This window comes from Larus michahellis, chromosome 12 (assembly GCF_964199755.1).
Source record: "Larus michahellis chromosome 12, bLarMic1.1, whole genome shotgun sequence".
Lineage (NCBI taxonomy): Eukaryota > Metazoa > Chordata > Aves > Charadriiformes > Laridae > Larus > Larus michahellis.
This window is the reverse complement of record NC_133907.1, coordinates 131,393-241,060: the sequence shown is the minus strand read 5'-3', so window position 1 is coordinate 241,060 and position 109,668 is coordinate 131,393. Positions and strand designations below refer to the sequence as shown.

At 44.4% G+C, this 109,668-nt stretch overlaps 1 protein-coding gene and 3 long non-coding RNA genes across 5 annotated transcripts; 3 read left to right on the top strand and 1 right to left on the bottom strand.

The window, feature by feature from the left end:
* The first annotated feature begins 18,030 nt into the window (after positions 1-18,030).
* On the top strand, positions 18,031-68,535 carry LOC141750175 (uncharacterized). Of its 2 annotated transcripts, none has more exons than XR_012589595.1 (5): positions 18,031-18,087; positions 44,841-44,930; positions 46,831-46,933; positions 47,759-47,839; positions 68,384-68,535. It is a non-coding gene; the product is annotated as an uncharacterized LOC141750175 (long non-coding RNA). The 2 variants fall into 2 exon arrangements; XR_012589594.1 differs by lacking the exon at positions 68,384-68,535 and adding an exon at positions 49,938-51,981.
* Positions 33,194-40,989, bottom strand: PCK1 (phosphoenolpyruvate carboxykinase 1). Its single transcript, XM_074604856.1, has 10 exons — positions 40,907-40,989; positions 40,437-40,711; positions 38,887-39,068; positions 38,101-38,304; positions 37,411-37,598; positions 36,285-36,447; positions 35,930-36,154; positions 35,706-35,837; positions 34,862-34,957; positions 33,194-34,269 (listed from the first exon to the last, which is right to left on the bottom strand). The coding sequence occupies exons 2-10, from the start codon at positions 40,658-40,660 to the stop codon at positions 33,815-33,817; spliced, it is 1,869 nt and encodes a 622-aa protein (XP_074460957.1). The 5' UTR covers positions 40,661-40,711; positions 40,907-40,989; the 3' UTR covers positions 33,194-33,814.
* An 8,036-nt stretch (positions 68,536-76,571) lies between the features above and the next one.
* Positions 76,572-80,424, top strand: LOC141750314 (uncharacterized). Its single transcript, XR_012589637.1, has 3 exons — positions 76,572-76,730; positions 77,552-77,736; positions 79,148-80,424. It is a non-coding gene; the product is annotated as an uncharacterized LOC141750314 (long non-coding RNA).
* A 2,554-nt stretch (positions 80,425-82,978) lies between these two features.
* On the top strand, positions 82,979-88,210 carry LOC141750315 (uncharacterized). Its single transcript, XR_012589638.1, has 3 exons — positions 82,979-83,607; positions 84,272-84,325; positions 84,434-88,210. It is a non-coding gene; the product is annotated as an uncharacterized LOC141750315 (long non-coding RNA).
* The last annotated feature ends 21,458 nt before the right edge of the window (positions 88,211-109,668 follow it).

The following is a 109,668-nucleotide window of genomic DNA, read 5'->3' as shown; positions in this document are numbered from 1 at the left end:
TACCAAATGTGGGTTTGGAAAACAGACTTTGTCTTTCCTCTGAAAGCTTTGCTTTATGGGAAAAAGTATTGGTTTTGCTTTCTTGCTCTGGCTTTCAGCGCCATGTGTCACTGCTTCTACATGTGCTGCCCGTGCATGGGGGTTTCCGACACCCCCCATGAGGAGACTATGCCCATCATTCACTTTCTGCCTTAGTCTTCAGCTTCTGGACTGACTTTAGGACTCGGGTGAACAGCACAAGTGTTGTTTTTAAAGAAATTATGCATTATCAGCCCTACATGGAGGGGCAGGGGGGTGAATCCCAAACCCTCAGGGACCGCATCATGTTGTCCTCCATCCCCATGTGCTATTTGTGTGTGCTTTCTTCTTGTCTGCTTCTGTGTTCCCATTAACCCAGGACTTGCTCATGGCTTGAGGAACAAGGTTCTGCTGCAGAAACAGCCTGGTTCCCCAGCCTTGTCCTTCAAAGCATCTCAACGTCTTCATGACAAACTGATGGTCAGCACTTCCCACTGCTGTGACCCCTCATCTGCCTTTCCTGGAGACTCTGGTTTCTTCTCCAGGTCTGGCTGAGATACAGGGTGGCACTGTAGGAGTTGAGTGGAATCAAAATTGCATTTTAATTGTAAACACTTGTCCAGAAACCAATGTTTCCCTCCAACCAATGCATTCAGAAAAAAATGACTCCTGCTAACTGATTTTCTGTCCCGTGTCCCCCCCTGCCCCATGTAACAGGAGATGTACATGTAGAAAATCAACCACGTATAACTGAAAATCCCCCTCTTTCAGCAGGTATCCACATAATAAATAATGCATTTATTTGCTTTCTGGCAGTTATCACCTAGGAGTCATGTGGCTCTCTTGAGGGAGTTAATTTTAAGTGTTGTTTCTTGAGCTGAATTAAGTGTTGAAAATCACTATAACAGGCTTCCATGTCTAATAAGTCCTCTCATAGTCCCAAATAAGTGTATCTATAGGGGTAATGTTATTGATGGCTTCCTCATTTGTTTGGAAATGTATATTTGATGTCTTCACGCCTCTGAGATCCGTAATTCCACTTGTCCCAATATGTAAAACAGTTTTGAGCAACATCCAAGGGCCTTTTAGCAACTGATTGATGGCTCCTCCACGGTGTAGGTACTCTGCTGCAAAGCCAGTGTCTCTGCTGTGCCAAACCAACTGCCTCAAAACCCCAGAAACCTGGCATTGAGAACTGACAGTCTGAGTGAGTGGGAGCAGAGTATAGAAGTAAGTATTGAAATGGGTTGTAAAACGGAAAAGCTATGTTTTATTGACCCTCATATAAGGCAGGCGAGACTTGCCCTGCTGCAAACCAGGTCTCGAAGGTGACAACAGATTTCAGTTGCTTTAGGAGGGTAAAAGCAAGTCTTGCACGTAGCTCGTGCGTAAATCAGCGTGTTAAAGGAGAGCTGCTGGGTCAGTGTCCCACCCAGGAGCATCCCTTGCCTCCCTTTGCTGTTTTGGGTGCCTTAGCCCAGCAGTGCGTGATTTCCTCTAGGAAATGGTCAAAATGCAGCACTTATGCTTCATTTGGCCATCTGTAGATGCTGGGGGGAAGGGAGAAAAGCTTGCCGGGGAGGCAGCAGAGTCAAAAGGAACAAATTAGCTTTGACATGTCCCTGCAGGAGGGGGGGCAGCAGCTCCCAGGGAGCTGAGCAGATGGGCTGTCCCTTCCAAAGAGGCTTGTGGCAAAAAAGCCCCCACCAGAATGGCACCTGACCAGTGCAATTTGGAAAGCAGGGTTTGTGGGTGGGGAAGTCAGCTGTTTACGTGAGCTGATTTTAACTTTTTGTGTAGTGGACAAGATTACAAGATGTCTGGGGGGCTTTGTGAAAGGTGTTGTGAAATCCAGGAATTAAGAGACTGCTGAAAGCATGCTTAGATGGGATGGGGCATTGGATGACATGGTTATATTTAGTGACTGCTTGAGGTCCAAATTCTACCCATATGAGACTTGTAAGTGGCCATGAGATTACAGGATTCTCCTTGCACCAGGAGTGACTACACCAATGCAGTATTGGTCCGTTTGAAAACTGAGGATTACAGGGAGCAACTTCCCAGCCATAGACTGACTGCTGGGATCTGAGCCTTGGAAATGCTGCAATCTAGGAGTGCAGAGGAAAGTGAGACCAACAGCTTGAGGCAGCTGGGGGTGAGGTCCCAGCTATCTGGTGGCTGCAGGGAGGGCTTGCAAATTGGGCTGTGTGTTGTGCTGACAGCTATCCGGTATCCCAGGCTACATGCGGGATGGATCTACCTCCTGTAGGTGTACGGCAACAGCTTACCGTGTACCATGATGGTACTAGTCAGCCTTGCTACATACAGGTTTCTCACTGTACACCTTCAGTAACAGTCCATGATGGGTCCTAGCACTTGTTTGGTATTTTACAGCAGCTTCCCTGTGTTGCTTTGACCTCTCTTACTATCAGCCTGAACAGACAAAAGTAATCAAGGCTTGTTCAAAAGTAGTTTTGCATTAGTGCTTCTCTCGAAGAGCAGATAATCTGGTGGTTTTTTCTTGTTAATAAAGCTGCATAACAAAGGATTTCACCATTCCAACAATACTGAATGTAATGTGCTTGCAATAATTAATGCCACTACTAATAGTGGATTGGAATTTTGCCTTAATTATATCATTAAGATACATTTAATGCATGTAATTGTTTTTGTAAAACGACAGCTAAGCTCTCTTGCCTCACATTTCCTGATTCAATTAATTCACATGCAAGGGCAACCTGCTAGTAATGGCCTTTCACAGCTCTTGCTTTCCAGAGGAAATCAAGTGGGTTTTGGTTAGATATGCCAATACATTTCAGGTTAGTGAAGCTCTTCTGTGCTGTTTGTCAATGTTAGCGGTGAACAGATGCACTGAACTCTCTCTTCCTGCCTGCTGGCCCAGAGTTCATGAAAAATACGGGTGGGGGTGGGGTGGGGGGGCGGTTTTCAAGACAGGCCTAGGAAGAACCAAGAAGGTTAAAAAATCAATCTGCAGGCCTTATCGCATGCCCTGCTGCAACAGTGGGACACTAAGTTTGGGTAAAACACGCTATGTCTGGCCCAAAGGCAGGAGTCTTGGGATCAGGGACTCCAGCCTGAGAGGGGATGATGTGTTGATCCAGGGATTCACTAGCAGAAGTTCCTGAGTGTTCATCACACGAAATCCAGCTGCTGGAGAAGAGATGGCCATTCCAAATGGGTCCATCCCCTGCCACAGCAAACAGACAGAGCTCAGCTATGAGGAATAGGACAGGATAGGATATTCTTCTTTGTGTCCCCAGCTTCAAAGCTGGTATAGCTTGCACAAGATAGTGTGACCACACAGCATCTCAGAAGAGACATTTTTGCAGGAGGACCTAGGACATCTGTTTTCCTGGTGTGGTGGTGTTTTTGTGTGGTTTGTTGGCCATGTTGGTGCTGGTGAGTGGGAGCAGGTGACTGATGAGAGATGGAGCTGCAACTCTGGGCCTTCTCTTGGGGCAGCACCAGCCAGGAGGCTCGGGCTTCCCTCCTGGACATGCGCAAAGTTTCCTGCTTGCTCTTTGAAATTAAGTCAGCTTGTGTCTTTGTAAGGCCAGAGCCAGTCACACACAGCAAGCCCAGTCTTCTGGCAAGGCATCTAGAACGGATATCAATCAGTGTGGTCCATTGTGGTCCAAAATAGGACCTAGAGCCCTTGGCAATGGTGACGTATGTGGATTTGTTTTGGATGAGTAAATACAGTTTTCACTGGACAGGCATGTGTAGTTATGTTTGCAATTCCCAGCTGCTCAGAGGGATGGGAGTGGTGTGTACTCCCTACTTTGTGCCTTTTCTGACTGCAGCTCCCTCCCAATCCATAATCATTGTTACATGACTACACAAATGCAAAAGTCAGGATGAGGGTGGTTAGGAAACAGGGGAATCTTCAGCTACAATAATCACTTCAGAAAATATTGTTCAGTTTCCTTGAGGGGTAGATAGCTTTTTGCTTGTCTTTCGCAGCACTGCTGGATTTTGGACCATATGAGAATAGTTAAAACTGCCCCAAACACCATCATATTGCTACTGCTGTTTGAATCGCGAAGCAAGAAGCCCGCAGTGTTATACATGCTATGTAATGAAAAGCAGGTAAAATAAGTGGAGAAATGCAAGTGGATTTGTGCACATGACAGAGTGGGAACTTCCATGCAAGGTGACAGACATAGCAACTGTTGAATACTTTGAAAACCTTTCCAAGTTGTTACTGCAACATTGACTGTGGGATGCATTTGGGAGCAGGCTCTTCTTCAGATTATAACCATGGTGCTAACTCAATGAGTCCTTGACCTCAATTAGTGGCATTCATTACTTGGAGTCTAGTGGGGAGGAAGTCAATTGCCTCTTTCATTCTCTTTCTTCCCATCCTTTCCTGCTTCGTGTGTGACAGAGCTGAAACTTGACTATGGCACAAATCCCATTCAGCACTTGGCGGGTTTTGCCCTAACAGTGTCCTGGGAGACCTGCAGAAGAACCCTTTGGGCTCTGTAGAGCCACAGCCAAAAGAGGAGAGTCCTACATTAGAAACGTCCTGCTGGATAGGCTGCACATCTGCTTTGCTACTGGCCTGCTAGAAGCCTTGGTCAAGAAGCTTCACAGGTCTTTCTCATATATTTTGGAAGTGATGGAAGAAACTTCTGCATTATGTCCTAGTCACATGAAGCTCATTAGGTATAATAACTCAGCTACCACGTATAAAAACTGTTGCCAACCGTGAATAGTTTCAAACCACTAGGTCACTAGTACACCATGGCCTGTGTCTGCTGGAACACGGTCTGTGCTGCACTGTTAAGCTCTGGAAGTCAATAACAGTCATGTCATTTCTCAGGTAAAATAATTGCCTGTGTTTCTACATCAAAATAGACCTCAGAGAGCTTTGGGGGATGCTTGTTGGAGGGACAATGTAGAAGGATGTCAATCCATATTATACAAACTACAGAGAAAGAGTCTTGAATTCAGGTCAAACACAAAGTAGTCAGTTAATGATTGTGTAGCAGGTATTGTTGTGAGATTTACTTTTTTTTACATCAGGTGTTGGGTAACACTTTTAAAGGAACTCTGTCTCTTTGATTCTTGACACTTTCAATTAGCCAACAAAACCTTCCCTTCCAGTTCTCTTTGGGTTAGAGGCCACTAAATACTCTTCAGTTTTCTGATGGTTTTCTGGAGTTACTGATGCTAATGGTTATTGCTGTATTTATCTTTAACCTTTATGGTTAGGAGTGGGGATGCTGTGTCTGAGCTGTGATGGGGAAAGAGGGAAGTGGGTGAAAGGAGATGGCAAAACCACTGAGCTCCTCCTCCTTTCTACCCTTCGTAAAACAGGGATAAGTCTGAGACACCACGCATCTTTGGCTCTATATAGGGATGAGACACTATGAAAACAGATTTATGTCAGAAAAGAATTCAAAATTAACTAGAACTTCCTTCTGTCATCAGATAAGTTGCACTTGCTTTCAGCGCATTCCTACTGATGCTTGGGCAAATGACAGTTGGAGACATTAGATACCAAAATGAGCTAAATAAGAGGTTTGAGGAGCACTGATTTCCACTATGTAAAGTAATGCAATACCATCCATCTCACAGCTTTCCACTAGAAGGCTGAATTTCCAGTTCAATTTTGCTTACAGATTCTGTGTTTAGAGTGTATTGTTGATAAATACCTTCCCTCCACCCCACTTCTTGTTGTGATTCTTAGTAACAAATTTATATTGTATTTCATTTCAGGTTTTCCAACAAACTTTGGAACAAAACTGAGCACCATTAATTGTTGTTCCATGAGTAAACCAACAACACAACTTATCAATTTGGCACTAACAGTAATACTTGTATTTCCCAGTCTTGAAATACTTGGATTGAAAATTATAACATTATTATTGAAAATAATGGTAATAATCTCTCTGCAAAGGTGTTTTGTTCCTACACTCAATATCTTCTTTGAAACCAGCCATGAACAGAAGTCGTCATAAGCAACAATAAACTAAAAATTAATTTTCCTAGAGACTGTTGCACTGCACCTGTTCTCTGGGAAATAAAAACTCTGATATTTTTTTTTGTTTTGTTTGTGACTTTAAAGTGGTTTGTGGATGGGAAATTTCAAACCAATACCATCAGGAAAAACGAACTACTTCTTTTTAGCTATATTTGAAATGTTATATGATGATATGAGTGTTTTTCAATGCAGTATGTGTATATATATGTATTTACATCTTGAGAGCAATATTAATACAGAAACAAGACACTATATCAAAATGAGAAGGAAACATCAACGTAATTCTTCACACTTTCCAACTGAAAAATGCCAAATGTATGCTGTCAAACAGTGAGCAACGTATTGACTGTGGTACGACTGAGTTGAGCCCTGCCTGAACCCAGGGAACAGTGTTTCCTCCTGGAGCCAGGACCCTCAGAACTGCTCATACCTGCCTTCTGCTCAAGGACCATCAGCAGAGGCTTGGTGAGGTCTCTCACCTGGCCCCAGCAAACTTTGGCTGGTTGGTCCAGAGCAGGTTTAAACTTGAACTACTCAAATGTATTCACAGCCCTTCCCTGGAAAATAACATACCATTGCAGGGCAGGGAAAGGATATTTTAGATTGTATTTTGTACTTATTCCTCCCTTTTCTATTGCTCATTTCAAATAACACCATCCTTTTGTATTGCTGCAGTGCCAGCGGGTGAGATACCTGCCCCAGCTCCTTTCCAGCAGGGAAGGGATCTCCCTGCAGTAGCTCTGGAGAACATCACCAGTGGAAGTGAGAACCAAATGAGCATTTTGGGTATTTCCAACCTGGATTTTAGGGCTGGAGGGGGCATGCAAGAGCTTTGAAGACAAGGTGGTACCCCACAGCTCAACTCAGGGAGGGACACCTGGTCTCAGGGTGGGGTCCAGCACCAGCTCCATGCAGACACTTAACACCCCCTTAGATCACCTAATTTATTGAAATTATTGTCTTCTGAACTAGTTTCTGATGTCCTTATTAACCAAGGATTAAGTAATTATTAATTACGCAGCTCAGGCTACTTATTAATTCAATTTGTTAATTAAGTATAGGATGGTAATGAGGCAGCTTGTTAATTGAGTTGTTGCAGGGGGGAGGAGGAGGAGGAACATTTTCATGATCATCTCCATCTTGTTCCTGTGGCTTCTCATGGGGCAACCGGTTGTAGGATCTTCCTGAACTGGGTTGTGCAGTCGCAGCTTGAGAGAAGTTTTATTTGTGTTTATTCCTGTTGTCAGCACAAAGCAACCTGTCAAGAAGAGACTCCAGGACTTGCAGGCCAATATTTTGGTGTTTCATGCAGGGCTAAGCTTGTGTAAGCACTGGGACAGGACCAGCGTGACCATGGGATGAAGGTAAGGAGGATAACCTGGAGGTGTGGGAGGTGACAGGCAGCAGTGGCCTCCTGCTTTTGTCAGCCTTACTGAGATTCACAAATGGGAATTGTGGTCCTTGAAATGACTTTTGCCCAAGACTAGAAAGATCTGCAATTTACAGACAGTAACTAGAGCAAGAGACTAGCAGGAGTCCTCTGCTTTGCTGGAGCCTTTGCAGTGAGCGAGAGCCATATATTTCTTACTGCTGACTTAGCGCTACCTGTGGTCTGCCCCAGCTCTGCTCCTTCTGTTTGTGGGATCTGAACAGGACCCATGAGAGGATGGACCCACAGAGCTGTGCTCCTGTGTCTCCCTGGAGCTCTGAGGACAAGATCCTTCAGTGTTAAAGCTTTGTGAGATAACCCCATGCGAGCATCTTTACTGGATGTTAGCATCAGCTAGTCAGGACTGATACGGTAATTTCAGGATGTTTTCTCTGAAGAGTTTGCTGATGGGACACCACTTCTTGCCAGCAAGACTCTAACGTCATTGGCTTGTTCCACTGCTAATGCCGTTCCCCAGGCAAGCTGAAAATAAAACCATTTCTAATCACTTCTGAAAGGAACTGGGGAAGGGAGAGAGCTAATGAGGAAAACACACAGCTTTAGAAACAGACGGGCATTCCCTGAAGCCAGCAGCCTAAAAAAAAATATTTTTTGAATATTCATTTCAACTGAGATTTTCTAGTGCTATAATTAATTTGTCACAAATACACTGACAAAGCATTTCTGGTGGAGTGATGAAGGCTACAGGCAGAGGTTTCCTTCAGTCTCTTTTGAAGAAAAATAACCAGCTATCAAATAACTTCAAACCTTAAAGCTCTACTGGCCTGATCCCGCTTTCATTAAAGAATGCTACTTGGCTTTGAAGACAGCTAAAGCTATTGAAAATTTGTTACATGGATTTATTTTTGGTTAATTTAGTACCCTTCTGGTGTATTGGTATATTATCCACGAATGCTTTGACAGGCACTGGATTTTTGTTTTCTCTATGGAGCGGGAAGAAAACAAAACCTTTAAAGCACCCACAGAGTCATTCAGGGCTTAGTTCTGCTGGTTTTCCCCTTCCTTTTTGCAGTAACATTGGGGTCCTTGGGACACTTACCTAAGTAAAAGATTTCTGACAGCAACCAAATAGCAAATTGATGCCAAATGTCTCAAATGACTGACACATAATGACATCTGCCTTGTTAGATCAGATCACTGCTTCCCTGGGCAGGCTTGCACCAGCAGCAGTGGTCAGTTTGGGGAATTAGTCTTCAAGGTTTCCTCCTTTGTCTTTCTACCTCCGAAGTAATTGCTGCATGAGTCATGGACAGGACATCCTTGCAGGACCAGCAACTGACTCAAATCAGTGGGAATATCTTTTTGATGGGAGAAGGATCAGACCTGATTCTGTAACCATTACTCACCCCAAGCAGCACTCGTTCAATAAGTCTATTCATGTAAGTAAGCCTTCACTGATGTGAGTAATGGTGGCAGATTCTGGCCTGGAGTTATTACACAAAACCATCTCAATCTCAGGAGAAAGCTGCATGACTCAGATCTAGCTTTAAAACTAAAAGTTTTAACTCCAAAGTTATGATGTGCCATTTGGCTCCTGCTGAAGTTGGTCTAAAAAGGCTGAGCTGAATAATAAAAAAAGATCAAGCTTTTGATGTTGAGTTGCGTGTTCAAGCATAAAATCCAGACTTGATGATGAAGCTTAGCCTGGCTTATTTCACTCAGGCAAAGACACTAAACAAGAACCTTATACTATTTCTCACTTAAAGGAAATGTGTGTGCATTAAAAAAAAAGTTTTGACAGATAAGTAATTAGGAAACATCTGGCCAAACCAAAGGCAACAGAAGTGTTTCCAATCAAAGGTGGTTCATTGAAAGCTTTTCATCTCAACTCCAAGAGAAATGGCAAATTTAGCACTTAAAAAAAAATAAATCTCAGCTTTCTGATGAAGTGTTAAAAAGTCAGACAGTGAAAAGTGCATATGCATCCACCCAGCACAAGAGGCTAAATGGAGGAGGAGAGAAAATATTGTCCTGTGCACACACAGAGATGTGTGCCAAGGGCCCAGCGGCAGGGTCAGTGTTTCAACACTGTCATAGTGTTTTTGATCAAATTCCCAGCAGCTGTGTGGCTCCAAAACTGACACGCTCCTGCAAAGGCTGGTTACTGAATGGTGCTGTGGCAGCTGTGTGAGTCCCCGGTGCCTGCTCCCAGCGGTGCCTCTGGCACCAGCAGCTCCATGTGCCCCTGCCATGGGCACCATGGGGCAGGTGGGGCTCATGCAGGCAGTTCGTGGATGGTCTGTACAAGCTGCGGGGAGGCTACCACAGTCCTGACAGCCCTTGTCTTACTCCTCCTTTTCAAAAGCTTCATTGGAGCTATGCACAGAGTAATGGAAGATCCTTATTGGGGATTTTTGGGTGGGTGATGCTCCCTTTCAGTAGGCTCTGTTTCACTTGGTGTGGTGTTTTGAAGATCTTTCCCCACATTTTGTGAATGCTGGTGGTTTGGAGGCTCCATTAAAAGAAATACTGAAGTGATGTGGATGCTTCCCTCGGCTAATTGCTTTGGAAGGACTTTGATGCGTTCTTTAAGAGGTGTTGTTTTCTCAGGGCATTCTGGCTGTTGCAGTGCCTGCTAGAAATGGTCCTCCAGGATTTTTAAATTTCAAACAAGATTCATTATGAGGTTTTGGGCAAAGTTTTAAATTTTTTTTTTCTTCAAAGTGGCAGGTTTACACATATCCAGCCCAGCCTCCATGGCCCTTCCTTCACAGCATTCACATGTGGTATCTTAGCAGGGGAGGACAGGACAGCCACCACCGTGCTTTGCAGGCACTCAGAATCAAACCCTGGCCCGTTTTTATATTCTTAACATACCAGACTAAAAGCCTAGAGCAAAACTCACCACATCTCAATGCTCAGCATCCAGCTGCAGACCTAAGGTCTGCCAAGCAGGGCCAGAAGGGCTGCAGGGCCCCAGAGAAGGGATGGGAGCGGGCGAGCGCTGGCCGTGTGTCCCCTTGCCTCCCTGCCCGAAGGAGGAGGAGGGGAAGGAGAGGATCGGTGCTCCAGCACAGCAGCCATTTTAAGCTGCTTCTTGCACAGCTGGAAATCATTGCGATACCATCAGCTGCCAAGGAGAATTATGAGATTTGGCAGAATTTGGAGGGAAAGAGGTAGCCACTAAATCATTTGTGAATAGTAAGTGCTTCAAAGACATAGCGAGAGGCCCTGGCTCCCCAGTGGGTGCCAGTGTGGGTCCTGCTGCCCCGTGTTAGCATGGCTGGGGCTGCTCAGCCCCACAGCAGAATGAGCAGGACCCACCAGCACCTGGGAGGGGTGAAGGGGACCTGCAGGTCTTGAATTGCTCCTGCTGTTTGTTGCCCCGCCAACGCATCCCCGGGCACAGATAGCTGGAATACCTTATAACTGGGATGGATTTACTAGTGAGTAAGGAAATGTATGCTCTCTAACCCCACAGCAAAAAAAGCTCTGTAAAGCAAGAACAGGAAGTTTACTCTATATTCCTTTCCAAATTAATTGCTATTATTTTGATTAAAACACATTATCATATAAATATTTTATTAAGAATACGATTAAATTTTTCTTGCTTGTGAACTGTGACAACTTTGAAGTCTAACCTTTTATAGCTTGGCGCCACATCATTATTTTGCTCATTAGCTACATTTAATAATTCGATCTCATAATATGCTTTGCCAGTTGGAACCTGCCTTTGTGTGCCAAGTTCAAATCAATGCTGTTAGTTATTTGTGCCACTGCAGATAATTAGACAAAAATTAAAAGCAATTTAACCTTGCAGTCTGGCTTCGGATAGATGAGTGTTGGAAAGAGGGGGTGGGGGTTCTTCTGCCGTTGGCTGCATTGGTGCAAAGCTGGCCAGGAGCGGTGTGAGAAAGTGGAGGTGTCTCTGGGAGCGGGGGGGGTGTTCCAGTAATTCAGAAAGTCCCTTTCCACCTTGTAAAGCTGCTGGGCATTGGAAACAGAGCGGGGAAACTTGCTGTGGACTCTTATAAATGACATGATAGGGTAAAATGGGGAGCAGTGGGGTCTTTGGTGCACAAGGAGGGAAAGCAGAGCCAGCTCCAGCTGAAGCTGCCAAGGGGTCTCCCGCTCCCCTGGGACACATCTCCCAGGAGTGGGAGTGCTGCCTTCCTGCCCTGGCTCCTTCTGCTGGCCCCAGGCTGGTACTGTTCTGTATCCCCCTGGATAGCAGGGGCAACTGCAGGCTCCTCCTGTCCCCCAGCAGCGTCAGGTCCTTGCAGCCTGACTGGAGGCAGAAGGATGCCTCTGTCTCTCCCAGCTAACTCCAAACAGCCAGAACCCACTTTCCTAATTTAAGCCGCAGACAAAAGGTTGCCTTACATGGTCACGGATGCTATTTTTAGGTTTGCCAATTAATCCAGCTCCGTTTGAGCTGGATTAGAAATCACATACCTCCTTAATTATAGGTGTATAAACTCCAGACTGGCAGCTGTTTTGACATTCTCAGCTGGGAAATTTGCCCTAAACAGCCGCCCCCCCTCCCCGAGCTGTGGCAAGGTTGCGATCCTGGGGCTGCCTGCCTTCGTGCCCATCTGCTGCAGTGGCACCGCGCCTGCTCCCGGCACACTTGGATGGCTGCCCTGGGACACAGGTGCCAGGCAGCAATGAGCTGAGATGGGCAGCCTCCCTCTTTCTCATTTCCCTGCCCGCCCCCCGGAAAATCTCCCCTGTGTCCCCCAGGCCTTTTTTTTTCTGCTGAAGACATCTGCAGAAGTTTTTCTGCTGAAGAACGAGAAGGGACCCATGCTGATGCTTCCATGGCGGGTTCTCCACTGGGGGCTGTGGGAAGTGCCTGCCCTGTGTGATGGGCAATGGGGCCAGCTCCTGGCACCGCCGGGCCCCGAGCCCCTGTGCAGGGCTGCTGGCCCAGCTCGAGCTCCCCACACCCAGCAGTGCCAGCGCACACAGGGTTGCCCGCTGCACATCTCTGTGTGCCCACAGCAAAGGCGGGAGGCCATGGTGTGGGGCCGCTCTGCACTCCCCGAGCACGCAGGCAGCGTCGGGACCACGGGTGACCCCTACAGCCGCTGTGCTGGGTGCTCAAAGGGTGGGACACTGCCCCTCTCCCGGCAAGTGTTCCTCTCTGGGAAAGGGAAACCTGAGTGAGGAGTTGCCTTATTTATTTTAATGTTGGTGGGGGAGATTTTAAAGATGAACGTCCATAGTATTGCCCATTTCTAACGCTGCCAGTGCCTCTGAAAGCCAGTTTTCTGGTGAGAGCCAGAGCAGCAAAGAGGAAAAAAGCAAATTTCAGAGAAAGTTCCATGGGGACCCTCCCTGGGATAGGGCTGTCTTCATCCCAGAGGCAGGAGCTGTGCTGTCACCAAAGTCCACCCTGTGGCACCTCTGAAAGCCCTGCGTGCCGGGCAGAGGCAGGGCCGGGCGGTCAGACCCAGCATTACTGAGTCCCCTGTCCCACCCCAAGGACACGCACCCAGCACAGCTGCTGGAGCATCGCTGCTAATTGTGGCTCCCTGCCTGTGGCAGCCAGGGGAAGGTTTGTGGCTGAGCCATACCTGAGCAGTGAGCTAATTTCCCAGCAGTGCCGGGTCAGCGTCATTCCCTGCTGGAGGGTCCCTGCCTGTCCTGCTCCCACTCTCCATGGGTTTAATGCCTGGTGGTCATCTTATTTCTTTTCTTCTTTCCTGTTAGCTGGAGGTTTGACAATAGCTGTCATGAATGCTTTTAATTTTTGTTTCAGTATAATATTAAATGCTTTTGAGTCTGGTGAACAAAGTGCCTTGCTCACTTAAGCTCCATGACGCTTCCCTCCTCTCATTTTATGCCAGTGCCAGCAGCATTAGCACATGACAGTCCTGTGCCCTTTCCCTGGCAACCTCACCAGGATCCCTTTTAATTTTGTGCCCCCTGAATCCAGGCTACCCGTGACTGGAACACCTCCCTGCTGAAAACTGCACCCCAGGGCCGTGTCCGTCAGGAGCCTAGCATCCCACCCCAGGCAGAGGTGGTGATTCCTGTGCCGCAGGCAGCGGCTGTGCTGCAGCAGTGCTGGTTCCAGCCCCCAACTCACCTCCCTGCCACCCCCATCTGTCCACGCACCTGCAGCCATGCACTCTGGCTGGCAGGCAGCTAAAATATCCCCTTGCAGGGGAAAAATCACCCCTTTTTACAACCTGCTCGAGTCACTCCACATCATCCTTGTTTACGTTAAAGTCTGGCACACTGCATCTTGCAGGACAACTCACCGACTAGGCACAGGCATCCAAAGCAGTTTTCCATTGAAGCTGCAGCTATGTATGTTTATTCATCATATTTTCCACTGTCCGTCAGAAAAAAAGAGGTCAGTGTGACAATTGCCAGCACCGCCCTGGGCAAGGGAGAGGTTTAATGCTGCATTGGTGTGTCTGGCTGTTGCTTTCAAGCAAAGGTCTTCCTGGGCATAAGCAAGGTGGAGGGTGCTGTGGGGAGCTCCTCCTGCCCCAGGGCTCCCCCAAGGGATGGTTTATGAAGCCGTGGGTCATGGTGAGCGATGAGGAAAAGAATGAGCTCATTTCTCAAGTCAGCTCTTCAGCTGCGTCAGACAGAGAGGCCAGCTCTCCCAGCTGACAGTGACATCCCAGGGGTACCAGAGGAGCCCTGGGTCACGCTGGAGCCCTGGCAGGAGGCACAGCACCAGGCACACACCACTGCCACAGCTCCTGCTTCTCAAACAAGAGCTGAAAGGGTCACACATGAAGATTTCCCAGGCTTTGCTGCTGCTGGTCAGACCCTGGCAGAGCATCAATCCCACCTGCAACTATACAGAGCTGTATGTAAAGAAACGAATGTGTCTGGCAGGGGTCAAGAAGGGGAAAGTGGAGGTACCTGCTTTTATCGCCTTTGTAAACTTGTAAAAGCTTTGGTGGAGTTCTGGTGGACAGCTTTGAGGCTGTCCTGAGCTGATCTGCTGTCTGAGTGCAGGGCCTGCCTCCTCCCCCTGCCTTGCTGCAGCTCTTTTTGGAAGGTGCGATGCTTTACTTGCCCATGATGTCCACCAGAGCAAACAGGAGGTGGTTACGAGAGCCCATGATACCAGTGCAATAAACCTCGAGCCCCTGCTCCGTGCTGTGAGTCATGCCAGCGACACAAGCCCCTGTTCCGCTGGTCGGCGGAGCAAGAAAGAAGGAAGGTTCCGTGTCTGACAGTGGTTATCGCAGAATGACTCACAGGGCAGCAATTCTGCCCTTCCTCACCCTACCCTGCAGAGCGAGGACATACCTGCAGTGGATTCCTGAGGCTTTGCATGCCACCCTCCCTGTGACTTCCCCCCCATCATGACACTGAAACCATCACCTGGTTTGTCAGATATCACTGTGAATCAGCCCAGGGCGTGAGGGGTTGTCACCGTGTCCCGTGTCCCATGTCCCCACACCCAGGGCTGGATCACCTGTAGAATAGCTCTGCCAGTCACAGCGTGCAGAGCTGAGCAATGAGGTGACAAACCAGAAGCTCAGATCTTCCTGATGTGTGCTCCCTGGGCCTCCCAGTAAGCTGCCCTCCAACCTGCCGCCAGTGTCACCTGCAGTGTGGTTATGGCACCGAGATCCCACCTGGTTTGAGCAATCACTGTGATGCCCTAAAACCACAGCCCAAGGCAAGGCAGGTCTCCTGGCTCTTGGCGAGCACCAGCAGGTGAGGCGAGTCCTGCAAACGGCTTTACGTAGGTGCAAAGGCTATTGCTCATCAAAGCAGCAAATGTTCTTGGTCCCTGTTGAAGCAAGCCCCTGTAATGTCATGAGTATTTGGGGACATATTGTTTTCATACATCCTGTAGCAATGTCTGGAAATTAGGTAGCTTTTCATGAAACTGGAGTTCACTGGACTGCAGCCGGGGGGAGAGAGACAAACATAGAGGTGATCCTTGATATTTAGGCCCAGAGGACCATAATTTGAATGTTTCCAAACTCAAAACTAAATAGCAAAATGAGGATGTTTTGTCCTACCAGTAGAACACCAGATACCCGTGCACCTTACAGCCACATTTTTGAGCAAGAGACCCACCTCCCCACCATGAGCAACCAAGCTGCTGCCACCGTGAGCCACTGCTGCAGCTGGGGAGTCCCTTCCTGCAGTGCTGCCACCCCTGGGGCAGCTGCTGCCGCAGCAGCTCTAGCTCAGGGCCTTGATATCCCTAAATGCATGACAGAGACACGGAGGATAAACTTTTAAAAGTCCTTTTTGCCTTCCCTCCAAGCTCTGAATTGATTAGTTGCTGCGGGGCCATATCCAGAGATGAACCAAGAGCTGTAAGCCTCAGCCCCGCTCCTCCATGGGGCCTCCCCACCGTGTGCTGCCTGGGAACAGGACATGGAGGAGGGGACATGGGGACCTCCTTCCTGCACACAGTCTGTGGCCGCTCTCTGCTAAGACTAATGAGAAAGCCGAGCAGGGAAGTGAATTTACAAATCTCAGCAGTGGGAACTGAACAGAGACCTGAAGGCTTCATCTCAGTGTGCTGACCAGCAATGGCAAGTCCCAATCGGGGCTGGCCACTTGGAGAGCAAGGCTTGGATACTGCTCACAGCACCCGCAGTCATCCAGACCCCTCTTGTCTGCTGCCAACACAGTGAAGAACCCCTCCACACACCCCCGCCATGAGATGAGAGAGGCCCTGCCAGCCCGCTCTGATGCCTTTGAGTTCTTGCAATAGCCAGCAGGAACTGCAATTAACGTCTGCTGCAATTTCTTCATTATCATAATGACAGTGCTCAGCAAAATATACGGGAGACATTGACGGTGACGCCCAGATGCTGGAACCATACGATGCCACATGGAAAATCATGGCGTGGTATTAAAACTAGGGTTTTAAATGGTACAGCTGCCTCTGCATAATGCCCTTGTAATTTATCAGTGTACAGCATCTGGTTGTTTGCTGTCATTCTTCGACTTCCAGACAACCATAATCTCAAGTGTCTTAATAATAACACAGACCTGCTAGACAGGGGAGGAGAGAAGATGGGAAGGGGGTGGGAAGCAAAATTGCTCCTTTTGTGATGTTCATCCCAAATTAGAGGGGAAAACCAGAAAAAGGGCAAGTCTGGTGAGGGACTGGGAGTGCTGGAGGGGCAGGAAGGGTGAGGGGTGCAGGAGGAGGGGCTGGGGCTGCACAGCAGGTCCTTGAGGACCCTGCCCGAGGGGGCACATTGCAGAAGCTGTCACTTTGGTATCCAGGCCTGGAAGAGCTTCAGGCATCTGCTCTTTCTGGGGCAAATTTCCCTTTGTAGGTTTAATGAAAACCATTTGGCCAAGCCTGCAATTGGAGTGTGTGCACAGCAGTGGTGCAGGCCTGGCCCCGCAGCCCAGTGCAGGGTGGCACCATGGCACAGCTCGCTGGGCTCCACTGCCAGCCCCAGAGCTGCACCGGCTGAAGGGACGGTACCAGCTCCTGCATTGGCTGCCCAGAAAAAAATGCTAAAATGGTTTGAGGCAGGACCTTTTCCTTTGGAGTTTTGCAACCACACTGATAGGTGGTTGCAAAGCTGTGCCAGTGCAAAGCTGCTCACCCACTGCCCTGGCAGTCCTCCATCACAGAGGGGTTCACATGGCACGTCCCTTCCCATGACAGGCACTTGCGAAGGTGCCATGACAACTGCAGCAGTTTGGGCTCCCCGAGGGTGGGCACCTCAGACCTGGTGTGCTGGGGCTGGGAAGAATCAAACTTAAAATCCATTATAAATCTGGGAGCATGAAAGCTCTGCATGGTTGACACATCATTGCCCTCATTTTGTTAATCTCCTGGTGTGACTCCTATCGAAGTCTGGGAAAATTTCTGGTGTATGACTGAGCCCTGAGTGTGAGCGACTCCACAGAGACGGTCTGCAGCCGTGGGGCCAAATCCATGCCCTGGTCACACAGGTGTAAACCCACTGACACTGCTGGGGTTGGGTCACGCTTGCTTCGGGACCAGTAAGGGGGCACCTGACCACTGTCCGGTGCAGTCGGGGGCTGCGGGTCCCCAGCACCCCATGACACAGCAGAGCCCGCGCCCCCGCCCCATCCCCAGCGCGCTCTGGGCCCTGAGGAGGGGGCGTGGGATGTGGGACGTGCCAGGCTGCCTGCTGCCACCACAAGATGGCGAGCGAAGGAGCCTCTTTGCGGGCCGTCCTAGGGAAAGACGTTCGGCTCTCCGTTGCGTGGGGTATCTCAGAGTGATTTTTCGTGGCAAGGGATGAGAGGAGCGTGGGGAACAAGTACGAGAACACCCACGGCTAGGCCGGGCAAGAATAAGGATGCTTGAAGTTATCGAGGCAGGATTTGGGAGCACATGGCAGGTTGTCCCGTGGACTTTCATACTGCCTGACTACCCCCTTGTTCTGACAAGCTGAATCTCCAAGGGAAGAGCTGCCTCCCCGCTTCCCCTCTCCATCCCTGTTGCTGCCGGGGTAACCCGTGGCTTCCCTACCACCCAGCAGCTGGGATGAGTGAGAGCAGAGCCAGGGCGGGGGGGTGCTAATGGCAGCCCTGTTAGCATTGATGAGGGGCACCTGGAGGGTGGGGAGGACCTACAAGAAGGAGCAAAGGGGCAGGAGCCCTACTCGAGGTGCTTCCTAGGGAGCAGCAGAAAGGCCCTTTCCTGGGCACAGTCAATAAGCGTGGCTGCATGGAGGTAAGTGGTAGAGGTGTTGGGGTTGGCTTTTCTGGGGTGGGGAGGTTCTGGGTGAGCCCTGCTATAGGCTGATAGTGATGACAAGCAGTGGGACTGAAGTCTTGCTCATCTGATTCTTTCCTCTGAAGTAATCAGCTCTCTGTAGCTGCCTCCTGTGCTGCCCTTGGGGTGCTCTGCTCTGGTGCATGCACGGGAGTCCCATCCTTTGCTGGGCTGTGAATCTTCTCCTGATGCTTGCCTGGGGGATTTGACCTGGCAGGAGGGTTTGGGCCACCCCCAAGCCAGCTTGTCCCCTGTGATGCAGGGTGGGAATGGTTCCTCTCTTCCCTTGTTTGCAAAAGGTGCAGCCAAGCTTCCCCTGGATATTTCCACTGGAAAAGCTTCCTGTGGAAACCAGCTCACACCTCCACTGGAAAAGATGTCTGCAGGAAGAAAAAGGGCTTTTTGTTAAATATGTGCATACATGAAATTTGTATGTGAGCTGTCTAAGTGCTTCCCCAGGTGCTGCTGATTGGCGTGGGCATTTACATGACTCGATCTGGTTGCTGTGAAAGCACCAGGAGCATGCTCAGCGCCGTAACCTCCAGAACTGAATCATGGCGGTGCAGCACTGAATGGGCATCAGAGTCCCCTTATCTTTCAATATCACAGCAATTAACTTTACTACCTTATTGAGACAAATGAGGGTGGTAATGAGAGCCATTTTGTAATGGGAACTAGTAATCTAATATACACACAGCTAGCACTCCTCCAGTAATGCTTTGACCGGCAGACCTGTTCCAGTAGTTGCAATTTGTGGCAGTACAGAGTATCCTGATTATTTTTTTTAATTGTTTTTAGTGCACAGAAACTTCTGGTTGCTTTGTCCTTTTTAGATAGGAGGCAAGTAGAGGGACAGGGGTTATTTTGCCCTGCTCTCTCTGTGTATTAAGAGATAAGCACCATACTATGTTAACAATCAGGCAGTATGTGATAAACTGGAGATACTGGTCCAAGTTAGGACAGAAGCTTTATCTCGGGAGGGTGTCTGAGTGGGGGGAGATCCCTGGCTGGAATTAGTGCAAATGCTGCCAGCTTCCCCTTGCCATCGGAGGTGAAGTTTGTTCAGGCTTGCTCTAAGCTCTTTGGCGGGCATCCAGACGTGAGGCACCTCTCCGCTGGGTCATTTTAGGTTACTGGGGTTAAACATTGATTGTTGTGAAGAGCTTCAACGCATGGGCAAAGCACTGTAGCTTAGTGGTAACGTTAGCTGAGCCACAGAAACTGGCCCACTGGTCCTCAGCATGGGTGCTGGGGTAGTTTAGCCTCCTGTGAAAGTGGTTTATGGTAATACAGTCTGTGCTAAAAGCACGTTTGTGGCCTGGGACTGCAGTTCAACTGAAGGGGGCAACCTAAGTCCTGGCAACATGCTCCTGCCTAAACCAGCACACAACTTCTGTATTCATTGGCAGACGTTTTGCACTATTAACTTCCCTTCAATGGTTACCTGAAAAACTCTGAAACAAGATGTACTTTTAAAACAAACAAAATATCTAGTTACAGAAACCCCAAATCCTGCTTTTTCATGCAGATTAAGTGACCCAAGACAGCCTGCCCTATGGTCATGCAACAGCCTGTACCAGCTAGGTGGGCGCCCAGCCTCTTGTGAAGGGACTTTGTGCTGGTTCATACAGGATGGGGTCTGTGTCGCACCACCCCATGGCTGGCATTAATGGGGGTCCTGTGTAAGAGGGAGCAGTCTGGCACTCAGGAGCTGATTTCCTTAGCGCTGGGGAGCTGGTTTGGGAGAGAAGATGCCATATGGGCAATGCAGTGTCGGGTAACTGGGAGATATGAATCAGCCAGCAGAGCAGCTGGTATGTTAACCTCACTGTCCTGATCCCAGTCTTGAACCATAGGCCTGGAGTGTGGCGTGCTTTTGGTCTCTGCTGGAGGCACACGTTGCCTTGCAGCCTTCCTGAAACCCTGTGTGCTCTTGTATACTACCAAACACACCCACAGCAGTGGTGTGCAGGTATTTGGGTCAGGTCTCCTTTGGGGCTGCCCTCCCCAAGATCTGTACCACCCCTCTGCCCACAGGCAACAGCCCTGGCAATGATGCAGTGGGGTAGGAATTATTTCCCAATGTGTTTCAAGTGTATAGACTAATACACACTTGGCGGCTCTGGTTAGATGTCTTACTTCCTGAGAACCAAACCCTTCTCACAGCCTGGGCTGCCTGCCCCTGCTAACCCCAGCTTGAGACCCCTGTCAGCCCTGCATCTTCCCTTCTCCCCTGCCCCCTCCAAACCCTGACCACCACACAAATCAACTGTTTTTTTTTCTCTGGGAGCGGGAGACCATGAGCCTGGTGGCCTGGGCCGCTGTGATGCTTTGGGCCTCCAGCTTCTCCATAACTGCTCCGCCAGCCCCTTCCTCACACAGCGAAGCTCCCCCAGCCAGCACAATTCCTGTGATTTCTGCAAAACCGGCACAGTCTGCCCTAGTAGTCTGCTGAAACGGCTGAATACAAATATAGTCACTGTGTCCACGGGTTTACTTAAAGTGGCGTGTGCATTGCCCTCTGAAAATGCAATGTTTACCCTGGTGGCTGTTGTGCTGGGTTCATAGATGCAGGTGAAATGTTCCTGGACCAAAGTACGTCCAGTACAGCCGGCTGCGAGCAGGAATCCAACACGTCGGAGAACAAACACATTACGCCAGCGGGTGAGCTGGAGCTGCATTCCTGAGTGTTTTTGCCTGGCTTGGGTGTCCCTGGGATAGAGGAGGTGATGGGACAGCTGCCAAGTGGCCCCTTCTCTTAATTAAAACAAATGTGTAGTTGGGTTTTATCAGGTTCAGTGTTAATTAACACACAGGGATAAATCTACTTATTTTAGAGTTGCCTCTCTTCTGTAGCTGCTGGTTGTATTTTTGTGGTCAATCTTGTATTCATCTCCTTTTGCACCGCTTCCCTTTGTGTTTGTGGAAGTATTGGGCCAGAGGGACCTCAGGAGGTCTCTAGTTTAGTCTCTGAGATGTTGCCAGGGCTCGTTTGGGTCAGCTGTGTCTTAGCCTGGAAACCTCCAAGGACATAGTTGCCTTGGCCTCTCAGAGTGCCTCAGCCAACCCTACAGGAGGAGCTTTTCCCATGTTCAACCTGAACCTCCCATGGCCCCTCAGCATGTCCCCAGCATCACGGGATGTGGGGCTCTGCCCTTCCAGCCTTGCCAGCACCTTCTGCCTGATTTTCCACCTTTGGAGTAGTTGTAGTGAGGGAGCCTGGTAGGTCTGGGGGTTGCCAGTGAAGATTATCATCCAAAGAAAGACATATTTTCCAATAAAAACAAACACTACATGTTCTTGCTCCTGGCCTGGGTCAGTGCTGAGGCCTGCTCAGTCCCTTCCTCATGGGTAGGAGACTGCAGATGTCCTACGGCTCAGAAATGAAACCTGCCCTGAGAGGAAATGCTTTCCTGGTGCCCAGCTGGGAAGCCTGAATTTTTCTGTCCTTTTAAAAAACACTTGTTTTTTAAGAATGTGACTTATCCACCATTTCAGCTGAAGCTGGAGCTGTGAATGCTGCTTGGAAAGGGGGTTTGGATCAGAATGCTTCCTCTGTGAGCTCCAGAGGAGTGGTGGAGTCTTATCTCTCTGCAGTCTCCCTTAGCAACATCCATTTATATGTCTGCACAAGCTGCTGAAAGAGTACTTCATCCTAGCCTTTTGTTTTGTTTCATTGGAAACCAATATATTTAGCCATGTCAAAGTTTGAATTCTTGTGGCATGTTTAATCCAGGTTCAATGGCTTGCTTGGGTCCCAGAAGTAGAAAACCGAGGAGAAATAAATACAGGGAAGGAATTGTTGGGATGTAAAAGAAACTGGGACGGGGGTGGGGGGGGGTACCCTGAAGCTTCAGCAATTTGGCAGAAAGCCTCTATCATTTTTTTGTAATATGGCTCATGAAACTTAATGAATCTCTGTTCAAAAAGGAGGGAGATGGTTTCAAAGCCTTTGGTGGCATGGCCAGATCATTAAGACAGTTCTCACTGGCTGAAGGATTTTGTGTTTCTGTGCACAGCTGATGGGGGTTAGTACATCCTGTGAGATACAGATGCTCCTGTCTTCTGTACTTTTCCTCCTGGCTGGTGGCAGCAGCACAGGACAATTTCTATGGGTGTTGCCTCCTTCGAGCTGCAGTGATGGGACTGCACTGATGCTTCTTGCCTGTGAGCTGGCTTCTGGTGCCCACATCTCTCTTGCCTCTGTATTTTGTAAGCTAACAGCATCCTCACCCTTACACAGAACCAGCTTGGGGGGAGGCTGCTTCCCCAGGGATGGTGGCCTTGGATTGTGAGTGGAGTTCCACCTCCTGCTGGGTCTTCCACCTGTCCCTATACCTCCAAGGAGGACTCTGGGTACCTCTTTTTTCCTTCCAGCTGCTCTGTCTGTCCTGTTTTGACCATAAGTTCTCTGCACAAGGAGCTTTTGGTGGAGATGGGAGGTTATTGTTCTGTTTGTGCCGGGGGGTAGGGGGTGGGTGGGTGGCTGGGGTGTGTGCTGCTATTTCAAACAGCCAAAGTAGTATTTCCGCTGTAGCCTTTGTCCAAGTACATATTTGCAGGGGAGCCTGGAGGAGAATTTCACTTACTGCTTTATCAGCCTTATCTGCTTCTCCCCTGAAGCCAGAGTGGTGAGTGTTTTCGTTTATCTGTGTACCTGCCTTAGCGACTGGCCAGAAGAGATGGAGAATACTGTAGATATCTAAACATATCACTTTCTTCCACTGTGCGTAAGTTACTCTAGGTATCAATTTTACCACATTGCTTATCAGCCTGGATAGGGCACTGCTGCTCCTGTTGCAAAGCTCAGACCCAAATCTAAGCAGAATCTCTTGGAAAGCTTTTATCTAAGTTTGATTTCTAGCAAAGATAGGCATTATCTGCATGGAATAAACGCTTTTGCCCTGTAACCCCTAGTGATGGGAGACCATGACAGGACTGACAAAACAGAGCCAGACAAAGGGTCAGTTTGCATTTGTTTCTCAGGGTTGGGCTGTGCTAGCAGCAGTGTCTGGCTCTGATAGCCAGACTGCAGCCTGGTCCCACTGGGCTGCTCAAACCTGCCCTTGAAGATGCTTCATTTGTTGTTGCTGCTCTGCTGTCTCCTTTGAGTTCCCCACGTGCTCCCAGCCCTCATCCCGCCCTGCAAGTGGTTATCTTCTTTTCCTTCCTTTCCCTCAGCCCATACACAGGTACCACATGCTACCATAGCACAGGGTGACTTCTCCTCCTCTTCCCTTCCCCCTGGTGCTAAGGGGCTTGGGGGAGTCTAACCCTCACCCCAAGGGGACCTGTATCACACCTTTGCAATCACTGTCTTGTGTTTGGCAGTGCATCGTTGGTAGTGACGCAGGATAACTTGGCCTAAATCATACATTACAAGACCTGATCTCACTGTGCAGATCACTTTGCTGGCTTTGTAAAGTTAATCAATTTACATGTTGCCATTAGGTCAGGAATGGTCCACTTCCCTTAAATAATTAATTAAGATCAATTAAACACTTCATTGCATAAATAAGTTGGTTCAACATAGTAGCAGCCCACGCAGAAGCTAGCAGAAAGGTATCTCCCAGTGACACAGCTTTAGGCAAGCCCTTTGGAGTTGGGGGCTGGAGAGATGATGCAGGATTTTCCTGGAAGGAGCCTGTTTCCTTCTCTCCCACTGAGTTACAAAACTTGTTTTCCCATTCTGAGAATCATCAGTGCAAAAGGACCGTAAAGAGTTTTAAGAGGACTTTCTTTGGCTTGCTTGTTAGGAAGCACTTTGCAGTGAACTGGCAAACACCTGCGGCTTGCTGGCTGCCCTCCTCCCAGAGCAGGGGAAGGATTAGGTAAGGTGGCTGCGTTTGCAGTCCTCTTAGCTGGTGTAAGAATTACTTTAGTTTGATAATCTCTCTGGCCCTAACTTCCAGAAAGAAGAACAGCACATCCCTGATCCATGGCAGACCAAGTAACACAGATTTCCAAGATACTGTAACATGGGCTCTTTTTAAAAAATGGGAGACTCTTATCCCAAAGAAGCGAAGGCAATAGTTTCTTGCTTCAAAGGATGTGCTCAGAGGGATGAACAGCCAAGAGATGAATTACTGCTCTGAAACAATCTCTTCTGCTACCCTTTATTCTTGCGGAGTCTTTCTGCTTGTGGTCTATTGTGATGGCTTTGCTTATTCTTTGTCCTCAGACACGGTATTTTTATATGGATGCATCTATAGATAATACATTATAAAAAGCATTCTGCGCAGTGATAACTCGCTGATCTTTTTGCTTCTGATGGGGAAATTGAAGAGGTTTTTTTCTGACTGTAAATCCTAGAGATCAACATATTAATGAAGTATGCAATGAACTTTGGGTTGGATGTTGCAATGTCCTGTGAGCTGTAGTACTTATCTGGATTATTCTTCAGAGGACCCATGTCCTGTCTGCTCCACAGGGAGGTTCACAGAACAGTCCATAAATCCTTGGTAATGCACACAATGGATTTTGTTTTAATATATAATCTGCCCGGAGTCACAGTACACTGCTAACTAGTTGTTGATCTGGCTGGGGTGCCTGCTGTACTGACATAACCCGCGTGCAATGTACACTGAATACCGTTCCAGACAAATGTGGTTCCCATTCAGTCAAAATCTCCCTACCTGGTAGCAAAGCATGATGGCCTAATATGCCCAAGGCCTGGAAATATTTATGCTACAAGAACTTCTGGGCTAATGTGTGGCTAGTATTGTGGGTTCCTGTGTTGTGTACACCATGCAACAGCAACTGTCAGGCACCTAGTTTTGGTAGTGTTAATTTTGAGAAGTATCCAGTCCTGCATCCAGTTGCAAACCTTCTGTTAACAACATAATCTCCAGCCATGAAAATCATTGACCGACTTTGTTCAGAGAGGTTGCATTCCTTCTCTTAGGTGCTTTTGAGGTTTGGCGATAAGGGAGTACTTGGCACTATAACCAGAAGTTTGGGGGAGGAAAACTGGCAGCTGTGGGTGCCTTGGGTGCCTGCAAAGAGTTAACTTGCACCACTGATTGCATGACAGGCCCCAGCTGTCTGTGTCTTCCCCTGCAGTGTGTCTCTCCATTATTTCATCAAAGCAACAGGCATGGTTTTAATTTTCTGTGACTTGCTTATGAAATATGATCCTTGCTGTAATAAAGAATGATTTGGTTTGTAATGGATACATAAGAAATCAATTTCCTATTTTTAAATTAGGTGGGATTAACAATGAAGCAAACAAAAAGCAGAGCAGTAGGGAAAGAAGGATGGGAGAAAGAACCAGCAGCCCCCAGACATGGCTGACTGCACTTGGACGTGTTACACTCATTTGTTAATGGCTTCAATGAGGCAGTCACAGCTGTAGTGTTTCTTCCAATGTGTATTCATTTGCTGCTTAAAAAAATCATGATGTTGGGAAGATTCATGACTTCCCTTCTACCTAGCAGTGACACTTAAAGTGTAACATGGTTTCTGTTCAAATTCATCATTCAGAAAACCCAGCACCCTCATAAATGTCTCAGGAACAGACGCCCTCCCTGGCCTTCCCGCAGTGTCTGCAGCAGGTACAGCATGCAGCAAACATCTCCACCTTGTCCAGGAGGCTGGGAGCTGCTCTCCAGCAACTGTAACAGAAGAAGCTTCCAGCTTCTATTTTCTAAGGGTATAGCTATATGGGAGAGAGCTGCTTTTTTGGAGATACTGCAGCAGTGTGACGCACCCTGTGGGGAGATTTCTATCTGTCGCTGCTGAAAAACCTCTGGTCCCACTCCTTTACCTTCCTCCTACAGCACTGAACAGTTGCTGCTTGGGGACCCTGAGGCCAGACAGCTGTCAGCAGTCTCACAGTCCTGCACAAGACTAGTCCGTACAGTCACCTTCCTGGCAGCTCTATGCACTGTATCCCTGCAAAAAAAAAAAAGGCATTTTCCATTCCATGCTGTAGTAAATATCCCCAGCACCTGGGGGTGTCCTGTGCTGGTGTCCCTGGCAGAGCAGTCCCTCCAGTGAGGTCTATTGGAGGGGTCCGAGAGGCACAAGGATTAGCCTATAGCCTGTTGAGATGCTCTGCGTGCTTTTCTTCCCCTAGCTCTCCTGGGACATTCACCTCCTGTGGTGTGGCATGAAGCAGGAACAGTGCTCACTGGCACATGATGAGGGTCCAGTGCAGGCTGCCTGCTGCAGAGGCACCGATTTCCCTCCAGGACACAGTTCCTTGAGGTTTCAGGCATCTCTGAAGGCAGGTTGCCCTTTAGACCTTGAACTGCAGACAGTTGATCTAGGTTCCCCTGCCAAGCCACACCAAGCATTGCCAGTGTGTTTTTGTGTGGTTAATGGATGTGCTGTTACTCCCTTTTCCTACACGTGCACATGGTGCATGCCCTGCAGTACAGGGAGCTCAGAAATCACAGTGTCCCTGGAGCTGTCTGATGTGGAGGGTGTTGGAGGTGGGGAGCTGTGGGTTTGTAGTACTGGGGGTAACAAGCCTGTCTGAGCCTGTTCCCCTCAGCAAATCACCAAATTGCAGTCTGGATATACTAGAGCTGCTCTTCTGGTGCCAGCATCTCCTCCTGGCCCAGCTCCATGCTTGTGCTAAGTGGCTTTGGAGCTGCCCCAGGGGTCTGTCATGGGTTGGAATTAGAGTTGCATTTGGCTGGCTGGTCTGTCCTTCCTTCTTGGATGCTATTGCTTTTTTTAGCTTATCTCAGTTCTGCATGGGTTTGTGAGTTCCTGCTGAAGTCTCTAACGAGACTTGTATGGTGGCTTCTTTTTCCTCCAGCAATCATAATTTGGCCAGAAATAAATGTCTGCAAAAATCTTTTTAAAGTATCTCCTTCATGTAGATTTCGGCAGCCTTCTTGAGAGACAAGCCGTAAAAACTGGTGGGACTCTTGGAAATGGTTGGTGGGACTTCCAGGACTGGGCAGAAGTCCAGAAAATGTCTTGTAATCTTCTCCACATAGATCTGTTATTGCTGGGGCAGGTACCAGATGCATTATCACTACTAATCTCCTTCAAGGGTGGAGGGGTGCCTGAGTGTAGATAACTGTGATGAAACAGAGCCAGATTTCTGTCTTTACAGAATACAGACCAAGAAAACTCCATGGAATCCAAGGCCTGCTTCTACTTACTAGTGTCAGAAGGATATTGTTTTCATAATCTTAAAACCACCAGTCAATCCACAGTTCTCAAACAGTCTCTCCCTCTCTTTCCCAACTGATGTCCTAGTTAAACTATAGCTTTTTTTTTTCCTCTGCTGCCTACCTCTGGAGTTTCAAGTAACTGTTAGTAGTATCCCAAACTGAAAGGCAAAACCAGACGAAATATACAAAAACAAACCTCAGCTAAGAACCCACACTTGTCACTGCTGAAGCCAGAGGGAGCTCTGCTGTCCAGCTCCACTCTCACTGCCATGTGGCTCTTCATGAATTTGCAATTTAGCATTAAGGCAATCCAGTGACTGAGGTGGAACAAAAGTTCATGCATACTTGCCTAAGCTTGCTCATACTTGAACGGCTAAAGGGAAAGGAACATAGGAGTCAAATTGCTCAATGAGAGTCAGTGTAGTGCACTGTCACCTCCAGAATGTTCACTTGGGTCTCACCACCCTTTAGGCTTCTGCCAGCAGGAATAACTCTTGGGAGAGTTGTACTGCTCTAGTGATCATGCAAAGTCATACCACTTCTGCAGCATCACTGGATACTGATGACGATGTTGTTTGCCCTGTGGGCTGGAATTTATCTCCATGCCACACGCAAGCAAGGCTCTGTTGGCTTTTGAGCCAGCTGAACTGGCATCATCTTGTAGCATTTAGGTTTCACTCTCTTTCCAACCTTGGTTAAACTTAAAGCTGCTATTCATAGCTGCTTTCAGGATCTGGAGCTCCAGAACACCACAGGAAGTTTCTCATCTGTTCAGGAAGACACAGACAGAGTGATGGTTTCCAGTGGATAAGATGAGGTTTTGTTGTGCTCTTCACATTCGTAGCTGAGACAGCATTTGTACGCATATGCTGTTGCTGTGCCAGCCACCAACCATGGTGACAGGGCCTTCCTGGGATTTCACTGATGAGATGAGGAGGGGGAAGAGTTCAGATGATTAGTTTAGTTTAAAGCTCCCAAAACCATACAAAGCAGGGGTAAGATCTATTAACTGTGAGCCTAGAAGCTATTTTCCATGGAGAAAGAACTTAGGTTGTTCTGGAGAACAGTTGTTTATCAGGACCAAATCTCTGGGAAGGACCATTCTTTGGCCATCTCAACCTGGGAAATGGCACTGTGATTCTTTACAAGGAAAAGAACAAAAACTAGTAGCTTGGTTTTTAAAAAAACAAATGCACACAAAACAAAAAAGCCTTACAGCAGTTTTACAAAAGGAGTTTTTTAGCTGAATAAAAGGCCTTGAGGCTGCATAAAAACAGCACAAAAACTTTGATGTATTCCTTTGGGAGGATTAAAACAGATGTTTTCTTTTTTCCAATGGCCAGTAGCTGACATTTCCGAAGAAGGCACAAAGAACATTTCTGGGGTGTGTGTTTAAAAAAAAATTCTGCTAGCAGCTTATCGGCTTGAATGAAAGATGAAGTCGAATAATCTCAGAACCTACATCTGGTCACACTTATGCTGGAGAAAAGCCACAGCAAGTCCAATGGTGTCAGAATAAGGAGGAGCAAAATGAATTCTGAGGTGACAAATGTCACTGATGGTGACAAAGGCAGCATAAAGCACTTCACACTGGGTAGGGACAGTTCAGAGGTCTGCATGGCCTCTTATGACAAAGGCATCATAATGATGTTTGTGTTTGTAAGGATCAGTTACAGCCTGAATTTTACATATTAATGTATTTGGATTTCTGCAATTTACTGACAAAACCCTTCTCTGTTAAAGTTTTGCAGCCAAAAGTTATATCTGTGATGGCTGCAGAATGCAGTAAAGGCATACAATAGCAATTTGGGTTTTGCCGTCTCTTTTTTTTTTCCACCTAGCCGTTTTGCATACAGATGCACATGTGCGGCAGGACATGATTTGGAATCTCGGTGACTGGGGTTTGTCAGCACTTATTTGACGAATGTGCCCTTTTGTATCCCTGAGGTTAAACCGCTGCCAGAAATGTGCTTCATGGTCAACAATAATGATTACTAATTTGGCATTCAGAGCGCTTTGCTTTGCCATTCATAAGCAGCATTTCAGTAGTTTTACAGCCAGGTACATCCCTAGTTACAGTAATTGTCTTTCAGTTAGGGAGCTAATTGACTATACTGCAGCAAGTATGGAATAAATCATGTTGCTATAGTAGCCAAGGTTTTTGGAAAACAGTATTTCCCAGAGCACAAATGCCATTTCTCTGAATTTTGCTTTTTTTCCCTGAAAATAGCCCTATCATCACAGAATAGTGAGGGATTTGAAGTTGGGTTTCATTTTTTTTCCAATAAAAGTTCGGCAGCAGGCTGGATGTTGCTTTTCACTTCTTCTTATTTATTCAATTTAACCTTCATCATGCTGACAGAATACAGGTGTGTGGCTACCTTATATACTCAAGCTAATTACTACTGAGACTGACATCTGAGAAAGAGATTTGAAGGAACAAGACAAAACATGGTCAAAATTTGGCCTTGAAACATTAGAAATTAGTCCAAAGAATGGCATCAGAGTTGGAGACTTCCTAACCTGTGCAAAGATTGGACCAAGGTCTGGGTCTGAGCTCTATGGATTTATCTGTGTTAATAGGAGTATTTGTCACTGAAGCCAGACTTTTTGCCTGAGTAGAGAAAGGTCATGTAGAGGGACTGCACTAACTTAAGGGAGTCAAGCACAGCCTCCCCTGGATGTGGTGCATCCATCACTGTGTTGTCTTGTTCAGTGAATCATGGCATAAACAAGGTACCAGAGATCATATCCTCAATAGCGTTAATGGTTAAACTGTGGTTTTGATTTTGTCTCTCTTATTTTCAGCCATCGGTACATCCACAAGTGTTTTAACAAAGTACTTTGTTTCTTGTTTCCCAGAATACCAAGTGCATTTCATAACACAGCTGTTGTAAATGTTATGGCTCTGGACATGTCACATGTTAGTGTCTCCTGTGCTTCCCTTCTCTAAATCATATTTAATAGGCCCAGTTTTATATTTCTCTACTAATTTGTTGAAATTTGTTGCCTGCCCCTCTTTCTTTTGAAAATCAGGGTAAATTCCAAACTTCAATTTAAAAGCATTTTGTTCTAATTCACTTTGTTTTTATGAAGCGTAGTATTTGTTGGAGGGAGAGAAGTTGAGATCATTATCTGGCACGGTTAACTAAGTTTCTAAATTTTAAACTGCTGCCTTCTTTCTTTTTAAACATTTTCTCTGCCAATGCTAAACGTTTTGATCATTCAAAATGTAAATTGTACTCCCCATAGATGCTGAGGGATTGCAGATATATTTACATACAAAGGAGCTGTTGAATGACTCATGTGAAAAGTTATTTTCTTGTTCTCAGCCTTAACACTACAGCAGTTCCCTCCCTCCCCCCCCACCCGCCCCCCCCCATTTTCTGTAGTTTCTGGAATTATTTGTATGCCTGTTAGTCTCTGAGCAGTGTTTGAAAAGGTGCATGTGGTTAAAACGTGTGGAGCAAGAGAACCACAAATGGTTTAAATATTTTTGCCAGAAGTGCTCATGAGAGCCACCTTCTGTGAGTTATGTTATATGGAAAGAATACCCAGAGGAGAACCCTGAGGGCAGTGGTGGTCAAGGGAAGGAAGGTCTGCCAACCTCTTGGGGTAAGGAGGAGAAAGCGAGGGTTTAGTCAGAACACAAAATACAGTGGTTTGGGTAGGAGTATGATGTTCTCAAGGCAGTTAGCACCTTATAATGCCAATCTTGCTAGCTGGGTGTGTGCTACACAATCACGGTTGTGTTGGGCCACAGTGATGGTACCTATCTCCTCATTAAGCAGCATTTTACGGGACAAGTGTCACATGGTTCTCCCATGTCCATATGCCTGCTGGGCTTGGGCCTTTGGCACTAGGCTGACTTTGACTGGGGTAGCGTAGCTGGTATGGGGCTATGTTTTGGATTTGTGCTGCAAATAGTGTTGATGATACAGGGATGTTCTTGTTATTGCTGAGCAGTGCTTACACAGTCACTTTTCTCCTTCTCACACCACCCCATCAGCAATAGACTGGGCGTGCAGAACAAGCTGCGAGGGGACACAGCCAGGACAGCTGGCTGCAACCGACCCCAGGGATGTTCCAGACCATATCCCGTCATGCTCAGCATATGAAGCTGGGGGAGAAGGAAGGCGGGGACGTTGGGAGCCTTCCCGAGTAACCGTTAACGCGTGATGAGCCCTGCTTTCCTGGGGATGGCTGAACACCTGCCTGCCCATGGGAAGAAGGGAATGAATTCCTTGTTTTGCTTTGCTTGTGCGTGTGGCTTTTGCTTTACTTAGTAAACTGTCTTTATCTCAACCCATGAGGTTTCTCATGTTTTCTCTTCTGATTCTCTCCCCATCCTGCTGGGGAGAGTGAGCGAGCGGCTGTGTGGTGCTTAGCTGCCAGCTGGGCTTAAACCATGACAGGCATAGATTCCTCTGGCATGAAGTATGAGTCTTTTCTTTTGTAAAGTTCAGAATATTGAGCCTGGTTGTGTTTGAGGAGGCAGAATAGCACACTGGAGCTGCTCAGAGCGTTCTGGAAAGCCCTGAGCTTCTGTACGTTTCCTGGGCAGCATTTCAAAATGTGCTTGGAACATCTTTGCACTACTTGGGTCTGGGATCCTCTCATGAGGCCCATAAGAAACTCTGAGACTGTGGCTGTCCATAAGTCTCTGATAATAGCAAGACAGATTTTCTTTGATCTCCTTGTTCTTCCTCAGACTTATCAAAATACGGGTGCAATACTGTCGTATCAGTTTGGGAATGGTTCAAGCTTTTCATCAACTATTTATAGAATTACTTTATAAACAACTTTATTTTATGCACATGATAGTAGTACTTGAATCTGAGGAATGCATATACTAGTCTCTCTTGGCTCACTTCCTCTGACTTATTTGCTGTCTTCCACCTTGATTTTTCTTTTAATTTGAAGCCTACTCAAGAGTACACAGGCTAAAGATGACCCTATAGGAGACCTGCATCCATGCAGATGTGGCTTTTGACCAAAAAGCGGGTCAACCAATGATCATCTCTACAGAGGCTGCACTGTTCTCCTTCGGTTTCATCGCAGCTTTCTGTTGTCTTTTTTTTTGCATGTGATCTACCCTATGCTGTATTATTCACTTCAGAATTGATAATGTTAGGTCCCAAACGTGGAGCCAGGAGGTAGGTAGAGGCTTTTCAGGCTATGTGACCTCTCCTAGCAAACTTTGAAGGGCATCTGTTGACCAGCCGTGGTACTGTTTGTTTTGCGAGGAAATGGGGTCTATAAAAAGGCTTATTACACAATGTTAAGTGATTTTCATTTTGCTAAGCAAATATTTGCAATATATTTTGGGAGATCAAGCATTCAAAGTGAAAAAGCAGGATACCTGCCAGGGATGTGGGAAGCATGTAAAGGGCACCTTTAATTGGGAGAACAAGGGATGGCTTTAGTATCTTGGATCTAAGGCAACACAGGCCCCTACCCCTATTTTCATTGAGCTCTAAGGCTTTAGTCATCTCAAGAAATCTGGAAAACTCTTCCCAAACTGTCTTTACTTCAAGAGCTCCACTAGCTATTCTTGCAAAAACCAAGGTACTGTGGAACAGAGACAAATCCTATGACCTTAGCAAATGAGCAAGGCCCTAATATGGGGGTTTCCTTGAGGGTAGTTTATTTTATAAATGCCTGAATTATCTAACAGTGCCCAGTTATGGAGAGCACTTCACTAGCTGGATGACTGCTTGCAGCTGGTATCATCACTTCTGGATTTTTCCTTTGGCTTGAATAAAAGTTGCAAAGAAAGTACATGGCTTAAACTAGTTGGCTTAGGAGTAGCAGATCAATGCTAGTCAACATCTAACTTCCACATGTGAATCTCTCTGTGTGCTGTGGTATTGACAAGGAGGCCCAATTTATATGCATGTAGTTTATTAACAGTGAGAATACTGGAACTGAAGTCATATTTTGTATAAACATTTATTTCAACAATAAAGAACAAGCCATTCAAAACATGTGGAATCACAGGAACGTGAAGCATATATAATAGCAATATCTTAAATATGCATTAGTAATACAAAGCCATCTTTAGCTCTGATAGAAAGTTACAACTTCATTTTTCTAAAAAATATTTAAGCCATGAAATATGTTTAGGTAATACATATATACAGCATCTAAGTTTCTTCTTTCCTGTAGCATCTGCGACACTAGTGGTTTGTGTGATAGAAACAATGTGCTACCCCTTGAAGGCTGGATTGGTTTGGACTGTATATGCAGAACTAGGCAAGTAATTTACACACATCATGGCTATATGTGCATGTAAGTGAGAGATCAGGGTTTTGAAGATCACGTGCACATACGTTCCCTCGGCTGCTCACCTATTGACAACAACTGACGTAAATCATTAGGTATGGAGTTACTTCTAGAATGCTCCTACCTATATTCTAACCAAACTAAGACCTACTTTTCATTATAACTCCCTGCCCATCAGTGTGCTGTTACGCTTCCAGTGGTGATCTGGTAAAATGTGTTTGTCCTGTCTTAGTATGAGTGGATTGATAAGTAACTGTGGGTTTGATCAGTTACAACTGTTTTATTCTCATCTCTAAGGCAAGCATTTCTCTTTCTATTTCATAGGGAAGGTCAGCATTAACTTGCACTTCGAGGTATTGTTTGATTTCTTCTACCTCCTTTTCCCAGAACTCCTTGGAGATATCAAACAGTTCAGTCAAGTTGACATCTTCTAAACCCTTCAGGTTCAAAGCTGTGTCAGCAGGGATGTAACCTATGGCAGTTGGCTTGGCAGAGGCTTTCCCTTCAATTCTGTTGAACATCCACTCCAGCACACGAGAATTCTCTCCATAGCCAGGCCACAGGAGTTTCCCTTGACTGTTTTTCCGGAACCAGTTAACATGAAAGATCCTTGGTAGTTTTGCAGCTGGACGATGTGCCATGCTGAGCCAGTGGGCCAAGTATTTGCCAAAGTTGTAGCCAAAGAAAGGTCTCATGGCAAATGGATCGTGCATAATGATTTTGCCTGTTCAAAACACAAATGTAAGGTAATAAATGGTACATTTATTCTAAAACACAAAGATTCAGATCCTCCCAGGATTTAGTACTTATGGTCCCAACTACCCATCTGCATCTGAACCAAAGAGCTTTAAGAAACAACACAAGCGTTATCCTTGATGTAGAAAAAAGTACAATTTAAATTAATTTATGTAATTGGTGGAAATTAATTTCTTAACTCTCACATTCATCAGCCTAAATGAAGATCCTCAAAAGCTGGCTTTCGTTGTTCGTGTATTTATGTTGAGCTCTAACAGAAGAGAAAGTTTAAGTTTATTTATCCCAGACTATAACAAGAACTCTATATCAAGGCTTCTGGCAACGCCGTGCCTGCACCCTGTTCTGTATGCTTGCCACCTAGGGGATTATTTTGCTTAATTTGACTTTTACATAGAATTTGGCTTTTAATTCCAATACAAACATTTTCTATTACGAAAATGCAGAGATTGTAAAATTAGCTGCCAAGACTGAAATGCAAAAGAGCAGGGGAGGAGGATGGAGCAGGCAGTCCAGAGGGGATTGATTTTAAAACGGGTAGGCAGATTAAATTTTTGATTTACCTTTGTGCTCAGCAGCTGCTGTTGCTTCAGATCTCATAGCTGCTCCTATAAATACTCCATGCTGCCAGTTAAAGGCCTCATATACGAGAGGCACTCCTGTAAAGAACAAAATCACTCAGTAAGTAGAGGTCCAGAAACATTTTTATAATAGGTTTTGCTACCTGAGATACTGCCGAACACATTACTGTATAATGTATTCTAATTTTTCCTCTTTTTTTTAATCAGTTCATTTCCTGCCCTCTTATAGCAAAGTAGTTTATATGAATGTTTTCAAAACTGGTTACTGATTACTGAACATGTCAATGTTTAGTGGCTCAGAGGGAGATATCTGGGACCTCGGAATCCCCAGCAGATTTTACTGGAAATAGAATCTGGTCCTGTGGTCATGATATTACACTCAGACCGAGCATTACTTATATTTCTTTTCCAACGTTAGGGGGCCTTTAACACATCAATTTATTTCACTTCCTTTCCTGTAAACTGTCTACAACTGGTTCATTTCTCTAACCATTTCCTATCTGAACTACATAAACTGCAAGCAATTGAGACAAGCGTAGCAATTTGCCATTGTGTCTATGTATTAACCCTGGTTAGGGGGTCCTAATTTCTCCCCAGCTCTTTATTATTATTATTACCTGTTTTGTGTTAACATCTAACAATTCAGACGTTGAAATGTCAGTGGCTGTATGTGTGTGTCAAATGCTAAAGTGGAGAAGTTAGACTAACATGGTTATTTCCTTGCTTTTGCAGCTGTGAAAGCAAAATCTGTGTCTATGCCCAGTTGTGTTTCAACCCTACTGTGGTCAGCACTTCAGCCTTGATATGTGGCTGATGCATCTCTTACCAGCAGGTCTGCGGCCTCCAAATATTATCCCTTCAATGGGCACACCTTCAGCTGATTCCCATGCAGGGTCCATGATTGGGCACTGGCTGGCTGGAGTGCAGAATCTTGAGTTGGGATGAGCACAAGGCTCCCCTGTACAGAATACAATGAAAAGGTCATAATGGCAGAATTAATGTGAATTCAGCAAAGAAAGCGTAGAGAGACTGTGGAGTGGGCCAGGTTACCATTGTCTGGGGTCCACTTCTTGTTCTTCCATGAAGTCAGTGTTACTCCTGGTGTTAATGGTTCATCAATGCCTTCCCAATAGACACCTCCATCACTGGTTTCTGCTACATTGGTAAAGATGGTGTTCTTGAATATGGTTTTAATAGCATTGGGGTTTGTTTTGACTGAGGTTCCCGGGGCGACACCAAAAAAGCCATTTTCTGGATTGATTGCCCTTAAGTTGCCTGGAAGTTACATAACAAAATCTAAGTGAATCAAACTGTTTTAATTCTATCCAGAATTTTGTAGAATGTCTTGCTGGTCCTAAAAGCAACCTGTACTGGACTGTAAAACAATCCAATTTGAGTTCCATACCTTGTTCATCAAATTTCATCCAGGCGATATCATCACCCACACACTCAATTTTCCATCCTGGCAGACTTGGGTTCATCATGGCCAAGTTAGTTTTTCCACATGCACTAGGGAATGCTGCAGCAAAATACTTCTTTTCACCTTCTGGATTGGTAATGCCCAGGATCTATTGGAAAATTAATGCAACTGTTAAACACAGTCTTTTTTCTTGCACTTTTCATTTCAAAGATGGTCTCCCAGCAAGTGGTAATGATGAAATCTTTAATTATGTGAACTTGTTCCTACAGAAGAAGCACCATACAATATAGCTGACAAATAACTCAAACTGTACTTCATTAATCAAAAAGTCTACTCTTCTTGTCCTGGAAATATCTGTAAGAATTTCCTATATTTTTAAAAAACGTCAGGTATGTATATAATTCAAACATTTATTTTTATTTTGCTGATTAAAGACACGCAGACTGTATACAGCTGTGTTTCTTAGCCAAGACAGAAGAAAACTAGGCAATACTCTTTTGGCTACGTGAATGCAGTGAAGTAAAAGCACTTCACATATGGATACTTCTGCACTTCTCAGAGTCCATAGATATTTTTTCTGAAACTGTTCTCTATGGACTCTGAAATTCTTTTTTTCAGTGGCATTTTATAGTGGTAGAACGTTTAAATGACAGCAGAAAGTAAATGCCGGAAGGGTACAAAGCAGAACTCATTTAGAAAATCTAATATTTGCAGATTTTTTGAGTGCATAGACCTCTTCATAATATGAAAGACAATTTTCAAAATTTGCATGAATCTTTTCCTATCAGACTTCTAGGGGTAATGTGGATTCCCAGTGATGATGTTTAGGCTCTGCTCAAGTACATGGATCTGCCTATAAGTAGCCACCGTCAAAAGTTCCAAATATTTCTTGATTTCTCATTTTACAGCAGGTACTCTTTAAAAAGGTTTGGTACTTAACCTTGCAGGCAGTTTCCTATTTCTCATAAGCCTGCCATGTGATAAATTCATATCTAATGTTACAGGACTATCCATATGAGACTAATTTCATTGATAGCAAGATGTGATGTATTTATGTTGAGCTAATTCAGGGTTTAATGGCTGTTCAAACACACGATTTAATAGCTCTTACCAGCATGTGCTCAGCTAGCCAGCCCTCCTCTTTGGCAATTCTACTGGCAATTCTGAGAGCAAAGCATTTTTTCCCCAGTAAGGAGTTTCCTCCATAACCACTGCCAAATGAAATGATCTCTCTGCGATCCGGGAGATGGGCAATCAGTGTTAACTCCGGGTTGCATGGCCAGTTGTTGATTAATGGTTCTGCAGAACAGAATGTTGTACTCATGAATGCAGTAGTTTCTATGCTGGATCACACTGTTGTTTCATCAGCATTGAGCCTCTGACAGCAACTCATACCAGATGCTTTAAAGGAAACCCCTCCAGTAAGTACTAGGGATAATAATCTCCTTTCCACAAAACTCACATTGAGCTTTAATTTGTTTAATTGAGTTCTGAATCACAGAATGGTTTAGGTTGGAAGGGACCTTAAAGATCACCTAGTTTCAACCCCTCTGCCATGGGCAGGGACACCTCCCACCAGCCCAGGTTGCTCCAAGCCCTGTCCAACCTGGCCTTGAACACCTCCAGGGATGGGGCAGACACAGCTTCTCTGGGCAACCTGGGCCAGGGGCTCACCACTCTCTTAGTTGCACACACCACCCTGGTATTCTATGGTGAGTGTCTCCCATGTGCCAAGAACACACAGTCAGCTCTAAAACATGCCCCTGGGAATTTCTAGGGGTGACAATATTTAGTCTCTTACCTTTTAGAGGTAGAGGACATCCAACTGAGTGAAGACATTTTACAAACTCCCCATTGCTCAGGGCTTTCAAAGCAGCTGTTCCCATCCGTGTCATGATCCTCATGCTGGCCACTACGTATGGTGAATCTGTCAGCTCAATCCCGATCTTGGATAAAGGAGACCCAATAGGCCCCATGCTGAAGGGAATGACATACATTGTACGTCCTGGAAAACAGGGAGTAGCAAGATGTGGCAAAGGGCAAAACAAGGAACTTCTGAAATAATATTTATTAACATGGAGGTTTTCTCACTCATTTAAAAGCTGTTTGTCTTGTGGGTATTTCTGATAATGTTTAAAGAGTTGTAGCTTTGTCTAATTGTGTAGCAAGAAATTTTAAGTTAAATGCTGAGAGCAGCCGTTCTATCAAATTGTCTAGCCAGCAGTAAATGTGGGTGGAGGCCAAGTTCTCTGTTGGTGTAAATCACTGAACCTGAAATTGTTGGTGGGGATGGGTGTCCTCCATTCTCACCTCACTTCCCGTCTGCTGCTTAGTTGCTATTTAACTTCCTGAAAAACAATCAACCAAATTTTCCTACCATACTTTGCCCCTCTTTATGAAGAATGATGGAAAGAGACTGAAGACTATCCTTGCACAGGCACTTGGATCTATGGTAAAGATCCGGATGAAACCAACAAAGTAACTAATATCAGGGGTATAAACCTTCAGCTAAAATCTTTCTTTAAAGATTACAGTAACTACCAGTAGTAGTGTCTCTGTTAATGTCAATTGTCCTTTTCTTGCCTACCTTGCATGCAGCCGGGGAACCTGGTATTGAAGGCTTTCTCAAAATCTTCTTCCGACATCCAGCGACCCAGCTGGCTAGTTCCAGTTTTAGGGATTGGAGTGGTATCTCTCTGTTCTTGAGTGATGATGACAGTTTTGCTCTCAATTCTTGCAACATCTCTTGGATCAGTGAGTGCCAACCAGCTGCATTTCACCAAAAATCAGGAAACTAGACTTTAAATATCAATATAGTGCTTTTTACCTTTCTGTGGGATTGGTTTAGCACAAAAGGGTACAATGCTTTGTAAGGCCAAAACTACAGTGACAGAGCAAGCATAGCAGACAATCTCAAAAATCAGTCAGATACATTCTCTCATACAAATTGTTTCGAGACTTTCCAGTATGAATAACAAATTATATGGCCTAGAAAATTCTGGTTACATGTTAATTCTCCTTTGCCTCTTATCTTAGTCTTATTCTCTGTTGCTAACTTCCAGGGAAAAGTTAATCTTATTTAATTCATATTCTCATCAGTGTGAAGCTGTTTTGCATGGGGACCACAAAATGATGCCTCAAGCAAAGTGGATGCCAAGCAAGTACTCTAAGTGTTGGTATAAGTGCCTGTGGGATCAGAATCCAGCTTAGTGGATTGGCACAGTCCTTTAAGTTAGAGGCATCACAAAAGAAATACTGAGTATAGGCATGATCATAAAAGTGAAGGAATTTATTAAAAGGAGATTCTTTTTCCCCTCTAAAGAATTTTTGCCATCAATTTTCAATAGAGAGAATTGTTTTACATTTTCACCTCTGTGCATAGAAATTTTCCACGAGTATAAAAATGTTCTAGTTAGGCTGTCATAACCATCATCACTACAGCTAAGCATATAATTAACAATGAATAATTTATCTGGTGAATCTTGCCCTTTTCTCTCCCAAATAGTCTGCAAACAGATTGCCAAATTCCTGCACTTAGTTATTCAAAAGTCTTTGCAGATTTCTTCCATGAAGATCTCTTGGTTGTCACGTAATTCCTGACTATGTACTTGTTGTTAATATTCTTCTTTCATGTTGGGTTAGTTGGGAGAGATGATGAAATATTTGAAAAAAGTATTTGCTGAATACATTACAGTCAAAGCTCATCAGCACGGTATGAATAATGCCTGTACTGAATAATATTTGAACACCCACAGAGCTATTTGAATGTCACAAAAAAGTATTTGATGAATAAACTAATTGACTAAAATAGTAGAAATCTTCGAAAGATGTATTTGTTAAATAATATTTAGCCATTGCTAATGATTAGTTACATAACTCTCATGACATTATGTCAGTTCCCTGAAATAATGTCAATAGAGACAATGTACAGTTGATAGTCCAAATCAATAATATGCTTTATGTTAATTTCTAGAGGAAAGCTTGCTTTTACTGAGTATTTCACTTATGTAAGCTACAGCGCCAAAATGTTCCTGGAAAGCTAATATTGAGGGGTTATAAGCAGTTTTAAAAGTAAACAGGATAGAACATGCATATTGCAATTCTGAGTTCATGCTTGACTTCCTTCAGGCTACTCACCAGTTCTCATACTTGCTCAGCTTCTTGATCATGCCTTGTTCTACCATGATGTCCAGAATTTTTTTGTTTTCTTCTTCTGAGCCATCACAGATATGAATGCTCTCAGGCTGGCACAGCTTGGCATTACTTTCAATGAAATCCCTTGCTTCTGGAGGCAGGCTCTTCAAATCCCCCTGCACAACTTTGGGCATGACATTTACCTCGGCTTTCAACTGTGGGGGCATTATTGAACGTGTAGTGGATCTTGTTGATGGTTTTGAAATACTGCTCACAATCTAAAATCAAATATGTTAGGTGTGTTAGCATACTAATGACATTCTAACCAGTGTCAATAAGCCTTCCTAACAATGTATAGTGGAGAAGTAGAATTTGTAATAGACTTGATCATGTACTTCGGCTTTAGAATCTATATAGAGAACTTGGATCACTAGTAATTTCAAGCTGGAAAAAATAGAGGCTATTCTACTTACTGTCCTTATAAGATTGAGTCGGATGTCAGAGGGGATTCTGCTGTCCCTTTCAGTTGATCCTGTTTCACTTGCTTTGGAGTACTCTTGCGATCACTGCTTTCCAAGGAAGCATCCTCCTTCCTTAAATATTCTTTGTGGTAGTGTCCATCCCACTAGGTGAGGTGACAGAGGCTTGTCCTTTACGTCACCACTGGATGTGTCTTGGCACCGTGCCACTAACATTGTCATCATGCAGAGCTGTCAACAAAGCAGCCCTAACGAGGTAATCATTTAACAGATTTGATTAATGAATGCTGAAAGCGGTGACTCTTAGCCCCTGGGTTTGCTGTTTCGTGGCAGTTACAAAATGTAGCAGTTTAACCAAACTTGATCCAATTTGGCTTTGAAACCAAAAGCGTGGTAACTTCGCGGTGTGTGGGTAAGGTTGAGTACAAAGAGTATCTGGAACTGGGAGCGTGGGGGTCGTCCAGGCAAAGCAGAGTTGGCACATTCGGCAGGTAGATACTCGCTAGTTGGCTGTGAAGTGGAGGCTCGTCCAAGGTGTGTTTACTCTCCTTGGGAACATTGCCTGATCCGGGGATAAAGTTCAACAGTGAGCACTGGCAGGCCTGAATAACCTCAACACACGCCTGCCCGGAGGCCTTATTTTTGTCCAGGCAATTCTCAAAAAAGCAAGCAATGTAAATCTAAATGCTGTGTTTTCTTCAGTGCAGGAGAGAAAGTTTTTGCTTATGGCTTGCTTTAGGCTTTTGCAAACTAAACAATTACTTTCTATTGCTACAAGCTCAGAAGAGGCAGAAGAGCAACTGTCTTGTAATTAACCCCTTCCTTCAAACGTTCTGTCTTATTTTACTGGGAGTCCTATGGGGGTCATAAAATACTAACCCAATCTTTAAATTAGTACTCAAAGAAAAAGCACAAAACTACCCAGGAATGTGGCTGCACACTTTGTTATATGTGTGAAGTGCACTGTACGTGTATGAACATATACAGACATGTACACATCTGTATCTGTTGTGGTAGTATATGATACTCTTATAATTCTGAGGGTGAGAGTGTGACTTCAGACATTTTGAGGTCTTGCCTCTAACTGCGCCTGCCTGCTTGTGTGTCTTTCAGCTCTTTACCTTCCCCTACTCCATGTTAGACCATCGTGCCCATAAAGAAAGGTCTATTTGTCCATGTAGTCTGGGTGTGTGGAGACTGAATTATATCACACAAAAAAACTGTAGAAATAACCCTGCTGCCGTTCCATCGCCCTCTACTTACACCCAGTCCCAGCAAGGCATGTGGGGCCTGGACAAGGCGACACTTTCATGCCAGCCTGTCACTTTTTTATATTGATGGGGCTTCTAGCATGCATGTAAAATATTGTCAATGGTAGTTTGCACAACAGGAAATCTAGAAATCCCAACTAAGTTTCAGGGAGTTCTTTAAAGCAACAAAATTTGTGTGCGTATCCTATATAAAGGGTGTTCATAACCCACCACCTGCTCAGTGTGCAGTCGATGAGATGCTGGCTTTTGCTGAGGCAGCCAGCAGTGATTTGCAAGCCCTGACAGCCAGGTCTGGCAGAGCAGCACGGATCAGGATTGCAGCTCGCCTGCATAGAGCTGAATCTCACGCTGCAGGAACGCTTCCCCTGCGACGGTATCCTCTATCTCTCCTGCAAAGCTTTTTATTATGTTTTGTAAACGTGAAGGGAAGAAAATAGTGAAGTAAGAGGGGCCGTCCTTGATGCATTGCAAGGCCAAACATTCCTGAAAAAGAAAACAAAAATCTGGTAGGATAAGAGGTGCTAAAGACTGCTGCAGACAGGGCTCTGCTGCAAGAAAAGGTAAAATCAAAGACAATTTAAAAATTTCAGCAGTGGTGTTTGTCTTTGGAGTCCACGTACTGTGTTGCTGGTGGATGTGATCAGAAATACTTTGTCAACTGTTTTCCTTTTAAAACATATGATTAAGTACCTCATTAAAAATAAAATGGGGCATAATCTTCAGTAATACTAAGCGGACCCCTTTTTCAGTGAAGTACAAAACCACTGAGCTCTTCCTGCTGGCCAGAGAAGTCGTCATACACAGAAATAACAACTGAGAGTAAAACTGAAGCAATGCTTCAGTTGTCAGAAAAAAGAGAGTGGACCATAAAATTATCACATTTCGGCACAACTAAAGTCAGAATAAAAGCTTAAAATTGACAGCGTAAGACAGCAGGATTAGTCCTAGTGTGTCTTTGGTTTTGAGCGGAGGAAAAAATCCCCAAACTTGGAGCATTAGTTTCTGCCAATTAAATTATAGTCAGGCAGGTGTTGTGCAAATTTTCTCACACTGCAATCCTAACCTCCCACAATCTTGCTATACAAACTGTGGGCATCTCTTGAGAAGACACTAAATATGCCAAATTGGTGGCACTGTGTTATGAACATATGTCCATTAAAAATCACATTAAGGATTCCAAATGTTTTTCATTTGTGATGGCAGCAGGTCTTGAGTGGAGATGTCCACTGGGAATTCTAGACACTTAAGCATCAAATTACTGGTATTTAGGTAACACCTCCCATCAGAGGATCTCAAAGCATATCACAAACACACAGTAAGCCTCAAGCCCATATATAAAACAGACATAGTATTTGGTGCAATGAAATATGGAGCATATGCAAATCAGGGCCAAGATTTTTTTTTTTTCAAGAATCTTCTAATTTAGAGATTCAGCTTTTAGATATCCAGCACAAGACATTATAGGTTTAATCTGAAGATACTGAATTTTCATAACTCCCAGGGGCTCCCACAAAAAAACCCAACAAAACCAAACACACACACACACACACACACATACACACACACACACCCCCAACAACCCAGAAGTAGTACCTCCAATGGCTCAGTAACAGTGGTCTTGAGGCGTTCACCCAATACCAGTGTGTACTGCTGTTCACCATCTGTGTGTCTGCCTTCTGGATTCAGTGAGCTGGGAGATCTCACTAGGGAGAAACACAGGAGGTGGTATGGGGGCAATGTAAGGTTGGTTTTTAAAAAAAAAAAAAAAAATCTTGAATGTAAAGTTTATTTTCCATTTAAATGAGAAATCATTTTTAGTAGTAACTGTGTTACAAAACTCATCTAATAGCTGATACAATTTCTTCAGATTGAACTTTTTTTGGCACTTTTTCTCTGTGCTTCTTGACACTTGAATGCGATTCTCATCAGGTGTCTTCTTGGAAGCTGTCAAATTATTTAAATTAGTGTAAATCTGACATTTCTAGACGATAGTCTTCAACAAGGAGTGTTTTCAGGGTGTTTGCTTTGATGGACGCTATTCAGGGTGTTCAAAATAGAGGTTTTGAGCACTTCCACTTTCACTGACTTACTGTAACTCAGTTCAATAAACATAAAAATCCTTAGATGCTCATGAAAAGCGTCACAAGAAAGCTTAACTCATCACTATGAACCGAGGTGCAACAAAGCACTCTCAATGAAATCTGAAAGTTGTTAATGACATATAATACTACTCAGAAATTCTACTCCCCTCCAGTTGCTAATTATCCTATATATTGTCACCTCCACAGATTTTGTCACTTGAGTTTTTTGTTATAAAATTGTAGCTTTTTTTTAAAGATTCTCTGAGCTATTCTACTAACGGACCAACATTGCTCCTTGATTATTATTTTTGCTGTGAAGTTGTTCTCAGCCGATACTGAGCTTACTGCAATTGCTGCTGGACTGGGTGCCATACAAGCTCGGATCCAGGGGCAGCCCTTGCAAGCATACAGCTTACAAAGACCAGGGCAGGGACTGCTCCCTCAATTTCCAGAAGAAAACATGAACTGTGCAAATTGCCTGCAGTTGCAAAAGAGGCTGCAACTGAGCCAAGTGTTTATTCCGGATCCTGCACAGCCCTGTGTGATACTTCTGCCTCACAGCCCCTTTTCTTGCAGGCAGTTCTTCAGCACTGGCCCAGCTGCAGGAGGTCTGGAGGCTCTGGCTGCATGTGCTGCACGCTTCTCTCCTCGTGCGCCGCGTGAATGGTGAGACTACCTGAAAGGAGGTTGTAGAGCGGTGGTGGTCGGTCTCTTCTCCCAAGTGACAGGACAAGAGGAAACGGCCTCAAGTTGCACCAGGGGAGGTTTAGGATGAATATTAGGAAAAATATTTACACTGAAAGGGTTATTAAGCATTGGAACAGGCTGCCCAGGGAAGTGGTTGAGGCACCGTCCTGAGAGGTATTTAAAAGACGGGGAGACGTGGTGCTTAGAGATATAACTTAGTGGTGGTTTTTGTCAGAGTTAGGTTGACGGTTGGACTAGATGATCTGAAAGGTCCCTTCCAACTTAGGCAATTCTATGGGACCAGGCAGAACAGGCATCAGCAAAGAGGGAGCACGGTGTTTCCCGTCTTACCTCCCGCTCTTCAACCCTAAATGATACAGTATTTGTCCTGGGCAGACTGTAAGATATAACATTTGTGGATCACTAAGGTAGTGTAACTTTTTTGCCTGTCTTCAAGAGGCTTGTTCTGATGGCAGAGGAATGAGAAAGGGGAAAAAAATACTCAGACTTACTGTGATTAGACTGCGGTTTCGTTAGCCTGTCCAGCATTTTCATCTTGACAACAGACATGCTAAAACTTCTCAAAACGAATGGAAGTAAATCTCCAATGAGGGGAACATGGGTTAGCGTGTGTTTATGTTCTCTGATGTAAGTCACCAAAGTCTGGTGCTTAGTTTAGTATCAGCTTGAGTTATCAGTCCTGGGCTGTATTTTAGGGAAAGTCCTGGCACAGCAAAACCACAGACAGGAGAGAAGGGTACAAACTGTACTAAACAGAGTGGAAAACAGTCAGCATAAGGTTGTGTGTTTCCCATCACCTATGTAGCATCTGCTCTGCTCAGTCACACACAGCCCAGATGGCACTGAGATTCAGCTTTGCAAATAAAAATGGTCACCCTTGCTGTTTATCACAGAGGCGTATGTTTGCAGCTGTCAAGGGCTCCCTGCTTCCTACCTGTGGAAGGCGTAAATGACAAACCCTTGCACGCAGTTTCAAGCAGCAGGAGATGTTTCAACCTCTTGTTCAAGAGCAGTCTTCTGGCTTCCTGCTGATAACTCAGGTTCTGCTAACTGTGCTCTTTTACAGAGACTTCACCTTCTCAGGCCTTAAGAAATGACATAGCAGCATCTTTTAAAATTTGAACGGGTTTATTTTTTTCTAGGATGAGGTAACCCTGTCTCCTGTTGCTCCTTCCTTTTGTATGCTGTTCATCATTTCTCTGCAATCCTTCACTTGCTAGCAGCACTCTGTTGTCAGTTGTCGTTTCAGGGTTACACAGCTCTGTCTACCTGACTGGCAATGTGTTTTTTCTCATTTATTTAAAGACTTCTATTTACCTTTTGTTTCTCTTGTCACTTATCCCTTCTTACATGCAGTCTGACCCACTGGAAACTCCTTCACGAGCCAACTTCTTTAAAGAAAGATGGCTCTAACCAGTAAGTGTGGATGCAGATTTTGAAGGTTTAGGTTCCCTTCCTTCCTCTGCTATGGACTCCCCATTTGGCTTTGGACATGTAACTTTAATCCCCAAGCCTTTAGCCTCTCCATGGGAAAGGAGTTGAGAGGTGATAACACCAATTTCTCTCTTTTCTTGTGCTTTCTTGTGCTTTCTTCCTAGTTTGGTAGATACTTCCCCGGACAGAGGAGTTTAAAACCTAATTAGTCAAGATCATTATTTCTTCTCATCCTTATATCGGTGCCACAGATAGTCCCTGCTGGGTCCTCTCTAGATTATTGTAATGCAAATAGTATGTTCTTATTTGAAATGAAAAGCATTTACTATAACATGTTTTCTCCTTTGATAGCAACACAAAAGCACCAACTTGGGCTAAACCTTGTTTTCTATTTCAAGTAATGTTTGTTCTATATTTTTCCCAGGAAAATAACTTTGATGAATATTTCAAGCATTTTGTAACACTGGAAGCAACAACAGGATAGAGAAGCTGACTCTGCAGAAATAAAAGCTAGGCTACATCTAAAGGTCAGAAGGCAAACGTGCTTATGTAAAGCACTAGATACCTTTAGGTTCTTGAACCTGACTGCTGCAGGAAAATCAACGTTACAAAAAACCAATCACCTCTGTAATAGATTCTGTGTTTAGTGGAAAACGCTGATGTGTTAACAGGCCAGGTGAAATCCTACATGCTGTACACTTATGCTTAGCACATTTCTAATAGGAAGAAAGCAACATGGGTGGACCACAGTGGGATTTTTTCAATGTAAAAGCATTTTTGTTTTGTCAGTGTAAATGGTTCCTACCAGACAAGTGCTACAAGTATGATTATTGCTACAAACAACACTCGGTAAAGAGGTCAAGGCTTCAACAGGACCTTGGGGATCATACTTTTTTCTTATGCTTTTAGGAAGACAGAATTCTGACTCTGCTGTACATGCTTCTTTTGACTGACCAACTGTACCTGTCTCCAAATTTACTGAATCGGGATGATTCATATGCATATGGATACTGTTTACTTAAAGAGAAACCTCTTATATATGAGCTTAAACTAATATGTACAAATGAAGAGCAACCAACTTGCATTCTGCAAATAAAATAAATCAAGTAACCCACTTGTTAACCTTGTCTAGTTCAGGTCTTTGCACTGCAATAGCACTAAGGTAGTACCTTGCTATTTTGTGTGAAAGCATAAATGCACTCTGCCCAGGAAATCTTACTGTTTAAGACAGAACAAAGAAGGGTATGAATGACAGATCAAGAGACCGTAAGTTTGTAGAGGCAGCTCTGAACAGAGTAATAGTGATTATTCACAAAACACAAGTCACTTAGCTATTCTCATTTGCTTTCTAGGCACTTCCTCATCTTGCTGCTTAAAAAGATTCTGAAGTGGAGGACTATAAGGCTGACTGTTCTTACAGGAGCATAAAAGAGGTACAATTATGCCTGCTATACCATATTTCTGTTACCTGTCCCCCATGGAGAGGCATGGGGTTATCTGGTTTTGGTCTTCAGGTGATGATTCGTCACTGCAGCAGGAAGACTCTAAGACTTAAGGTATCTCTGCTGATAAATATCAAGGAGTAAACCACCTGCTGTCAGTGAAGTCACACTAATATATATGCCCTTAAATGTATCCCATTCTAGATTTCTTTGGATTTTTGATTCAAGAAGCTTGATTCAGGTTTCTCAGAAACTTTAGCACCCATGCTGATTTGTGATCTGAGCCAGAAGAAAAATCATACAGGAAGCCACTGCTCTCCTGAACCCACAACCAACTCCTTACTGCTGATTTTGCAAGGTTTAATGTGCACTTGCTGCATATCCACGTGGAAGCAGAATTTGAACTCCTTTGGGTTGTACATCTCCTTCGTTGATTTATTAGGACAATGATTTAATAGTCTCGTTCTCCAGTGATCCTGTTAACTTCCAAGCAATGGTGTCTGTTTAGCTGTGCACAAAAAGCTATTCTCAGAACTCTTTTCCTGATTAAAGATTAACAATGTGATAAAAGCAAGGAAACATGGGCATCCTTGGAGTTTGTTTCTTACATCAGTAGGGTTAAACCTTTACTATATTTTCTCACTGTGTATCTTCACTTTGTGTTTGGCAATCAAATTCTGCACAGCTCTAGCACGTTTCCTCCAGTTTAGTCAAAACAAGAGGAAAACTTTCTGCCTTTTAAACTTTTAACTTTTTGACCCTTGCACAAACAGCAGCAGACACCTTTACTAACTTACTAAAAAGAGTTGTCTTTAAAACTTTCTTTGCTATCTCTTGGATTAAAGAGTATTCTGTAAAAACAATGGAAGTCACTGAGGTGCAGTTAACTGTATAACTACACTAATGTAACTTGAAATGGAAGAAGTAATATGCTTCTCAAGTAAACATTCTTCTTCCAACCAGACCCAGGCACGCAGATCTGCTGTTTGCCACAAGGAGCAAATGGAGCATTACTGGATGTCAGAATTGTTTCTAAATATATCATGATGTTAGAATAAATGGTTAATAGGTAAATTGCAATTATGGTTAATATTTTTTTTAGACCAATTCCCTGACTTGAGTCTGAGCAATCAATCATCCCTGGTACTTTCAGCTCTAACAAGCTTATGTTAAATACCTCCCCTTTTATATATCCCACATCTGTACACTATTATACCCCTTTTTTTTGTCATGCTATATAATTATAATCATTAACAGCATGGAGCAGGATTTTTAAAAGCACAGGCAATACTTAACATAATAGAAGTTGCTTTGGTTCTTCTACAAGAACCACTCATATTTAAAGAGATGATTTATCCTCTCAAAGTCAAGATAGCACTGGAGAGAGAGCCAAGCAAGGCTTTCCCCATGCTTTAGGCACAGCCCACATCTAGCTGATGGCGCACGAACGGCTCAGTGCAAGCAAGCATTGTGCCCTGAGAGAGCTCTGCAGATCTCCTCACCCTTCGCTTTGCACCGAGAAAGAGAAGTGGTAATTTATAGCCGGGCTAGACACTAGTCAATCAATACCCTCCAGGATGACTTCCATCTGTGTTTGCTTTGCTATGCTCCCATCTTCCCTTTGCTTTGGGGAATAAGTAAGGAAACAAGTAGGACTGTATATTCTGAAGTTCCTGGGTCTGAGGTCTGACTACCTTTTATATGACCGTAGAGATGGGGACCAGAGAATTGTGGTTTTTTGGGTAGATAAGAAATCTAAGGCAGATCTGAATCCTAAATGATGTCTGCGAGAATAAACTGCCGTTCCCATCTCAGAACCAGATGTCTGGAGGAAAAACAAAAAAACAAACAAACAAAAAAAAAAGGCTAAAATATTTTAATAATACTCTTCTTTCCAAGTGATCAGTATCTTTTCTGAAAATCAGACTGTACCATTTCTCCTGAGAATCTCCCAGGCCAGCACTGAAGCACTAAGTTAATTCTGAATCTGCAATTTTCAGTTGCTTAGAACAGCATCCAAAAGAATATAATTTTTTTAATTTTTTAAATCTCACTCATTAGCTGACGTGCTTTCATTTTTTTGATTAAGGTTTTTGGTGGTCCCCTACGAAGTGCTTCATCTGTGTGAAAGTAGGACACTAAAAGTACAAGTTGACTACAGTACCAGAACATACAGCAAAAAGATTTCAATCATTTTGTGACTACAGCTTCATAAAGTGAACAATACTTAAAGGAGCCACATGAATTAGAAGATTATAAAAGTATACTTGCTTTTTCTGAAACAGGTGATGGTGTGAAGGAGGTTATCTACTGTTGTCATTATTAAGAGGGGCAATATCTCACTGCAAAACAGGTGATGAAGGTAGCAATTGTCCCTGGTGTAAGAGGAAAAGTAAAGGCGTGTATGTTTTCAGGCTGGTGTTAAGGCACAGATACCGCTATGACAGGTGCAGTGTGAATAAGACATACACTTGGAAACAGAAGTGAGACATTGGAGGAAAGTGAAAGTGAAAATGGAAAACTTTCCAGATGCCAGGTGGAAAATTATATTAAAGCTGTCAAAATAAGTCACAACAAAGACCGGGTTTTCTTGTAGATTAACAGGAGTCATGTTCTGGAGGAGAATGGATTTTCCAACTACAAGATGGAATATCATAAATGAAACAATTATGAGCACTGCAGGTTAACTTGGGGGTTATTTGTTTGGTTTTTTTTGCTTTGATCTCTCTCTCTTTTTTTTTTTTTTTCTTTTTCGAGTATACTGCCAACAGTCCTGATTTACTCTGAGTTTTGTGGACAGGTCAAAAATGTGTAAATAAATTACACCATTATTGCTTCATGTAGTTATCTACTCTGGGCCTAATTCCAAACCCATTTAAACTGATGGCAATTCCTCTGTTGTCATCAGAGGACTGTAGTGTAGGATCAATGATAGGAAGATGGAGGTGCAAAGCATACACAGTAAAGGCTGATTATAGAACCTCTGCAGTTATTCAAAGTGATTTTCTAAAACACAGGAAGGGAATGAACTGCTTTCAAGGTCAAATATGCTTTATGTTACACGGTAATGGAGCTTTTTAAAAAGTCAGCTCCATCTAACAAGCATTAAGCATCTTAAATATTATAAAAGACATTATTCAGATTTAAGACTGACAATCTGAACTGATAATCCAATATTTTACTTATCAAAAAAGTCAGCTGCACTGTTTATACTCAGAGGAAAATGCAGATCAGAACAAAGTTTGCTGTGTTTCCTTAGTGCAGCCAAGGGCAGAATTTAGTCTGCTGATTTAGGATTTTAGTTGTCTGTGTATTCACTTTCATGCACTGGTAGATTCTTATCAGCAATTTATCTGCAATTTTGTGGCTGAATTTTATTTCTTTATGTAACATTACTTTAGCACAAGAGAATGGGCCTACATTCAATTCCTTATATCCCTTAAAAAATACTCCTAACAAACAATAATTCGTATTGACTATGTTTGCACCGCAAAATATATTTACTACTTAAAAAAACAAAAAAAGTCCCCTATTCTTTTTGTGATAGATTTTTCATGCAGACTATTGATTTGTTACAAAGAAATAGACCCTTTAGAGGAGTGGGTAGAAGCTTGACTGCAGTTAGAGATAGATGATGCAGTAGGCAGTATTGGTAACTGGAGAGTGTATGTACAATAGACCATAACGGTCATTATGGAACTGTTAACCTCTATTGTGTCAAAATGTAATTAGAAAGCGGTTGAGTTTGTAAATTGCTTATCCAAGTTATTCTTTTAAATTCAACAAAAATGAATGAAGAGGGTATTCTGCATTTGAGTTTATGATGGAAATAGTGACAGACCTGTAAAGGTATTAACGGTATTAATAATGCAGAAGTTCAAAGCAGGAAACCTTTCGATGCCGATGACTGTTCAAGTGCAGAAAAACTCATTAAAGTGACCTAAAGGAGGATATATTATTGTAACAACTTCTTTCCTCAGTGCCCTTCAACTATCATAATTGCATAGTATACATAGCAACTTGAAAAGGTTCACAAATGTGTAAGTATAATCTCTGGCTACAGTCACCAGCAGCATAATTATAAGAATATTGTGTATTCTGCATCTTGTTCTTTGGTTCTGAGAGCCCACAGATTCTGCAGATGATGAATGAAGATGGTATCTAACTAAAATATCATCCCTAAATTGCCAGAATGCATATTCAGCCTTTAACACTTGGTTTGGATTTGTGCTGATTCCAAGTAATGTAATAGTTATGACTAATTTGAAGTTATTAAATGAAAAAAAAGTATATTACTTTTGCATTTAGGATTATGCAGATTTGTGGATAGGAGTAGTTGTTGTCAATACTTTTATGGTATTTATGGGAGCTACAGGAACTTCCTGTCTCTAAAGATAAGGCCTAGTAAGGTCAATGACCAAAAGCAGGCTTGTCATGACACTTGTTTTTCAGGATGTGAAGTTTTTAATTTTACATTCTTACAACTTGTTACAGTGGCCCCACTGATATACTTTTCATGACTACATCCTTTGCAGTATTCAGAATCACTGTATTTTCCAATTGTGCTGTATAGCACCTGCTATCTCAGGCACCCAAAACATAGAAAGAGTAATAGTGTTCCTGACAAGTTCAGTGGAAAAGGGAACGCGTGGTTCCTGGGTATCCAACAGTGTTAACTGTACTCAGAAACACACCATATAATATTGGCTTTGTGTGAAACATCACCTAGTCTGATGGAACAGTACAGCTAAACAGGCCGGCGGCATTTGCTGCTATTTTGTGCTAAGGATATTCCACAAATGCCAGTTGTAATGGGTTACTTACACAGGCAAGGAAAGCCACAAACTGGTTAATGGTTTGGTTTTGTTTAAAGTTTATGTGGCTTAGAAGGACCTGGACCACGCTGTGCTATAGTCACTTTGCAATGTACTGTACTGAAGTAATATTTAGAGATAAAGCTCCAAATCCATCCTTTGCACTAGTATACAATAGAGTTTTAGTAGTAAGTGGGCCTTATAAAATGTTTGATGGTTGGAAATTGCTAGTGTAGAAGGGTACACGAGATTAAATGTTAAGTCTCAAATCATACAAGTTTACTTCAAAGACATTTTTACAATACCTTTGAAGAACTCTTGAGTCTAAAACTTCTTGTTCTCACTGAATAACCAATCCTGGCCTAAAGTATAGTGTAATGATGCTTATGTATCATTTTACTGCCTCTGCAAATGTACTTCAGCCAATTTTGTAAAATCCTTCAGCTCCCAGGGTATGAGATGCTGCGGCACTAGCAGTCAGCCAGCTCTTCAGCAGCACTCCAGTGACATGGCACCCAGGCTGAAGTGCTTCCCTGAGAGAAACATGGGAAGTACTTAAAATATTTTGCAAGTGGGGAAACCAATTGAGCTCAGCCCCATGGTCTCCAGCCAAGTGGGAGCAGAAGGTCAAGGGCCTACAACTAAGAGAGATCTTCATCTTGGACTCGAATGTGACAAAACAGCAGCCTGCTTTTATAGGAGGCCCTGCTGCCTAGTGGCACGGATTTGCCGCACTTCTGCTGTGAGAAAAGCTCTTTGCTGAGCGTCGGGCTCCACTTGCACGGAGAGGCCTTTGGAGGTTAGCCCACATCAGGTCCTTGGCACCTCCTGGGTAATTAACAGCTGCGGAACCAGCTCTTCCAGACAGGAGATGCTGCCCACGAGCGGGCTTCCCCCCAGCCCGGCTGCCGCCGAGGGGGCGGACCGCCCCCGGGGCCGCGGAGCCGCCCATGCTGAGGGGCATAAGAGGGAAGGGGCCACTTAGCGCAGAGCCCCTTCTCCGTCCCCCTCGCCCGGAGGGGAAGCAGCCGGGTTCGGGACGCGCGCCCGGCCGACACGCTCGCGAGGTGCCGAGGCTGCCCGCCCCCCGGGGGCTGGGCCCACCGCCGCCGCGGGAGCAGATTGGTGGGCGGGAAGGTGGGAGCCTTCCTCCTGCGGGGCCGTGAGGTGGATTGGGGTGGGGGGAGCCCCTGTCCCAGGAGCAGGGGGAGCTTGAGGGGGTGAGGGCCGGCCGGGAGGCTGTGGGAGTGGGACTGCGGGCAGGGGTCGTCAGTGCGGGGGTGGCAGGCGTGCTGTAGTAGTCGGCGCACGGCAGGTCTGCGGGCAGGCCAGCAAGGTGGTTCGAGGGCTGGAATGCGAGGCAGGGCCAGGGGGTTCTCCTGGAAGTCTGTGATTTGCCCTCGTTTTTAACCTCCCCTTTTGAACAGGTTCACTCAGAGCTGTACCTGGCCTTAGAGCTGCTGGAGCCTTTCACCAAATCAGGGCTGCAGAGGAAAATAGGGACAGAAGAGGAGGGTGAGATGGGGACAGGATAACTCAAGTGAAGGAGAGGAGCCGTGCCAGTGGCCAGGGTTCGGGATTTGACATGTGGATGGGAGCAGGTGTCCCCCCAGTGTTGTCCCTGTCTCCTGAAGAGGGTGAAAAACACTTGCTGACACTGCAGCCAGCGAAGGCGGACTGGGAGGGGGTCTGTCTGATAACTGTCCCTGCGCGGGAGGTGCTGGCAGCGCCGGCTGGGGTGGTGGTGCGGCTGGGGCAGGGTGTGCAGCACGGCGTGCCATCAGGTATGGCTGTAAGTGTGTGGGAAGGGATCCGTGTTTTTTATGACTTAGGGCTGACTCTGGTTAACATTTTGCAAGAAGGAGGGCTAGCAAAGAGTTCAGAAAGCAAGCCATCAGAGAAACCACCAGGCATGCTACTGATTGAGGTGCAGTTTCTGGATGTGGCAAAGATGGCAATACATTAGCTTGTACTATCACACTGATTTGTTCTGACCTCAATATTATTTTTTCTAGGCATTCAAATTTGTTGCACTTAAGTATCTAATCCTTTGTACAGCTTTTTATAATTTCATCCCATGTTTAAAAAGGCAAACTAAAAATTTACCTTTTCAAGATGACTAACCTGTTGAAGTTCAGACAAGTTTTTATTCAGTTTGCCAGTTTGGTGCCATTTGGTTTAACAGCCTAGATCTGTTAAGTATTGTTAGACAATTTCCCTTCTTTTGCTGTGTAAGTACAATACAGCAGTTGTCATTAAAGCTGGAAGTGTAATATGATCTCATTTGAAATGCATTTTTATTAAAAGTACGTACGAACATTGGTATTTATTCCGTTCTAGCTATTGGTTTTATAATAACATGTGGCCTACCAGTATCTTAAGGGGGCCTACAAGGAAGCTGGTGAGGAACTTTTTAGGATGTCGGGTAATGGTAGGACTAGAGGAAATGGATTAAAACTAGAGATGGGTCGGTTCAGACTAGATGTTAGGAAGAAGTTCCTCACCATGAGGGTGGTGAGACACCGGAACAGGTTGCCCAGAGAGGTGGTGGAAGCCCCATTCTTGGAAGTTTTTAAGGCCAGGCTGGATGGGGCTCTGAGCAACCCCATCTAGTGGGAGGTGTCCGTGCCCATGGCAGGGGGGGTGGAACTGGATGATCTTTAAGGTCCCTTCCAACCCTACCAATTCTGTGATTCTATGATTTCTTTTTCTTCTAAAACTCTGGTGCCACCCTAGATAGTTTCTGAGGTATAGTCATGTTTAAGTTTATCTAATGCAAAAAGTATCACAACCTTGTTAATTGCCATGTGACAAAAATATATAAGCATTACAAGTAGGCTGCAAAAATCCTATATTAGTTTGGTAAAAAGTTGAGAGCGTGCTTTCTTGTCCTTTTCTTTTAAAAGGTAGATGTACTGAAGTTAAATTTAAAATGTTTTTTGAAAATGAGGATAAAATTTTCTATGTTCTCAGTGCTGTAATCCTAAAATGACGCTTTGAAATGTTATATAAAATCTTGAAGAGCTAGGGCTCAATTTTAGTAAGTGTTCACCTACCAGTTAGGCTGCTGTATGTTAAATGCAAATTTTTTGTTGCATTTAAGGCTGAAAATCAAAATTAATTAGCAGCTTGCATCTTGTTGATAGCTCAGTTGTTTTGCTACTAGTGACTGCCTTTGGTTAGGGAAATTGTAAAGCGTTTTCTTTTTTAAATAGATTGACGGAGATAATGATGTCATTGTGTTTGAAAATAAGGTCCAGCAACTGACCCCATGTGAAAAGGGGGGAGGACAGGAACTTTTTCTCACTCTTGGGGAAACAAAGAGCCAGAGCTGCAAAGCCAGTGATGATTTGTCAGACTCATGTGATGACGGTAAAGAGCAGGAATATGCAACTCTGTCAGAACAAACAGTTGTAAGAAATCCCAAGAATCTTAAAATTTCAGATTTGTGCTCTGCATCAGAAAAAATGTAAAAAGTTAATCTTTGTAGTCCATTTTTAGATAACATATGTTAAGTTAGATTTTGAAGCGAGGTTGAAATTTTGTATTAAATATTCACAGTGTTAATTGTTAAATTCAGATTAGGTTAAATCTAATATTCTGTGGAAATTTGGAAGAAGGAATAACACCCTTCAGCCTTAAGTGATAAAAGGTACTTGTTCTGGATGATGTCATCTGTGTTGTGTTCAGGAGACACATTTTGGACGGCATTTAGAAATTAATGGACTTTTGAACAGTATGTAGTATTTGAAACCTCCGGGGAGATGTCAAAGTTAATATTGTGTAAATGCCTTTGAATAAATCTAGTAATTTACTTAGTCTTTCTTAGTTCCTGCATTCAGCTTCAAAATGTGCTTCTTCAGGGATTTATGGATGAGCTTAGAGTGGTTCCAAGTTGCCGGCTGAGGCTGGTGGGCGAGTATCAATGCCTGTCAGCAAGGTATCTCCTATAAGCAAAGTAAATGTCACAGAAAATGGCTGATTTCAGATTTTAGCAACGGAAAAGTATGTTGCAGAAGCTAAGGACCGACTTAGAAGGGAACGGATAAGCAACTGTTTCCCTAGAAAATGTATGTGTGTACTGTAAAAGTTGGATGACATCAGTAATGTTGAAGAGTCTGTAAAAGCGCGTGTCATAGTATGTGGATATTAAGGTATCTTGGCTGAGGTTGTTTAAAGTATGGATATTGTACAAATTGTTAGTGTCCCTTGTTTTAGTTAACTGCGTTTATAGGAGGCACGTTTGAGCAGCTTTAACAAAGCTAACAATGTTCTTTTGTGTGGGCATGAATCCATAATGAATAAATAACAATAAAGTGTTTTTGTTTGCTGTTATTGAAGCGAAGTGTTAGCTGCATATCTCTGGGTGATGTAAAGCATTGTATAAAATCCATTTTGGTCTCAGTGTGAAAATCATTACAAAGTGCACTTGGGAGCTGAGGCAACTGTTCTGGGAAGCCTCTTCAGATATGACGTATTTGCCATTTCACAGTTTCAGATCTTCTTCAAAACAGAAAGTGTCGCACATTCACTCTTCAACTTGTTAAGCTCAATAGAAATTCATTACTACTGTGCCATGAACTTAGAAATGTTACGTAATATAGAAAGCATAAATTTATTCTGTGACTTCTTCAAGGAATTGATCTTTTTTCCCCTCAAATTCAGCTAATAATTTTAAAGAGGCTTTTACATTATGATGTTTTTTACATACACTTTATGGATTCAGGACTACCAGAAAGCTGAGAATGGCTTAACCTGTCATTTCCGAATCTTTGAACAAGCTTACTTAGTACTGATTATACAGTTGTCATCAAGAAGTGTGTTGCACAGGTTGTAAGTGCCTTGATGAACCACATCTTAATGATGCTATCGAGAGGAAGTTTCATCCTGTCTTGGAGGTGAGAGCTAGGCTAAGAGTTAGGTTTCCTGGGATTAGGTTCTAAACTGTATCACTAACAAATGGCACTATTTTTTGGGCAAATGACTAAAGTCTTAAATAGATAGTAATTTCTACCTGACGGCTTGATTTTTTTTTTTTGTGATGTATTTTGAAGCCCTCTTATTTAGAAGTATGAAGTAGTTTTACACAAAGTAGAGGAACTATATTGAAATTGGTACTATTTTTTTAAAAAAGTTGTTATTTTATAGGTCATACGATATAAATGTGTGTTTGTTCCCACGGGAGAAAAAGCAGTTTTCAGCTGTGTCTTGTGCACATTCACCTCGCTCAGAACATCAAGTCTTAATCATCATGTGAGAACCCATTCTGATGACAAACATCATTTGTGTCACCTCTGCCGGAGCTCCACGCTGAAAAGACATGGTCTCTAGTTAGAAACTGTCTATATGTATTAATTTATTTTCTTAAAATACTTTCCTAAAAATTTTTGTCAACTGAATATTGATTTCAGTTGTGTCTGATTCCTATGTGCATAATAGAATTTTTTGTGCTGTTTTCGTTTTGCTATATAACCATATGAAGCAAATTGATAAATCATGTTTATAATAAATTTATGGTGTACATTCATTGTATATAAAAATTCAGAATCTCAGCAAAGGTTCTATTAAAACTTGTGCAGTTGATTTAAGGCAGACAGATCTTACCATTGTGTCGTTAAATAAAATTCTAAGACACAGTGTATTCTTACAGGGACCAGACCCTATAAATGCAGTGACTGTGATATGGCGTTTGTGACCGGTGCTGAACTTTTATGACACAGGCGTTACAAGCATACTTTAGAAAAACCTTTCAAGTGTTCAGTGTGTAAATATTCTGGTGTAGAAGTAAGTACAGCATTACTGAATCTTTGGGGAGGGTTTGTAGGCTTTCGCATACTAAGACTTTAATGTACTATCAAGTTACAACATTTTTGCTCAGATTTTTAACCTCGAGAAGTTTCTGCTAAATTCAGACCTACCTGTGCATATATCGTACTGTCCGGGTTGTTGTTATAATCCTGGGTTATTGCCAGATTTCTATGTGAGATCAACTCAATCCATTACAGAGTTAGTTGCGGATGTCAATCTACAGTACTAGGACTTGTGATGTGGTTGTATATCTGCATTCTGAATTGGAAGGAATGGCCAAACTTGTGGTTGCTGTCATACTTCAATACTGTGAAAGAGGATTGTAGAGGCTGTAAAGGTAGGGAGATCTGCTGGACCCCAGGAACCAGTGGCCCATGTATAATAGGATAGAAGCAAAGACCACGAGGCTCTGCTAACGGCTGTGGACCACAATGATGGGTTGAATTTGTCTGCTGTATTACTTCAGTATTACTGCAAGATAGCCGTTTACTAAAACTTTGTGGTGTCGTACGTCTCATTTGTATGCACATCTTTTGATTCCCATCGCCCCTCAAAAAAGGAACAAGTAATCTGAATTCCTTGTATCCTTACTTTGTCCATGTAGTAATATTTATAAATGAGTTGCTTTAAATTAGTATTTGTACAATTATTTAGCTTTTCAAAACTAGTTACATTTTAAGGGCATTTTCTTTTTTATTATGCTAAAATTGCTGCTAGACAATGTGTTTGTGTGAATTTGATCCTACAAAAGCATACTTGATCCTCCTTTATACTTCATTCCATATGCCACAAGCCACAAGACTGGCTAATGTCTAAAATGAAGCTCATGTATTGTGTTTATACGTTAAACATGATGATGTTTGTTCTTTTTACAGGATTGAAACTTTCTTAATCTAAAAGTAAAAAAGTTAAAGACTGCCTAAGGGTTCACTTGGAAAAAAATAGGCTTTCAGTCACGCACCGATGATTGAATCACTGTCACAGTTTAGTGGATATTCAATATCTAATTTTTTTTATGTGCTGTGCCCAGATCTAGAGCTGTAAGCAAGCCTCAACTTTATTCCACACACCTTATCTTATTAAGTAGATTTTTGGATAGCTTGCATCTCTAAAAACCTTGTCGATTTATGTTAAAGTATCCTATTTTTTCCCTTGTTTTGATAAGGAAGTGTTCAGTACTCATTGCTGTTGCAGAGTTCTCACTAATATTGCTGTAAGCCTTACCTGAATGAGGAGAGCTGATGCAGCCCCCTACTAATACCGTGCATGTGATTTGACTTTTGTATAGCAAAGACTGGCAATCATGTTTAATTTTATTTAAGTGAATAGTGTTGTAGATTTCAGTGGATCTAGCAGTGAATTCATTAATGATGTTTATAAATGGGGGAATTGAACATTAGGTAACTCCTAATTTTACCTTTCATACCTACAATATTTAGGTAGAACATATCACAAGACAGTATAAAAAAAGTAGAATGAATTAAACTTTTCCAATGAAAGTGCTTCATTGGGACTTGAAGGTTAATAAAGACTTTGGTTAATGAGTTTGGTCTCAGTTATTTTCTTGAGTATTTTCAAAGAACTTTGTTTGGCATGTCCAAGTAATGTGACGGTAGTAGGTATCCCCTTCAGCTAATTTCAAAATTCTAGCTTTTATGTTCTTATTATAAAATTTCTCCTTTTGCTTATGTTGAAACTAAACGTGGAAGTAAGATCATCTGGGGAAAGAGTACAGAAATGTTACCTAAAACCGCAGCAGGCTGATTTTACAGGAAAAGGGAGGATGGGGGTGGGGAAAAGATAATTCTGGGATTGATGCAATATATAAAATTGCAATAGATGTAGTTTGTAAAATTGCGTATGTTTTAATTGATTATGTCTCTAATGTAAATGTTACCGCAGAATACTTTTTATACTAGGCGAGCAAAATGAAACGACATATTTGCTTACATACAGAAGAGCATCCTTATGCCTGTGACCTTTGCAGTTATGCTGGCAAAGATGCATATAAACTGAAAAGGCACATGATAACCCATTCAGGTAGGACTCTGATGTAATGATCAAGTCCATGTCCTTAGGCCCTTAACATTCATAGGGTTAGAGTGATCTAATTTCAGGCTCTAAATTAGCACTTTTTTCATTTGTGGTTTTGAGTAAAAACGTGCCTGAAAAACATGTTCTCTTTAAATTTTCTGGATTTGGCTATTGGAAGTCTAGCTGTACAGTGCTAGTAGTTGCAGTCTTGCCGTTCTTCCTAAACTTTTTTGATATTAGGAAAACATTTATGCTATCCTGTTTTCTGTGGATCAAGTTGTCACTTTTATTTCGCAATTAGTTAGTTATGTGGAGATGTGTCTGACGGGAGAGGTTAAAATGCCTGTTCAAAACATGGACATTGTTGCAGACCCAAATTGCTACTAACTAATTTGGTCAGCAGAGAATTAAATTGTTTTAACTTTGAAAGCAGTGTGTTCCAGTCATGGCTCTGTGGTGTGCACGCCTTCTGAGAAGGCTGTTGGTATCTATCATAGACATTAGGGTTTAACTTAGCTCAATTATAATATGTAATGTATGTTATGATTGGTGTTTTAGTTTCAATCGGAGTGTGAGAGCGTGGTTTGAATCAAATCTTCCAAATATCTCCACTTATCATGCTTTGGCCCATATCTTGAGGCAGTTTGGTGCAATTAAACTGAATTCCATTTTAATGAGAGTCAACCAGAAGAGTCCCAAGAGTGTTATCCAGTACTGGTTAGGGACTAAGTCCGCAGAACCAGTCTGGAGTTCGTTCGAAATCCGTGTGCATGTTGGGTCCTCAGCACTACTTGTTTCTCTTTTATGAGACTGCGTCAGTTGCCAGTGTTGATGTAATTTTTTTTATGGTATTCATACCTGATGTGACTTTTTGGTGAAGAAAGGCAAGGAAATAATTTACTGCTTTCTCTCCACCATTATCAATAGCTGGTGTTGAATCACTTTTATCATGATGTTGTGACAGCTGTTAACTTTCTCTCCTTGCACATTTGAAGATTTTTTTACATTAAATAGTCAAGACAGAATAGAAGATAATTAAAATAATTCCTGATTAATAGTTTAGAATTATATTAATGGCTTTATGCTTCATCAGTTTGACTCAGATTCTGGAAGCCAAGTTTTTGCATTGTAATAAGCAATGTAATCTTATGTAGACTACTTTAGCCTTTTGTGCATTGTCAACTAATAATAACGTTTTGGTTGGTCTGAAGACTGTTGCTGTTAGAACATGGATGTTGAGATGTGTGGGAATTTTGCGTTTGTATCAAATAAGTAGAGTTTCTAAGCATATGTTACTTTAATATGTTTTTTTTATAGGTGAAAAACCCTATGAATGTTATGTTTGCCAGGCCAAATTCTCTCAAAGTGGTACCATGAAAATCCATATGTTACAGAAGCATGTAGAAAATGTGCCAAAATACCAGTGTGCACATTGTGGTGCCTTTATTGCACGAAAAACTGACTTGGGTGAGTTTAAAGGAAAAAATGGAAAATGAAATGTAGAGATAGTTACCAGTGAAATCTTTAATTTTCACTGCTTACAATGATAGCAAATATGTTATATGTGACTTTATTTCATTACAGAATATTTCTGTGGAAAATGTATTCATTGTTTTACAGATAAGTCTCTCCTGCGAGGAGATGTGGTGACATCTTGTGGTTGATTTGTTTGAAATGCAAAGTAGGAAAGATTTAGCTTAACTTTTGTTTGATACCTGTGGCATTGTGACCTTTTGTTGTTCAATAAGAAGGTATCTCACAAAAATGTATGTCCAGGTGGTATTGAAAAGGTTTGTTTTCGTTAAAGCCACAGAAAATAGTCAGATCTATATAAAACCATTTCAGTTCTCGCATTCTGTTTTTCTCAGCTGCAGTTAGTATGTGTATAGGCGTCTAGCTATATGAGAAACTAAAACAGATTGAGTGTTTTAATATATATGGGGTTTTGCATATACCAAGTAAGCTTTTACTTCTTAGTCTAAAACTGTTCTGTGTGTTTAGTCCCTGAGTACGTTGTCCTTGCAATTTAAAGAAATAACTGTATTTGCATTAGTTAGTAAAATGCAAGTTAAGTTTTTACTTCATCCATCCAGTGGACAATGGTTTTACTATGCTTCAAGCATTCAAAACTCTTAACTATTGGGAGATTATTTTTGGGCTACATAACACACCTGAAACATTGAACATGACACAGTAAACTCAAATGCGTCTTAGCTAGTTCAGGTCTTCTCACAGAATGCAAAGAACAAACCATTACGTAAGTTCATTTTCATTCTATATGCAGATAATGGAATTTTTTACTTTGACATGATTATCAAACAGAACTGATATGCAGATTGATACTGAAACTGTAAATTAAAATTATAATTGTAATGGAAAATATAAATTAAAAATTTTCCTTGTACAAACCACAGTTTTTGAAACACAAGCCATCATCATTTTCTGATAATTTGATATACTAAATTTTTTACCTACTCTTATTTGGAACAGTACTTGCTTCGAGTACCAGTAAAGTTGTCCCTATCCATAAATTTCATGTGTAAACTCGTCTTCTTTTCTGGGGAGAAAATGTTTTTGTACAGACGATAGTTTTATGAATAAATCAGTGTACTAGAAATTTAGCATATTTACTATATTTGAGGCAATTTATCTGACCAATACCAACAAAACCTGTATGAAATTTTGAAATTCCCAGAATGAAGTTTCCAGAAATATATGAAAAAGCTATAATAAAAAAATATTTAGACATACAAAGATGCCTTTAGCATCTATTTATATTTTCAAATAAAGATCCCATTGATGTCTTTGAGCCCATTTCAGTATTTGAAGGTAGAAGTGGAATTGTTATTTACATATATATAACTTCTTTGTGTATTTTTGCAATTTTCATTTTAATATTGTAAATACTACTTTGGGTAGCGTTTTCAAATGAATTTTTGTGTATGGATAAAAGCAGTTACTGGAATTTTTGAAAGGATTTGATTTGTTCCATGATATCCATTAAAATCAGTAAGATTTCTCTAAAAAGTTACAACATCTTGCTGCAACTTTGTTTATCTTAAACTAGTTTGAAAAATTGTGTATTTGGCAATCTGCAGAGAACACAGAAGGTTCTTTTTTTTGTGTTTTTCTCTACAACGTATGCATTACTCGGGGCTATGCACAGTCTGACTCTTGTTCAAAATTGTGGAAATAAAAAAATTACCATTAAAATTAGTTGCTTTTAACTGTTCAGGTGTCCACTTGTGAAATCTGCATTCCTACATGGCAGTGGCAATTAAATGCAGTTACTGTGAAGCTGGTTTTCATGAGCGATATGCTCTTATTCAGCACAAGAAGACTGATAGAAATGAAAAAAGATTCAAATGTGATCAGTGCAACTACGCATGTAAGCAGGTATTTAAATTCACTGAAAAATTATTGCTTTTTCAATTGATGGTTTAGCAAGCTATGGCTGGATTTGGGATTATATTTACCTAAAGAAGATAAGAACTTTTGTCACTGCAGTCTAATTGAAATAGTGTAGTTATATTTATTTGCAAGATAAATCGTTCATAAATAAACAGTAAAATTGAAATGCTGGAAACTCTGAGGCTATCTTCTTGATAAATCTTTTGCACGTGAACTGCTTAAAGTATACAGTAAGAGCATTCACTTTCAGTGACACTGTGATAAGAACAAAATACAATATTTGTGCCTTAAATGTGATTTTCGGCAGTGTCACAGAATAAATTGTCCGAACGGAAAATTTTATTTTAAAGAATACATTCAGGATAGCATTACTTTGGCCTTGATATTTTGGAAGGTACCATTGCTGCATTCTGATTATTTTCTCTGCTAACCTTAATAAGATGAGGAAGAAAACCTCTGACCTTCTCCAAGTCAGTGGGCAGTATCCCAACATGTTCTTCAGCATCAGCTTACAGTGGAGGATAATAAGGGAGTCTGTGCGACATCCTTCAACTTTTCTGTGTGCCTATGTGTTTCTTTGAACATGTGTCACAAAGCTGGATAGTACTGATACAGGTATTTCCTTTGTGTCAGGAACCACGCTTAAGTGTGCATAAACGAACCCATACTGGTGAGAAGCCCTTCCCTTGTTTGTGTTGCAGCAGAAGTTTTCGATGAAAGCAGCTTCTCACTCTTCACGTTAGGAAGCACCATGGTTCTAACATTAAACCTACAGTTTACGAATGCCCTAAATGTGGTAAGGGCTATTCACTCTGGGCAAGATACTTCCTTTTAAGGAATCTCAGTGAAGTTACCTTTAGCTAAGTATTGCAGATGATCTTGTCACAAAGTACTGAGAGTAAAAAGCAGTGTACTGGCTGGAATGTTAACTCCTTAATGTCGAGCCAGCACAGTTTGTTTCCTTTCCCAAACCTTACATTGGGGGATTAATAAAGAACTTTATGGTATTCCCCGTTAGGTAGAAGATATCTGCCACTTCATATGTCCATGGTTGGTACTGGTTTGTACAATCCAGTATTGAATTTACTGATGTTTAATACAGTAGTCTTCTTAAAACAAATACAAAGGCAGTGCGGAGGTATGAATTTTAAGACAAATTAAAGAACTTGGAAAGATAATCAAAGTGAAAGACTACTAGGACCAGGTCAACAAGGAAAGTAAGAAATTACTATTCGCTCCTTTAAAGTCATATGCAGCGAGAACGTATCTCTGGTTTTGGGTTAACTGCACACTTCTAAAGTAAATGAAACCTTTTTTTCCACATACAGATTTTACATGTGAAACTTTATTGCTTGACCAGGAACCAGAAAATGATAAATTTGATTTTATAGCCACCAAACGGCAGTGTTCTTTTAAAGCAGAATTTTAATATGTATTCTGGAAAATCTTAAGGAGTTTTATGGAGGTTGTTAACTAAGTCAGCCTTTCACTTAGTGTTCCAAAATTTGTCTGTCAGAACCATATTTGTTTTTTCTGTGTGTTAAATTGTTTACATACATTAATATTTGATTCATATATTTATGCTTGATTATGCTAACAGAATAATATGCATAAGCATGCTGAAAATTGTGGATTGGTGAGGGCAAAAACTGCTGCACCCAGAAAAAGAAGCAAGGGCAAAAATGAAACCCATGAGAACCCAAATCGTGTTAAGGAAGAAGGTAATCAGCGAATAAGTTAGAATTTAATAATGTAAATTAGAATCAAGAATAAAAGGCTAAGGCAGTGAATCTCCTCTGCTGTTTAATTACTGTTTCACAATTAAGCTGATTTAAGTGCTAATAATGGAAGAATACATCCGAATAGTCTTTATTTTTTCTCAGAAATTCTTGTCATCTGAGTTGGGTCATTGCTCAGGTACCCATTCTGGGACTTCTGTTCCCAGGCTTCTGCAAACATCTTCCTAAACTCCCTGCTTAGCAGTGCTTACAACTGCATTTTTCTTTTCCCTTTTACAAATTCCCTTTGCCTTTATAAAGGAGGATGAAACACATCATTACTGAGTTGAGCCATAGTGAGTTTTCTTAAGAGCTCGTGTTTTATAATGTACTGCTTTAATACAGATCAGATTGAAAACTTTTCGATTTCAGAACTCGGATTGCAGGTTATTCACAAAAGACCTGGCACATCTTACTAAAGAAATTGTTCATCTTCTTTCTCTCATACTTTGACCACATAGTGGTCAAATAATAATAAAAATGCTGCTGATTTAAATAGCTAGAGTCATTCTTCTGTCATACTGCAGAGGTGATTGGGGCATTTTATAGAGCTCTTGGTTCAGCATGTCAGCAACCAGAAACTCACTTGTAATTAATTACTTAGTGTTAGCGTTGTGGTAGCTCTTGAGCACTGAGCATTTATTCTGTAAACTTCAATATAAACCAGAAGATGGCCCATAGTTTATGTCTTTCCTTCTCTTCTGCTTCCTCATCTTTTCTCATTAGGTTAAGATGCTCAGAAAGTGAGTAAGTTCAGGTTTTGGCAGACTAAAACGGTAGACTAATCAGTCAGTTGATGTCTTGTCAGCGAGAACTCCACAGCAATAAGTGAAGTGCCTTTCCTATTGGGGTTACGCTGGTACATTCCTGATACAATCATTTATGTTTTATCTTATTTGGAACTCTAAAAGCATATGAAGGTTTGTTGGTTTTTGTTGATTTTTTTTTTTTGTTCTTTCAAATAAACCTTAGCCTGCCACCACATATGTAGTAATATCCTAACAGTTTCACCTTACAGTCTGAATTTGACCCAGAGGTCATAATTTCATTTATGTGCATTTCTGTTGAATTAGACAAAGGTCAATATCCAATATTCAGTTAGGTGAGGCCGTGGGCAGGAACCCTGTATCCTCATGCATCCTGCCTTCCCTTTATCTGTTTGATTCAATGCTGAATCTCTGCAGTGTTGCAGGGTGAGAGCTGGTCGTATGTTTCTGAGGTCACCTTCAGAGCCACCAGGGCCAAAACATCAACTTTGCCTGACCAGACTATCCTGTCATTTTTTGCCCCTCTGCTTCCCAGATGCTGTTTGAAGGTCATAGTAGTGTCCTTAATAGGATTCTTCAGGTGATTTTTATGGAGTAAGAGACAAGAATAGAGATACATCTAAGGCCTAGATGTCCTAAAACCTTACATTTTGGTATATCAGATTATATCCACACTGATTTGTGGCCAGTGACACTGAGGTAAAATTTGACGTAGTGAGAAGAAGAAGAAATCTTGGAGCTTTTCTAAATCTAATGAATATATATCAGCAGCTGAGTTTACATTAGCATTGACACTTCTGTTTTCACTGGTAAGGCAGTAGTGGTATGGTTAGAGAGAAATGTTACAGCCACAGTGTTTATGTTTTTGCAATAATTTGATTTTGCTGTTTATTAATGTTTTGCTACATGCAAACAATTTCTTTTTGGTACCTTGCAGATACCTTATCTAGAAGCTTGATTTTCTAGAGCTAGGATAATGTGTTGTTAGATGTGTTCGTGCAGATCCTCAGTCCATTAATTGACTCACACAAATATTAGAAATTTCTGTGATGATTCCAGAAGGTTTTCTCCCAAAGTTGGCATTTTCAAGTATAGATCACTGTCCACTTGTGGCACAACTTGCAGAGGCCTGTGGGATCCTGTATGTGGCTTTACAAAAGATTACTCGTGTGACTGGTGCTGTCCGTGATTTGCTGTTACTAATAACTAAAAAAGAAAATGCATGCATATGAGAATTAAATTTCCAGTTAAATAATGCTTAGTTTTCCTCTGATAAGAATACCATGGGTACTACTCACTAACATAGCTTGTAATGTAATGTTCAACATAAAATACATTCATTCTCCAAATAAACTGTAAGATAAAAGATACGGTGTTGTTACATATTGGCAGTGTTTTCTCCACTAAATTAAATTGCCTGTTTGTTAGATTTATTGATTTCTGGTTAATCACCACTATATTTAATTTTTTTTGCAAAGTTGACCTGGAATCATTCCAAGATGTCTCCACTGTGAAAAATTAACGCTGTGCCAGTGAGATCGCTCCTGTTTTAGATGGAATAGAAACAGCAACTCTGAGAGAAGAGACAACAGAAATGATTTGTGAAATAATTCTCAACATGATGGACAAATAACGCATGAACAGACTCTGGTCTTCCTTGTTTTTACTGGTTGTAGCTGACTGCTTCAGCATGTAACTACGTACAGTTAGGCGGCTAGAAAATATGCTGGTTGAAAGCTTTCTTCTCTCTTTTTCTGATGTGTTACCTAAATAAACGATGCTAAAGTGTGAAAGTTATAGAAAACCTTTACCTGTTTTATTACATACGTGTAATAACAGATTGAAGAAACAATTAGCTGATTCAGAGTAATTTATGAAAAAGTAGATAGGTTTGTTTCACCTTGCATTTCGTTTTTCTTCCAGATGTACTCGCAGAATTGCATACTGATCCGAAGCAAATTTATTCCTCAATAGCTCTATAGAATTGAGAGCTGCATGAACTTCAGTCTATTTGTACTTTCCTGAGGTGAGCATATGAAAGGCAATGCCTCCTTTAATGCAAGGAACACTTACAAAATCTCCTTTCTGCAAACACATTCATTTCTAATAGAATTCACGATGCTAAAATACAATTTTGTGCTAAAAAAGCAGAAGGTTTTATGCCCCATACTCCTAGTAATTATTTAATGTTATTAGCTCTATTCTCTTTTCCCAGTGGTTTTTAATAGGTATAACGTCATTATCTTCCGAAGAGTTTCTTTAGTTTTTACGTTAGCATGGAAAATTGTTGCAGAAGCAGATCCTTTTGGCTTGTTAGAATATTAAGTTCCTGCAGGCTTTGGGGTATGATTTCACGGCTGGATCATGCTGCCTGTCCTGTCTTTTCCTCATGTCCTGGGCATAATTTTCTTTCTTCCCTCTTGTGTCAGCTCTAGCAACCGTAGGGCTGTAGAATGAGCTGGATCAGCATGTAGATCTAATTAGAAACTAGTCTTTTCTCTTGTCTTGGTTTTGGTCAGATCAATTAGCTGGACAGACATGGAGCTGCATGGTGGTTAGAGTTGACAAAAACGAAGCTGCAGCAGTGTGGGCTGGTGTCAGAGAAGTGTGCAGGACCACCCCTTTCTGGGAACGCATAACTTTCTGTCACCTTGAGCTGACCGTTTTTTGGGTGCAGGTGGAAGCTGTTTCCATCCCCCCTCCTTCCCCTTTAAATAGCCTCCTTGCAAGTGTTTGCATGTAAAATTGTGATCATACATTTAGCACTAGGTCCAAAACATACCCATGACTTTGATCTTAATTAGGCCTTCAATAAAGCACACTTGTATTATTTAGGAAACTTTGTGTTTATAGTACGTTTAAGAATCAGATAAATTTTAACTGTCAAATATAATTCTTTAACTTTTTTTTAGGTTATAAGAACTACTGGCTTTACTGCTTAATTAATAATACAGGTAGAGTAATTACAGTAAGTACTATTGATTTTTATGGTTAGTTTACAATTAGATGACAATTATCATAATTCCCATTTATGCACTATTCACTCATTTTTTTGTCACTTATAGTTAGGACTTGTAAGCCTGTTCATAAAATCTTAGATACTTTAAAATATTAACATTTAATACTTATATTCTTATGTCACATTTCATTATAAATAAGCACTAGCATTGCTAACCAATTTTAATAATATCAGGTCATGTAACAAGTAAATAATTTTAAGTAAAATGCCAAACCCTTATCCTAATTTCAAGATTAACATCTGCGTTTAACTTCATTATAAATATAATACAGAACTCAGGCTGTATAAAATTGTTTGGATTTGCACCTTGAGCAAGCTACATTTGCTAGTTATGCTGATGTAGTCAGGGGCTGTAGGTTCTGCTGTGTACTGTGCATTACAGATTAGCTGCAGTTTGAGATCCAAATACTGGAAACTTTAACTTTTGTTACTCTGAAAAGTCTTTTAGGAATGAAAACTTGAGGTTTTTCCAGTTAATATATTAAACTAACAGCTTTATCTTATACTTGATAACATGTCTACATGCCTGTTTTACTGGGAGAACTTTTTAAAGTTGGCAACTGTTTTGCTGTTAATAAGACCCATACCAATGGAGTGTTGAGGAGCTTTAACTGTCATGCAGTGTCTTAGGTATCTCCATGTACATGGCTAGGAGACAGGGGTCAGATAGATACTCGCTGTCTTACAGGAGTATATTACCCAATTTTAGACGATGTAGACCACTCTACACTAAAGGGCCTCATCAAGATCCTAATCAATCAGCTCAATTAAATAGCTGAACAGGAATTACCACTTTGATAGCAAACCTCATGCAGTTTTGTAGCATATGTCAGTGTATTTGAATTTATCAAAATTACTCATTGGCTTTGTCCTCCTTTCATTATAATGCTGTTATTTGAGTATTTAATAAAGATTCATAATTACTGGTTTGTGTCCATTTTCATAATTGAAGTATTTACCCGGTTTAAGTAAGTTAATGATTTGTTCTGGCTGCGTTGTCAATAACAGGACTTAAGGATACCTTTGTCCATGGTAATTGCTTAAATAATATTGTTGAGTTTATTCTTGTGTTTTTTCCATTTGTGTCATAAAGTCTAAGCAACAGATTTCTTTATTAAAATTCATTTTGGAAGTTGTATAAATTGCTTTATCAATTTGCTAAATATATATTGTTCATTTGAATTGCTGATAATAACAAAGCTGACTCATTTTGTGCTGACATCTGAAAAGCAGACTACGTAAAGTGGAATATGAATGTAATAATAAAAGATCTTGTTATCTCTGAGCTTGACTAGAAATGTGTCCTTTTGAAAATCAAGAAAGAATGCTTTGACCTCTTCAGGAGCCATTTCTAGTGGTCTCGTGCTTTTTAACCACAAACAGTGATTGTTCTTCATGATTAAGGATTTGCATCACTGTGGCTTTCAGATATTTATTTTATGAAGGTAATTTAATTTAATGGTATTATTCATATATTTTTGATGAGTGCACATGCATTAATATAATTTAAAAGAGTACATATTCGGAACAGATGCCAATTTTAAAATACCTTAATTTACTAATTATGGAGGAGTCGTTAAATATACAGGAATGATTCGTCATGAAACAGATAATGCTGAAGTGTTCTACAGTATTCTCAGATAATTCAGTTACTTGGAGAAGAAGATTTCTACATGAGAGGAAGAATGCATGCTGAGTTTCCTCTGCAAGCAGAAATTGTCTGTGCTTTAAATAGTTAATCTGTGAGGAAAAGTACAGTTTCTGCAGAGGCAGATGTAACACATCATACCCAGTAGATAAAAGCAGAGAAAGAGTGAAAACATTACTTTGGATAAATTTTTACTAATTAGGCCCCGTAATATAACAAAGGCCTTGAAGAACAGTAACATTTTGATGTATTGATTAGAGTGAATTACACTTTGAAGAATTTTGCCCCTCAGGATCCTAGAGTCTTCTAAGGAAATGAAGAAGAGTAGCTATTCTCAGCGTGAGTGGGGCTGTGAGTTAGAACGTGTGCTTGCATGATAGTGTTTAATTAAGCATTGTGCTGCGAGTTGATGACTGATAGAGGTAATTAGAGCCGCTTCCTGTAGATGGCAGTAAACGTTCACATCTATTTAAGCCTGCAGAAGAACAAATGATGCTCGTCAAAAGTGCTTTGACTTTTTTGTCTTAATTTTGACTTAGTAAGGTATCTTGCCGATGATCTTATGCATGTCAAAGCTATATAAAGAGAGTTCTTTGCAGCTTTTTTCCCTTAGCAGGCTAGTAAGTCCTAGTGTCACTACAAAGTGAGTCACCTCTGCCAGGAAAGAGGACGGGGTGTGCAGAACTGGCTGTTTTCTGCTGAAGCCCAGCTGTGCCGGGATGGGGCTGCCTTCTTGCTATTGAAACGGGCATTCACACTCAGAGCAGCCGGCTCAGCCTGCACTGCACAGGCAGTCCCTTCACGTTTGTTAATTGTGACGCCTCGTCAGCCCTGCCCTGCCTTTGCTGAGTTTGTCCTGTGCCCTGGTTTAGTTGTCTGAGTCGGCCCAGCAAAAGGGCAGGTGAGTGCCACCAGTGCAAGGGAGGTATGGGGAGTGTGCACGAGGAGTGTGTTAATGTATTTTCTGTTGTTGATAAATCATTTTAACATATGATGTAAAATGATTGTTTAATGATAATTTAGTCTGCTTAGCTAAGAAATGTTTAATTAAATAGGTTGTAAGGCTTTTAACAAGCAACAGATTTGTTAGACAAACTTATAAAGTCCTTTAAGGTGAGGGGAAGCGTGCTCACGGACCACGAGAGGTGATAAGACCCTTCATAATGGGATGAACTTCTCAACTCCTGTAGATTTCATTTTTCTCCAAGTTAAGCTTTGATGTAGCAGTGTGGAAACAGTGCACAGTCAGTGTCACCACAATAGGTCTTTTCTCTGCATGCTGTGATGTAAGGTTTTACCATGAGGTGATCTTTACTCATAGTCTAAGTATCATTCTGGTACAGTAGATGAGGAAAATAGTGGATTTACAGCTGATTTCCATTTTTGTGAGTGTTCCAAGAAATTTTCTTGAACTGTCAAATCTTAAGTTCCTGCCATCCCCTCCTTCATAACCAAAATAATCTTTTTCCTGTCTTTCACGTCTTTGTGCTGATAACTGAGTCTGGATTAGGGTAACATGTTTGCTGTCTGTTGGTACATCTACTGGACATATTTGCCATGATTACTTTTTTGTTAGTTAAAATAAATTTGGTTATTTAACAATCTCACAACTACACTGCAAATATAACTGACAAAAATTTAACAGATGGGAATTTAATTTTTGTTGTTTTGAGAAAGCCTCAGCTGCCTTCTCTCATCTGAGGATGATGACACACAAAACAAAATAAATCTCTGGTTTAATCCTTTTGCCCTCAGGAGCAACGAAGCCCACTGATGATACAGTATGCTGCTGCTTATTACTAGTTTAATCTCGGTGAACTAGAAATAGAAACCCAGTGTGTTGCAGCATGTAATTCTTCAAAGTGTAATTCACTCTAATCAATACATCAAAATGTTACTGTTCTTCAAGGCCTTTGTTATATTACACTAGCAAAACGTGGTAAGCAAACAGGCAAGGACCTAATGACGTTAAGCCAGTGCTGTTAATCACTTCCAGAGACATTAAACTCAGAATATTAAAACTGAAATAACATTTAGAACTTCTTAAATGTCAGCGCTTAAGATGATAAAAAGGACTGTGGCAGCATGACTAACAACCACGGGCGTGAGTGGTGGTATAGCGTCTCATGGGAAGGAAATACAGAGAGAGTTTAATCTATTGCTAATTGGGAAGGTTCACAAAGGAGATCCAGGCTGAAGGTCTTCAGACCTTTCCTAAGTAGAAAGAGTAAAATGTGTAACGTTTTCCTTCTGCACAAGTAGAGGCCTCTTTTGCTGTCTTTCCCATTGAATGTAAGCTCACTCCATGCGGTCACTAGTGGATGACTGAATTATGGACAACTGAATGTTGTATGGCTCTAATGGTAGCTTCCGCTAACACAGTTTAATATATATTTTTTGTTTAAGAAACTGAATGTGCATTTAAAAGCAATTTACATTAATACGGTATGCCTTCAGACAAACATCATTGCCTGTTGTTGTGCTTTTGAACAGCCCAGCTATTGTTTGAAGTTAGTCACTGAAACAGTTGGATTCTGTCTGGTGTTACGGGTGTGTGACATTACAAATTGGTAAAGAATTTTCTGACAGTTTTAGTTCAATCTGTTTTCACTTTGAATTGGCACTTGACAATGAAGAACTTTGTTTCTTTCTTCTTTGGTAGTTGACCGTTTGAGTTACCTCTGTAAATGAATTTGTTTATATTTAGCTTTGGTAGTTTTTTTTCCAGATTCAGTCTCTTACTGGTTTTATCCCTGCCACATCCAGAGAACATCATTTCCAGCTAATGGGAGGAATGCAAAGGAGGAAAGAGCCTTGGTTTTATTACCAACTAATTAAATGGTAGGTAGCAGCTAATGATGATTATAATTAAGCTTTTGAACTGCCATCCTTTTTCTGAAAGCACTGCACGCTGAGAGAACTAAGCTATCTTCCCTTTAAGGCAAAGGTGATTTTTCATTGTTCTATTATAGTAACTCATCGGCTGTTTTGCTGTGAAGTGACAGTTATAAAACTGTTTATAGTAGTTATTTTCCCATCCTATTTTAAGTGTCCTGCTCTTTGAATGGAGTTAATTTATCTCTTCATCATTTAACATTACTGACTGTGAATTGAAATCACTTAATTTGAAATGGGCTGTATCCTTCAGGCCGTGCCCTCTAACAAAACTTTTGCAGGAGTTTTACTTCAGTAACAATTGTATGATAATAAATGTCATAATAGTGTTAATGTAAGACTGTGCTCCATCTTTGCATGGGTGTAAGTTTATAGTAAATCCATTTAGTTCAGTGAATTAATTCCAGTTAGATGGGAGCTGAGACATTGGTCTCTTCCTTTTGGGGCTAACTTCCAAAAATTGATGCATAACCAACAAATCCTATTGAAGACCAAGATACTTGTCACCTTTTAAGAATAGGTAATGCGTCTGTACTTTGCATACAAAAATTTTTTTTTCTGCTTCTCTTGAAATTGCTAAGAGAAATGCAGCAGTGCGGGGGAGTGCCTGCTGGCTTCGTCTTGACAGTAAAACAGTACAGGAGTGAACTGCTGCTCGTTCCAGGGCTTGCTGCTCCGTCTGGCAGATGCAGGGTAGCTACAGGAGGCCATACGTATGGGCAGGCAGGCTGTCTAAATAGTGGGTTTTTCTCTTTCTCAGAAGCAGATGACTGAATAGAAACAATATGTTACTTTCCCTATTTGATGATGAAGACTGACAGTTTGTAGGGGATGAGTCAAAGGTTACCAATGAGAAGATCCGTCCACATAATTGCTGTAGTTGCACCCTGAGGATGCAGTTACTGTCACAAAGCATTAGCCAGTGATCTGCTTGTAAATATATACTTGACAGTGAACTTCATCCTATGCCTTAAATCATGAAAGTTCCTTCAAGAGATATAAATGGAGAAAGTTCTCTTTTGACTTTTTCTTAATCCAACCATGTTTTCTTCTGTCGGTAGGTGAATAGGAAATAGTCCAGTTCTGAAACAGAGTAGTTGTGATTTTAAACAGAGGAATACCATTTAGTGTTAAATCCTTTGATGAATACACTAGGCTGCTTTTATTTCACAACAAATACCATTAAGCAGCGCAAATGAGTCAATATACATAATTCATAATATTTAATTTGAAAATGCATCTTTTTCTTACAGTTATTTGTTCATTTTTCTTGAGTTTGTCCAGTGATTTCTTTACAATTAAATACGAAAAAATTTTCTGTTGGAGGGTGAACAGTTACGGCCCAGATACAAGCAGCATCCCTGCCACAAAATTAACTCTTTATTCCATCCCTTCATAAGGCACAAAAATCAGCAATGCTAAAGCATTAGGATGAGAAGCAATGAAAGCACATCAAATTTCTCAGCATATCAATAGTTGCTGTTAAATGAATGCTCAGCTATTATGAGCTAGAACTCAAAAATGAATTTCATAACAGCCAAGTAGCAGTTTTAGATGTTGTAGCCCTAGCTTCTTAAACTTGTAAATGAGAGAAAGGTGAAACCATTTGGATTTCCTAGAAAATACATGAGTAATTTTAAAGGTATTTACGTGTCTCAAAATGCATTAAAGTATAAATGTAACTTTCAGAAGCATCAATGGCTCAGTCTGTGGCAGGTGCGGGTAGTACCCGATGACGCTTCCAGGTGAACAAAATCTTGTGTGCTCCAGCCTGTTTGTGACTGCAGTTGGTGTGAAAGCAAGCCTGAATTTGAGAACAGACACTGTTTAATGGATATAGACAAAGCTGCTTGATGATGTTAAAGGTCTTTTCCAACCTAAATGATTCTATTTTTAATTTTTTTTCCTGTGTTTCCTGTACCCCACCGCTTTCTAGTTTCTCTTTCTATGTGCCCCGCTGTCTCTCTGTCTTTATTTCTTAATGTTTTCCTGTTTGTTTTGTACTCCATCAGTTTTTAAATTTTGTTTCTATGTCTCCCTCTATCCAGCTCACTGTCCCTATTTTTCAGTTCCTGCCTGAGGGAGCTGATGAAGGTGAACCATCTGAGGAGGGAATCCAAGGGGGTCCTCCCGCAGGCAGCTGCCTCCGACAAGGACTGACCAGTCCCTGCGGCGAGGAAGGATCCTTTAGAGCCATCATGGACAGAGCCCACCACCTGCACGCGGTGCTGGGAGCTTGGTGCCTGCATCGGCTGCCTCACTCCAGTGTGAGCCGCACACAAGTCTATAAACTTTTTAAGGAGAAAAAGCCGAGTTTGGGTGAATTCCCCGCTGGCGGTGCGTCTTCACCATGGCAACCGCTCCCGGGCGGGAGGGTGGGCCAATCAGAGTGGGCGCCGCGCTCCCATTGGTCTGCTCGCCTTGCTGGGGGTGGGGCGCGGTGGGGATTGACGGCGGCGACTGGCCAATGGAAGGGGGATTCTCAAAGAGTGGGGCGGGCGGCGGGGCGGTGGCTCATGGGGGCGCGCCGTGGGTGGACCGGGCCGCGTCGCTCCGGAAGCGGAGGGGGCCGAGGGAAAATGGCAGCCGACTCGAAAGCGGGGCGGCCCGGCCCGGGTGGAAAGCAGGGCTCGGTGGGTGGGTGCTCGATCGAGCCGGGCCTGCGTGGCCGCCGCGAGCACATCGTGAGGTAGCTGGACTGCGTCAAGGTGAGCGGGGGGCAGCGGGGAACATGGCGGGGAGCGCTGGGGCGCCTGAGGGTGCCTCGAGGGGTGATGGGGGGGGCTAAGGGGATCCCGAAGGGAATTGGAGGGGCTGAGGGTGGGACTTGGGGGAGGCTAGGGGGAACGGAGGGGCTCCGGGGGCCCCGAGGGGTGGTGGAGGGAGATAAGGCGGGGGGACACGGGGGCCGTGAGGTGGAACGGGGGTGGCCGAAGGGTGGCTGAGGGGGCTCTGAGGGAAGCTGGGGTGGGGACGGGAGCCCTGAGGGGGGTGGGGGGTCCTGAGGAGGCTCTTAAGGGGGATAGCGAGGGAAGGGGGGGCTGAGGTGGCCCTGGGGGTGGCTGGGGGCGGGGAACGGGCCTCCTGAGGTTAATGGAGAGGCCTTGATAGGGGCTGGGGGACCCCGAGGGGGACTGAGGGGTGTTGGGGGGGGGTTGAGGGGGACTCTCGGGGGTGTGAAACTTTGGGGGGGAACGAGGGTGCTGAGGAGGATCGGAGGGGGCTGAAGGGACCCTGAGGGGTGAGGGGGGGGCCTTGAGGGCAACTGGGGGAACACGGGGTCTGAGGGGGCCCAGACGGTGGGGAGGTGTGTCCTGAGAGTGTCCTGAGGGGTTATGGGGGCAGTGGTGGTGGTGGGGTGTGAGGGGAGCCCTGGGTTGGAGGGAGGCTGTCAGAGGGAGACTGGGATGGGCTTGAGGGGTGATGGGGGATGTGAAGAGGGGCTGGGGGTGGAAGGGAAGGGTCGAGGCATCCCCTGGCATTTGGTGTTCCCCGTGACCGCTCCCCCCCACTGTGCCCCCTCCCGCAGGATGAAGAGTCCTACAGTGACCTGTACCGGAGGGTCTGCGAGGGGCTCAGCGACTCCTCCAAGGTTATTGCCTTCGGCTTCAAGGGAGTGTCCCCCCGTCATCGCCATGTTTCCCCCTCAGTGGGGACTGCCTTCTCTACACAGCTATTTCCTGGGGGCCTTTGCCATCACTGTCCACGTCACAGGTATCGGGACACTGGGAGCCCTCTGAGACAGCGTGAGACCCCCCAGAGCCCTCTGATACCCCCTGGGATCCCCCAACCCTCCTCAGGAGCCCCTAGAATCTTCTGGGACCCCACACACCTCCTGAGAGCTCTGCAGGACACCCTGTGACCCTTCATGTTCTCTCAGGGCCCCTCTGGGACCCCCTGGGACCCCTTATGTTCCCCCCAGGGCTCCCTGGAGCCTTCTGAGACCCTCCACATTCCCCCCAGGACCCCTTTAGGACCCTTCCACACCCCTTCCAGGATCCCACAGATCACCCTGGAGCTCCCAGGAAACCCCAGAGCCCTCTGGGACCCTCTGGAGCTTCCCAGTACCAGCCACATCCCCCTGGGACTACACCCCTACCCCCTGAGAGCCCCTCAGAGGCACCCAGGACCCCCAGGACCCTCCTACACACCCTTCAGGACCTCCCTGAGCCCCTCTAGGACACTCCAGAGCTCTCTGGGAGCTCCCCCCAGTACCCCTTACATCTCTGCGGGACCCTCCTGGGACCCCCCCCACACCCTGAGAGCCCCCCAGGACTTCCTGGAGACTTCTGGGACCCCTCTGAGCCCTCCAGAACCCCCTGGAGCCCTTCCACACCCACTCCAGGATGTCCTGGAGCCTACCAGGACACTCCAGAGCTCTCTGGGAGCTACTGGGACCCCTCATGTTCCCCCAGGGCTCCCTAGAACCTTCTGGGACCCCCCACATTGCCCCTCGAGCCTCCCAGGGCCCCCTGGGACCCTCCCACACACCCCACAGGACTCCTCAGAGCCCCCTGGGACCCCCCTATGCCCCCTCTAAGATCCTCTGGAGCCCCCGAGGACACTGCAGAGTGCTCTGGGACCCCCTGGAATGTCCCCCCGGTATCCCCCACATCGCCCTGGGACCCTTCTGGGACCTCCCTCCTACCCCATGAGAGCCCCATAGGACCCCCTGGGATGCTTCATGTTCCCCCAGGGCTCCCTGGAGCTCCCCAGGACCCCCTGAAACCCTCCCACGCCCCACCTCAGGATCCTTCAGAGTCCTCTGGAGACCCCCAGGACAGCCCAGAACGAGCCCTCTGGACCCCCTGATTTCCTGCCCCACCCCCACCCCATACCCCTCACATCCCCCTGGAACTGTCCTTAGACCCCCCAGGGCCCTCCAGGATCACCTGGGACCCCTCATGTCCCCCCAGGACTCTCGGGACCCTTCTAGGCCCCCCCACGTTCCCCCAGGAACCCCCTGCAGCTCCCTGGGACCCTCCCACACCCCTCGCAGGACCTCTCTGAGCCCCCAGGATACCCCAGAGCCCTCTGGAGTCCACCCTGGTACCCCTCACATCCCCCTGGGACCGCCCAGAGCCCCTTGGGACCCCTGTAACCCTCCACTCTTCCCCCCCCACAGGTGACACCAGCTCCTGCCAAATCCTTTTGGAGCGCTGGAGCCCACCGGTGCATCTCAGCAAATAAGGGATGAGTGAGTGAGGAACTGGGCAGGAACTCCCTGGATGGCAGAGAGGATAAAGGAGCTGCGTATCAGAGACAGATGGGGGGCTCTGACGGGACAAGAGAGAGGGAAAGGGAGATGAGGTGCTACAAGGTGATACGGAGATTGAGGAAGGTATCTGTTCTAAATCTTTAAAAAGAGGCAACTGAATGTAACGGGGTTTTTCCCAATATTTAGACTGAATGCTCTGAAGTACTTTATTTCTGTCTGGCTTTCAGTGGCGTGTTTCCCCGGCAGCCCAGTAGCATCTCTGTCGGGCAGTGCAGCTGGACAGATGTCCTTCCTTCTTGTGTAGCACAAAAAACCAACCTGTAATCAAATTATAGCTATGTATTTTGGAGAGTGTGTAATGGTATCAGTTCACAGCTGTGCAAGCTAAATTACTGCCAGAGGAAAGTCAAATGCTTTTATAGTGTAAATATTTTTATTTGGTGTATGTAAACCTAACACACACCTTTTCAGCAAAGGGAAAGGGGCCAGGCATTTCCCAACACCATCCAGAGGGTTCACTTTTATGCTCAGAACATGCTCAAAATGGCATCAATTAGTCTTAATACTGACTTTAGGAATTCAGATTGCTGTCTTTTGAAGGCTGTGCTGTATTTGGAGCCGAGCTGTTTCCCCAGAATCCTCCTGTAGCTCAGCTCCTGTCCTGTCCCTCTGACGGAATTCCTCTACTCTCTTCTGGGCTATTTTTTAAAATGCTGAGCTATAATTGGGGATTTTTGTTTTCCAGGTGCCTCGTCGTAGGCGTCTCGTGCTGCTCAAGAGATGCCCCAGCCCAGGTTTGCAGCTGGTGGCGGAGCCCCCCTGAGGGGAAGGGGCCAGGTGTTTTGGGCATTTTTTGGGGGTGAATAGAAGGATGTCTGTGTGTCTCAGGGTTGCGATGATGTCATTTGGGGTACCTCGATGTCATTGGGGCAGCGATGATGCAGTGGAGGAGCAGGTGAGTGGGGGACGTGGGGTTACGTGAGGGTGTCCCAAAAGAGGTGGTTCACAGCCCCAAAACATCTGAAAATCTTGGGATGCATTAAAAAATGTGAAAACCTGTAACTATGGGCGTGAGGCGTTGAAATAGAGAATGATCTCTCATTTATATATGAGAAATATATATATCGGGAAATAATATTATGTATGTAAAATAAGTTCAAAATAAAAACATCTATGTCTAAGGATTCTATGGTTCTGTGCTTCTGTGTTATATAAAAGATCCTAGAATATAAAAATATTTTTTAAAATGTATTTATAAAAAGATATAGTGTCAAAATAGATGTGTAAACAGACAGTCCAAATAGATATTCTGTATCATAAATGTTAATGTATAAGTCTAAGCATATTTTCTATATAAGTGTAAACAGGTAATATAAATTCCCTGAATATATAATGTGTAAATAATTGAGGGGGTGCTGCCGCCCGGCGGCTGAAGGCTGGTCCTGCAGGTGTGCGCTGTGGCCCCGCCCCCGGCGGCGCTGTGCGTTGGTTCCGCAGCTCGTGCGCATGCGCGGCTTCGCAGAGGCCGGTCCCGAGAGCGCGGCGGCCGGAGGGCGAACCAGGAGCGCCGGGACTCCGTCGAGCTGCCCGCCGCCTCGAGCGCGATCGGTGCAGCCCGCCCGGCCTCGAGAGCGGCCGTCGGCGCTCCAGTATCGGCTCTTACGCGTTACCGTGCCCCAATCAGTGCCCGGCAGTTTTCCGGGTGTCCATTTCCAGGGCCCCTCAGTCCGCCGACGCGCGTCTCTATGGCACTTTGGTCCTCCAGGACGCCGCTCAGTCCGCCGACGCGCGTCTCTATGGCACTTTGGTCCTCCGGGACGCCCCTCAGTCAGCCGACGCGCCTCTCTATGGCACTTTGGTCCTCCGGGACGCCCCTCAGTCAGCCGACGCGCCTCTCTATGGCACTTTGGTCCTCCGGGACGCCGCTCAGTCAGCCGACGCGCCTCTCTATGGCACTTTGGTCCTCCGGGACGCCGCTCAGTCAGCCGACGCGCGTCTCTATGGCACTTTGGTCCTCCGGGACGCCGCTCAGTCAGCCGACGCGCGTCTCTATGGCACTTTGGTCCTCCGGGACGCCGCTCAGTCAGCCGACGCGCCTCTCTATGGCACTTTGGTCCTCCGGGACGCCGCTCAGTCAGCCGACGCGCCTCTCTATGGCACTTTGGTCCTCCGGGACGCCGCTCAGTCAGCCGACGCGCCTCTCTATGGCACTTTGGTCCTCCGGGACGCCGCTCAGTCAGCCGACGCGCCTCTCTATGGCACTTTGGTCCTCCGGGACGCCGCTCAGTCAGCCGACGCGCCTCTCTATGGCACTTTGGTCCTCCGGGACGCCGCTCAGTCAGCCGACGCGCCTCTCTATGGCACTTTGGTCCTCCGGGACGCCCCTCAGTCAGCCGACGCGCCTCTCTATGGCACTTTGGTCCTCCGGGACGCCGCTCAGTCAGCCGACGCGCCTCTCTATGGCACTTTGGTCCTCCGGGACGCCGCTCAGTCAGCCGACGCGCCTCTCTATGGCACTTTGGTCCTCCGGGACGCCGCTCAGTCAGCCGACGCGCCTCTCTATGGCACTTTGGTCCTCCGGGACGCCGCTCAGTCAGCCGACGCGCCTCTCTATGGCACTTTGGTCCTCCGGGACGCCCCTCAGTCAGCCGACGCGCCTCTCTATGGCACTTTGGTCCTCCGGGACGCCGCTCAGTCAGCCGACGCGCCTCTCTATGGCACTTTGGTCCTCCGGGACGCCGCTCAGTCAGCCGACGCGCCTCTCTATGGCACTTTGGTCCTCCAGGGCGCCCCTCAGTCAGCCGACGCGCCTCTCTATGGCACTTTGGTCCTCCAGGACGCCGCTCAGTCAGCCGACGCGCCTCTCTATGGCACTTTGGTCCTCCGGGACGCCCCTCAGTCAGCCGACGCGCCTCTCTATGGCACTTTGGTCCTCCGGGACGCCGCTCAGTCAGCCGACGCGCCTCTCTATGGCACTTTGGTCCTCCGGGACGCCCCTCAGTCAGCCGACGCGCCTCTCTATGGCACTTTGGTCCTCCGGGACGCCCCTCAGTCAGCCGACGCGCCTCTCTATGGCACTTTGGTCCTCCGGGACGCCGCTCAGTCAGCCGACGCGCCTCTCTATGGCACTTTGGTCCTCCGGGACGCCGCTCAGTCAGCCGACGCGCCTCTCTATGGCACTTTGGTCCTCCAGGGCGCCCCTCAGTCAGCCGACGCGCCTCTCTATGGCACTTTGGTCCTCCAGGACGCCGCTCAGTCAGCCGACGCGCCTCTCTATGGCACTTTGGTCCTCCGGGACGCCCCTCAGTCAGCCGACGCGCCTCTCTATGGCACTTTGGTCCTCCAGGACGCCGCTCAGTCCGCCGACGCTCGTCTCCACGGCACTTTAGCCCTCCAGGAGCCCAGAAGTGCCCGCTTAGTTCTCCGACGCGCGTCTCTATAGCACTTTAGTCCTCCAGGAACCCTCTCAGTCCTCCCACGCACGTCTCTATAGCACTTTAGTCCCCCAGGATGCCACTCAGTCCACCGACGCGCCTCTCTATGGTACTTTAGTCCTCCAGGACGCCCCGCAGTCTGCCAACGTGCCTATCCATGGCGATTTAGTCCTCCCAGGATCCAGGAAGTGCTCATAAGTCTTCTGGGAATCACCTGCTTCCAGCACTCTTCTAAAACCATAAAACACGATTAACAATTAACCACGAAAACATCTGAAGATCGCAAAAATAAAGTGATGCCTGCAGAACTCTCTTCTCTACAGCCGTAAGTAGACAGAACTCAAAAGCAGTAAGAGAATCACCAGGGGCAAGTGCCTAATGGAAATAAAAATGACTGTTGCTTTGCCTGCTGGCAACTTAAGGCATAAGAAAAGTAGCTGTTGCTCCTGTCGCCGCCTTTTTGTCTTCTGGGGGGTTGGCCCCGCCCCTTTCTCCAGGGGATTGTGGGAAGGGTGGGGGGAGGGGCCTGATGGCAGTGGGCGGGGCCCGGGGTATATGAGCCACAGGCTCGGCTCAGGAGCTTGTTCTTCTGCTGGGCTCCTGTGGGGTTGGTGCTCTGCTGGTCCTTCACTTGGCTACAGCTTTGGGGCAGGCATGTTTTGGTATTTAGGGAGGCAGAGGTAAGAAGGCTGAGCTAAGACCTTCAAGACCAGTACACATCCTGACACCTGTATAGTAGAAAGTTGACTGGTATGCAGCTTTTTTGTTTCTTTTTTTTTTCAGGTCAGTAACTTTTTGATGAGTGTTTAGGGGATGCCCAGATGGTTTAATAGTGTGCTTTTCTTTATTCTAGGAGTGCTACATTTCCCTAAAATTCCTGACTTTATTGAAGATGGGCCTGTGGTTTTTTCCACCAGTTTTGCAGTATGCTGTGTGAGTTGCTGATCTTATTTCTCTTAATTGGGTTGATGATGAGATTATGTTGTAGGGGTTAGGGTGAGCATTTTGTATGCATCTGCATAGTGTACTTTAGCACTTCTCAAGAAAGCATCAGGGATGTAAGGCATAGTGTCATTCAGGGTATGGCATGGCTCATCACCTTTCCCCATTGCCCAAGAAGTGCCGTGGTGTCCCTAGAGTTTTTGCAGCTTGCAGCAGGCCCCTCGTAGATTGTGTCAGGGCATTACTTATTTTGTGGGTCTATAGCAGAGCCCAGAGTCTGTGGGAAGACAGAAGATAGGAGCTGCCTGCTGAACACAGGGCATGGCTCAGAAGAGCAGCTCCTGAGGAGTGGCTGACACAGGGGTTTCAGGGTTGCAAATATAGAATGGGAGCTGTCAAGAAGAAGTGGGGGTCCTTCCCTGACAGTTGAGGAGAAGAGAAGGGGTTTCTAAAGTTTTGGCGCTGGGGGTTGGCTAGGAAATGGAGGCAGGTTCATCAGTCTTTGTCATATCGGTTTTGCATTTGGATTTGGGTGTCAAGAGGGTCTGGTCTGTTCTAGTCCCTTGCATTTGAGGTGAGCTGGATAGTATTGATGAGGAGCATGGGACTGGTGATTTCACAGAAATGCAATGGTAATTTTGTGTTGGTATCTTAGGTGTCATAAATAATTGTTGCTGCAGCCTCTGACTCCGGAATCGGTGTGAAACAGGTGAGTGGATTGCCATGGCACCTCTGAGGATGAGGGTGCTGTAGAAGAGGTTGGCCTCTACTGTCAGGGTGGTCACTGCTGGAGCCATGGTTTCTTTTTGTTTTACAGATGAAGGGGAACCTGGTGACTGCAGGAACACATCAGTTAGCTGTTTGTTGTGGGTTTCTTGTCAAGGATGAATTCGGACCCCTGGCTGTCTGAAAGCTAAGTAGAGGCACAGGTGCTGGAGGGGGGGGCAAGGTTGACAGTTTCAGGGAGGAGTTTTCAAGTCCGGGTAGAGCAGAGGGCTATCCAGCAGGAGTCTCCTCTGAGTAGGTAAAGGGAGTGGGTTATTCTTCAGCACAAAGCTAGTGTGTGCTGGGCAGGGCAGTTCTGGCCTGTGTCTGTTGTTGTGTAGTTTGTGTGCTCTGTCTTCTGTGTCTTGGACTTTCCTTAGGTTTTGATGTCCTCGTTTCTCTTTGCACTCAAGGGGCACAGCATGTGCCTTGGGCAGCCTCTGTAGAGTCTCGAATGCCTCTGCTAATTGGCAGAGCGCTCAATGGGCACTTCTTGCATAACAATTTTAAAGTGAAGATCGGACTTGCCTCTCGGAAGTTTCTGGATGGTCCTCTTCTGCAGCATCGTTCATGGCTGCATGAGCAGCTCTGTTCTCTGAGCTATAGCAGCTCTAGCCATCTGCTTTTATGAACTGGGATTTCTTCCCTGCATCCTTACATTCTCAGGTCTTGAAGCCAGGCTTCCTGCGCATATGTCATCTCCATTTTGACAGGAACTTCTTGGAATGGGCTGTTACATTTGACTCTTTTATGATTTTTATGACTTTGCCACAGAGCCTCCTCACGTCTGTGCTGTGGCCATCGGTCTTCTTGCCCAACAGCGTCTCTTGTCTGAAAGTCATTCTTCTTGTGGAGAGTTTTCTCTCATCTTGGAGTCATGTTGTTGTCTATAGTGCTGTGTGGTGTTGGGCTGCACATGGGTGTGTTTGGCATGGAGCTGCCCTGCCTGGGGGTGTAGAGTCAGGGGTAGGTGGAACAGCAATAAGAGTCTATGGGTAATATGTTGATCTGCCAAGACTGTTTAGCCAAAGGTTGTACAGTAATCTGGGATCAAGGAGCCATTGGCAGGGACAGTCATTTCCATAGTGTTTTATGGGGATGATTGGAGCCTCCTGGGAGGGCCTGTTTGGCAGTAGTGAAGCAGATTGAAGGTGTTAAGGCTTGTATGTGTGGGGATTAACATTGAGTCCAATTTTTTTTAATGGCAGGCTGTAGTTGGAGCCTAGATGATATTCCTAAATGGAAACAAGACCCCTGGAATTGTTCAGCTACTGATGAGCATCTGGGTGACTTGTTTACTAATTTTTTCAGATGCAGAGGGACAAGATGTGCACCAAAGAGTCATGGAGAAGGCAAGCGGGACCCTGTAAGAAGGTGGGTCAGCTCACAGTGCTGGAGGGAAGCTGTGACTGGTGGCTATGTCATTATATTGTGGCTTGGTGGTGGGGTGTGGTTTTTTTTTTTTTTCATTTTGAAGGTATGAAGTGATGAGTAAAGCAGGATATTGGCACCGGATGTGACTCTCGGGTAAGGTGGTCAATGAATAGTGGGCTGAAGCAGCAATTCTTCTCAGATGTTATATTGTGGGTGAAGTTTTTAGTGTCCTTTGTGTCTGTTTTACAGGTAGTCTGTAAGCCTCAAAGCGGCAGCCCAAAACTATGGAGGGCAGGTGGGCGAGAGGCCAGGGTAAAGGAGTAGGAGACAGGAATGGCTGTAGGCAGGCTGAGGTGTTGGGCACTATGTCAGCATATGTCTTTTGGTTGGCTTTTTTTTTTTTTCAGATGCAGGACGCAGGCTCAGAGGGACTAAGCAGCATGCTGATGAGCGTGCTGAGAAGGTGAGGCGGTTGTGGGCCACGTTGGTGTCTTAATAGTGAAGTATTATACGGCAACCTGGTTAATTATTTATCTTCTGGTTTTGCAGGTGCCCTGTGAGCCATCTTTGGAAGTGGATGAGCATTAGAGGTGAGCCGAGGCAGCAGTGAGGAGGAGCTTGTGGCTGGTGATTTCTCACACGTGCAACAGTAATTTTGTTTCTTGGTATCTCAAGCAATGATGGCCACAGCATTTGACTCTGGAAGGAGCAGGTGAGCGGAATCCCATTGTGCTTTTGAGGAAGGGGAAATTGTGGAAGAGGTTGGCGGTGGCCTCTCTGAAACTTCTTGCTGTCACTGTTTGGTTTTCTTTAGTTGCAGATGATGATGAGGAACGTGGTGACTACAGGAATGTCCCAGATAGTCGATGTGCTGGTGTGTGTTTTTTCTTTTTTTTTTTTGTCGACATCGGATTTAAGACCTCCAGCCCTCTGGAAGCTAAGTTGAGTGGCCAGGGCTGGGGAGGGGCTGGGAGGGGAGAAGTTTGTGATTTACAGGGAGGCGTCTTAAAGTTAGAGAAGGGCAGAGGACTGTCCTGGAGCCGTCCCCTTTGGGCAGGTAAAGGGAGCGGGTTAGTCTTCAGCACAATGCTAGCATGAGCCGGGCAGGGCGGTTCCAGCCTGCATCTGTTGTGTTGTTTGTGTGGTCTGTCTTCTGTGTCCTAAACCTTCCTTGGGTCTCGATGCGCTCTTTACACTTGAGGAGCACAGCCTGTACTTCAGGCACCATCCCAAGAGTCTTGAATGCCAGTACTCATCGGCACTGCCCCAGTCAGGCCCCACGTTTCTTGCATTATAAGCTTAAACAGTGGATCGGTCTTGCATCTTGGAAGTTTCTGGGTGGTCCTCAACTGCAGCATTGTTCCTGGCTGCGTGAGCAGCTCTGTTCTCTAGCCATCCATTTTCAGTGACTGGGACTTCTTCCCTGCATCCTTAAGGTCTTAGGTCTTGAAGCCAGGCTTCCTGCACATACATCTCAGTTTGAGTCACTTGTTGTCCCGGATCATTACATTGTACTCATTTCTTGGGGTTTCCCTAGAGCCTTCTCGTGTCACCACTGTGGTCTTGCAGGTCTTCTTGCCCGACAGTCGCTTATGTTGGTGTCATCCTTCTTGCTGAGAGTTTTCCCTCATCAGAGAGGTGCATTGTTTGTAGTGTTCTGTGTAATGTCGGTCTGTGCTTGTGTGTGTTTGGCTCGGAGCTGCTCTGCCCGGTCATGTAAACTCTGGGGTAGGTGGAACATCAATAGGAGTCTATGGTTAGTTTGTTGATCTACCTAGACTGTTGAGGCAAAGCTGGTACAGTCAACTCCCATCAAGTAGCCATCAGCAGGTTGCGTGGGCAGCTCTTTAATTAATGGGGTTGTTTTGGGATGAGCAGAGCTATGTGGGAGGGGCTGTTCAGCAGTAGTGGAGCAGACTGCATCACGAAGATGTTAAGGTTGCCTTGTGTGGGGTGTAATGTTTGTGTGTTGTGGTGTTGTTTTTTTTTTTCTTTTAATGTCAGGCTGTAATTGTACTCCAGATGGTATTTCTAAGGCAAAACAAGACCTTTTTGAGGGTGTGCGCGTGTCATATGCGGTTCCCCCTAAAAGAGGCAGTTCACAGCCCAAAAAATGCCTGAAAATTCATGTGGGGAATGTGTGTTTAAAAAATAATAAAACCTGTATATATGGGTATGAGGCATTGAAATAAAGAACAATTTCTCATTTTTATACATATTGAAAAATATAAGTGTATGTATATAAAAAGGAGTTCAAAATAAAAACCTGTATCTCCTATATTATATAAAGGATGTTATCGTATTAAAAGATCTGTCCCATAGCCAATTTTTGCCTTCATGGTTCTCTCTCTGTCTCACTCCCTGTTGCTTCCTCCTGTCTGATCTGTAGCCCATAGCTGTTTTCTTTCCCCTGTGGCTCCCTTTCCCTGGTTTTTCACACCTCCCCGCCCTTTCTCTGCCCTGTAGTAGATTGCTGTTGTATTGGGTTTAAGTGACAAGGTTTTGTTGGCTGAGTTGCGGGGGGCAGGGGCTGCCGGGGTTGGTTCTGTGAGAAGACACCAGAAGCTCCCCCCATGTTGGGCACAGCCAGCTCAGAGAGGGACCTGCCGCTGCTCAAAGCGGAGCCCATCAGCAACACTGGCCAGGAGTGGAGCGGAGAGTCCCTGCAACACGTGGCAGCCCTGCTGTTGGAGCGGAAGAAGAGTGTGAGGAGGAAGGAGCAGCAGAGACAATGCGAGATGAACTGACCACAATCCCGACTCCCTGACACCTGCATTGTCCGGGGGTACGATGTAGAGAAGTTGTGAGTGAAGATGATCCCAGGAAAAGAGAGGGGTGGTGGGAAGGTGTTTTTTTAAAATTAGTTCTTATTTCTTGTTATTTGATTGACAAAAAGTGAATTTCCCCAAGTTGAGTCTGTTATTCTTGTGACTATGAGCGATCTCTTTGTCCTTGTCTCAACCTACAAGCTTTTTCATTTTAACTTCTCCCCTTGCCTTGTTGAGGAAGGGCAATGATAGAGAGGCTGGGTGGGTACCCAGGGGCTAGCCAAGGTCAATCCACCACAGATTACTTCTATTAAGCTTTGTGTCCTTGTCTTTTAATGCTTGACTATGTTTCTTTTACCCAATCTCTTTTAAAACTTTATTTCTCTGTTTCCATCCCTTTCTTTTAAATTCTTGCTTAGGTTTGTTGAACCCAGTTCGTTTTAAAATTTTCTTGCTACTTTTCCCTCTCTCTGTCTCCCCAAATTAATTTTAATTTCTTTCCCATGTTCTTGTACCTTGTTGCTTTTCATAATTCTCTTCCTCCATCTCTTTCTATGCAGTTCTGCGTACCTATCTTTTAAGTCTTTGGTATGATTCTCATATCCTATGCCTTTCAAAATTCTGTGTCTATATCTCCTCCTAGCCATCTCCCTGCCTATAATTCCCAATTCTTCCCTCTCTTTTCAGCACATTGTCACTTTTTTCATTTTTTTTTTCTGCATTTGCCTGTTATTTTTTTGCTTATGTTTCTTGTACCCTGTCGCTTCTCAAAATTTTCTTTCAATGTGTACTTCTGCCTGGGTCCCTGTTTCTTTTTTGTATTTCTTGATCATGTTTCCTTTCCCCTGTGCCTGTGTGTTGTCTCGTCTCATCCTGCTGGTTACTTCCACCTCTCTCCCCTGGTCCCCATCTGTCTCATTTATTTCTCTATCTATCTCTTGTGGTTTTTTTGCTTTTTTCTTCCCTTTTGTCCCTCTGTCCTGACACCTTTGGGCACCGAGCCTTGTAGCCAACTCACTGCCGGGATTTCTTGGGCACGTTAAGGAATAAACACTTCCCGCTTCCTCTGTGCCCCTGGAGGCACTTGCTGCCCCCAGGGTGCAGAGCTCATTGCTGGGGACAGGCTCAGGGGAGGGGGTGATGTGCTGTGGGGCTTTGGCAATGGCCCCTCTTCCCAATGGGCTCCAGCTGGGGCTGTGGCAGCCCAGGTGAGACCCATGAGGGGAGGATGGGCTGGGCCAGGCTCAGGTTCAGCCACTGAGGCTGAGGTTGCAGCTCGCTCTGCTGTGCCGAGGGGCCTGCCTTGGCACAGCTGCCTGCTGGAGCTGCCTGAAGAGTGACACAAAGGGGGTTCCACAGGCATGTGCCTCCAGCAAGGCACAGACGGTCCCCACAGCAAGGAAGGATCCCTCCCAGCCATCCCCGACAGAGCGCACCACCAGCACAGAGTGCCAGGAGCTCGCTGCCTCTGTCGTCTGCACACGTGAGCCACCATGCCTCTGGGATGCCTCATGGGAGAAGAGCATCGAGGCACCCACCACCCGCTCCTAGGCAGGCAAGGGTCAGGCTGCCAGCACCACCGAGGAGCAAGGGGCAGAGAGAGAAGCCTCTGGGCCATGAAGGTCTCCCACCTGCACCAGGAGCTGTGGTGAGTCACATGCCCTCTCATGTGTGTCCAGGCCCTTCCCTGCCATGCTTCTCGTGATCTCTGCCCGTGTCCTTGCCTGTCCTAGACTCTGGCTCCCCAAAAGTTTTTGCTCTTCTGCCAATGCCACCCTGTACTCCGTCCCCTTCTCCGTTTCCTTTCTGCGCCTCTGCCTTCCCAGCTCCCCATCTGCTATTATTTCATTCTTCCCACACTGCCTTCTTCACTATTGCTTGCGAAAATTGCATTTGTAGGTCTCCCTCTACCCAGTGACCCATCTCTATTTCCAGTGACTCCCTCTGCTCCACCCCCCCATCCCTCTTCCACTGTCCTCTGTCTGTGGCTGTTGGTCCAACTCTATCTCCTGCTATTTAACTTCCTAACTACCTGTATGGCCAGTACCCCGTTGCTTTCCAAATTTTCTTTCTGTGTCTCCACTTACCCAGGTCCCTGTCTGTGTTTTTTAATTCTTTTTGCCTGTCCTCTACTTTGTTACTTTTAAAATTTTGTTTCATTGTCTTTATTTATTCAGGTTGCTGACCCTATTTTTTTCTCCCTCTTTTCTTGATCTGTTTGGTTTTTAAATTTTCTTACTATGTCAACTTTTATCCAGTTTGCCATCCTCACCTTTTAATTTTTCCTGTCTTTCTCTTACCACCTCACTTTAAAAATTCTCTACTTTCATGAACCTGCCAATACCGATTTTTCTTTGTTCTGCATTGGTTTTGTACTTCATTGCCTGTAAACATTTTTATTTAGTTTGCTGTCCCTATGTTTTTATCTTTTTTTCCTTTCTTTCCATAACCACTCTTGCTTTTAAAAGGTTCTTTCTGTCCACTTTTATCTCATTCACTGTGTATATTTTTAATTTTTTATTTCATTAATGCAGAGCCTTTTTAGAATTTTCTTTCTACATCTCCATTACACTTTGCATTCCATGTTTCCTAGTTATTTCCTTTTGTTTCCCCAATCCCCATCACTTCTTAAATTCCTTACTTTTATCCTGTTTATCTTTATTGCTTATCTTTTAATTATTTCTTGTCTTTTCTTACTGCCATCACATTTAAAAATTTCTTTCTACATCTGTTTTTGTTCACCATCCCTATTTTGTAATATTTCTCTTTATTTACCCTACCAGCTAGCACTTTTTAACTGTTCTTACTATGCCTACTTTTGTTCCCTTTGCTGTCATTTTAAAATTACTTATTGTCTTTCCTTAGTGCTGTTGCTTTTTAATTTTTCCTTCTACATCTCCGATTTAGTTTGCCATTGTTATTTTGTAATTTGTTTCCTTGCTTCTTTAATCATGGATGCTCTTAAGATTTTCTGTCTACATTTATCTCCTTTGCCGTCTTCAGTTTTAATTATTTCTTGTCTTTCCTTAGCACATTCTGGTTTTTGATTTTGAGTTCACTGTTTCTATTTTTTAATTTTTTTCCTTATTATCTTAATCCCTGTTACTTACAAAATTATGTCTGAGCTCTTTCCCTCAGAAACCCGTCCTCAGGTTTGTTTGTGCCTCAGAGCCCTCCTATCATCCTCTGCACCACCTAGGATGCTTCCATTTGGTCTCCGGCCTCCTGAGGACATCTGTACTCCGTTGTAATCCCCCCCGGACTTCCTCCTCATGTCCCTGTACCTTCTTTGGTCTCTCTGGCCCATTCAGGACCCCTCTCATGGTGTCACAACCGCTATAGATGCCTTCAGGGTTGCCCTCAGTACATCTTCATCTTTGTCGTGGACCTCGCACACCCCTCTCCTTCCCTCAGAAGGCTTCCCGACTCCGTATCTGTGAGCCGGTGTCCGACACTGAAGTTTTGCTTAGCATAAGCACCTAGACTGGCGAAGCCTTACCTGCAAGATGTAACCCAGCAACATAGCAAACTTTGGCTGAACTCCTTCTTAGTCCTAGAAGGATGGATAGTAGTTTTGTTTTACTTTGATACATTGTAACTTAACTAACACAATGAAATTGTATAAGTAACATCAAGGAAGATTATATGCTTAACATTATGAACTACGGTGACCGTTATGATCAAAGGAAAGGGAACTAATTCTTGGAAATGAAAAAAGGGACCATTCTATCCCAAGTCAGCAGAAGGAGGATAAAATACAGGTGCAGATGTGACAAAGAGGTCACAAAACCAGGTCAGAAGGTAAAAGCATTTGCACCAAAACTCCAGTCATCAAAGAGGACACGTAATGGCTGAACAATTTTATCAGAGATGAGACACACGCGTGTCATGTGAACAGGGGCACAAACTGCTTATGTCATAGATTTTGAGGCTTTACAAAGCACAGGAAAAGTATTGAGGGGGTCCCTCTTCCGAGGTATCCAGCTCAAGCTGTATTAAACCGACTCTGTGACAGAACCCAGGTCCGAATTGTCCTTTACAGTTGGAGGCTAAGACTGGATCCAGCCGCACCCAGACTCCTCTCCGAGAAGGAGTTTAGAAAGCAAGGGAGTCCAGTCTGAACGTCACTGCTCGTCAGGAGGGTCTTCCCAGGCTCTTCTTCAACACCCAGCCCCATTCTTCTGTCTTCTTCTCGCCCTGCCTCTATTAGTTCCCTGGCCTCCAAGGCAACATTTACTCAGTTCAGATTCCCCCTGGATTTAATCATCATGCTTCCTATCATTTTTCTGTCTCTCTGGCTCCATCGGGACTTTTCTTCTCCTGGTCACGATGCCCCCCAGGAGTTTCCTGGCCCTCCACATCCATCTCGTAGCATTTTAGGTGGGTCCATCTTTGAGTCGTAGAGCTGTCATTTGTTCCTCTGTGCTACCTAGGATTCCTATGTTCAGTCCCCGGCCACATGGGAACATCCATACTCCCCTCAGATGATCATCCGAGTTCGTCCTTGTCCTCCCCAGCCTTCTTTTGTCTACCCGCCCTGCTCGACGCCTCTCCACCCTCACAAAGCTTCCCAAGACCTTCCTCAAACTCCACAGCCTCTCCTAGCATTTTACCTCCCTATGTCTCTTGTTCCATCAGAGCCTCTCGTCTTTCTTTGCTACATGGCGCCCCGTCATGTTTCTCTCTGCCATCGAGGGCATCTCCGTTCAGTTCCTCTCTCATTCATTCATGTAGTTTGCCCAGACCCCCTCCCAAGACTCCTAAGCCCTCGCTGCATCTCTGAGCCTTCTTTTCCTACCCTGCCCCCTCATAATGCCCCTGCTTTCTAAAGCTGTGTCCTCCGAGCCCTTTCTCATACCCCACAGCACTGCCAGCACTTCAACTCCCTTTTGATTTTGGGTTTTTTTTTTTTTGCGCTCTTCAAAGTGCCCTTAACTTCCTCTTTGCTGTTTAGGATGCCTTCATTCTGTCCCCAGCCCCCTAACATCATCTGTACTTTGTCAAAATCCCCTTCAGAGTTCTGCCTTGTTATCTCTGAGGCTTACTGGTACTCTCCCACTCCCATCGCCGAGCTCTCATGAGATATCCCCTATGCCCCGAGCCCTATTTTAGTCCCAGAGGGCACTTTGAACCCCTCTTTTTCCCTCAGAACCTTTCCAGAGTCTGCAACCATTAACCCCATCAGTCTTTTGGTTCTCTCATCTTTTTGGTGCACTTGCAGTCCATTCCGAGGGCAACCATATTTTGCTCGATTCCCTTTTGAGCTCATCATATCCCAAGACATCTTTGGTTTCTCTGGCCCCTTCGGGACCTCTCTAATCTCTCTGACAAGGCCTCTCATTCTGCCAGAGCCTTTTCCAAAATCATCTCTGTGCTCTAGAGCAGTCTGTTTGGTTTCTGCATTATATTATGTTTCTATTTTGTATCTGGTACCCTAACAATGTCTGTCATAGGCTCAGATCTTTTCTTAGCCTTTATCTACTTTTATCAATATGTCTGCCATGATTATTTTTGTTGCCTTTTACAACTTATTTTTGTTCTAGCTACTTAGATGTTAATTAATGTACTTTATGCAGTTTCAGGTACATTACTTATATTTCCATGCTTTTTTGTTGCTTTCTGTCTTTTGTGACTGAAGTAGCACTATTAAGTAAATAAGTCAAAAAGAGATCATCAATATGACTCAAAATTGCTTCTAATTTAGAGTAAATAACTTATTTTGTAGAGCAAGATATTGTTGAGAATGTTTTCTCATAGAATCTGATTCTGTTTTGTCATTCAGTCCCATCCAGAATACAGTTCTGGCAGAAGCTCAATAACGCACATGGTCTTACTAGAAACAAAGAATAAGCCCATAGTAGTATGTTGGGATTTTTTTTTAAATGATACTCCAGTACATAAATTGTGGTGGTTTTTTTTCTATCTATGTTCCACAAAAAAAACAATCTAATTGCCTACCTGGTCATGTTGTTGATGTAATAGGTAAAGTTGTAGTAAAACGGCAGGTATCTCTTCTTCTAGTAAAGGTCACTCTCTTCCTTTGCCACCTCACACATTGTAAAGTTAAGGCAAATAACAAAACATGCTGCTCCTCTGGGCACTTTTATGCTTCTGTGGGGTTGGCCCCGCCCTTTACCCAGAGGATTGTGGGAAGGGCAGTGGGCGGGGCCCGGGGTATATGAGCCACAGGGTTGGGTCAGGAGCTCATTGTGTTGCTGGGCTTTTCCAGGGTGAGGGATCTGTGGTTTGTTAAGTAAAGTGCAGCATTGGAGCTTTTTCAGCTGTTTGGGTAGCTCTCTTTTCATATTAAGACTAGTATAGGTAAGAAATTAGAGGTAAGACTTTTCAACTAATGTAAGGCTTAATGCCATATATAGTAGAAAATGGACTTATATGTTACTTTTCTTGTGTGTTTTTTTTTTCAGAACAGTAGTTTTGTAATGGGTGTTTAGTGTGGCTAGGTGGTTTAATAGTAGTCTCTTTTTTTTTTGTTATTCCAGGTGCTGTGCATCTTACTGTAATTCCTCACTTTGTTGAAGATAGAATTCTGTTTTTTTTCCAGTTTTGTACAACACTCTTTTAGTAATTGTTTTTATTAGCCTTAATTGGTCCAGTTATGAGATTATTGAGTGGGAGTTAAGATGAATGTCTTGTATGTGTATATACATTGTATTTTAGCACTTTGAGGAAGCGGTAGGGATGTAAGGCATGTTGCCTTTAAGGGTATGGGACAGCTCATTGTCTTCCCCAGTGGTATGCAGAGTATCATAGTGGCCCTAGAGCTGTTCTGGCTTGTGGCAGGCCCCTGGTAGATCATATCAGGGCTTCACTGATTTCATGGATCTGTAGCAGAGCCTGGAGTCTGTAGTAATACACAAGATAGGAGGTGACTGCTGAACACAGGGCAGGGCTTGGAAGAGCAGCTCCCAAGGAATGACTGATGCAGGGGCTTAAGCCAGCCAATGGAGGGCAGGAGCTGTCAAGAAGAAGTGGGGTCCTTTCTTTGGTGGCTCAGGAGAAGAGAAGGGGTTTCTAAAGTTTTGGCGCTGGGGGATGGCTGGGAAAGGGAGGCAGGTTCACAATTCTGTCTTAGACAAGTTTTGCAGTTGGGTTTGGGTGTTGATGACATCTGGTCTGTTCTAGCCTCTCACATTTGAGGTGAGCCCGATAGTAGCGAGGATGAGCACAGAACTGGCGATTTCACATAAGCGTATTGGTAATGTTGTGTTTCTTGGTATCTTAGGTGCCATAAATAATTGTCACTGCAGCTTTGGCCTCCAGAATCAGTGTGGAGCAGGCGAGCGGAAGGCCATGGTGTTTGGGAGGATGCGGGTGTTGTGGAAGAGGTTGGCATCTCCTCTCAAGATGCTTATTGCTGATGCTGTGGTTGCTTTGGGGATTCATGTTTTTTTTTTTCCTTTTGCAGAGGAAGAGGAGGAAGCTGATGACTGCAGGAAGATATCAGATGGCTGTTTTTTTGTGGATTGCGTCAAGGATGGTTTCTGACCCCTGGCCATCCACAAGCTAAGTTGAGACACTGGTGCCCGAGAGGGGCCAAGGGGATGAGGTTGACAGTTGCTGAAAGGGGTCTTTGAAGTTAGCGTAGGGGTGAGGGCTGTCCTGGGGCACAGTCCCCTTTGGGCAGGTAAAGGATGTGGCTTACTGTTCAGCATGATGCTAGCACATCCCGGGCAGGGCAGTTCCAGCCTGTGTCAGTTGTCATGTTGTTCGTGTGGTCCGTGTTCTGCATCTTAGACCTTTCTTGGGTCACGAGGTCATCTTTTAAGCTCCAGGAGCACAGCGTGGCGCCTCAGGCACCCTCCCTAGGGTCTCGAATGCTTGCACCCCTGCGCATAGCACCATTCGGCTGCTGGTCGTCTTGCGTTAGAAGCTTAAAGCATGCTTCGGTCTCGCGTCTTGGAAGCTTCAGGACAGCCCACTTCTGCGACTGGGTCTTCTTCCCTACGTCATTACATTCTTAGGTCTTGAAGCCAGTCTTCCTGCGCATACATCTTAGCAGTCTTGACAGTCCCTCCTTATCACAGATGATGACGTTGTAAACTTTGTTTCAGGGGCTTCCATAGAGCCTCTTCACATCACCACTGTGGTCTCCAGGTCTTCTTGCCTGATGGTGACTTCCATCCAGGTGTCATCCTTCTTGCTGGGAGTTTTCTCTCATTCTTGAGGCGTGTTGTTTTTAGCATTCTGTGTAGTCTTGGTCTCTGATTGTGTGTGTCTGTGTCCGGCTCGGAACCCCCCTGCCCAGGTGTGCAGAGCTCAAGGCAGGCAGAATAGTGACAAGAGTCTATAGTTAATATGTGGATCTGTTGAGACTGAAGCAAAGGTTGCGTAGTCATCTGGAATTGATTAGCTCTCAGTAGGTTGGGTGCATGGGTGTTTCATTAGTGGGTGTTGGCATAAGCAGAGCCAAGTCAGAGAGGCTGTTTATGGATAGTGAAGGAGATAATATCTCAAAGATGTTCAGGCTGCTTTGTGTGGAGTGTAATGTTTGTGGGCTTTTTTTTTTTTGATGGCAGGCTGCTGTTGGCCCTAGTTGAACAGTGTTTCTAAGTAGAAACAAGACCTTTGGAATTAAGCTACTGCTCCGCATTAGGGTAATGTTTGATATTGTTTATTTGTTTTTTTAGAAGCAGAAGGATGAGATGGGCAGAGTGACTCAGGGGAACCGAGAGGAGCGCTGTACGGAGGTGGCTTGGCATGAGGTATTAAAGGGAAGATCTGAATGGTGGCTCCATGAATACAATTGGGCACTACTTTTTTTCATGTGAAAGTGAGGTTGCGTAGCCATGTGCTACTGTGCTGGACTGAGGTACAACAGAAGCAGTTTTCCTTTCAGTAATTCTACTTTTCAGGTAAGTCTCTTCCAACTAACTGAACAGGCTGAAGATAATGACGTCTTTTTCAGGTAGTATCCGCTTCCAGATTGCTAAGAGCATATATTTACACTTAATGCCAAGGGATGCTATGCGGAGAGGCTCTTGCTTATACTTATTGCTGTAACAGTGCAGCTCTGCTAACTTTTATGTATGCCCTGTTGATGGGTTGGAAGCAGAAAAGCATAGAGGGGTTGCACCCATGGTGAAGAGTAGATGGGACCGGTGACCCGAATCTGACTGATGGGGTATTGCATCCCATCATCATCACGCTCAGTATAAAAGCAGATGGATCAAAGGGGTCGGTACCTTTCCTTCAATGGCTGGCGTCTGAGGACTCTGCTGTCTGTTTGACATCCTTCAATCCCGATCTGTGCATTCATGCAACCAGATCCAGAATCCGGTTCCAATCCATTGGCAAGTCCGTTCTTGGACTTTGCCCGTGCCTGCCGGTGAAGCGATGGGCATCCTGGGAGCTTGATACTGGGTTGTGTATATATTTTACCTATTTTATTTTCTCCTGTTGTGTCTCCTCGGTATTACTTTTCTCTTTACATTTCATTATGAAAGAGTTCAGTTTCTTTTCCAGCTCCTAAGTCTCCCTCACATTCTTTCTTTCCTTCCTCAGGAGAGAAGTTAAAAGAGAGCACCTGTCACTTGGTTTAATGCCCAGCCTGAGCTGCAACAGCAATGACAGATAGGGCACCAGAAGAGACTTGGCCGAGGAGAGCGGCGACCTAGAGCATCGGTTCATTCTCAGCTGCTGTATTACAGGTGGTGCACAAGCCTCTGCTTGCACTCTGTCTGTCGGTCCTATTCAGAACGTGGTTCTGGCAGAAGTCGGGTAATGTAGGAATGTATCTGAGAGAAAATGGCCATGTGAGCCAGCCTCCCTACTGTGAGAGATTAGATTAAGGGCAAAACAGGTGGTAGAAGATGGAATTAGTACATGGGGAAAAACGGGAACTGAGAAGGTAGAAAACATGTTGTGCTAATGACTAAGCAGTTTACTATGCGAATTCTTGTAACCAATCTGATGTGTGAATGAACTGCATGGACAGCATGTGGACAATGTAACTAGCTAATCAGAAATAAGCGAGTGGCATGTACGGCTACAACACAGGGTATAAAAGATGATGATCTGTGCTTAATAAACGGCTTCTGTTGATTCACATTGGATCGTCTGGAGTCCAGTTATTTCTCCTCAGATGGTGACCCCGACGTGATACCGATCGGCGCTTGGCTTGAGCAACGGAACACGAGGGGTGGAAGACCCAGAAGGAGATCCACTGGCTGGAGGACGGCTCAGCTGGACTGAGAACAGGCAGATTGGGTGGCAATCTGGAATAGAGGAAACAAACAACGTGGCCACGGGCACCCAGAGAGAGGTGAGCAGCCAGGGCAGGAGATGGGGCAACAAGTAACAAAAGAAGAAGGGGCTATATTAAGACTTCTCCTGCATATCCTCTCTAAGAGAGGGGTGAAATACGATGAGCGTATGCTCCGAAGGTTGTTAACCTGGTGCAGAGAGAACGGATTCGCACCAGAGCCCCAGACAGCTTTTAAACCATAAATATGGGAGGCTGTTGGGGAAAAAACTGTGGGAAGTGATAAGTAAAGGAGACAAAGAGGCATCACCGTTAGCAATGACATGGTGGTTGGTGTTATCGACCTTACAAGCTATGAAGGCAGAGCGAGCCACGGCAGCTGGGGCTTTTGCAACATTACAGCCCACGGGAGGGGGATTGAACAGGCCAGGTCCGAAGGTCTGGGACGATACCCTGCTGATCCCCTCTGCTCCACCTGAGGCCGATGGAGGAGGCAGAATGTCAGCAGAGAAGGACAGAGCCGGAGCTGTTTGCTCCTGCCATTGCCCGCCTCGCCCCCTCCCCTTCCCAGTCGCCTCCCTGAGATAGAAGTGCTGTTTTTGTATGTCTGCTGTGTAAGTGTGTGTGGGTGCCAGCTTATACCTGCTGATCAGCATGTGTGCTACTGTTTGTTTTTTGTTGTGTGCAGTGTTGTTAGGTGACTCCACTTGGGCAGGTGTTCTGCCCAGTGTGGTACTGTTGTCGTATGCAACTAGGGCTGACACTCCGTCAAGTGAAGAAGTTTGTATATACACAATGTTTAGATGTAAGGCAAGCGCACCCCAGGTAGATACACCAGGATGGGCTGTAGAACCGATGGAAGTCCTGTAATATTGGGGGAGTTGTCACCAGCCGACAGGTTTATGGTCTCGGGAACAACTTGCCCGTGCAGGGCGTATCACTGGTGGTTTGTTGTTTGTCTATAAGATCATGGTTGATTGGGAAAAGGAGTTGAGCCAAAATCTATAGGATGCTCTGTAGGAAAATGAGAAACTTAAGGAAAAATGAGAAACTGAGCTCTTGTTGCAAAGGCAGACTTTTATGTCAGTCGTAAGTGATGGGGGGGGGGAAGAAAGGAGGGGGGAGGAAACCAAACAGGAACAATTAGATGGGAAATGTGCCACGTTAGCACAAAAGTATGCCATACATATGAGAAAGCATCAGAAAAAGAGAAATAGGACACCTGATTCAAAGCAGTACCATAGAGAGATGTTTTTGGTTTTTTCCTATATGTGTATGTGTTATTCCATGCCTTAGTAGATTGCTCTGTGTTATACCCTGTGAGACTAAAATGAACCCAGCAGAAGTGGTCTCTTGAGCAAGGGGGTGGACTACGGGAAAGCAACGGAAGATCGGTGAGGAGGATTGTAAAAACACTCAAGGGACTCGCACCTGTGTGCAGGAAAACACATATATCACACCAATTGTTATTCAGTCTTGGGTGCTGGCAAGAAAAACATTTGGATGACATAAGCCTGTAATGGACTCAAAGACACCTTATCTAGCTGCTTGAGAATCTTGGCCTGTTGTGGAAGAAGATCAAAGCACAGTACCAGCAAGAACAGGGAGTCCGCATGTGCTCTTGCTAACAAGGACTCTTTTGCTGCCGAGGATTCTTGATAACAAGGACTCTCTTGCTGCCAAGGATAAGTTTAACAATGCCACTAGTACAGCTATTTCTGAGTTATTGCTAGATGTAGATAGTATTCGATATGTGACGCTGCAAAACAGAACTGCTACTGATTTTTTGCTTTCAGCTCACAGACATGGTTGTCAAGATTTTAAAGGACTGTATTGTATGAATCTAAGTGACCACTCCAAATCCATCCATGCCCAGTTGCAGGAACTGCACCGACCGAACCAGCAACTTGTGGAGGCCACTGGGTGAAATCTCTTTGCTGGATCGACTTGGGGATGGGGTTGGTTGAAGCAAATTATGCTCATTGGCTGTGTGGAAGGAATTTGTCTGTTATGTTTAGTATGCTGTTTGCCGTGTTTAATAAGCATTATACGATCAGTTGTAGGTGCCGCTTTGCATCATACCCTTGTACGAGTTGTAGAATATGTTGCTCTAAAAACCATGTGTGTATCCATGAGAACCTGACCTTCACAGAAGAAGATAACAAGAAGGGATTACAACAATGTAGTCACGTATCAGACAGCTGCTGTTGGCAAAGCTGGATCATGAGTTTAGTGAGACTCGCTGCATATGCTGGCCACGCGTGCAGCGACTCTAGCCTGTACTTTTTTACTCAATCCAGTGCAGGAGGGTCTGGTGGGACTTGCTGCGTGCACTGGCCATGCATGCAGCAACTCTAGCCTGTACTTCTCCACCCAGTGCAGGATATAAGGGGGCTGTCTCGGGTCAGAGAGGGGGAGAGAGACATGAGCTGAGCGAGGGCAAGAGAGACATGAGCACACTTCGAAGATACAGGGGATGCCCTGAAGCACTGTGTCTGCCCCCGCCCCCCCCCCCCCCCAAGTTCTATGTTCATCAACCCCAACAGCTCCGAAGGCATTACAGCATGTTGCAAGATAAGATATAGTCTACTACTGCTGCAAGACGCACTGAACACCTTCCTACAAGAATTTCAACTTTACGCCCTGATAGGACAGTGGGATGATTCACTCGCAAAGAGCCTGACTGCATTAGAGTGGGTATTTTTGCCACATACCTTTTCAAAACCAGTAACTATGATGATTGATATGACACCTCAAGAGTGATTGTATAAAGCAACTCATGTTTTAAATTTTCTAAACATGTCTTCTTTGTCATCCACAGCAGTAGAGCGACATTTTGTAAGAACCGTTCAATGGCCTGAACAACTGAAGGTGTATTATAAGCACCTTAAATCGGGGTGCATGCTAACCACAGATAATACTGCAACAAATAGAAGTTGTAAGCAAGACAATTCTGTAATGATTTGTACTTCTCATCCGTATGTTTGCTTTGGCTCAAAATGCAAGTATACGAGAATATAATCAGTCTTATTGTGTAAATTTAACGCAAGTAAGGTATAAAACAGCAGCAATATGGATAGGGAACTGGCAAAATGCATTAAAACCACGTCTTTCTCTGTATTGTGATTGGGAGTACAACCCTCGCAGACTTTGTGTTACATCTCTCCCCTGGAATATGTTGCTGCATGGCTGAGAAATGATTAAACACCATTTCCAAGGTGCTTTTGACATGTTGTTGCAACAAAATATTCGTCCTTTGCATGATCAGCTAAAAGCTCAAATACTAAAGATTCAAGACTTAATGAACTGCAATGTATTTGAAATATTACAAAAGGATTTCTCATGGGTAAATCCAAAGAAATTGGATTTCTGGGCTAAATTTAGGAATCTGGGTATTTATTGCCTTAGCAGGGTTCTTTTTGATTCTGTTTTTGATTGTGTTTAGTATATAACCTGCTAGGAGCGTCACAACGAGTAGAAGAACAAGTCATGGCGACCTTGTTAATAAATGGTCTGGTGTTTAACAAAAAGGGGGAGATGTGGCAGATCTACGAGCAGAGGCCTGCGTACGGCCAAAGACACAGTGAGCAGAGCACACAGGAAACATAGAGCCAAGAGAACAGTTCATACCTTCACTCCATCCTGTGATGACCATATAACATTTTCGAATCTCGGACAAAGAATAGGGCTAAGTGTTCTTCCTTCGCTAGGAACAGCAATGGCATTAAATATGTTGAATAAGATAGGGCGTTGGGCAAGTAAACAGATAAACCTTACAACTGAAATCATATCTAGCTTGTTTACTGATGTTGATAGCATTCGGCATGCTACATTGCAAAATCGAGGGGCTATTGATTTTTTGCTGTTAGCTCAGGGTCATGGATGTGAAGATTTGGAAGGTATGCGTTGTATGAATCTTTCCGACCACTCATCATCCATTCATAAGCAGTTATGGGATATGAAGGATAACATGTCCAAATTAAAAGTGGTCAAAAATGGTTTCAATGATTGGTTAAGCTCATGGGGTATAACGGGATGGTTATCAGACTTACTAAAGCAAGGGCTCATGCTATTGTTGGTTATATTATTATTGATTATGGTAGCCTCGTGTGTTCTCTGCAAAGTGACTGACATGATAGAAAATGCCATGCATAAGGTCTGGTCGGCTCAAGAAGAAAAAGGGGGTATTGTAGGAATGTATCTGAGAGAAAATGGCCATGTGAGCCAGCCTCCCTACTGTGAGAGATTAGATTAAGGGCAAAACAGGTGGTAGAAGATGGAATTAGTACATGGGGAAAAACGGGAACTGAGAAGGTAGAAAACATGTTGTGCTAATGACTAAGCAGTTTACTATGTGAATTCCTGTAACCAATCTGATGTGTGAATGAACTGCATGGACAGCGCGTGGACAGTGTAACTAGCTAATCAGAAATAAGCGAGTCGCGTGTATGGCTACAACACAGGGTATAAAAGATGATGATCTGTGCTTAATAAACGGCTTCTGTTGATTCACATTGGATCGTCTGGAGTCCAGTTATTTCTCCTCAGGGCATGGCTAGGAAAGGGAGGTGGGTTCATGATTTCTTCTCGGACAGGTTTTGCAGATGGGTTTGGGTGTCGTCGGAGCCTGGTGTGCTCTTGCATTTGAGGCGAGCCAGATAGTATCGAGCTGGGGCACGGGACTGGTGGTTTGGCAGAAGCGTAGTGCTAATGTTGTGTTTTTTGGTATCTTAGGTGCTGTGAATAACTGTTGCCACAGCGTCAGACTCTGGAATTGGCGCTGAGCAGCCAAGCAGAATGCCTCAGAGTTCATGAGGCTGAGGGTGGTGTGGAAGAGGTTGGTATCTCCTCTCAAGATGCTTATTGCTGGTGCTGTGGCTGCCTTTGGGATTACTTTTTCTTTTCCTTTTGCAGAGGAAGAGGAGGGACCTGGTGACAGCGGGAATGTATCGGGTGGCTGTTTTTTGTGGACTGCATCAAGGAAGGATTCAGATGCCCGGCCCTCCGAAAGCTTAGTTGACAGTCAGGCGCTGTAGAGGGGTGGAGGTGGACAATTGCAAAATGGGATCTTTGATGTTAGCATAGTAGGGGGGGGCTGTCCTGGGGCACAGTGTCCTTTGGGCAGGTAAAAGATGTTGCTTACTGTTTGTCATGATGCTAGTGTGTCCCTGGCAGGGCAGTTCCAGCCTGTGCATGTTGTTGTGTTGTTCATGTGGTACGTGTTCTGTGTCTTAGACCTTTTTTGGGTCTGAAGGTCACCTTTAAGGTCCAGGAGCACGACATGGCATGCCGGGCGTCATCCTTAGGGTCTCGAACGCTGGGACCTGTGGGTGTAGCACCATTTGACTGCTGGTCTTCTTGCATTAGAAGCTTAAAGCGTGTATCGGTCTTGCGTCTTGGAAGTTTCCGGGTGGCCCACTTCCACGACTGGGATTTCTTCCCTGCGTCGTTACGTTCTTAGGTCTTGAAGCCAGGCTTCCTTCGTATACATCTTATCAGTCTTGACATTCCCTCCTTATCACAGATGATGACGTTGTAAACTTTGTTTCAGGGGCTTCCATAGAGCCTCTTCGCATCACCACCGTGGTCTCCAGGTCTTCTTGCCTGACGGTGACTTCCATCCGGGTGTCATCCTTCTTGCTGAGAGTTTTCTCTCGTCTTTGAGGCACTTTGTTTTTAGCGTTCTTTGTAGTGTCTGTCTGTAACTGTGAGTGTTTGGCTCGGGGCCGCCCTGCCTGGGTGCGTAGCATCCAGGGTGGGTGGAATTGTGTGGAGAGTCTATATGTAGTATATGAATCCCTGTAGATCGGGGCAAAGGTGTGAGAGTCATCTCAGGGTAGCCATCAGGAGGCTGTGTGGATAGCTCTTGCATTTTTGTTGTTTGGGAAGAGCAGAGGCATGTTGGAAAGGCAATACAGCAGTAGTGAAGAAGAGTTCATGTCGAAGAGGGTATGGCTGCTTATCGTGCGGACTTTTTTTGTCATTTTCTTTGTGTAAGGTTGTATTTGGACCTTAGATGGTATTTGTAAAAAGGTGCAAGACTTTGTTATTATGACCTTATTGCTCTCTGCCTCGGGGTGATTTCGCTGATGTTCTTGCAGATGCAGCGGGACAAGCTTGGCAGGGCAGCGTAGGAGAGGGGAGCAATGTAAGAAGGTGAGTCAGCACGTGGTATTAGAGAGACGATGTGGCTTTGAGTAGTATATGTATTGGTTCTTTTCAATTTGAAGTCTTGAAGCAATGAATGACATGGGATGTGGGGATGGGGATGAGTCAGTCAAGGTCAGCAGCGGCGGGTGGGCTGAAGTATCGCATCTTCCTCAGGTGGAGCAACTTTCAAGTTTTAAGCAACCCATGCTGGTTGGGTTTTACGGGCGGTTTGAAATCCTTCAGGTTGCACGCCTCAGGAGGATGGGCAGGCAAGGTGAGGGAGCAGGAGGTGGTAATAGGTTCGCACATGTTAGGGTTTTGGGTGGTATCTCTCCCGTAAGCTCAACAATAATATTGTGTGTCTAGGTGTCTTAGGTTCCAGAACCAGAAAGTGCCACAAAGTCTGAATCCCGAATCTCTGTGGAGCAGGTGAGTAGAAGGGTACGGCGCATCTGATGTGGGGGATATTGCAGTACAAGTTAGTGTTGACAGACGCAATGGTGCCTCATGGCACCATTTTGTGGAAATTGGGGTTCCCTTGTTTGTTTTTGCAGGTGATGAAGAGGAAACCCAGCAACTCCGCGATGAATCGATTTGATACATGGTAACTTTTTTTTCTTGTTGAGCAGGGCTCCAGAGTCCCGGCTCTCAGAAAGCGAAGTTGAGGTACCGGTGGCGGAGCTTCCTCAGGGAGGGGAGGGGATAGGGTTGGAAATAGCACCGAGGCATTTAAAAGTTAGCGTGGCACTCCAGGCTGTCCAGGAGCGGTCCCCTTCAGGCATGTAAGTGGAGCGGTAATTGTCCTGAACGTATGTGAAACTATCTTGCATTACACTGCCTTGTGTGTGTTTAGCCTGGAATCGTATTGCTCTGTAGTGTTCTCGTCTGCAGTCTCAGATGGTCTAGCATGGTAACGCCTGTATTCCGTTACGTCTTGCACTGTATTGCTAGGTCATTTTCTTGACAGCCATCTGAGACTGTCATGTTGTACCGTTTGCCATGTTGTTACTTTGATGTATTGTTCTGCATCTGACTGTATTGGATTGCCCGGCTCTGTATTGTTTTTGCGTTGTGTTGCTCTGTAACTGTCTTGACTGCTATCTGAGAATGTCTCGCATTGTATGCTCATGTATCTTTTGTTTTGTGTTGTCTTGTGTATTCAAAATAGTATTGCATTGCCCGACACCGTATCGGTTTCGCATCGTAGCGCCCCGTAATTGTCTTGAGTGCCACATCGGACTGCATTGCATCATATAGTTCTGTATTTTGTTTGGCATTGCATCAGTCTGTATTTTAAGTTGTATCACTTTGGCTGCCCGTATCTCGGTTTTGCGTTGTATCCCTTAGTCATTGTCTTGATTGCCATCTGAGATGATCAGGCATGGTAACCTTCCATATTTTGTTTTGAATCGCATGGTTGCGCATTTGAACCTCTGTTGTGTCACCTGGCTGTGTTTTGGTTTTGCAGCGTATGGCTTTGTCATTGTCTTGACAGCCGTCTGATATATTCTGTTATCGTACTGCACGGTATTGTGGATTTTTTTTATTCTCTTGTTCTTCCTTTGACCGCGTATTGCATTTTTCTGCCCTGTATCATGGTACGTCTTGAATCATTTCAGTCTGTCGCTGTTTTGACTGTCACGTGAGACACTCTGGCATTGTATCCTTAAGTATTTGGTTTTGTATTTGAAGGCTGTGTATTTGAAATTGTATTGCATTGTTTGGCGCTATTTCAGTTTTCCATCGCATCACTCTGTATTTTCCTTAACCGCCATCTGAAACCATCTCGCACGGTATTGTTCCGTATGTTGTTTCTTTAACAGATTGTTTTGTATGTGACCATATATTGTGTTGTCGGGCAGGGCGTTGTTTTCGCATTATATCGCTCTGTAATTTCCCTGATGGCCGTCTGGGATGGTTTTGCAGGGTACCGCCCCGTATCGCGTTTCGTCTTGCATTGCATTGCCCCGTAATCGTCTCGACTGCCGTCTCAGGCCATCTGCCATTGTAATCGCTGTATTGCAGGTTTTTTGATTCATCGTTCTTAAGTTACCCTATGTATTTTATCGTATTGCCCTGTATTGTGTTACGTCTTGCATGGTATTGCTCTGTATATGTCTTGACTGCCATCTGAGACCGTGGAGTTGTACAGTTCGATATGTTGTTTCTGGAACGGATTGTTTTGTACCTGACCATATATTGCATTGCCGGGCAGCGTGCTGTTTTTGCATTACGTTGCTCAGTAATTTCCTCGACTGCCATTTGAGACTGTCTTGCATCGTAAGCATAAGAATTCGGTTCCATATTATATTGTTGTGTATTTGAAATAGTATTGCTCCGTCTGGTCAGTATTGGTTTTGCATCGTGTTGCCCTATCATGCTCTTGACTGCTATGCGATCTATTCTGGCATTGTACCACACTGTATTGTGGGTTTTTTAAGTGGTTGTTTTTTGACTGTGTACTGCCTTGTACCGCCCTGTATTGTGTTACGTCTGGCATTATATTGCCCCATTTTAGCCTTGACTGCCTTCTGATCTATTCTGGTATTACACTTTAATGTATTCTGGGTTTTTTAATCAGTTGTTCTTCGTATGGCTGCGTATTGTCTTGTTACTGCCTCGTATTGTGTTGTGTCTTGCATTGTATTGCTCTGTCACTGTCTTGACAGTCATGTTACACGTTCTGTCCTAGGACTGCACTGTATTGTGAATTCTTTAATGGGTTGTTGTTTCTTTGACTGTGTATCATCTCGTAGTGCCCCGTATTGAGTTACGTCTTGCCTTCTATTGTTCTGTCATTGTGTTGACTGACCTCTGATATATTCTACCATTGTATGGCACTGTACCGTCAATTCTTCGATTGGCTGTTCTTTATTTGATTGTATGTTGCCTTGTACTGCCCTGTGTAATGTTAGGTCTTGCATTGTATCGCCCTGTCGTTGTCTTGCGAGTTATTTTAGTCTCCAGCACTGTATTGTGAAATTTTTAATGGGTTGTTTGTTATTTGACCACTGTTGCGATGTGACCCCCCCTTTTCCCCCTTTTTTGCCCAGGCTGCTGCTCGAGCAATAACAACCAGCGGGAGTTGCTATGAGTGGCACTTGAACTTTGTGGGATGGCTGGCAACAGAGTCAAAACACTCTAAGTTGGTTAGTTTGCTATATAACGAGTGGACAGACCAAGAGCCCTTTGAGCTCTCTTGCAATGCAGCAGCCTGTTCGCCAGCATCTCCCCTGGAGCGGGGACACTCACTTAAGGTTCTGCTCTTCGAGGCTGAGAGATGCCATGCCGTAACAGAGTATCGGTAAGTGACTAATAGCATGCCAAACTTTACAATTTAGCTCAGCGATATAATGGATTGATGGCGCAGCTAAAATCCTTTAGAGGTAAACCGTTGCCCAAGTCCAGGGCAAGGATCGGATCCAGCCGCACCTAGACTCCTCTCCGAGGAGTTTAGAAAGCAAGGGGGTCCTTTCCAAGCCTTGTGACTCAATGGGAGGGTCTCCTTAACAGATAGTGTGACCGTGGCCCCTAGGCAGTAAATAATCCGGGGTACATGGCCATGGAATCTGGTGAAGCGCTGTCACGTGCACTGCTACCTTTGTTGAATCCCTGTGTGTGTGTGTTTCTAAATGTTTCTCTACTTTTCTCTTAGGAGTGAAGTTAATTGCTCTGATTGTCACAACCGCGTATTGCCTTGTCCGGCCCTGTATGGTGTTAAGTCTTGCATTGTTATTGCCCTTTCATCTTGACGGTCACTTCAGAGATTCTGTCCTAGGACTGGACTGTATTGTGATGTCTTTTATGGGTTCTTATGTGGCTGTGTATTGCCTCGTACTGCCCTGTATGGTGTTACGTCTTGCGTTGTATGGCTCTGTTGTTGTCTTGACTGTCATCTGATCTATTCTGCCATTGTACGCCACCATGTTGTCACTTCCTTCATCAGCTGTTTTCTATTTGACAGTATATTGCACTGTACTGCCATGTACGCTGTTACGTCTCGCATTGTATTGTCCTGTCACTGTCGTGTTTGTGATTTTAGACTTTGTGTTTAAAAATTTCACAGTCCACTGTAGTCCTACAATTGGCTGTTGTTGATTTAACTGTGTATTTGTTAAACAATTCTCAATCCCGTGCAGTCCTATAACTGTTTGCTGTTTATTTGAGCGGGTAGTGGGTTGTACTGACACGCATAGTGATATGTCTTGTGTTGTATTACCCTTTCATTGTTTGGATTGTCATTTCAGCCATTGTGTTAAAAAATTCTCAATACCGTGCAGTTCTAGAATCATTTTCTTGTTATTTCACCATGTATTGGGTTGTAGTGCCCGGTATACTGTTAGGTCTTGCATTGTATTGCCCTGGAACCATCTTGATTGATATCTGATATATTCTCGCATTGTAGTACACTGTCTCGTCAGTTTTGTAATGGGTTGTTCTCTGTTTGACTGCATATTGCATTCTACTGCCCCCTATAATGTTATGTCTTGGATTCTATTGCTCAGTCATTTTATCGACTGCCATCTACGACTGGGATTGCAGCACACTCGTCTGTGGGTTTTCAATCGGCGGTTCGTTATTTTGACTACCTCTTGCCTCGTCCTGCCCCGTGTTGTGTTTTGTCTTGCATTGTATTGCCCTGTAATCGTCCTGACTACCATTCCGGTATGTACTGCTCGGTCTTCCGTTTTTTTTTAAACGTTTGTTCTTGATTTGGCTGCGTATTGCATTGTAGTGCCCTGTGTGGTGTTCTATCTTGCATTGTATTGCCCT

Coding starts and splice junctions, on each gene's coding strand:
- PCK1 (XM_074604856.1), bottom strand. CDS start 40,660: ATGCCCCCACAGTTGAAAGCCGAGGTAAATGTCATGCCCAAAGTTGTG. Junction 39,069..40,436: donor CTGAGCAAGTATGAGAACTG/GTGAGTAGCCTG, acceptor GGTGAAATGCAG/CTGGTTGGCACTCACTGATC. Junction 35,838..35,929: donor GAAGTGGACCCCAGACAATG/GTAACCTGGCCC, acceptor TATTCTGTACAG/GGGAGCCTTGTGCTCATCCC.